This window comes from Epinephelus lanceolatus, chromosome 12, assembly GCF_041903045.1.
Source record: "Epinephelus lanceolatus isolate andai-2023 chromosome 12, ASM4190304v1, whole genome shotgun sequence".
Classification (NCBI taxonomy): domain Eukaryota; kingdom Metazoa; phylum Chordata; class Actinopteri; order Perciformes; family Serranidae; genus Epinephelus; species Epinephelus lanceolatus.
In genome coordinates, this window is record NC_135745.1 from 23,677,548 (window position 1) to 23,820,924 (window position 143,377).

At 42.0% G+C, this 143,377-nt stretch overlaps 5 protein-coding genes across 8 annotated transcripts in view; 3 read left to right on the forward strand and 2 right to left on the reverse strand.

The window, feature by feature from the left end:
* Nucleotides 1-22,444: 22,444 nt before the first annotated feature.
* erich2 (glutamate-rich 2) lies at nt 22,445-38,885 on the forward strand. Of its 2 annotated transcripts, none has more exons than XM_078172824.1 (15): nt 22,445-22,581; nt 31,923-31,965; nt 32,096-32,144; nt 33,528-33,564; nt 33,644-33,686; nt 33,833-33,881; nt 34,022-34,058; nt 34,149-34,188; nt 34,292-34,340; nt 35,901-35,937; nt 36,023-36,111; nt 36,183-36,304; nt 36,468-36,525; nt 36,620-36,691; nt 38,534-38,885. In XM_078172824.1, the coding sequence occupies exons 1-15, from the start codon at nt 22,574-22,576 to the stop codon at nt 38,731-38,733; spliced, it is 933 nt and encodes a 310-aa protein (XP_078028950.1). In that variant the 5' UTR covers nt 22,445-22,573; the 3' UTR covers nt 38,734-38,885. The 2 variants fall into 2 exon arrangements, with proteins under 2 accessions (XP_078028950.1, XP_078028951.1); XM_078172825.1 differs by having other exon boundaries at nt 34,152-34,188.
* Nucleotides 38,886-44,323: 5,438 nt separating this feature from the next.
* Nucleotides 44,324-74,470, forward strand: LOC117271886 (glutamate decarboxylase 1-like). 2 transcript variants are annotated; one of them, XM_033650410.2, is made up of 17 exons: nt 44,324-44,479; nt 45,359-45,475; nt 47,373-47,429; nt 48,820-48,957; nt 51,360-51,602; nt 54,882-54,972; nt 64,863-64,975; nt 65,151-65,266; nt 65,611-65,690; nt 65,816-65,870; nt 67,403-67,519; nt 67,624-67,688; nt 67,789-67,867; nt 69,315-69,464; nt 69,593-69,700; nt 69,811-69,900; nt 71,224-74,470. In XM_033650410.2, exons 2-17 carry the CDS (start codon nt 45,400-45,402, stop codon nt 71,395-71,397), a joined length of 1,752 nt encoding a protein of 583 aa, XP_033506301.1. In that variant the 5' UTR covers nt 44,324-44,479; nt 45,359-45,399; the 3' UTR covers nt 71,398-74,470. The 2 variants fall into 2 exon arrangements, with proteins under 2 accessions (XP_033506301.1, XP_033506302.1); XM_033650411.2 differs by lacking the exon at nt 47,373-47,429 and having other exon boundaries at nt 44,340-44,479.
* Nucleotides 74,471-81,765: 7,295 nt separating this feature from the next.
* Nucleotides 81,766-90,995, forward strand: LOC117271371 (Golgi reassembly-stacking protein 2-like). Its single transcript, XM_033649491.2, has 10 exons — nt 81,766-81,946; nt 83,393-83,473; nt 83,578-83,781; nt 83,875-83,961; nt 84,078-84,208; nt 84,995-85,127; nt 85,520-85,643; nt 86,864-86,971; nt 87,607-87,723; nt 89,588-90,995. Exons 1-10 carry the CDS (start codon nt 81,884-81,886, stop codon nt 89,866-89,868), a joined length of 1,329 nt encoding a protein of 442 aa, XP_033505382.1. The 5' UTR covers nt 81,766-81,883; the 3' UTR covers nt 89,869-90,995.
* Nucleotides 90,996-94,956: 3,961 nt separating this feature from the next.
* Nucleotides 94,957-113,463, reverse strand: LOC117272030 (serine/threonine-protein kinase tousled-like 1-B). 2 transcript variants are annotated; one of them, XM_033650708.2, is made up of 22 exons: nt 113,047-113,463; nt 111,048-111,169; nt 109,936-110,004; nt 108,159-108,197; nt 107,951-108,026; nt 107,817-107,860; nt 107,631-107,723; nt 107,428-107,508; nt 107,238-107,330; nt 107,038-107,148; nt 104,773-104,909; nt 104,329-104,520; nt 103,981-104,047; nt 103,658-103,755; nt 103,334-103,415; nt 103,138-103,229; nt 100,526-100,615; nt 99,536-99,705; nt 99,267-99,402; nt 98,532-98,643; nt 97,518-97,625; nt 94,957-95,864 (listed from the first exon to the last, which is right to left on the reverse strand). In XM_033650708.2, exons 1-22 carry the CDS (start codon nt 113,171-113,173, stop codon nt 95,715-95,717), a joined length of 2,289 nt encoding a protein of 762 aa, XP_033506599.1. In that variant the 5' UTR covers nt 113,174-113,463; the 3' UTR covers nt 94,957-95,714. The 2 variants fall into 2 exon arrangements, with proteins under 2 accessions (XP_033506599.1, XP_033506601.1); XM_033650710.2 differs by lacking the exon at nt 108,159-108,197 and having other exon boundaries at nt 113,047-113,320.
* A 6,796-nt stretch (nt 113,464-120,259) lies between these two features.
* The window catches only part of LOC117272336 (unconventional myosin-VIIa-like), a 39,936-nt gene continuing 16,818 nt past the window's right edge, over nt 120,260-143,377 (reverse strand). Inside the window, exons 16-50 of the mRNA XM_033651204.2 lie at nt 142,951-143,117; nt 142,617-142,757; nt 140,637-140,795; nt 140,332-140,424; nt 139,992-140,086; nt 139,694-139,778; nt 139,462-139,563; nt 138,863-138,979; nt 138,535-138,762; nt 138,163-138,438; nt 137,916-138,071; nt 137,731-137,799; nt 137,511-137,635; nt 137,279-137,405; nt 136,578-136,697; nt 136,280-136,453; nt 135,207-135,434; nt 134,068-134,235; nt 133,810-133,927; nt 131,967-132,093; nt 131,684-131,850; nt 131,400-131,578; nt 131,054-131,163; nt 130,720-130,862; nt 129,550-129,703; nt 129,287-129,442; nt 128,235-128,340; nt 127,053-127,166; nt 126,049-126,136; nt 125,567-125,673; nt 125,281-125,466; nt 124,120-124,236; nt 123,945-124,028; nt 120,796-120,915; nt 120,260-120,511 (exon numbers count right to left, since the gene is read on the reverse strand). Coding sequence (XP_033507095.2) covers nt 120,419-120,511; nt 120,796-120,915; nt 123,945-124,028; nt 124,120-124,236; nt 125,281-125,466; nt 125,567-125,673; nt 126,049-126,136; nt 127,053-127,166; nt 128,235-128,340; nt 129,287-129,442; nt 129,550-129,703; nt 130,720-130,862; nt 131,054-131,163; nt 131,400-131,578; nt 131,684-131,850; nt 131,967-132,093; nt 133,810-133,927; nt 134,068-134,235; nt 135,207-135,434; nt 136,280-136,453; nt 136,578-136,697; nt 137,279-137,405; nt 137,511-137,635; nt 137,731-137,799; nt 137,916-138,071; nt 138,163-138,438; nt 138,535-138,762; nt 138,863-138,979; nt 139,462-139,563; nt 139,694-139,778; nt 139,992-140,086; nt 140,332-140,424; nt 140,637-140,795; nt 142,617-142,757; nt 142,951-143,117 — 4,799 coding nt within the window. The 3' untranslated portion in view covers nt 120,260-120,418. The remainder of the gene's footprint in view (nt 120,512-120,795; nt 120,916-123,944; nt 124,029-124,119; nt 124,237-125,280; nt 125,467-125,566; nt 125,674-126,048; nt 126,137-127,052; nt 127,167-128,234; nt 128,341-129,286; nt 129,443-129,549; nt 129,704-130,719; nt 130,863-131,053; nt 131,164-131,399; nt 131,579-131,683; nt 131,851-131,966; nt 132,094-133,809; nt 133,928-134,067; nt 134,236-135,206; nt 135,435-136,279; nt 136,454-136,577; nt 136,698-137,278; nt 137,406-137,510; nt 137,636-137,730; nt 137,800-137,915; nt 138,072-138,162; nt 138,439-138,534; nt 138,763-138,862; nt 138,980-139,461; nt 139,564-139,693; nt 139,779-139,991; nt 140,087-140,331; nt 140,425-140,636; nt 140,796-142,616; nt 142,758-142,950; nt 143,118-143,377) is intronic.

The window sequence follows — 143,377 nt, forward strand, 5'->3', positions numbered from 1 at the left end:
AAAGCGTGTTTCCCAAAAATTCCAAACTGTTCCTTTAAGCTCATGAGACGCAAATAGGCTACAATGACAGTGTGATGCTAATGGAAGTCAAGGGGGGTGTTCATGCACAATCTGCCTTTTCATGCTGAAGAGCTTAAACACCCACACATGTCCCAGATAGAGGAAACCTCCATCTTTCCTTTTGCTCCTTTTCCTCCAGGAAATACATACGCTTCACTCCATTTTAGGGAGAATGACTCAGAGATGGTTGGAAATCCTAATTGTACCCGGTAATTGTTGATATACTGTGAGAAGATTCTATGACTAAACCAGTGTGCTTTAATGGGCTTCCCACCAATCATTTTCATTTCCTATATTTTACAGTTTTTTGTGGATGCATTTTTAATTTGGTGTAGAAATGATAATGCCTTTTTTTAATGCAGCATTAAATTGGAACCATCAACATCATTGCAATTATGTTTCCTCAATTAAAATAATTATTTGCAGAGGATAATCAACGCAAGGTGAGAGTGCACTGATGAGCGCTGCCTCACACACACACACACACACACACACACACACACACACTGGTGTTGTTTTGGTCCCTCTCTTTGTGGTGAAGTATTTTTACCCCATCCTCAGGGCAGCACTGAACTTAATGGGAAGCGAAGGCTTGTCCACTATGGTTAGTGTGTGTGTGTGTTTGTGTGTGTCTTCATGTGTGTGTGTGTGTCTGTCCTACTTGTTTACCATGCCCCCCTCTCACTGTGCTCCTCACACCCTCCAGCTCTGAAAGCGTGGACTCATCACTACGACGATGAACGCGACACACTGCTCTCTGATTGGCTGAGCGTGAGCTGTGACCTGCCTGCTCATCCAATCTACATCCAGGCTGGATGTGAGGGGTGAGCGTCACTTAAAACAAACCCACACATCACAGTGACGCAGAAATAACGGTGTTTTTCCAGACCTATATTTTAACAGTCGCATCTATTGCCAAAAATCTTTGAATTTCTGCTCTGATACCATATAAGGAAATCTCTGAATACCTCATCACACATCCCCATGATTCAGTCATACTCCTGTTTATCCTCCTGCTGTGAGAGCCCTTGGATAGATTAATATGCAACCCTTATTCATATGCACCTGTGTCTTTATGGATGTGATTACCTTGGTTCAAGCCTCCTGGTTGTCCACTAAGCACCGGTCCTCCTCAGGGTTACTGCCCTGTCAGCAGGATTCTCTTATCAAGGCCTCCAATGGGCTGAAGGTTGCTCACTGATAGAAAATTCTCTTAAAGTGCTCAAATTGGAGAAACTGGTCAAAACAAAATGATGAAAACTTATTTTTGCCAAGGCCCTTGATGTTGACCTTAACCTTTAGATAATAACGGGTAAGAACAGCTGACTTACAGCACCTTGATCTGCTAGCAACGTGCCAAGACGAAAGAGGAGGAGGCTTCTGACAGTGAGGTCAGCAGTATGAGTCTGAAATGTGGAAAGAGACTAAAAGCTCTGTTGAGATGCACGTGAGCAAGGCACCTGGGAAGTTCGGAAATGTGACCAATAATATGCTGAGTTTATATTTTCTGGATTAGAAAAAAAAACATTACGAAAACATACAGACCAAGAGTTATTATTGCTAGTGTTTTCACTGGGAGCAGCATTAACTGTATAAAAAATATAGCCAGTGTAATGTCACCCATTGGTTTGTGGACTCCCATTTTGAAACCTCCAGTATAGCATTTTGGCTGTCACCATTTTGGACTTCTGGAGCCAGATGTGACCATATCTGGACAAGAGGCTGGAGCTGGGGAGGAGCGAGGGATTGATCTGACTGAGAAGCTGAGGACACTATGAGGACAGCTCAGCTTTCAATAATGCATAACTTAAAGCCTTAATTAAATGTAAACAGGTGAGTTGTATAAAATTCCACCCCCTGTACAGTTGTCACAAAGGGAGAAATTAGCGATAGAGACTAAAATTGGTTTTGTACCAGGTTGTAATCATGTTTATTTCTGCTGTAAAGTTGGGCATCTTATCTTATGGGGACTGAGTTGCTCTTGGAGCCAGCCTCAAGTGGCCATTAGAGGAACTGCAGTTTTGGCGCCTCAATTTTCTGCCCCAGAGGCTGCCACTTGGAAAACAATCACTATAAAGTTCATGCACACCAGAAAATCTTAACTCGGAAAAACTGACTCAAAGTACCAAAAACCTTTTTTAATACACCTTTTCCACCAAAATTAGCGCTTGTACGTAAGTTTTTTAAACACAGGTGAACCTGCTAAAAATAGACTATAGACTCCTTTCCCATTGTCAGTAGACCAGACAGTAGACAGTAACATGAAGGCCTGTGAAAACTTTATAGTGGTTATTTCTTTTTATATATTGCTTATATATTCAGTCTGTCTTTCAAACTTGACACAGACTAATTTGTATTGCTGTGCAAGCACTGCTTGAGCGGAGACGGATAGCACGTCGTGGTGGCTCGTCATTGCATCTTGCCGATCTAGGAGCTAAAATGAGCATGATGTGGGTGTTGTGTTTCAATCAATGCCGATCAGAGCCAGAGGCAATAAATACCTGTGACTACTGCAGAGTCATTTGACCCAGATGTGAATGACGATTAAAACCTTTCCCCTTGCATTTAAAAAGCCAGATGTTTCATGGGTGTTAGTGGATTTTTTGTGCAGTTGGAAAAGGTCTTTACTGATGGAGGTCTGAGGAATTAATTATTGTAAATAAAGCATGAATGACTAAAAGTGAAAACAAGCAGAACAAGGTCTAACATGAGGAGAAGGTTGATTTGTTAAATTCAAAGCTGGCCCCTCCCACTTACACTTCTCATACATACACAGCAAGCTACGATTGTCACATTTGTTGTAAATGAAAAGCCGATACTTGACAAAATAAATAAGCTAACCGCTGGCACCTATCTGTCCAACAGACAACAGGCCAACTCCTCGTCGATCTTCATCCCCATCCTCTCCTTAAGAGCTCACCAGCAAAAGTAAAAGTCCCCAGATTCACTCTTGCTTTGGACAAGCTTTGTCCGCTTATTTTTTTAGCTTCCTCATGGAATGGATTAGCATGCTGCTAATGGTCTAGCACCTGGTTGCTACCTTTTTGATAATATCCCTAGTTCTGCATGCAACGTTATTGGCCGGGGGCTACACACCAGTAACAAAAAGTTGCAGCTCAGACCACCCAACCGTGGTTAAGAAAAAAGAAGAAGAAATAAGGAAATGCAGGCAGAGGGCAGAGTGGTAATACAGTCTGGCATAATCAGACACAAATATTTATTTCAAGCACAGTCTGTCAGAAAACGCATCTGGAATAAGTAACTGTTTAGTGTTTTAAGATGCAGCCACACTAGTTACTGGCTCCAAAACCTACCTGACTGTGTATAAATGAACAATCAACAACTTCTACACACAGGTAGTTCATCTCCAAAATGTATTTCAACAGTCTCTGATTGTGTGATCCTCAGTTAGAAATACTTAATGTCTTACTTCACTAAGGCCTTTGTAACAAAAACACTGTCATACTGTTTTACATTTCTATAGATTACTTGGTGTCCTATCATCTCCCTATAAAAGGGCTGGATGACTTTGAAAGCAGCTAAAGATTATAATCGACCTGAAAGAAAACATTTCATTTTCCATGGACACAAAAGCCCGAGGCTCCAGAGACGTTTCTAAATAGTCTATGGATCAGCTCAGCTGTGCAATCAAATTACTCATAAGAAACTCTCAACAAACCTTGCAGGAGGAAGACAAGCTATAGCTAATAAAACATATTTTTATGTATTTATCTATACATTTAGTGTTTCTAATCAATACTTTCTGATGGACAGAGATTAAACTGTAGAGCTCTGTACATTGAAATGTGGACATTTCTGCTGAAGCAGTAAAATGCTATGACGAAGGAAAGAAAATACGTGGCTTTAACACAGAGACGCAGTCTGGCCTTTCTCAGTGTCATCTCATTGAAAATTCAAAGCCACTCATCTTGTGATATCTGCATTGAGCAAAAATAACAGGCTGTATTTTCCTGAATGGAGATGATTCTCCCACGACAGACTGCAAATGGCAAGCTGCTTGTGAAAATTATTATCAATCAATCAATCAATCAATCAGTGTGTTTTTGTTAATGAATGTGTTTGAGCATGTATTCAGCTCAGTCACCAGAAGAAAATGTTGGCATTGTACATTTCTGCAAACCACATAAACATTACATTTGTATGTTTTATATTTATCATATCAACATTTCTAAAGTGATGTAGTGCATGAGCTGACTTTGTCGTCAGGTGGTGGAGGGGATGGAGGATGGTGTGTCAAGCCAAGCTGCAGATCACTGTTTGAGACCAAGTCATTGTTGCATATCCAGTAGGGCTGCCCCCTAATAGTCGACCAAACATTAGTTGACCAGAAAGGTCAATGATCTGCAAAATTTCATTAGTTGCTTAGTTGCAGAAGAAAATGAAAAAAACAAAGGTGAAACTCTTTAAGGAGCTGCACCTTGTTAAAATAAATCCAAACCTATATGACTGGACCATGTGGAAATTTAATTTGAAAGGACAGACACAGGAAGAGGCCACGCTCAGCAGTCAGACAGGAGTCACGTTACAAACCAATCACAGCTGACAGATATCTTTCCCTTCTTGTGTAAATATTCAGTCTGATAAATACAGAAAAGTTGATCATGTTAGTGCAGGGCCACCCAGAGCTTTACATCTGTCCCACGGACGATAAGGCCTACACACTTATAAACTGCACCTGGAAGAAGATCAGCTCTGCACTCAGCATTTCAGGTAGGCTAAATAAGCTTTATGATGCTTCTTTGCTCTTTAAAACCGGCACAGAAAAGGCACAAGAGATGCAGCATGTGTACAGCCCCTAATTTCCAGGGCTGGTACCTGTGGTTATTCCACAGGCTAGTTAATAACATGTCGGGCAGGAAATCCAAAGTGTGGGATCATTTTGAGAAGGTGAAGGACGAACCCAAGGTGATATGTAAACTCATCTTCATTGGTCGACTACAAACATGACGTATCATCTGAAACACGGAAGTAGCTACATGCCCATTAGCCACTTAGCACAATCATTACTGCTTTGCCGACGGCGTCATTAACAGGCGGCTTGCTCAGTGTGTGACGTGCACTTGTAGATAAAATATAGGCCTATATTAATGAAGGTTCATTAGTACGGTTTTGTATTTCTCTGTAATGTAGCACAGTGTTAACAATGTTACTGATACTATTCTTTCTCACACCTTCAACTCAAACCATTTTGTTGCCCTGCCCAAAATATTTAATTTAATAATTAAATTAATATTATTTCAGTGTATTTGCTGCATAAGAACATGAAAGTGTAAAGTATGTGGTTTGCATTAATGTACAATGCCAACATTGCCTCTGGCAAATTGTCAGATGTAGAACTTTGCCATTTTTGGAGGACTATGATGGAGGGGAACACTGGGGGCAGTGCAGAGTTGAGGAGGAGTACAGAAGGCCCATAATTCCGGGTGACACCCCTGGGTACATTTATAATAATCTCTAATACTCCTCTGCTCCGTTTAGGTCTGTATTTAGTGCCATTAACCCAACGTATGTATCCTCTTCTCCCACACTCCTTCACTCTGCTTCCTAATAGCCTGGATGAGCCACCGCTTTAATAGACTCATCCATCTCCTCTGTTTATTCACTAGTTTCCCTTCTCACACGTCCTCCTTCTCCCTCCATCTCTTTCTCTGCTCATGGGCAATTACACAAACAAATGCAGTTTGTTTTCCTCTCAGTCCGACTGCAGAGCAAATGAACAGATTTAGCAGGCGATTACATTTTTGGTTTAAGGTCAGCTGTTGTATTATATTATCGCTGCTGAAAAAAGGTGAAGTCACAGTGTCACTCCTTCAATTTGCACAGTACATTAGCCATGTAGATTTATGTAAATTCCTGCCACAGAGTTTTGCTTCTGATTGGCTGGAGCTTTAAAACACCCCCGCAAAGCAGACTCAGAGCTTAAATCCAAAATTTGCATAGCTTGACAGGAAACGAAAATGGGAGGCAGAGAAGGACGGATCTTTGTCAGCTGATGCTGCCAGGCTGGTGATCGTCAGACATACGTAAGACACCCACGTATGATTCAGATGAAGACATGTGCGGGCAGCACGAGGTTGGAGTCCCTGCCACAGCCTCTGAAGGGCAAATCAAGGGCATCCCCAGGGCTGCCTGAAATTTTCTGAAATGTCAAATTCAGGATGTTAAGCAAGACTGTAACCATGGAGTCAACATTGGGAGGGGGGAACCAAATCTGCCAGGAGGCCCCCCCCCCCCCCCCCCCCCCCATCCTTTATATTACATTATTTACCACAAGCAAGTACAGCTGTACAGTATACAAAACAAATATGCAACAAATAAAAGCTGCTACTGTAGAAATGACACACACAGCGCAACATAAATGATTGACACTATACTCAGTTAAACTTCATGTGGCCTATCTGACAAACATAAAAGTCATATTAACATTATGTGAATGTTAGTTGAGTGTGTAAGTTGCCCTTTCTAAGTTGTTTTTTTTTTGCTATTTTGCCTTGTTTGCCTGTTTTGTTTCGTTGTTGATCGCTAAATATGATGATTTTTCAGACTGCAGCAGCGTCTAAGTTATGTTAAATTACTTTAGTTACGTTAGTTGCTGAACGGCAGCGAAGCAAGCAGCCACTGGCCGCCTGACTTCACAGCTGATCCTTGTAGGACTCCACTGGGACCAGACTGGAGAAGGTTTGATGCTATTTGATCTGATCAGTTTTCTCTGACAGAGATAAAAGTTTAGTTTGAATCACCAACTCTGTGAGAGGACACGAGTTTAAACCTCCAGACTATCATGTTGCAGATGAAGGAAAAATTCAGGCTTTAATGAAGTTATTTTTCCGCTTCTTAACAGTCAGAGCTGGTACAAATCCTAGTTGTCTCAGGTTAGTTATTTGTGGTGTCAAAGTTTTTGAGAGCATAAATAGAGATGTTGAGCTTTTGAAATGATGATCAGTAAGTGTGTGTTCGTAAATCACCCATTTAACTTGTCAAACAATGCCGGAGAAATGACAGATTGTAAGTGTGTAGAAATTATTTGCAGAATTAAATTTTTGTACAATCTGTCACCTTGATTCTAATTTCTGATACATGAATTAGCCTCACTGGGTTAGTTTAAATATTAAAAATATATAGAAAACATTATCACTATAAGTTGACTAAAATATCATGAATTTTCATCGACTAAAACTAGACTCAGGGTGCTTTCAGACATAGAGTTTGCTTCCTTTGGTCTGAATCAGGGACTTATTTTGTTACAAAGCTGTATAATTGTCTAGAGTTGGTTTGTGTTCTCACGGCAGCATTTACAAGCAGACCAGATAAAATGCCTTGTGCGAGAAAGCTGCTCTTGATTGGTCAGAATTTCCATGCAGGAAAAATCCAGGAAGTAAACAAAACATTGAAGAAGAGTACACTTGCAAGATAAATGTGACACTTTCTAATGTCACAATGGAGGGACAACTACGCAGGTTGATTTTAGCGCTGGTCATCGTGGACTATATTGCTGTCATTGTTCATTTTAGTCAAACCATACAGTTTGAAAATGAGGCGCGGCTCCAACTAGAAAACAATGTTTTGATGCACTGGATGTGCTGAATGTGCATATTAAGGCAGTACAGGAGGAGGTGCACATTAATAATCCTCCAGGACTGTAACATGCTCATGTTTAACCCAAACAATGTGTCATGTGACTGCAGTTGGTTCAGATCGAGGTCGGAACACGTTCTCACCACAAATGAACTGCACCAGAGTTCATTTGTAACCAGACCGAGACCATCTCTTCAAGAAGGTCTCGGTCCGAGGTGTTGCTTAGGTGTTATTATTGGTATCATTAGTGTGACAGTGTTTTTCTAAACTCAGGTCACTGTGGATAACCACAGCTCCTCAATAAGTTGTGCAGATGTAGGATGCAGCGATGTGTGCGTGTGTTTGTCTACATGCTGTTTATTGATTAGCTGCCATTTCACTAAACCAGCCTGTGAAGTATAGAAGCTCCCTGAAGCAGCTGGTATCACACACACACACACACACACACACACACACACTGATACACTCACAGGTTTTAAACTAAACAACATGTCTGATCTAGTCTCACTGTAAGTGATGACGAGGACGCCTCAACTTCCAGCCATCACCCACCCACCGGTCCCCTTCTCCCCCCCCTCCTCCCCTCCCCCTCCCCCCGTGTGCCGACCTCTCACTCCACATCTCCTACTGTCGTGTTCTCCTTTTGCTTGATTCCCTGAGAGGAGGAAAATTCCTCTTATCAGTCGCAACCAGATGCAGCACTGTGTGTGTGTGTGCGTGCGTGTGTGTGTGTGAGGATAATCCCCTGCTGTGCTTTCATTGGCTCAGCTCTCGCCCGTTTTTTGGAGTAGCTGATGACTTGGGGTTTATTTTAGAAAGAGCAGTATTTCATTTAGCATCTTAAAGGTTGTGTCTTTTAAACAGCACACGCAGTAATTACAACGCAAAACATCTGAGAGTGGCATTTCTGAAAATTCATTATAACCGTTAACTCTTTGTTAACCAGTATTTGCATCTGCTGCATCAGTGTGTGTGTGTGTGTGTGTGTGTGCGTGTTGTATTGGAATACAGTGACTCACTGAGCTTGTCTAAGAGTGTTAGTGTCAGTTCAGCTCATTCTGTTGTTACCTGCCTGCTCCTCCAGAGAATCTGCTGTCCTCATCCATATTTGTGATGCCCTCAGTGGCATGAGTGTGTATTTGTGTGTGTGTGTGTTTCCATTCAGCAAAAACCACAACAGTCCACCTGCCTCACTAAAATGAACACCCTTCACTTCATTATGGGTTGATTTCACATAACCGGTTGTCGTCAGCATCCACTGGCTGCAGACGCAGAGCTGTTTTCTGATTCATTCCTCCATTCAGCGTCTCAGCCATGATCACATGATGCCCGTGTATGTGTGTGTGTGTGTGTGTGTGCAGCCCTATTGCCAAAATTGAGAAAAACGAAAAACTCTCCTCGCTGTAGTTGCCATAGTAACCAGCGATTCGCCGCATCTGGCAAATTATAGGGTTGTATTGAAGGGCGAGAGGGTGTGTGTGTACGTGAGAGTGTAAAGTGTGTGTTGCTTTGAGTGTGTGTGTGAGATTGTAAGGGAGAGCGAACTTCTCCTGCATACAAAAGCTGATGTTCAGGTGAAAATGAAAAGCAGAAATGGATCTTCGATTACCATTTTTGCAGCCACTCAATGTCAGATACGACGGCACTCACACACTCACATATACACAAGGAGACAAAGACACAAACACACACACACACACACCGTGGATCATTAATGTCAGTTATTAGACTCTAAAACTCAGAGTGTGTTCAGATACCGTCCTCCCAGGGGACATCTCTCTGTGCTGATGTTTTATGACTTTGTTGAGGACGAATGGACAAAGACAGACCAGAGAGAGAGATTTTGTCTCCGGTGACCTTGCAATAACATCTCCATCGCTGATAAGGAGAGAAAGGGTATTGTGAAAAGAGCAGTTTGGTTCAGCTGATACGATCCCCGAGTGGAGGTGTTTGGGGGCACAGTGATTCTCCTCTTTGCTCTTATGAACCCTGGAGCAGGTCAAGAGAAAACGATTGTCTCCTGCCAGTCATTTATATCAGTGATTCTCAAAGTGAGGTCTGTGGCACGGGCGGGGATCCCTTTAAAAATTTCAGATTCATTAATTCACGTCAAGTCAATTAATTACATGATCTGTGATTAATTAATCTAAATTAATCACATACATCAATTTTTGTTGTGAAAGTATTTACGAAATTTTAGATCAAATGAATTTTGGCAGATGTGTCGCAGTAAAGCTGCTGGATTATGGACACAGCTGTCCCCCTGTCCTCTACCACCAAAACTGGTCCACAGTCCATTGCAGTCAGTTTTGTAAGGGAGTTAGTTAGTCGGTCGCAGGTAGACTTGCTCAGTTTGAACGCCTGGTCGAGTGTGGCTTGGCGAGGCTGGCTGCTAGCGCTAGCATCAGAGGCTGTGCTCGCTTGGACCTCCGGGTTTGCTGCTAAATGCTTTGTGTTGAGGTGCTATTTCAGGCTTTACATGCTCTAATGGTACGAGAATTCCTTACTGCAGGAACTGCAGAGACTTCGGGACTTGTCCCACTGCGTTTCCCCCTGACACTCACGGCTCAACTACAACGGCAACCGGCTGCGTATCATGCCGACATTAAAGGACACCATTTTTCGTTGGTTTCTGTTGCTGCAAATCACTGCCCAAGTGTTGGATTTCAATGACTTTGGAGTAAGACCGGGATCATGGAACAGGTGTGAAGGGAAGACTGGGAACAGGGAAGGACTAACCAGACAGGTGTGACAGAAAACAGGTGGGAAAATACACGAAGACAGGAAGTAAAACCAGACACGACACATGAGATTGAAATCTACAAAATAAAATAGGAAACAGATTTCCATTTCTGCCCATGAATCCCACACACTGGACCTCCAAAGTATCTTGAGGTGAAGTGTCCACTCTTTTGTTCGCTTGTGGTGTCTGTGCTGATTAAGCTTTATTTAAATATCAACCTAAGATCACAGTTTGGTGGATACATCATATCTGACTTCATACAATTGTCCTTAATCTGCAACATAATTGATGGTCGTGTTCAAGGTGTACCTGCAAACGTGAGACAGTACATGTGTGCATGATACGAGCATCACAACAAGCATTTTTACAGCGGATAAACAGGATCAGTCCTGCCCGGTGGCTGCAAGCACTGCTCTATAAATCACAAGGGTAAATGGTCTGTGTTTAAGGTTTAACCGCTCCCCATTAGAGAGTCATGTATGGCTGTCAGTGTGGTGTTTATTGGGAACATTACGCTATTTGTAAAAACACATCAGTGTTACAGTGTGAGTCTGTTTCCTCTTCACCTGACAGCATCTATAAACTCCTCTTCACCCTCAGGATGATGGTTGAACTGAGCCAGACTTTGATGTCTTTATTTTTACTGTATTTCAATTAACTGAGCGAAAAAGGAGAAATTAAGAGCTGTGTGGGGAGGAGCGGAGGAGGAGGAAGGAAAGGGAAAATGGAGGAGAGGAATGAGAAGTAAAGGGAGACGTTAGATGGACAGCGGATAGAGGAGAGGCGGAGGAAAAACAGAGGAAGGTGAATGATGGATGGATGTGTGTTTGTGTGTCCGTGTGTGAGGACACAGGTACACAGAGAGAGGGAGAGGTGTGTGAGGGCGCCATTAAAGCCTTGTACTATAAATCTCTGCCAGTGCGTGTGTGTGTGGAGATAACAGAGGGATGTCTCTCTCCATTCTGGCTCTGTCAGAATGATGTATGCATCCCTTTCTTCCTCGCTGTGAAATATTACAGGGGGGCCCTGTGTGTGTGATCTCAGCCAGCATGTGGCCACCGTGTTTGGTAATCCTTCACCTCTTATCAGCGCTCACATGAGGTATTGTGGGTGCCAGACGTGTGGCTGCCTGGGAAAAGAGACAAAATGACCCAGAAACACACTCACACACATCCAGGTGACCGGGAAACAAACAAAAATGAGAGAAAGTCGGGGACGAGGGACGAACTGGAGACAGCTGACAGTGACAGCTTTCTTGATCGAGCGTTACGAGCTTGACAGGTGTGATTGATCATGTAATGGCGAGCACATTTTGGTGCTCTGCTCTTCATTTAGCTGACAACATTTTCTTTATGGCACCTTGTGTTATGGTATCATAATCATGCCAGTGCCGCTGGAGCGCCCGTGGAATAAATCTTTATAATCTCCCCCCACCACATGACGCACTGAGAGGTGAGCTGTTGCCCAGGCCTCTCAGGCTGTTTCAAATGGCCTCCTCACTTGTCACTCAAATTACATCATCATTCAACTGTGTCACGGACACAGAGAGATGGCGTAAAAGACATGGAGGTGGAGGGGAAGAGAAAGGATGGAGAATGTGTTTCTCCTCAGGTAACATTTCGCCATCTCACGTGTTAGCTGCAGCGACTGATGAGTGATTGCTTGGAATGGTGTTTCTCTTTAAAGCTGCACTAATTAATGTTATGTAAACAATGGATGAAATAAAAATGTGTGATGCAAAAAGGGTGGATGTGAATGAAATACCACCTGAAGCTCTACAGAGCCTTTAAGTCTCTTTTGGCTCATTGTTTTGGTTTCCTGCTTCTCATCAGCCGTGTTTCCAGCAGCAGCAGGCTGCTTCTTTACAGTGATAAAGCTCTAACACACAGACTGTGCACTGTCCAGGACCAGATGGCCCAACAACAAAGTTGGCGACCAGCTGGTAAACAAAGTGGAGCATTTAGCAGCTAAAGAGTCCAAGTTTTTCCCCCAGGAGCTGTTGAAGGCCATAAAAGAGTGAATGTTCATCAAGTGGCCAGAACAACCTCAAAATGAATGTGAATGTTGCCCCATATCTGCTCAATATAATACGAGGCAACTGTTTGCTTATGAGGTGAAAATATGTGATTTTCTGCATGTTCTGCTGTCCCCAAGTGGCCCAAAAAAGCTAGGTTTAAAATAATATTTGTAACAAAATATGCATCAGAGTATGAGTTCCAAGCTTTTCGATATTTTTTTAAGCTGTCATGGGATAAAAATTATGCACATAAATCTTGCACACTGAGTCTGATGCATTTTATTGTTCTGTTCGTTGAAAGTAAAAAAAAAGGGGGATTTTGAGTCCATCCAATTCTAAAAAAAAGGGGAGCAGCAGGACTGTGCCACATCATCTCATTCACAATAATACCCGTATAATTTTTAATATCATGTGAAAATTTCATATCATGACACTTGCAATATTTCGACTTGTTGACATATTGAAGTCATACTGTAACCCACGGCAACAACAAACATGGCTGAAATTATTACAGACTCTGCGGTGGTTCCAAAAAGAGGAGCAGCTTCAGTAGTGTGGAATAAACTGTGGCGTCCTGAATGTTTTATGAACAGCCCCGGACTTCTCAGACTCTTTTAGCGACTTACCGCTCAGAGGGAACTCATTCAGCGGCTCCTCTGGCAGCAGCACAGCATCTCTCCCTCTCCTCTCTCGCCGTGCGCACAGGGGAGTCGGTGTCGTCAAGTGATTTTGTCATAAGCCTTTGCTAATATAAACCTACGTGACGCTCGCGGCTCAACAAAAAACTACATATATGTGAATGTGTGATAGTTGTGGTATCATAACAGCCTGTCACAGGATACAGCGTGATGATTAGAGGTGAAATGGCAGAGCATAAAGGTCCAGGTGGAAAAAAAACTCAATCATGTAGGATTTTACTGAAAGAAGGAAATCACCTGTTGATTTATTCAAATAAAACGCAAGAAGTTTGTGCTCTAAATCCCAGGGGACATTTCTTTGTATTTGGGAGCTGTTTAAATGTGTAATTTGTGGTAGATTTTATTTTGTTGACTTATTGATATTGTATATTAACCTGCATGTATTTGGACTGTGGGAGGAAGCCGGAGTACCCAAAGAAAACCCACACTGACGGGGAGAACATGCAAAGTCCACACAGAAGGGCTTCCCCACCCCGGGTTCGAACCAGGAACCCTCTTGCTGTGAGGCGACAATGCTAACCACTGCACCACCGTGCCACCATCATAATCAGGAAACGACCCTAAAAAATAGACATAGAGGTAGAGTGGAGAGCACAGTCTCACATTTTTGTCTCATGAATCTCCTTGAAGGTAAAAACCAGCCTTGTGGATCTCTGTTACATCTGGTTTATGAAGCATCCACCCTCCTGTACCATCTCTACTCTTTCACTTCTTTTTGCCACTTTCAAAGGGCTCTGCTGCACCCTCAGATGGTGTGAATATGTGTGTGTCTTTTAATGGTTAATAACTTTTTACTACGATTATTTTTAATGCTGCTTTACTGTTCAACTCCTCGGTGCAGAGCATCTTGGCCTGGACATCGGACTCCCTCTTGTTGCACAATCATCATTACAGATTAATTGGTCAGTTTCATCATCTGATCACAAGACGTAACCTTTTTTTGACATTTTGCAAAATTCACTCATCCAGTCGCGTGATAAAGTCAGCCCGTGTAGACTCTGTCATGGATGGATGGCCGGCAGAAACGACAGAGGCAGAAAATGAAGCGTGGAAAAGGGGGATACTGTGAAAAGTGGGAGGCAGATGGATGGTAGTGGAAGGAAGGGGTGGAACGCAAAACCCCCTGAAATGGGTGATGAGCGAGGGAGAGACAGAGACGGAGCGAGAAAAGAAAATGAAGAAATACAGAGCTGATGAGTGAGGAAATGATGAATGGGCTGAAAGGGAGACAGATGGGGCCGGCTCCATTGGAGAGCTGTGTGGCAGGGAAATGGAAACAGTAAGTGAAGCAGTGCTTACGAAGTCAAAGATGATGATGATGATGATGATTGTGATGATGACATACAGACACACATAATAAAGGGCCCAGAGGCTGGAGTCATCCTCTTAAATAGATTTCACATTAAAAGCAAACCATGGGTAATAATATAAATATTAGCAGTAAAAGCCCTCGGCTCATGTTACGAGGACACAAACTAGTGAGTGATTTAATAGAGCAAATATAATAAACTGATGTGTTGCTACTGTATGTGTGTGTGCGCCAATGCAATGAATGAAGGAAAGAGGTGAGGACTATTTCCTGGACCTGTAATGGAGTAAAACTGATAAATGTGAATCAGATGAGACGGTGTTACCTAAGAGAACAATTCAAGATTTGTCTTCCAGAACTGACGGCCCTTTATATGAGATTCTGCAACACGATCTCACTCCGACCTCGTCACATATTGATGTTTGGTCATGGACCTTCAGTGTCTAGATACGACATGAAAGGTACCCTGGGTGTGTTGGTTTTTGACGCTCTGGGACAGCATGTCAAGATACGCTTGTTACATGCATTGTCCTCTTGCAAAATACACTTCAGTTTTCACAGGAAATTTTACCATTTACATACAGCTTCTTTCAAAGTAAATGCCCCACGTCAGTACAACACCACAAACTGGCATTCTCCAACAACTAAAGCATGTGGCTGGGTTTAGGAAAAAAGAACAGGGTTTGGCTTTAGAATGTTATGGGAAGCAAACACCGCTTTCCCAGTTGAAAGTCCGCATTTGTTGGAACCATCCAACACCCCTACCACCCTACCAACTTGGGAACTTGCGTTCTTGCCCTACTGCATTCCCCCCTGATGCTGCAGAGTGCCTTTCAACTATAACAGCAACCAGCCGCGTATCATGCCACCGTTATAGGACAGCTTTTTCATCAGTGTCTGACGCCGCAAGTCACTGCCCAAGTGCTGGATTTCAACGATCTCAGAATGAGACGAGGTTGGATTCTGCAGTAGGGAAAAGTGGGGTGAATTGAGCCAGGTTTTTTTTTTGAGGCATCTTTAAAGTGGGGGTGCGACAGTAATGTCTACAACTGTGTACATATATTTCAGGAAGTGTTATATCCCTGGAAATAATCAATTTGGATCTAAAATAAACCATTTTCAAATTAAATGTCCCCCATGAGGGTTAAGATGAGCCAGTCCGTTCTTATTGCGAAAATGTCAAATACCACCACTTTGTCAGTGACTGTTGCCAAAACCCACCTGTCACAGCAGTATGATACACTGCTGAGCGGCGTCAGTTTGAAATGCAGTCAGTAACGAGATACTATAAGGAGCTGGAAAGTTCTTATAGGGTAGGTGGTTGGGGTGGATGGGTCCAACAAACATTAGACTTTCAGCAGGAGCCTACTGTTCACTTCCTGTATGAATGTAGACCCAAACCAAGCCTAATCACATGTTTTTGTTGACTAAACGTAACTATGTGTAACAAGTGTGGTTTGAACCCAATAGCAGCACCAAAAGCAGGCAAGACAGTTTGTAATGACTTCTTATATACTGTTTGGCAATCACAGATTGAGCAGGCAGGTAAACAACAATAAAAGTCAGTTTCTTGTTTCGCGGCCTACCGGGACACAGGTGAAGGCGAAGCAGGAGAATCAGAGACAGGCAAGGTCGGCAACAAGAAAGCAGTCTGGGAACACACACTGGAAGCTCTTGCACAGGAATAACAAAGAATAGTCTGACAACAAGAGTCTGTGAAGCGTATACTGGCAGGAGGTAATGATCTAGAGGTAAGCAGAGTTGCCTCGATGAGGTGGATGTGGTGGACTGACAGGAGCAGGAGATGTGTGGACAGGTGATAGGCTGGCAGGTAGGTGTTGTGAAGAAACATGGTGAATGGAAATTTACTAGGTCAACTAAGAGAATGGCACGTATGGCAGGTTGGGACTGCACACTGTGACACCATGTAAAATGTATGAAATAAACGTAGATAGGTGTTTCGCAGATGTTTATCTTGAAAACGACTGTATGCATCTGCCAAGCAGAAACTGTACATTTGGTGGGTTGCAGTCGCATTCACACTGGCACTACTTCGTCCGCTTTAAACGAACCTTGGTCCGCTTCCACGGATAGTTCAGTTCGTTTGGAGTGGTAGGTCTCGGTTCACTTGCAAGTGATCCCTGGTGCGGTTCGCTTACTGTGGGAAATGCAAGCGAACTATCCAGTGAACCAAAGAGAGGAAGTGATGTAGAGCGCATTGTATTTTGTTTGGTGTTTTTGTGGTGACCAAACCGGCTGAAGGGGATGGATTTCCATTTTTGGTCCTGAGCCGGGTTTTCTTCTTCCTCATGCTTTTTTTACTTTCAGGTCAGTGGTCGTTTCGGGCAATACCACCCCCAAACAAGCAGCTGTTGTAACTGCGTGACGTTGTCCAGGCGGTTTGGTCCACTTTAAAAAGTGCAGTGTGAAAGTGAACCAAACCAAATGAAGGTGGGAAATTTTTCAGCATTCCCCGCCCAATCGAACCGAGTCCCCCAGACTATTCTGGTGTGAATGCGCCCTTAAAGTGGGTCACTGGTCCATTCTGAATGGACCGCAAAAGACCCGCAAACATATCAAGTTTGTAAGCTGTAGAGTGAGTGACAACAGCAGACAGCTACTTGACAGAGACACAGCTCAATGACATGGCTAAATGCAAATTGACGCTGAATATATTTAAGTGTGTGGTTCTTAAACTAATGACTAAAGAGAAATCTGGACACTGTGGCTGGACCAGCTGGGAACCACTGGCTTAAAAATTAATTGACATGATGCCTTCACCTTTTTGCACCACACCCTCCCCCTCATAAATAACGAACAGTCCCTAAATCACTGACAGTTTGTCCAGTTCTTAATGAACCTGCTGAAGCGTGTCCCCAAACTGTTTTCATAAATGATTAATGGGTGATGGTATCGCCAAAGAAGAGCATGGCCCAACAGAGATTTGGTCGATAATGACTGATCGTCTGTCCAAACGTCATAAAACCTGTTAGTCATGTTTAATGTGGATGTTGGAAGCTATCAAAGGTCTGTCCTATATGTCGCATTTAACTTTTAAAGGTCTGTGATGGCTTGAACCCCAGAATCTGGTTTTGTACATTGTGAAATGGTGTCTGTTAATGTAATTTGTGTGTGTTTCTCTGTGTGTATGTGTGTGTGTGTGTGTGTGTATGCGCCCCAGGAGAAATACTAATACTAGCCTCTGTTTTGATGAAGCTAATGAGGATCCTAATAAATTAATGAAGGAATGTCACTGAAAGAGACAAATTACTGGAATTACTTACACAACATCCACACAGTTTCGTATTTCAAACACTGATTTCAAACTGTGGCGTACAGGAGCAGCTTGTAATCTAGACCTGCCTTTGTGTCGTTTGATTTGTGCCTAGCAGTTGCGTCACACACTTTAATTAGCCTCACTTGGCCCTCGCACTGGAAAAGTAGAGTTTTGGCAAACAAATAAATCAATACTTGTAACACCTCACTTGTCCTATTATGTCGTCTGTTTGTGACGTCAGTACCTGGCTACTCTCTCTCTCTGTTATACAAGACACACACACACACACACACACACACACAGCCATAATGGAGCAATTATCCTCTCCAGCTCCGATCTGCTCCTCTGATTGTAATTTGCATTTATTATTAGCCTTCAGCCTGCCAGAGGCTGTGAGGCGTGAGGATGGATCGTCATACACCACATCACACTGATAGACCTGCACAGATGCTTCATAAACACGTGTGCCCGAGGACACAGCAACATGAGCATCAATGTGCCACACACACACACACACACACACACACATAGATGAAGTCGTTACGACAGCATGATGTTGCTTCGTTTTGTTAATGCTGATCCCCGTTAACGATGGGAACAGTATGTTCAGTGGCGCTCCATCACAGAGATACATGCTCCACATTCTCCACATTGTGAAATGCTGTTTTGAGTCTTCCTGCTCTGCTCTCTCCTTTGCAGTCGAGACGGCCTCGGGGCTCATCATATGGAAATTTGTGAGAAGCAGAGTCTCTCAAGGCACATACAGTACATACAACCCGCCAGCACACTAATAGATGTGTGTGTGCTGGTGCTCTCACACACATGCACACAAAGGGAATGTGCCGAGGATCACTGGGGTGTGAAATGATTCTGTTATCATGTCGTCTGTGCAGAATATATTTTACCATCAACCGTCCATGGCAGGTGTGCCTGATGGGCTGCTAGTGTTGTGTGTATGTGAGTGTGTGTGTGTGTGTGTGTGTGCATTTTGTGGCTCTCTCCGTCTGTTTGTTGTTGGGGAGGAGGTGGTGGTAGTGGTGGTGGAGGGGGTCTCCATAAAAACAAGGTGACAGTGTCAGAGCAGCCTCTGCAGCTCATGTTCCACCTTGGTGTTTGACATTTGACATCAGGAGACTCATTTTCTGTAAAATCAGGTCTTACATGATCAGTTGGGTCTGGAAACATGTTTTAGATGAAGGCAAATGTCAATGTTGGGCTGGTTACTCAAAAAAATTTAATCCATTACTCATTACTGGTCACATATTTTAAAAAGTAATACCATTATTTTGCTTATTACTCCCTCCCTTTCTCCTCAAAATTCAGACTTCGCATGTGCCCCTCCGTATAAATGTCAGGATAATCTCTGTTAAGCACAGCTACGACTAGGTAACTTGCAAATTATTTTTTACCCGGTGGTCCTCGTGCCTCTGAAAGATCTGTCTGAAAGTTGTGGAGACAGGCAACATTTCATCCACCATATATCCAGCCAAAAGGTTCACAAGTTCTTTGTAGCCTGCTGTCCATAATTAAGGGCGCATTCACACCAGGATAGTCCGGGGGATTCAGTTCGATCGGGCAGGGAATGCCGAAAAATTTCCCACCTTCATTTGGTTCGGTTCACTTTCACACTGCACTTTTTAAAGTGGACCAAACCGCCTGGACAACGTCACGCAGTTACAACAGCTGCTCGTTTGGGGGCGGTATTGCCCGAAACGACCACTGACCAGGAAGAAAAAAAGCTTGAAGAAGAAGAAAAAAACAGCTCGATTGGCCAGGACCGAAAACGGAAATCCATTGTGGGTAGCCACAAGCAACTGCGATATATAGCCCTCTGACCATATATCAATAAGCACCTGCACCTCCTCACTACTCCATGTCTGCCCACGAGACATTTTCCAACTTTTTCTTTTTTTACCTCTGCTTCGCCCAGTTCTACACAAAATGCACAGTGCTCTACGTCATTTCCTCTCTTTGGTTCACTTCCTCTCTTTGGTTCACCAGGGTTCACTTGCAAGTGAACCAAGACCCCCAGTTTTCAAGCGGACCAGGGTTCGCTTGTTTGGTCTACACCAGAGTTCAAATGAGTGTTCACACCACTCCAAACAAACCAATCTATCCGTGGAAGCGGACCAGGGTTCGTTTAAAGTAGACCAAATAGCGCCAGTGTGAATGCGACCTTATATACAACCTTTGATATTTAGCCAGTTTTGGGCTGCAGCCATCCTCCATGGCCAAGGAGGGCTCAACCTCAATTGGGTGCATTCCCATAGGTTTCACATTGTGCTGTCGGTCGTAGTCAGGGAGGTTCGACAGAGCAGAAGTCACAGCATCATATTGCATTATATCATCAGGGTATAACCATAGACTGTACAACACATGGGCAGTGAAATCTAGTCTACAGTTGTCGAAAGGCTCGATAACTGCTGTGCTATCATTTCGACGCTCTGGGAATGAATAGCATTAATGTTGGTTGATTCAAGAAATGAAGGGAAATTAACTGATCAATGGCACACTTTTTTAAATAACGTACTTTTTAATCTTTGGGCTTGAGAGAAGGTATCAAGTATTTTCAAGTCAAAAGACTCATGACCAAGTGAAGTCATGAGTCATTGGTATTACAGTCCACAACAAGTTGCAAGTCAAGTGGTGTCTAAAGTCATCAGATTTGGCTCTAGTCTGATTTGAGTCCAACTCCTGTGACTTTAGTCTAGACTTCTGGTTCTTATGTTGTTTATTTATGTTGCTGGAATTGTAAATATTTGATCGAAGCCCACTGACACATTTTATCTTTTAAGTGTGAAACTCTATATATACTACTAGTAACTTTTCCCTCCATACTTAAATGAAGCTCTGGAAGAAGAACCCTCCACCTCTCCATTACTGCCTAATCTTCATGGATTCATCAGCCTCATTTGCCTTATAAGCCATTACCCTCAGTCATCAGCCACCACCAGGGCCTGGACTCCATGGGGGGGATTTATCTTGCTGCCCTTCAGATTTCCTTGAACACAAAAAAATCTTCCTCTGGTGTCCAAGTGCCAAAACCCTCTGTTAAATCTTAATCAGCTCAAATCATATGTTTATGTGTTCACCCATATTCTGTATCAAACTTGAACTTTACTTCATTCCTCTGTCTTTTCTGATTGAACTGCAATCGCTACACATTTCCTACCATTCAGCCATTCAGACACTGGAATCTCCAACAGAATCAGTAGAAATAAAGTTATCTGTATTTAAACAATGTCTGGCTGCACAGCATGAGGTGGCTCAGTACAGTTTACAAGGTTAAATTTGTCCATACCACAGTTTACGTGTTCATTCTCACCACATTTTGCAGGTGTTAAAGCCCAAACTGTGTGCTTATTTCTGCTTTCATGCATGAAAGGTGTCCTGTATATTTGTCTGGCCTCTTGGAATTGTGCACCTGCGATGCCGAAGGAAATTAATGGACGTTTATTCTGGCAGGAGAAAGAACCATAGAACAGATTTACATTAGCAACAGTTAATGAATGCAACATGTCCACAACAAATTAACAGACTTCAGGGGTCAGTAACCTCCAGGTAGGACTGTGTGCACTCTAACTCTTTCCTCCACATTATATTTGTGTTTGCATGTTAATTTCTACCATTTTTTGAAACCGTAATCTAAAAGTTTAATGATTAAATGACATTCTGTGAGATATCGACAGTAGTTGTGACTGATAGATGTGTTTTTGTCTGTTTCTTTGCTGGGTTTCTTTTGCTCATGCAGTGACAGGGCAAACTCTGCATAAGACTGATTGTCTCCTCTCCACTTTTTACACTCAAGAAAACACACACAGGAGCGTGCACACGTACACACTCACTTAAAGACACATGCACACGGTTCAGTGGCATGTCACTGTGCATGAGAGGGATCTCAAGGGAGTCCGAACAACTTCACTGCACTGCCTAATTGATGTGTGTGTGTTTGTGTGTGTGTGAGGAAGTAGGAGTTGCAAACTAACCTCAACTTTCTATAAACAGTGCTTCAAACTGTGAAAGAAAATGAACAGCCTGTCAGTCATGTGCTCATTTAGTCTCCGTGAGAAGCCTTCAGCCTGTCAGTCTGACAGTTTATATCTTCCTGAGATTACAAGACAACCGTGAAACAATGCAGCCAAGCACTGTGGAGACCTGAACCTATTAACCACACACACACACACAATACCTCCATCATCACATTCTCTCACACACACACAGATTCAAGACTGAGGGCAGCTCTTTCGATGTATGCGCAGCTAATGTAGCAGTTACAGCTACTTATTGGATGAAATATGGCCGACATGGAGGGTGGACGGAAACAGCTCGGCTATGTGTAAGAGAGGGGCCTATAACAGACGCCTTCGAGATCTTATATTTCTGAGCTTAACTCATAAAAACATGACTCTTTGTGCACTCAAATGCTTCTTTGGTGGGTTTTTTATGTCACAAATATCCCAAAGCACTCAAACAATTTTGTACCATACTGTTGCAAAGTGAAGGAGATACAAACTGGGGTAAATGTACATATATAGCCTACTCAGCATCAGAACACAGAAGAAAGCGAAATAGTCGCATTGTTGAGGCTGTTGAAATGTCACAAGTACTAAAGTATCTGTGTTTCAAATTAGTCTGTCTCTGGCCTGCATATTTCAACGGTAGCAACATATCCGGCAGCACCTGAAGGCAGCATCGACTCGGCGTAGCTCTGTTACTATGGTAACGACTGTTTGCATTCTGTTGCGTCTGTCCTCAGCTAACTTAGCTAGTTAGCCGGGTGAGCCATAAACAAGAAAACTTTATCCGACATTACAGGAAAATTTAAGAATTTCACCGCTTATTTCTTTGAGTTGAAGCCGCTTTATCTTCCTCAATGAGCAGGTGAGCAACTGGTGTCAGCTAATTACGGTATGTTACGTTAGCTACCTGCTAATGTTAGCTAGCTCTGAACTAGCTACCTTTGTTAATGAGCAGGATGGTTAATGACACAGTAATGTATTTCAGTACCGTCAATGTTGCCTGTCGCTGTCATAATAAATAAAATAACGGTAAATACAAATAAGTGGACCTGAACTTTTGATTAAAAAAATACCATTTTAGCCTTAAATTATGTTAAGAAATAATAATGATAATAACTTTATTGATATAGCACCTTTAAAAACAGAGTTTACAAAGTGCTTTGACAAATAAATTAGAAGCAGACAGGGGATATTCAGAAGGCAAAACAGAAAGCCACACTGTCCTACCAAACATAAGCGACACAAAACTAGGGTAGAGTTAATATAAAGTTAAAACAGACAGACACTGTACAGTAAAAAGTCCCTATATACCAGTGGTGGAATGTAACTAAGTACATTTAGTACCAGGGGCGTAAATGTAGACGATGTAGGCTGTATGGTTGCACTGGGGCCCATGGGGTGGGGGGTTGAGGTGCCCATAGAGAGCGATTTTACATAAACTATATAAACTATAAATAAACTATTTTTAAAATCTATATAATTAATAATTTCTTATTTTATTTGGTATTTTAGTCATATACAGATTTGCAGTGATGATTGGTAATATGCATGTTGATATTGTCCAACTTCAAGTCTGTATTTGATCATGTTAGGATACTATAAAATATACAGGCGCTGTTTGGACCAAAAATCTGGCACTAGGGCCAACATACTTTTTCTCTTTACTTTTAGTATGTACTGCACCTGCCCTTAAATGTACATACTGTTGCATGCAGTATGCACACAACGGGACATACTACTGTCTCATAACATTACACCCTGAGCTTTGACCCTCTCTTTTATATATACGTTACCTTGGAGATAAAACAGACGCCACTCACAAAATTCAGAAACAGAGATCAACCCGTTGAGCTCTGCTGTTGTTACTCTGCAATGTGTGTAGTGTTGGACTAAGAGTCTCATCCTACTCTCCAATGTGCTATGTGTGAGCTCAGTCCTGCGTGTTCTTTAATGAAGCAATAGGAGAAGATATTCGGTCTCAGTTAATGTAGTTTATTAAGCAGTAAAGGAATAAAATTACAGAGCTCTGGGTCTCAACTTCACGTCCCTGACGAACAACAAAGGTGTGTCAGTTCACGAAGTCTGACCTCCTGTCCTTTCCCTGACCCAGTATATTTGAGCGTAACAGAGTGTCATTGTGCATGCAAGGCGTTGTCCTCTTCTCATTGGCAGTTCCACTTCCTCCTTCACCACACCACGCCCCTGCCTCGTGTTAATCTGACTCCTTCCCGCTGGCGGTGGGGGCGTGGTTCCTGTTTTGAAAGACAAGAGAACAACACAACTCCCTACACATGCTGTACCTTACTATCTGTATATCACTTTCTATTCTTTTTACCATATATGAAACTAATTATCTAAGCATTGCGGTATGTGCTCCTCAGACTTCATGTCTCTTCCTCTCCTGTACTTCTCCACTTCTGCAAAGCAAACACATTCAGATCAGCTGAAATCATCTCAGTATTCTCACTGTTCACACATCTAAAACTTATATAGTGAAACACAACTTATAGTAAAACACATAAAATCATTCTATTCCCAACAGTCCCCCTTTTGGCCTCATAGGACTGAGGCCACTTTTTTTTCAGTCCCAATGTATCCAGGTCCCCCTTTTTAGGTCTTGTGATTACTGCACATTTTGTTTCTTTTGAAACAAAAAGTTATAACTCCCCCTTTTGGTCTCATACACATGAGACCACTCATACTTTGTCTTCTTCTGAATCTGAATCTGAATCTGAATCTGTCGGCGGTTCCCCCCAATAGGGTGGCCGTCTCCATCTGAGTCATCTGATACGGTGGGGGTTGTGGATGTTTTCTCTCCACTGCTGACACTATGATCCTTTCACAGAGAGACCTGATGCATGGGATGCATTCCCACCAGAGACAAAAATACCAATACCACTAGATTCTTCCACTTACCAAACCATTGTTTGAACACTCCGCCTATAGGGTTATCGATACCTGAATGCTCATGCATCTCTTCGGACAGTGTACGTAGCCCTTCCAGTGCTTTAGTGACTGACCCATCTGGAGCTGTGTTATTTGGGATGACAGTGCAGCAGAGACCCTGGAACATAGAGCAGACACCCCCTTTCTCCGCCAAAAGCATATCTAAGGCAATTCAGTTCTGGATTGTCATTAGGGAGGTGGCTGCCAACTGCTCCGAGAGTCCCCCAACTGCATCTCTGGTGCTGTTAGCCAATCTGAGAACATTGTAATGAACATAATTAATTCTGTCAACATTCTTGTTAGGGGTGATGGGAAACAGTGCAGCTAGTATGGGTATGTTTTCAAAACCCGCAGTTTATATTGATCTGGAACCCCACGAGGAACGCCTATGGCGTCTATATACTTGGTGGAGTCAGAGCCAATGTCAAACGTGTCTCTTTTCTTTCTGCTAGAACTGGCCTGGGAGTCCCTCAGCCCTAAGAGGACCAGAGGCACTGCCAGTAGGACCAGTGCGCACGTGCCGGTCCAGGTAGATGGCAGGGATAAATGGAGGGTTTTATCTCCACAGTTTATCACAGAACACAGGTCAAATTTAAATCCCATGGCTGTTCCCCTCGTATAGTTCAATGTGATGCCACCATACTTATCTATGCAGCTGTTGGAAGGTCTGCCTGTTCCCGCGCTTCTTTTGGTTCGGTTTCGTGGTTGCTCTGTGGCTTTGTCTCTGGGGGAAGACTCGAAACATAAAAAAAGGTAAAACAATAACATAGGTCAATACAAAGCCTCCCAGCCAACACCACTTATGGTGGCGTTGCTCTACTCCCAACAATCTCATCATTTCCTCTATAATGCATAAATGAATGTAAATGTAAAAAGTAAAGGTAAATATGGAGTGTAAATATAAAAATGTGGCAAGCAAACTTTCAGTATATCCTGGCCTGCTATATTCAATCGTACTCTGGGCAAAGTGTTGCTTCAGAGGAGCTTCTAACCTTCACATTGATCACAGGATATCTTTACCGCACTTATGCTGAACTAAGAGTAAATGTAGGTGTGAGTGAGTTGTTGTTTTTTTTTTTTATTGTCTCTTATGTCTTCCAGTGTTCGGGCAGGTGTCTCTGCCACTGCACACTGACTCCAGTGATACCATGTGTCACCTTTTCCCTAGAGCCAGTCCACCTATGCTCCGACCACTTTCTTTTAATCACCTTGAGCAGGACCCACTCTGATGTTGGGTGCCCCTTTCCTTCTGCTCCCTCCCGAGCTGCTGTCACCTGTTTGGAGAAAGCTGACACCAATGCTGTTAGTTGGTCATAATACGGTTTATATTTTAGAGGACTTTCTTCCTCTTCTGTAGTTTGAATCCCAGCTCCCGGTCCCGGGAACTGTTGCCCTGTTTTCAGCTCATATGGAGTAAAACCTGTCAGTGAGTTAACAGAGCTCCTGATGGATAATAGAGATAGGGGTAGTGCATCCACCCAAGTCATTTTAGTCTGGGCACAAATCTTGCCTATTTTTCCCTTAATAGACTGATTCATTTTTTCCACTCTGCCCTGTGACTGAGGATGATAGACTGTGCCAAATGTATGTTTTGGCCCCAATGCCTTCTCTACCTGCTGTAGGTCTTTGTTTTTAAAGTGAGTCCCGTTATCAGATCTGATTCGTTTGGGGAACCCGTGCCTGGGGATATATTGATTTATCAGAAATTTGATTACTGTCTTTGCATCCTCTGATTTGGCAGGTATGGCTTCTGGCCAACCAGTGTATGCATCCACTGCCACCAGAAGACACCTGTATCCTCCCACTCTCTCTAGCATGTCTGTATAGTCAATAATGACCTCTTGACCTTGGAGTTTAGGGAGGGGAAATCTCCCCCTGATGTGGTTTCACCGTGGGTCTAACATTGTATTCTGTACATATCTTACATTCTTGGACGTGATTCTCAATCATTGTTGGCAAAAACGGGTGCCACAAATGAGTGAGATATCGCGCCATTTGCGTTTTCCCACAGTGAGTCACACCATGAGCTTCTTGAAGGACTGATCTCCTCAGCCCTGGGGGCAGTGCAGGTCTCCCATCTGGAGACCCCCACATACCCTCTGTCTTTACTGCTCCTCTTTCTCTCCAGACTGTAAGCTCCTCTGGAGAGGCTTTCTGCTGTTCTGCTATTAACATATTTACATCACAGGGCGGCAGGAGGTCATGCACTGTTCTCTCTGTTTGTAGCATTACATACTGCTGACTGTATCCTGCCTTTCTTTTGGCTGCCACATCTGCTGCGTCATTCCCTCTGGAGACAACTGTCCCTGTTTTGTCATGACCCTTGCACTTAATCACTGCTACCTGTGCTGGCTTCATCAGAGCCTCCCGTAGTCTCCTCATGTCCTTCTCATGCTTAATGGGGGTCTTTGCTGCTGTTAAAAAGCCAGATCTGATCCACTGTGTCATTTCCACATGGATCGCTCCTACGACATAGGCAGAGTCTGTGTAGATGTTCACTCTTTTCCCTTCTGACCATTCTAATGCTGCAATCATTGCTTGGAGTTCAGCCAATTGAGATGATTCTTTTCATGTCACACTTTCTGTAATCACTTCCTCAAACCCTGTCTCTGTCTGTCTTACCACTGCATATGCTGCTTTGAGTCCCTCCGTTGGATGTCTAAAACAACATCCATCTGTGAATAATGTTTTTTACACATAGGGCCTAAGTCTTTGGCTTGATGTTTTGCATGTACTGCCAAGGATATGTGAGGGGAGGCTTCCTTCGCCGCCTCATACCACTGCAATTGCTCTGAGGTCAGTTCAACAGCTGCAGCCACTCCCTCATTTCCCACCAGTATGCAGGTGGATGTTATCTCCTACATTTTCCCTTCTATCTCATTATAAAATGCCTGTTGATACAACTCGTCGCCATTCCTGTCATAATAAAGAGTTACATGGAGGGGATCGGGAGGAGGCGTGTAGGGATTTAATGACTGAACCCAGGGACGCCAAGACTGATAGAGAGTGCTAATGCCAGGAGTCTCCATGGTTTCTGGCTCGAGAAGGCCCCAGTAGATATCAGCCCAATGTCCTTCAGCCGTGGGGGAGGTATCCGCTGATAACAACATTTGCGAGGAGGAATGCACAGTTGTTAACGAGCAGTTCACAGTGTAGCCATTTGGGAAGGTCACTATCAGCCCATCCGGGTGCAGAGTATGGAAGCTCCACACTTCAGCAGCACATCTCTCCCCAATAGATTCACAGGGCATGACAAAGAAGAAACATATCTGCGTGAAAATGTCTGTTCAGCCTGGAGTATGGTGGTAGTGAGTGGTTTGGTGAGCGGCAGATTTTGTGGTTGTCCCGAGAACCCAGTTAGTTCAACTGCTGAGGATGATATTTGGTGTTTAGACACAGGGAGATTCAAGGTGGCTCCACAAATAAAACACCCTCTACCGCCCTGACCCCCTCTTGGGCCGCCACGACCCCCACCCCTGCCTCTGAATCCTCCTGTACCTCCTCTCGAGCCACTCCAATGGGGAGGGCGAGGATCAACCCACTCTGGGGTCGGAAATAGATCTGGAGCGTGTATGGGGGAGGGCGGAGGCTGCTGAACCATCTGATTTGTTGATTTTTTCTCTGCTTTTTTGCATCGTTGGTTTTACGACATGTATCTTCCAATTGGAGTTTCAACAGCTGAACCCGTGCTGACTCTGTACTGTCCTTCTCTGCCTTTTTCTGATGGCATTGTATATGACTTTATTAATCCTGTAAGCTTCACTGCTCTCTCCTCGTATTCTTCCCCTGAGTCTGTGTCTGACCATATCTGATCTCCCTCGTCGTCTGCTTCCTCTTCTGCATCATACTGACCTGGTTCTTGCGTCTTATTCTCACTCTCCCTTCTGCTGCTATTCCTCCCTGAATCTTCTCTATTCCCCCTTATTTGGAACACTGTTTCTGCTAGTGCTCTTGACTCTTCCCCTCCAGCCTCCACTTTAGGTGTACTGGTGGAGAGAGGGCCCTGTTTTATGCTCCTGCCGCTGCCTCTGCTATCTATGCTGCACACCTCCTCTTCCTGTTCCTTGCCCCCATTGAAAGACCTCAGGGGGTCCTGATGCACACTCTGTGCATTAGACAAAACGTTTGCTACTTCCTGTGTCAGTCTCTCTACATGTGCTAACCCCTGTCTTATTTCCCTAGTTACTTCCTGTTTAGCTTTCTCATACTCCTCCTCATCCACCACATCTGCATTGATCACTCCCTCCTTAATCACCAGCAAAGGCATTTGCCTGTTGCTCCCCAAGTATGGTGGTGGAGATGGGGCTGGGGGTGTCTGAGGTAGCTTGGGATACAATCTATTATGGGTAGGCTCTGGTGGTGCCAGCGCAGGAACTGGCGCAGGAGTTGGCGGAGTTTGTTTGTCTCTGTTTTGTTTTTGTGTGAGTCTTATCAGTGTGTTTCCAATAAGCCATGGCAGTAACTGCCATCTGATGGAGCAAGGCGCGTTTACGTTCCTTCTCCTCCTTCTGGTTTTTTCCATTGTCTTTTTATGAGTTTTGGTTTATTCTCCTTTTTTGTATGTTCTACCAAATCATCTCTCGCCTTTACCTCTGCAGCCAGCAATTTCTTTGTAACATTTACTGCCTCCTCATCGCCAGGAAGCTCATTTTGGGCCTGTAATGCCTTCCATAAATCATCAAACTCCTTTCCTACAGCCTGTCTCTGCTTATCTATTACTCCTGACAATAACTGTTTCCTAATCTCCCCGCACTGTGTTTTTACTAGGATGGGAGGACACCCACCCTGCTTACGATAGTCCCTGTCAAATTCACCGTCCATGATGTCTCTCTGTCCCTCCTCTGTCCTTACTTATTTTACTCAGAGGGTACTACTCGTCACGATGTTACAAAGCTTCACACAATTAAAACAATACACACAATACTCAGCGCCACGTGACCGCTCTGCAGCGCAGTCCGCGCGGACTTATTTTCCCCTTTCTACCTTTGTGATTTTGCTGCTTAAGTTCCACCAAATGCAGGCCGACACACCCAAGCTTCTACACCGCTCTCCTAGGAGGGTGCGGGGTGCCTGTGGCTCGGCGGCAAATAGCTTCTATCTTAAGGCGAAATTACACAACTTCCTTTTTTTTTTCCCACAGAACGCGACCACCGCACAGGCATGAAAAGAGTTGGAATTCGAGTCACCTCTAATAGACTCTACACAACTCTTTCGCCCCGTAAAAATAGCTGGTTGTCGGTAAGCCACCCACAAAACAATAACCCCTTAAAAGACTTATTTATTTACACTCCCAATATCAGGGTGGTTCTGCGGACCACTGAATAGATGTCTCAACATGAGCGATAGTATTCAGTGTTAGGGATCACATGGAAAACGCTCCCCTGCCCGCAGAACTCTGTAACCTCTTTTTTGTGTTGTAACAATCTACACAAAGGTCTTTCAACCTCAGACAACCCGTGTCTTCAGACTATATTCTCAGCTGTCCAAGGAGCAACCTTATGGGTTCCCCCCCGAGCTTATCAACCTCAGGACACTCGTCTTTTTCTTTTTTAGAGACTAGATGGAAAACCTAGTCTCAGGGCTTTTCACCCAACTATGTTTCATATTTAGGAGTCAAATTTATGATTTGCTCCAGGGCCTTACACCCGACTATGTTTCATATTTAGGAGTCAAATTTATGATTTGCTCCAGGGCCTTTCACCCTGTCCTGTCGAGGTGTTGACTATGTTTCGTATTTAGGAGTCAAATTTATGATTTGCTCCAGAGCCTTTCACCCTGCCCTGGGGCATTTCACTTTTGTGTTTTGTTTTAATTTTATTCCTTTACTGCTTAATAAACTACATTAACTGAGACCGAATATCTTCTCCTATTGCTTCATTAAAGAACACGCAGGACTGAGCTCACACATAGCACATTGGAGAGTAGGATGAGACTCTTAGTCCAACAGTAGTTTAACTTTAAAGTTATAACTGCACAGATTGTAGATTCTGACATATTTGTAAAAGTGAAATTACTTCTGCAGTTATCTGTTGTTATTTTTATAGTTATGCCCTGTTGTTATTTGTAACATATGTGATTATTTTTACTTAATTAATATTCCTATTGTTACTGTGCTGTCAACCGTCATTGTGACTTTATGACAGCTGTCAACTGTCATCTGTTTGCAGCTCAGGCCATGTAACGTGTCATTCGCTGTGCAGAGGATTGTGGGTCAGAATAGCCAGAAAAGCATGCTGGCTTGCATACTGCCAAATACGACCAGATGGAGTAGAACATCCTGGTATTTTTGGCATACGGCATTTGACATATTATGTATTGGGACACACTAAATCTTTTTCTGGAATACTATATAGCGTGGTAGTATGGGAATTGGAACGCACAGAGTGTGTGCACAGGCCCATCCGAACTACCATACGCCACTGCTCAGAAGCTACTTGTACCAATTAATTTAAATATTTCCATTTTATGCTACTTTATATTTTTACTCCGCTGCATCACAGAGATAAATATTTTGCTTTTTACTGCACTACATTTGTCTGATGGCTTTAGTTGCTTTCCAGATGACAGTTTTTTTATCCCCTTCCTGTCCAGTGAAAACTATGAATCTCCAGTTGTGTTGATGTTGAAAGTTTGTGATGAACTGAAGGATGAAGTGTTCCTTCATGTATTAAAACAATTCTCATTCCTCTAAAGATAAATAAACTCTTTAAAACCCTCTTCGATCAGCAGGAAAATTAACACAAACACAAAATCGTCACAAAGCTGCAAACTGGGCTGTTTTTCTGACACTATGAAAAGTTGACTTTTAACCAACATATGAAGATCATATAGACCATGATGCATTGCTGTAGATTAAACTACCCAACAGTATATAAAGGAGTTAAAATGAGCTCCACCTTAAACATGAACAGCAGTAAAATACAACATATAGGCCTACACATTAATGCAGCAGTTATATGAATCCAAAAACATCAGATTGAATAGGAAAACAGAGTGTAAGTGCTTTCTGCTGAGATATACCTTTACTTCAGTAATGTTTTGAATGGAGGCCTATTACTTGTAGAGGAATGTTTTCATAGCGTGGTATAAGTGCCTTTACGTAAGTATCTGAATACTTCTTCCACCACTGCTAGCTAACACTGAAGTGCCACATATAAACTTTAACCCCGTATGGAAACATTAGGATTTTATGACCCCTGCAAATTAATTTACAAACAGACATTTACATTTTTTTCACTGCTGTGATTTGATGTCCAGGTTAGAGTGTTTGGGGACATCGTCCACCAGTTCACAGAAACAGGTAAACACTACAGAAAAGAGTCAACATGTCTGATCTATTACAACACTCTAATATACATTGTGGATATTCTGTGTTGTTAGACACAAATACACTTCACTGTATGATTATTAATATCGATCTCTGGACGTAGGTGGCAGCAGGAGTCACCTCTGCTCATGCTGAGACGCACAAACCCAAAGGTAAGACGTAATTCAGACTTCACGTCCGTCAACAAAACATCACATCCAGACTTATTTTCTTTTTTTTTAAGACTGACATGATGAGACACAAGAATGCATTTGAGTTCCACCTTTTTCATGATTGTATTTTATGTTTCAGACAAAGTGGAGAGAAAGGCAGTCTCTGATAAAACGCTAAAAGCAATCAGAACACATTTAAAAATAAAACAGGAAGTGGACACAAACAGCATAAACTTGACAGAATATCTCACAGTGGACTCACCTCATCAGTTCTATTTCACAGTTAAGCAGAGAGCAGACTGTGTCTGAACATGCAAGGATAACAATGTCTTAACCCAAATTAGTCTCAAAGGACAAAAATGCAATGCAACCCTCAGACATGTAGAGGAGTGCATGCTTTGCCTCATCATGAATGAGAAATATCACACACTTTTTTCGCAATTGCTACACCCATAAGCACATGGATAAATGGATAAATGCGTATGTGCATGCTTGTTGAATTAATCAGAATCATTCTGGGAAATGTAATGACTCACAAACAAAGTCAGGTTACACCAAAAGTAAACTTTACTATCTGTGTCATTTTTCCTCATCTTATCTCCAGAATAGGGGCCAATACCGATACTCATATATCAACTGTTTTTCCAATGTCTTTTTAAGTAATTATCAGGGTCTCTTCTGTAGTGGAATTAACATCATGTTATATATGCATACTCTTATCATGATGGCACACCAGCAGATGGAGACATGAAATACAGTGGTTTTCAATGTAGGTAATATTTATTAATTGTGCAAATTAAGAAAAGGCATGTTGGCCGATTGTAATAGTTCATTTTAAAGCTGATATTGGCCGATACTGATGATGTGTCGATACCATCGTGCATCCTTACTCCAGCCTGTTAGAGTGAGTTGAATATTTATACTTTATATTATATACTTGGATATCCGCTGAAATATTGGCCCTCAGCCCAAGTAGCTAATTATCATCAGACCAATAGCCGATGGGTTCCAAGTTTGCTTATCCATAGTCAATGTATTACCTACAGCAGAACACAGTCAGCATGCACACAGTTTGGAGAAGCAGACTGGAGTACTGACACGCTGTCTGCACCGAGGTAAAGTGGTGAAAATATTCAAAATATAGCGTACACTTAAACTGATATTGATTTTTTTTTAAGTGGCTAAAATACATTTTGCTGCTGCCCCCATCCATAGCGGTACATTTCTTAGCTTCTCTAAGCTAGTACCTCATACAACTGCACTTTAAAAAATCCAAACTATCCCTTTAAATACTACTATCTGTGGTGCCGAAAAACATTTAGAATCAATGCAAGGATTTCCTGTCTGAATGAAATGTCTTGTATGTTTGTGGTTCTCCTGCAGAGCGCTCACCAGAGGAACCCATCAATCTAGCATCGAGGTCTGTACTCTGAATTTTATGACCCCTAATTTACAAACAGACATTTACATTTTTTTCACTGCTGTGATTTGATGTCCAGGTTAGAGTGTTTGGGGACATCGTCCACCAGTTCACAGAAACAGGTAAACACTACAGAAAAGAGTCAACATGTCTGATCTATTACAACACTCTAATATTCTATGTATGAAATATACATTGTGGATATTCTGTGTTGTTAGACACAAATACACTTCACTGTATGATTATTAATATTGATCTCTGGACGTAGGTGGCAGCAGGAGTCACCTCTGCTCATGCTGAGACGCACAAACCCAAAGGTAAGACGTAATTCAGACTTCATGTCCGTCAACAAAACATCACATCCAGACTTACTTCCTTTTTTTTTAAGACTGACATAATGAGACACAAGAATGCATTTGAGTTCCACCTTTTTTCATGATTATATTTTATGTTTTAGACAAAGTGGAGAGAAAGGCAGTCTCTGATAAACCTCGGTGAGAAAAGTTCCATCTTTACAAATATACATTTCTGTCGTAACACACCATGTTCATCCAGTATCTTTATTTTTCCCATTTTGCATCCAGCAGGAGCCTTCCTGCCCGCGCAGTGCCTCGTTCTGTACAGGTGGGCATTCTGAGATAGACGGCACCAAGACTGGATTGACAGGAACATGATTTGCTTCACTGCTGTAATGAAATTCTTTTATTTCTTTAACGTTTCTTGCCAGGAGACTCAAAAGTCTGGGCTTCCAAGTGGGGAAGTGCTGGATTCAGATGGTATGTGACAGTGTGTAATGATCGAGTACAAAACTGGACTCAGTGGCAGAGGAAAACCCTCAACACCAAGAACAGTTTATCAAATCCAAATCTTTACTTAGGAGGTCAGGGGTCAAACACGTGAAGGCAGAAAAGGAAATCAAACAAAAAGCAAAGTCCATTAATCCAAGCAGAGTCAAAAACCAAGGAATCAAACACAAGGAAAAGGCTGGAGAGCATGGACACACTAGGGCAACAATGACAATCAGGCAACTGGATAGGGGAAACACTGGGCTTTAAATACACAACCATTGGGCACTAACTACACACAGGTGAGTGGAACAAGACACAGGTGAAACACATGAAGTAATTAACAAAGGCGGGAAAACTCGGGAAGTAAAAGGAACACTAAAAGCAATCAGAACACATTTAAAAATAAAACAGGAAGTGGACACAAACAGCATAAACTTGACAGAATATCTCACAGTGGAGCAGACTGTGTCTGAACATGCAAGGATAACAATGTCTTAACCCAAATTAGTCTCAAAGGACAAAAATGCAGTACAACCCTCAGACATGTAGAGGAGTGCATGCTTTGCCTCATCATGAATGAGAAATATCACACACTTTTTTTGCAATTGCTACACCCATAAGCACATGGATAAATGGATAAATGCGTATGTGCATGCTTGTTGAATTAATCAGAATCATTCTGGGAAATGTAATGACTCACAAACAAAGTCAGGTTACACCAAAAGTAAACTTTACTATCTGTGTCATTTTTCCTCATCTTATCTCCAGAATAGGGGCCAATACCGATACTCATATATCAACTGTTTTTCCAATGTCTTTTTAAGTAATTATCAGGGTCTCTTCTGTAGTGGAATTAACATCATGTTATATATGCATACTCTTATCATGATGGCACACCAGCAGATGGAGACATGAAATACAGTGGTTTTCAATGTAGGTAATATTTATTAATTGTGCAAATTAAGAAAAGGCATGTTGGCCGATTGTAATAGTTCATTTTAAAGCCGATATTGGCCGATACTGATGATGTGTCGATACCATCGTGCATCCTTACTCCAGCCTGTTAGAGTGAGTTGAATATTTATACTTTATATTATATACTTGGATATCCGCTGAAATATTGGCCCTCAGCCCAAGTAGCTAATTATCATCAGACCAATAGCCGATGGGTTCCAAGTTTGCTTATCCATAGTCAATGTATTACCTACAGCAGAACACAGTCAGCATGCACACAGTTTGGAGAAGCAGACTGGAGTACTGACACGCTGTCTGCACCGAAGTAAAGTGGTGAAAATATTCAAAATATAGCGTACACTTAAACTGATATTGATTTTTTTTTAAGTGGCTAAAATACATTTTGCTGCTGCCCCCATCCATAGCGGTACATTTCTTAGCTTCTCTAAGCTAGTGCCTCATACAACTGCACTTCAAAAAATCCAAACTTTCCCTTTAAATACTACTATCTGTGGTGCCGAAAAACATTTAGAATCAATGCAAGGATTTTGCTGTCTAAATGAAATGTCTTGTATGTTTGTGGTTCACCTGCAGAGCGCTCACCAGAGGAACTGATCAACATATCACAGAGGTCTGTACCCTGAATTCACACAGGAGGTGATCAGACAAATGAAATATCACCAACACTCAGTTTTAAGTCTTAAATGTGATTACAGGGTTGAAGAACACAGACAGTCGACTGCAGCACCCGATGACGAGCTGAAAATGAAAGACATGAGGAAGACTCCAGGCTCAGCACTAACAGGTATGTTGTTGTAAATGCAAAGTAAGAAATGAGGCAAGAAAGAAGCTGATGATGGTTTTAATGGTTGTCAGGCGGAGCGATGCATTCTCCTCCACCAGCTGAGCCTCCCTCCGCACCTGGAGAGGAAGAACAGACCGAGGAAGAGGACGCTGATGATGAAGACATTAAGGCACCAGTGGAGCTGATAATGGAGGTAAAGTTATTCCACACTCATGCTCTGCTGAGAGGGCGGGATAAACTGTCGTTTAGTTTTATTTTAAATGCCAAAAAATCATTTGAATCCTTGGTTTTAGTCATGTTACTCAACATTGGATATTCCTGGAAATTGAAACTCAGATGAAAATGTGTGGTTTCAGTTCCTCAGAGCTGTGATGGACAGAGACTTTCAGCTGGCCAGCAAGCTGTGTCAGATGAGTATGTATCCTGCAGCCATCACCCGTATGTCTGTCAATCAATAAACCAGCCACCGGTGAAGTCAGCCAACGTTGCCCTTCTCTCCTCATTCCAGTCCTCATCTATGAGCCAGACAATCCTGAGGCCTCTGAGTTTCTCCCACTGATCCACAAGAAGCTGTTGGAGGGTGAGAGGAGAGTCCATCCATACAGACACAAACGCTGCGTCTGAAATCACACACTGCACACTACATATCCAATATGTGCAACATGCTTTTGTGAGACTTAACAGTTGTATGTATCTGAGCTATAATTACAACGTCACTTCCTAAGAGCATCTGTGCCAGTTGAAGGCACGTAACCACGATAACCTGTGCCAAAGTAATCGCTACCGGCATCTTCAAGCACTTCTACTATGACGTTGCTGTGTTTCCAACAGTGATTCTGCCCCTATGTCAGGCAATTTAGGCTATGCCTTCTTTTCCTAACCATAACAAAGTGTTTTTGTGACTAAACATAACCACACGTTAACTGCAGTGTTGTTGAAACATAAACATTTCAACATATCCCCTACATACCTATCTGTGGGTTGCAGAAATGCACAATGCCAACATTTTTTTCTGGCGATTTGGTTGTGAATTTCTTGAGTTTTTGGTTTTTCTATACATCTGTAGGAGTTCTTGGGCTGACAGAAAGGGCAAACCACAGACGAACTTGTCATCTTGGTCACCAGATAATGCTTAAATTTGGCCTACTGGAAAAGCTGAGCAACTAGTCCAATAGTTGCATGATAAAATCACTGGTTTTTAATATGTAGCATCTAGATTATGTATAATTTAGTGGTTAGTTGAAAGCTGTCGTCAGTGCCTCGTTGCATTGTGGGTTTTTATTATTCTAGTATAGAGTCCAGTGTTATACTGTAATATTTCACTGGAAATGAAATGCAATTCACACACTATTGGTTTCAGACCAAAGATATGGACGCTAAAAAATCTCACATACTGTTTCAGTGTCACAGTCTCCTCTGCGTTAGTTAGGGTGCTTTCAGACCTAGAGTTATCTTGCTTTGGTCTGAATTAGGGACTCATTTTGTCACAAAGCTATATAATTGCCTAGAGTTGGTTTGTGTTCTCACAGCAGCATTTACAAGCAGACCAGATCAAATGCCTTGTGCGAGAAAGCTGCTCTTGATTGGTCAGAATTTCCATGTGTGAAAAATCCAGGAAGTAAACAAAACATTGAAGAAGAGTACACTTGCAAGATAAATGTGACACTTTCTAATGTCACAATGGAGGGACAACTACGCAGGTTGATTTTAGCGCTGGTCATCGTGGACTATATTGCTGTCATTGTTCATTTTAGTCAAACCATACAGTTTGATAACGAGGCGCGGCTCCAACTAGAAAACAATGTTTTGATGCATTGGATGTGCTGAATGTGCATATTAAGGCAGTACAGGAGGAGGTGCACATTAATAATCCTCCAGGACTGTAACATGCTCATGTTTAACCCAAACAATGTGTCATGTGACTGCAGTTGGTTCAGATCGAGGTCGGAACACGTTCTCACCACAAACGAACCGCACCAGAGTTCGTTTGTAACTGGACCGAGACCATCTCTTCAAGAAGGTCTCAGTCCGGTTGTTTTGGTGCGCACCTGAGTGTGATTGCTGTGTTCACACCTGCCCAAACAAACCGCACTTAGGGGGCAAACAAGCTCGAGTTTGATTGAACTGAACCAAACAGGGCAAGTGTGAAAGAGCTTACACCCATCTCTCCACCTGCACTTAATCCCCTCATCACATTAGTTTGTATGTAGTTCTGGTTTTCAGTTCAGTTATTATTGGATCCTTGATGTTGTTGTTTGTCTGCACAAACCTTGAATAAAAACCTACTTCTTCGAGTTCCTGTTGTCTGCAGCCTCCTGCGTTTGCGTCCAACGGCTCTACTCCTCATGACATTTAGTGTATTGAATAGTATGTTGGTATGAAATTTCATACACGAGTTTGTGTTGTGCCTTTTTTCCATTAGAGCAAGAGGCAGAGCAAAGCACTGAGGAAGATGAAGATGACGATGATGATAACAGCGACTCTGGGAGTAACGAGGAGTCATCTCAGAGTTCAAGCTGCTCCTCTTCATCTTGCTCCTCCTCCTCACCATCAGATGACGATGAAGAAGAAAAGCAAGTGAACAGACACAAGCCGTGTCCTCCTTCTCACATCGCCCCCTGAAAAGGAGACATTAGTTCTTGTCACCAGATATCTCTGCTAACAACATCTTATAACTATTGGAAAAATGTATTTATTTTAATCTACAAAACTTTTTTGCACAGTCTTTGTGCATTATGTAGATGTGTGTGAAAACCTGCTAATAAATATTTATTGTGGACAAAGCTGAGGCTCTTGGAAACTTTTGTACTTGGAAATACAAAAAAATTAAAGCTAAACATGATATTTTCTAACTGAGCCCCATCTTCTCCAAACAGCAAATACATATTTCTGTCATTGTCTGACTTCATCTGTGCTGTACCTGACATGAAAAGTCCAAAAGTCTGCTGTGAGAAAGGTCCAATGTAGCTGTTGGTCACCTTTCCCATTGTGCAACCCAGTCGTCACGATAAATGTTGGCATTGTACGTTAATGCAAACCACAGTTGTGCTACATTTTGTACATTATTACGTAAAACTTTATGTTTCTTTATTTCAACAACGCTGTGGTTAATGTGGTTAGATTTAGAGACAAAAACCACTTAGTTGTGGTTAGGACAGGTAGGCAACCAGTTTTTATTGAATAGCTGCTTATAGCAGGATTTTATTTTAATTTTTTATTTTTACAGTAGCTATAAAGCGCTTAAGATAAAAGCGTTAAGCAGTGTGCAGCTGCTCACTCACCCATTCTAAGACACACACTAATGCCATCAGTCTACTACACAGGGTGCATACAATAGCCTATTGGGAGTAATCTGGGGCAGAGTCCTGCATGGGTCCAGTTTTCAAGATCCGCCCCGCCCCGACCCGGCGATGTACAAACCCGCACCCGAACCGCAAACCCGCGCATCAGGCCTATTAGTACCGCAACCTGGTCCGACCCGTTGAAACACGACCCGCAGCCCGATCCGTAACCCGGATTTAAAGTAATCATTTTGGGTCATATTGGCTGAATATTGAACAGCATGTCGCCACAGTTAAGGTGCCAGTGAGTAAACAACGACCTGAATGAAGCAGCTCTCACAATAAAAACCTGACTTCAGCTCCATCATCAACCCTCTGTGTTCTTCTACCATACGAGTGTAAAAGCACTCGTTTGTTACGTTTAATGCTTTTAAACTTGTAATCTATGTAAAGGAACTTTACATGTGTAATAATAGACTTACTTTCAGTCCAGAGCAACGTTCAGCAGTTACGAGCTGTCACGTGTTTTTGGAATCCATCGTGGAGAGAAGTAATCCATCAGGGAAACACTTCAGAAACATTATAAAGTGATAGTTGTACGTTTTATCCACTTATTTCTCAAATACCTAAATAATTATTTACTGTTTTGGAAGCGGCGCTTGTTAGACGGTGGCAGCCATGTTGATTCTGTCGTCCAATCACAAATTTGTCACAAATGTTAAAATGCCAGAAAGGAAAGGGAATTTACCGGGATACATTAAACCACGAAGCCAGGGACCGGTATATGGAGAAAATGAATGCTATAAATGGTTTGGACCAGGGCAGGAATTTCAGAGGGCCATAAGGGCCATGGCCCTCATGCCCTCCTAATTTGGCCTTGTGCCCTTGAAAAAATATCTGCCCTAAGGCCACAGTGGCCTTGATGCCCCGCCCACACTGCTCCAGGTGATTTTGCGTTTTTCTCCTTTGCCTCTTTCCTGTCAACATGGCTTTGACACCCGTGTCTTTTGAGAAAAAAAATGCGTCTTTTGATGACATTCTGGATTCTTACTGGGCAACATCAAATGAGACGATGCGTACATCACCAGTGGTGGGTTTGTTCAAGCCTGGCATGAACCGCTTGGGCTATAACAACAGTTTGACACCAATCACTCATCGGCCAATCAGGAGACTTCTTCAAATGCAAGCCCCCACCCCCACCCCCACCCCCTTGTGTCCGTGTCCGCGAGGCTGTGACTTTGGGTTTGAGACTGAAGAGAGGGAAAAAGTTGCCGGAGCTCAGGTACGACTGTGATAAATTAGCAAACGAATAAGATAGGAATTTCAGTATATAGTTAACGTTAAATTTACGCAGTACGCATTGCTGTACAGTATATTGCTACAACGTTGACCCAGTGTTTAACGTGCCTACCGTAGCCTGTAAGGTTAACGTCAACAAACGTGTGCAAGCTTGCTGTCAAGTTTTTAAGCCAGGTAGGCTAACACCGGTGGCTAGCTTCAAACAATAACATTTACTTTTATTCATTTACCCCCAGTAATTATCATTCCAAGCAAGCAACGGAGGGAGAGGTGCCTTAACAAAAGCTTTGAAGATGCAGCTAAAAACTATGGATGTTTTTTTAGGAGGTGAATGGTAAATTATGTTTCAAGAGTTAACGATATACTGTAGTTTGTTTGTTTGTTGTCTAGCAACAAATCAAAAATAATTGTAAGCCAGTTTTGTTCAATGAATCAGTTTATCATGTACACTCAAAAAATATTTAGGCCTAATATTTAAGACTGTTTGCTTATAAATACATGAACCTGGTTGTTCTATATTTAAAACACACTGTACACTGCTGTAGCGCCACCATCAGGCCTATTGGCTTGTGTTTGCAGCTGAGACAATCTGGCGTAGGACTGGACCTTTGTGCAAATAATTAAATGCATAAATGAATTAAAAGTTAAAAATTTCTTGTTTGCTTGAGCTTGTTTTATTTATTAATTTCACAGTTAGTTATACATCCTTAGTCCTTAAATTATTCAATTCGTTATGGACGTGGACTTAAAATCATTGTTTTATGTTATGGTCTTGCTGCCCTGGCTTTTGGCCTATGTGCCCTCAAAAAATTGACAACATGAAAGGCCAAGTGACCTTGCCCCTAAAATGACGAAATTGCAGGCCTGGTTTGGACCCATACGAAATTCCAAATAAAGAGTGGAGCAAACAGTTAAAAGCATGCATGTGTACACGCTACAACCTATGCACTAACAGTTACTAAGCTAGCTCACGTACCTTTGACCGAATGACGGTGTTCACATTGTTTGCCGGCTTAAAAATCTGAAGCTCCTGCACCCATCCATTTGTGAACTGCACATGAGACTCCAATGATTTACAACTTCGGAACTGCTCCGAAGTGTAGGCACTCACACCACACACGAGGTAGGCGAAGATGTCTGTTGTACAGAACTGTGGCAGTAGTTCCTCATCACTGCTCCACTCTTTATTTGGAATTTTGTATGGGTCCAAACCATTTATAGCATTCATTTTCTCCATATACCGGTCCCTGGCTTCATGGTTTAATGTATCCCGGTAAATTCCCTTTCCTTTCTGGCATTTTAACATCTTTCTCCTCGCTTTCTGCACTCGATGTGACTCAACTACTGCGTTTGTTTACATTTGCGAAGCTGCCCATAGCCATCAACATGGCGGCGACGTCCATCGTGATGTCACTGCGCCCATTCCCTATTGTCTGCCACACATTTTCTCTCTGCTTAATAATTGCTGCTGTTTCCTTTTTTAGTTATTATGTGTTTAACCTCTTCATAAGTGTCCCTGATGACACGTTGCTCACTGGGTGAGAAGTAAGCCACACGTGTCCTCTCCATTGGTGCATCAGTGAAACTGTGATCGACCCATGTGGTCTATTTAAAAAAGCCGTGGACGCGCACTCACCTGAATAAGTTACACCTGGCTTGACATAGCCGCTCCTCCTCAGCCTAGCTTGCCGTTCGAACAACCAATTAAGCCAGGATGGACTTATGAGACTTTGTCCAGCCTCGCTTTTCCACATATCCTGGATTGGTTAATTCTACTTTCGAACAACAGGCCCCAGGACACAGTCATTAGGATGACAATAAGTCACAGCCCAGTCCACAGAGGGAAACGTTGGCAATATATGTTTCTGAGAACCACAAATATGTTACATTAACACGTTTCACATGTATCATGTCAGTGTTTGTAAAGTCACGTAGTACATGAGCTGACTTTGTCATCAAGAGGTGGAGGTAATGGTGGATGGTGTGACACCAAGGCAAGATGGCTGCCAAGCTGCAGACCACTGTTAGAGAACCAACAAAAAGTGGTTGTGATTTAGCAGGTCATTGCTGTGTGTTTAGCCCCCAAAATGAGGGTGTTTTTTGCGATCCATCACTGTGTTTCCTGCAGCTTTTTAGCCCCCTAACAGGGGTGTTTTTCAGGGACACTGCTGTGTTTCCTGTTTTTTTTTGGCCCTCAAATGTAGGTGTTTTTTTGGGACCTGTTGCTGTTTTTTCCTGCAGTTTAGCCCCCGATTGTGGGTGTATTTAGGGACCTGTGGCTGACTCTCCTATGGCTTTGTAGCCCCCAAACGTAGGTGTTTTTCAGGGACCCATCGCTGTTTTTCCTGCAGCTTATTATCCCACAAATATGGGTATTTTTAGGGATCTGTATCTGTGCATCCTGTGGCTTTTTATCCCGCAAATGTGGGCATTATTTAGGGACCCGTGGCTGTTTTTCCTGTGGATTTTTAGCTCCCAGACATGGGTCTTTTTTTTACTACCCCTGTCGGTTTTTCAGTGGCTTTTTAGCCCCTCAAGCATGAGTGCTTTTAAGGGATCAGTCACTGTTTTTCCCTCTAGTTTACCCCCTGAATGTGGGTGTATTTAGGGACCTGTAGCTGTTTTTTCAGCAGTTTTCTAGCCCCCAAACATTGGTGTTATTAGGGGCCTGTTGCTGTTTTTCCTGTGGGTTTTTAGTTCCTAAACATGTCTTTTTTCACTCCCCCTTGTGATTTTTCAACAGCTTTTTAGCCCCCAAGGCGGGTGTTTTTTAGCAACCTGTTGCTCCTTTTTAAGTGGCTTTTCAGCCCCCAAATGTGGGTGTTTTTTTAATTGACCAGTGTTTTTTTCCCAGCGGGGATAGTAGCAGGAAAAGCAGTTGTTTGTTTACAGCAGGGATTGTGCTTCTAAATCTGGCTATTTAAAAGTCAAAACATGATATTTTCCTAACCAAAATTGAGGGGTTTTGTGTGTCAACCTAACCGCACATTAACCACAGCATTGTTGAAACATAAAGTTTTAATGTATCTGCTCAATAATTACATGCAAATGTAACATAGCCGTGGTTTGCAGAAAAGTACAATGGCAACATTTTTTCTGAGGATTGGGTTGCAAGTCAATGCCCTCCAGGCTGGATTCCCTCTGATGTCTCAGTGTTATTGTCCATGTCAAGGTTATTAAAAGGGCACAAAAATTATGATGCATGCAGTGTTGTCATCTCACTTGATGCTTTCATACGAAGCCCCCACAGCTCCACTGAAACTGGGATGTATAAATTCTGAATGTATATCTGTTGTTGCTAAAACCCACAAACCTACTGTGTTTGCCGTCTCAAGGTCAATTGCTGTGTAACCTGCTCTAAACACATTTCACATCTCCATCCTCCATCCTGTGACACCCACCCACACCTGGAGACACACATTCACACACAGAGAGGGGTGGGTATACGTCACTGGTGCTTTTCCTTTTGCTTTTTTGCTTCTTTTGCTTCTTAAAGTGGATTGTGGCTGTCACTAGCACTCAGGGAAGCTTCATTAGTCGTCAGAGGGAGGCAAGGCTGTGACTCATGCTTGCGTGAAGAGACCAATGGGCAGCCGGAGCCTGAGATATAAATAACGAATAAAAAAATATTCTTGAGGGAGAAAGGGTCACTTGCGCACCGCTGGATGGGATTTTATTAGTGCGCTCTGTTGGTATTCCGCCATCACTGGACTGTTCCTTGTCGCGCCTTTGGGTGGCAATTGTACCATCTAGTTATAGTTTCTCTGGACTCGACAACCTGTGAGCCGGTAAGATGCCTTCTCCTTTCATTTCACCAGCGCCCTTCATACATGTATAGGCTTCATATTCCTTTACAGACGCACAGGTGATTGTAACGTCGGAGTTATTCTGGAGAAAATTAACCAAATAATCTGATATAATTCGCTGTGCCGTTTGAAAGAGAGATGAGTGACAGAAGGAATTCATTAAGTGACCAGTCTGTCTCTCACACCACGGTGACAATGAGTGATGATATTATGGGATGTGCTTGTTCAAAGCGCAACTTAATTGAAATGTCGATTGCAGAGTCAATAGGTAAATGATGTATGTTATTTATGGTTGCATCTTATTGATGTTTACTTAATAATTCAGCTTTGATGTGATCAATCTGTCCTGTCATCTACTCATTTAAATTTGAAGCATATTTTTTTAATCTTTTTGTCTTTATTTTTTAGAAATTTCAGGGACAGAGACATTTGATATCTATGGAAAAATATAATTTTGTTCCAGTATAACGAGAACAAGATATATATTTATTATATCTGTACCTCTCTGATAATTTAAATTTTTATCTTTTACATTGCCCATTAATGTCAGATACAGCAGCCCTGTGAGGCTTTAATGGCCAGTTGAATGCAAGAAATATTGGAGGCTATCTCCAAAATGAATGTGCCCACATAGGCGCTATGTTATCACCAAGGCTATTCATCCTGATGTGCGTACTGCTGGTGCGTCGTGCGCAATCCTCTCCAAACCGAGCGGCTCAGCTCAACCACCTCTCCATCGGGAATAAATGGTTCCTGCATGCAGTGGATCATTTTGCTGATCAAATCCCTGATCTAAATTGACAAATCTATATTTCAGGTGTGTATTCTTTAAGCTCCTAACCCTGGACCATTTGTTTGCAGTTGAATAATTCCCCAGCTGGAGATCAGATAACAGAAGACTGATGGCAACGTCTGAACCGAGAGCCACCGGCGGGGAACAGGACCCCAACTCCGCCAATTTAAGACCTCCGTCCTCAAGTACGTCCTCACACACTCCTTCCTCTGTTAATACCACCGTGATCCCGTATCGATCCCCGAGGGTAAATTCTCGTTAAGGCTGTCCCTCTCCGGAGCGCTCAGGCTGTGCTTACAGAAACAGCCCGCTGGAGCTGACAGGGGCTCGGTGCCTTGCTCAAAGACACTTAACGCAAGGTTTCAAGCCATGCAGCTCCCCCCTACACACACACATCTCTGTCTGCCTCTCCCCTCCTTCCCTGTCTGATAAAGGCGAGTCTCGCCCGGGCCATTTGCTGCGTGTGCTCCGTCGTTAATCATTCCGGTTAAAAACAGAGCCATCACAGCTGCCTGTCGCTGTCTGGCGGATCAGTGGTGCGCACCGAGCGGCGAACCTGGCGCTGATGTAATACGCCATCAAGGCTTTGGTATATATAATGATCCAAGAGCATTTTTTTTAAAAATAAAAATGTATTTTTCGATCGAATATAACCCTGATTTGAATTTCCCTCCTGTTTTCCCGCAGTGACGCCTCAGTGTCCGGGTTGAAATCTTCCTTTTGTTTTTTGTTTCCCACAATTTCACAAAAAAATGCCAATTTTTATCGATGTCATAATTCATCTTATCTCACTCCCCAGGATGTTTGGGGCCCTCGAGGCTGCATAGATTAGCTGCTCTTGGAGAAATATTCCGCTGCTTTTTTTAATGTGGCAGAACCTATTTAAACATTAACCTGTGGGGTTAATTCATCATTTTAGGGCCGTTGTCGCGTGCACAAAATCGACCCCATAATGGTGCACTTGAGCAGCCATCTGCAGTGCAACGCAGGGGAAATCATTACAGGTTTTTTCTCTTCGGTCAAATGTAAAAGGAAATAAGCTCCCGAGCTCCCAATGCACGATTCAGTTTCATATTTTCTCTCCTTATCGAATAAAGTTGGATTTTTATTTGTGGCCCCTGGGTGTCGATAAATATGTCTACAAAAAAAATGTTAGACTTATTTCAAAAGTGGAATTTGTCCCGAGAAAAAGCCCATTACAAAGAAGATGTTTGTTTTGTTTGACTTGCTCGTATACTGCTGCTGGATGTTGCCATTATCTCTCCTCCACGCTCCATCTCACGCCTGGCGGCTTCTAGTGTCTGTGTCTGCGTGTGCGCGCCTCTGTGTGCGTGTGTGTGTGTGCGCGCGCGCGTGTGTGTGCCTTGGCCTCAGCACACCCCGAGCTGTTCTCTCAGAGTGGAATTGCTTCAGTAAATTTAAATACTTGTTTTTGTTTTGAAAGTTTTCCATCAGGTGTATAGTCATCGCCGCCGCCGCCGCTGCGCGCCCTGCATTTTATTCCCTCTGGCTTCTGCTCCATCTCTGCTCACGCATGTCCATGCTCGGGTGTGTGTGTGAGTGTGTGTGGGTGGGAGTGTGTATGCATGAGACGCACTAGCCTATAAGTTTCTGCATCACGCCGGCTACAGCCCAGACTCTCCGGCCACGGACATTACCAGCTCGCTCCAGTCACATACTGTGTTTCACTCAATTAATTCCTGCCCTCCTCCGTGAGCTCATTTCACGGGTGTTAATTCCAGTCCGCCCCTTGGCTGGGTGTGTGAGCCGGCGTGGGCCGATTGAACTTAAATCGGAAATGTTATAAGACGCATCCCCTTATGATCAGTGGGTGCTGAGGTAAATAAAAATGTGGATAAATTAGCAGCCAAGCATGACCCACTCAGAGACAAAAAAAAATCCTCGTATAAAAATATTATAAACCACCCTGCAGTGTTCAGACTCACACACCCGACCAAGAGCCGTGCGCATCACGCCTCCACTGTGCTCACTGTGCTCCACCAGCTTTCTATCCATCATCCGATCATCCACGTTGTCTCCGCGGCCTGCACACCAGAAATTCAAACGTTCATTCTGTTTTAGCTTACGAATATGCGTGGATGCACGGATGCACACGGAAACTGGGGATGAAGATTTGTGGTAAGTTATTTTTGTGGGCGCACAAAACGCTCCACATTTACGCATCTTATATTTTCAGCCACAGTTTTGACACAAATGCAATTTTGGATGACCAGAATCTTCTGGATATGATTATCTCCCACTGGGAATTTGATATGCATTCTGCCTATTTTCCTTTAAATGTTTCTTCATAGGGTAGCTCTTATTATTTCTATTTATTTTTAATAAATAACCCCGGATTGAGGCCTGAAATAGACCATGATAAAGGCTGTTATTAGAGTAGGGCTCTCCACTATTGTCACAGCGTGTTTCCATCTTCTAAAGGTCAGTGGACATTAGCCTGTAGGTCTGATGATGATCACCCTCCCGACCGCCCCCTGCACCCCCCACGTCTTTTTCCATCTCACCACCGAGAGAAAAATCCTCGAGACAGGCCTGGAAATATATGTTATAACGCCCTTCAGAATAATCTGTAAATAAAGGAGAAGTTTTATTCCTCATTCAGATATTTCTTTGCAGCAAAGAGTGCACGGTGTGACGCTGCAGCAGAAAGGAATGTGACAAAAATAAAATGTATGGATCTGTGTATTTCCTGCAGCCATAGCAAAGGGAAATAAATGCCAAAGAGGATATTACTGGCCTGTTTGTTATGGCAGAAATCAATTAAGACCCAAGGATCGAATAAGTTTGCCATTTCTGAGAGTGAGAGAATGACCATTATATTTTGATTGGTCTAAATGACATTTTAATGAACCGGAATGGAATTGAATGGGAATATTTCTTTATGGAGGCTTCGGTAGCTCGATGGTCTCAAATATTGATTTTGAATACGTCATTTAGGATTTAATGAGCGAGGTATTGTGGAGTTTCCATTGCAGAAATTGTGAGAGGGAATATTTCATACACACACACACACACAAATCATGCTGCAGATACAGAGGGCCTGTGTGACATCTGATGAGTGATGGAGTTTATAGGCCCTGCAGGAGGCAGTCTGCATCCTTCATTAACCCCTATTTATTGGCTGTGTGGGTCATCATCACCCTGAGCCGATCAGGACTCACTGGGGTGCGGTTGTGACGCCACAGGGTGGGGCGGGCACCCACGGTGGTCCCTCTTCTAGCTGTGTGTATATAGGTTTGGCCTCCACCAGAAAAACATTTCTCATGAAAGAATTCAGGGCGTCAGGAGCTGATTTTGCACAACATAGATATTTTGCAAAAGCTGCCTCATATTTATAGAATTTTATAGAACATTTGGACATTTATTATTATTATTATTATTATTATTATTATTATTATTATTATTATTATTTGTGTTTTTAATTATATTTTGGTCTCATAATTCCGTCTTGTGTGCGGGATGGATGTGTTTGGTGATAACTGCTGCCCTCCGCCGTGTAACACCTTAGGGTTCCTGCAGAAGAACAACAGCCTGGATGATAAGGGCAGGCTCGCGGGCCAGAAGAACCTGCTCTCGTGCGACAACAGCGACCGGGACGCGCGCTTCCGCCTCACCGAGACCGACTTCTCCAACCTGTTCGCCAGAGGTGAGAGATACGTCACAGCCAATATTAAAAAATAAGCTAATGTGTGCTTTATCAGAGCTTTATGGTCTCATTAGTCACCGGCTCATTACTTGACATTACAGTGGCTGAGATAAAGCTGTTAAAGGTGTGAGGTATAGGGTTTATTAGCTGTTGGCTTTATTATCTTTTATTTCTTTACAATACTGTTTTTACACCTAATAAAAGTCAACTTTCCCACAGGGGTGTAGCTCCAAATTCAGGGCCCTATGCATAAGGAGTCTCTGTGGGGCCCCTGCCCCTCCACTCTTGAGCCATGTCTCTCTCACACACATTTTTATTTTTATTTTTACACGTCAGTTTGTTTTATTTCCCTGTCCTGTCTGTCTTTATTTTAATTTTAGAGCCCCAGTTTCTCTTTCTTAGTGAAAGACATGAACGTTGGTGCTCCATCAGATAAGCAGTCAGGAGTGGACTAAACCATTTTGCACCTTTGGGAAATGAACGGGGCCTCGGGGAGCTCCACTATTTTTTTTATACAAAGTTCAGTCTCTCAATTGATTCAGTTCAATTCAGTTTTATTTAAAAAGTCCAATATCACAAATCACAATTTGCCTCAGATAGCTTCACAGCATACAACAACTCCACCAAAAAAAAACCCTTTAACCTCAACCTTTTTGTGTCAAGGACCCCTTAAATTGATACAGATTATGTCACAGACCCCAATTTTAATAAGATTTTGCTGCAGGGACTTACATCTGAAAAGATTTTGGATGTTAGATTTGATTCAGACCAGAATTTTATTTTTTGTCATCTACAGTTGAGGAGATAACCGTGGAGGAAGTAAAACCTATGATGTGAATAGTATGTCTTATTAATTTAGATGCAGCAATTGTAAAATTCTGGGCCAGTACTGATGCAGATTGTTTTTTGTTTGTTAGTTTTGTTTTGTTATTCCCCCATTTTCACCAGGAAAACAAATAAATCTTCATTATTATAAAATTAATGACACTACCTTTGAATGAACACAAATTCAATACTGCAAAATGTAAGAAACAACCTTTAATATAACCTTCTTTTTTTTTTTACATGAAAATCTTTTTTAAAAAATAACTGCCTCAAAAGGCTTTTGTTTACTGTATATTATAATTCCCTCTCTAATATCTATTTTATTTTGCTGTGAACAACAACACATTTCTCTTTTCAAACAAATGTATTTATTCAAATTTGTCACCAAATCTACATTTTACAGGATTATACTGAATGCATCATGAGTAAATTACAATTTATCTTCACCCAATGGTCATTTTTACTGAATAGAGCTTGAACGCATCATAATGTAACTCAATGCAGCCTCCATGAGCTGTTAGCTCCAGTTCTGGCTGGTTAGAGCCAACTTAACTCGCTCTCCTCCTGCTGAATTCAAGGCACATTTGTTGTTCACAGTGTAGCATATCAGAGAAACAATAGGGTGCGTCCTCTGACATGTTGTTTACTGCATCCTTGTGTCCAGAAGGTCCCCAAAACCTTTTCTATTGTCCCCTGGATGTTTTTGTCTTGAGCTTTGCTTTGTAGCCTGCACAAAAGTGAAGTGACACCACAGAAAAACATCAGCCATCTGTAAATGTAATTTTATTTTATGACCGGCTAATGGCAGTCAACGAAGAGAATATCAGCCATATCGATGTGTGCATCCCTACTTATGACTCTTACTCACATTGGGGTCACTTCTATAGTGAATTAAATGTTGACAATAACCTAGGCTATTCCCCATTTTTCTGGGGACCCCCTGGAAATCCCTCAAGGACCCCTCAGAGGTCCCCGGACCTCTGGTTGAGAACCACTACTTTAGAGGAGGACACAATTAGAGGCATAATAATGATTAAAACAACATAGAAAAATCAGAGACTGGGAGTTGACTTACTGAAATTCAAACAGTAACATACACCTTCTTTTTTTCAAAAAAATTATTCTACATTTCTTTTTGTAAGGTGACAAGTATTAGGCTCACCTGTTGGTGCATTTCTTAGTTTAAAGCTCACTAGCCAAAATGTATGACCAAAGATGATATGCAGTAGTGACTAATGACATCAGCCAAAGCTACAGTAGGCTCTACTGTTAGATTATATCATCAAAATTATGTTATTCAAGTTCAATTTCAAATCCAGTGCCTATATTGCACATATGCAGGATATTAAACTTAGTTGTCAGTGCATGTCGACCAGGATCATTACACACAGCCAGGTGACCAGCAAAAACTGGTTAGGAATACAAAACCAAATTTGGGCTTAAAAGAATGACTAAGTGTCCTCTAATTACAGCACTCAATTAAATGGTGGTGATTAACTCGCTCTTGGCTCGACAAAGCGGGACCTAACTCCATCATTCAGGCTAAATGACCCTCTGTCTCCCTCCTCACCTCTCAGACCTGCTGCCAGCCAAGAATGGAGAGGAGCCCACCATCCAGTTTCTGCTGGAGATCGTCGACATCCTCACCAACTACGTCAAGAAGACTTTTGACCGCTCCACCAAGGTGCTGGACTTCCACCACCCCCACCAGCTCCTGGAGGGCATGGAGGGCTTCAACCTGGAGCTGTCCGACCAGCCCGAGTCCCTGGAGCAGATCCTGGTGGACTGCAGGGACACGCTCAAATATGGCGTCAGGACAGGTAGGCCAGGAGACAGGGACACCTTCAAGGCTGAGCTGAGCCATAAATGTGCTGGTTTGAATAATTCATATGATGGTGTGTGTTATTTTGAATATCAAAAGGAGACAGGGAGGTGTTGGAATACAAAATAATAACCTTTTACTCTCTCAGTTCAAGATAGGATATTTTCATATGTTCATATACAAAGCTCAATATCATATCCGAGCTTGACAGTTATAGTTATTAGGCTACATGATTGGGGGGGTGTCAAACAATTTTTTTAAGCACTGGGGAGGGGCTTATATTTTTTTATTTTTGGCGTAGGGGAGGTTCATACAAATTTAAAAGGGTTGTATTTTGTATTTATTCTGCTGCTGATTTTTAAGAAAACAGGCATTTTTTTTATTTTTTTAGAAATTGAATTTTTGATTTTTTAAATTTTTTTTCTTATTTTAGATTTTTCAAATTTAATTTATGTTACAGTTTTTGATTTTATTTAAAAAAATATTTTTTAAATATTTGATTTTTTTGGGAGGGCTATTTGCATTTAATTGATAAGACAGTTATAGCATCAAGGAAGGAGAGAGCAGGGGAATGACATGCAGCAAAGGACTGAGGGTTGGAATCAAACCCACGGCCACTGCGGCAAGGCTACATGGGGATGGATTTTTAAATTTCCGATGGTCCTTGGACACATCATGTGCAAGGAACACTTCTGTCAGAAAAAAATAAATGAATAAAAAATTGAGCTTAAAATAGAGATATTTCATCAAAATCTCAGTCTCATTTAAAATTTGACCAAAAATAAATTGCTTGCACGAACTAACCAGCATGCATGACAAGAATGAAAAACTGAGTCTCTTCTTGAAGTCCAGGATTTTAACTTTTACGTTTCAAACATCAAAAGATGGAAAAAATCTTATACCGTAAAACTTATATTATTTGCTGAAATCAGTGAAACCAACGGGCCTATATTTGGGACAGGCCTTTAATTCCTTTCACACAACACTGCTGATCAGCAAAGATGGGAAATCAAACTGTTTATTTAAGCCAGTATGAATATTACTTGTTTAGAAATTAGCCTTCAGATAATTCTGAATCAATTATTTGATCTGGCTCTGACAGACAGCACATCAGAGAGAGGATTACGGCACCCAGCATACCGACACAACACCACTTTATCCTTTTAAAACAACACTCACAACTTGGATAAATTTTTATGAAAAACCATTTTAATTTTGTTGATCTGAGGACCCTTATATGGGCTAAAGGAATATAAATGACTTACAGGGTAATTGAGGAATGGACGCATAATTAGAGGGAGCCAACCACCCGGTTTTATACATTGAAGAACTTCTTTAAAAAAAATCTCGGCAACCAGACCAGGCCTCTAATTGAGACAGGCCTTTCTTTTTCAACAGTAAAAGGGACTAACTAATTACTGGTGGAGGGAGGGTCATGCATTTTCTGCCGGTCATTTGGGGAGGCTCAAGGAATATTTGCATCTTTGGGAAGGATCAGAAACAAAAGGGTCACACCCTAGCCACCTCCCTTATCTGATAAATAAAGAACAGTCCCTGACACCTCTGATGGTAGTTTCCCCAAAATGGTGATACATAAATTCTAAAAAAAACCATACCTTCAGGTTTATCAATACTGACAATTTTACTATGCAGAGACAACGTCAGCACACACACCATTAGAGAAGAAGCTGTTTACCAGATAGTGTACAACCTATTATTTATTGTCCCCCTGGTAATTCAGTTGACACCTCCCCACCCACCCTGGACTTAGCCTATTAAAGCAAGTGTTGCCTGAGGGGATCCTAACATGGACTGTTTCAAGCTGTTAAAACCGACAGCGCTCAAACTGTCCCTTGGGTTTTATATATCACGTAGGGTCTGCTGTGTCTACAACTCAACACCACTTTTCATCCACAGACACGGTGAGGGGGTTTTTGTGGAGTTCTGCTGGAGGAGCTGTCCGCGGTGCTGAAACACAAAGCGGCTCATTCTTTGCAGCGCTGTGATTAAAATTAGATTTATTTTCTATATATGAACTGAGATGTAATGTTGCACAGATATTTATACTGCGAGCCGTACAGCACCACCTCCACAAGGTGCTTATATCCATGAGTGCACTCAGGCTCCGGGCCTATTGACGATGACTGTGTATGCAGGCACCTCAGAGTCTAACTGGCTGTCATATAACCTTGTTACCAGTGTAATTATGTACACTGAGCAGTGCTTTGTCAGATCCCTGAGGTTTCATGGCTGACCAGGGGAATACAAAATCAAACGAGGAGCTGTTTCTTTATGTTTTTTATTTTTTCACAGTCAGATGTAGGGGAGACCGGGGCTGGTTGGCACACGTTTCCCTCTCTGCTGTATTTCTCAGGCATAATGTATGTTAGAGTATTCCAAGCAGCAGCCGTGTCAACATCAGCCTGTTACATGCATTGTCTTCCTTCAAAATAGGTAAAGGTAAAGGTAAAGTTCCACTGATTGTCACACACCTGAGTGTGTGAAATTTGTTCTCCGCATTTGACCCATCCCCTGAGGGAGCGGTGAGCAGCAGCGGTGCCGTGCTTGGGAATCATGTGGTGATCTAACCCCCCAATTCCAACCCCTGATGCTGAGTGCCAAGCAGGGAGGCAATGGGTCCCATTTTTATAGTCTTTGGTATGACCCGGCCGGGGATCGAACCCACGACCTCCCAGTCTCAGGGCGGACACTCTACCACAAGGCCACTGAGCTGGTAAAATACACTTCAGTCTTCACACGAAATGTAAAGTTTACATACAGTATCTTTCAAAATAAACGCACTATGTCGGTACAACACTGCAAATTGAGGTTTTTTTCCCCCTCAACAACAAACGCATGCGGTTGGGTTTAGGAGGGGAAAAAAACAGATTTTGGCTCCATAAGCTTACGGGACACAAACACCACTCTCCCGGGTGAAAGTCGTGATTGTTAACTGAAACTGAAATGACACTCACCAAAAAAATGAGTGAATTTCAGATGTTTTAACATAGTAGATGAGTTCAGGTGAAGAAAGCAAAATTTTATGTGTTACATTTTTGTTTCTGTGACCTGAGAAAAGCTGTGTGCCAACCAGCCCCGGTCTCCCCTAGGCAGTCAGCTTTAGCTTGCAGGACATTGTAGTCGTATTTATTCAGGCAGATATATTAGTGGCTCTCTTTGTGACTGTTTTCTCTTTATGTAAGGCATGATTCCCTCAGTGCAGCCCTGTTAATAAGAAAGCCGTTAAGATAGTTTGTGTTTATTTTTCTCTGTTCAGGTCACCCTCGATTCTTCAACCAGCTGTCCTCTGGTCTGGACATCATTGGTCTGGCTGGAGAGTGGCTCACCTCCACTGCCAACACCAACATGTAAGTCTTGTACCTATTTTGATGATTTTGGAATGACACTGGGTTATTGTAGAACATTTGCAGTTATCTCCATGGCTGGTTTATGAGACAGTGGGCACAGATATGCAAAAGGCTCCACCGCCTCTCCTTCAAAGGAGGATACACAGACTTTATAGGTGTATAGCTTTTTCTTTTTTGTTGTTGTTTCGCATCTATCTGCAGTCATTATGCATCTTTTTGTGGTTTTGCGTCTCTTTTTCTTGGGGTGATTTTGTATGTGGTCATTTTGTGTCACCTTTTGGCCTTTTTTATGTCTCTTTGTAGTCATTTTGTGTCTCTTTGCAGCTCCTTTGCATCTTTCTGCGGTCATATTGAGTCCCCTGGTCGATGGGGGTTAATTGAGTGAGATTTTGCAGGTGAGGTCAGAGGTGCCTCTGACACTTTGCGCTCAATAGGCCTGTTCAGCAATCTATCAATGTTTGCTCCCCAGAGTAAAAACATGAAAATACCAGAGGACTTTTATTTTGACCACATTAAAGATAGAATGACGCCAGAATTAATGCTGAAAAGGCACAAATTGGCACATTAAAAAAAATTTAAAATATAAAAACACCAAAATAGAGAATACTAAGCCAGGCGTTTCCCATCATGCCTTGGGTCTTGCTGTCGGTGGAGAGCAACTGCAGCACCTGGCTCTAAAAACTGCGGCCGCCTCTCTCACAAGATTATTGCTGTCCGCTTTTGTATGATGTCAGAGCATGTCGAAATGTCGGACACAAAACTAACTGCCATGCACTGTGCAGCAGTCGCCAGTGATCGAATCTGCGCAGGCCTCATCTTAAACGAGCTTTTGACTCAACAATGTTCAGGTATTGAAATATGAATGAAACACATTACACACTTGTGACTATTAAAAATAAACCCATTGTCCCCATATGAGGACATATGTCACTGTTCTTCAATAGCTTGGAGAAATCAAAAATGCATAGCAAACAAAAAGCTCTGGTCTCAGGAGGATAAAGAAGACAAACTGTTCTCATACGAACTGCAGTGATGTGAGCAGAAATCAGAATGAGAGACAAACCGCAGCACGGCATCTTACATTGTCAAGGAAGATGAATTTGCATGTATATATAAAATATTACCATAATCAAGTGCGGATAAAAGCGTCACTTGAACCAGTTTTTTGCTTCCACTAAAAGAGAAACAGCATTTGTTTCTATAACGGAACCCAAACTTCACCCTGAGCTGTTTTGTAAGACATTTGATACGATGCCCCAGAGGGACAAAAAAACAACTTGTTTAATCACCTTATTATTTAAAGTCACAATCTGATAAACACCATCAGCTGTCCTTTTTGACCTTCAACACGACACCGTTATTATCTACACAAGGGAAACACCTCTTCATGTCACGACAGGACAACTTCCAGTTTGTAGGCCACTGGAAACAGCCCCCAGTGGTTACACTCATATAAAGTCATGGTGGGGGTGCTTGTTTTGTTCCCCTCAGCTCGCTCCACAATTAGTCACAAGCATGTGTCCCAACAGCCTCTGAGGGCAGTTATATAAAGTGTTTGGTTTGTCCTGTTGAGACGGTGTATTGATGGACGGCAGGCTGTACTGTATATCGGATGCAGCCCAGCCTCAGGGGTGGTTAGATTGCATATTGATCTCAGGTCACAGTTACATGGTGGCCCAGTCTGATAGAGGGCATGAATGAACCACATCCACATCACACACTCTCAACACACACACACACACACTCACACACACACATAGTACATGCTGTGAATAAGCCATAACTCTGTTTTATGATCACTGGAATTAAATGAAGAACATCACACTAATATTATAGTACAATATCAGAGTATTGAATACAGATGCATGCACACACACACATTGACAAGCATTTCTGTGCAGAGCCTAATGTTTACAGCTCTGTCAGTTCACTCTCAGCGAAGGGACAAATAAATCGTTTTAACTTGATTCCCTCATTTGAGTAGATATAAACTCAAAACAGCTCTTAATACAGGGTTGCTGCAGATCCTTAAAAAGTCTTAAAATGCATTTAATTCATTAACCTAAAAAATAAGGCCTTAATTGGTATAAAATGTCTTAAATTAGTCTTTAAAAAGTCTTAAAATGCTCAGACAAGGGAAGGAGAATTTTATGAATCCATGTTTCACTGAATTGTAAAAGCTCAAAAATAATTGGTAACATCTATTCTGTAAAAGTAATTTAACAAATGTCTCTTGTATAAACGTCATGCAGATCAGAATAGTGGAACCACCAACACTTATATTTTGTTTCCAGCTGAGATGATTAAAGGATCCACTGTCTGCTAGTTAGCCATCACTGTAGCCAGGATGATACGAGGAAGTGCAAATGCAGCAAAAATTGGCTGTTAAACCAGATCTGGCAGCATGGCTGAAACCGATACAAAGCAATGCATACGAAGCTCTGTGTATTTCAAAGTTTTTCAAACTTGGCATGATGGGAATAAAGGTAGTGAAATCCCAGATGCAAAGTTAGAAACACAATGATGTCATGTTTTGTTAGAAAAATCCTCTGGGCAAAATCGTCCGAGCCAAAGTAACTGATATCAAACGCAGTGCAGCAGGCAGGTTTAAGTTTTAACAAAAAGCTAGCTTTAATAAAGCTGATAAAAAAAACATCCAGAACAGGCAGGTAACTGAAAGTCCAAATGAAAGAAGAACGAAAACTAAAATGCAAACCCACTGGGATAATACGATGAACTCGATGATAAATCCAAATCTAACACAAGACACTAGGAAGGAAACAGAGCAGGGAATGACACCAACAACACAGGGATGAGCACAGGAATAAACGCAGATAATCTGACAAGGAACAAAGAGAAACATACAGGTATATATACACAGAGAGCTAATCATAAGAATGAGACACAGCTGGAGTAGGAGGACACGGGCAAAAGGAGGGAAATGGGGTAACAACAAGGGTGTGGAGGGGAACACTAGGGTGGAGCAAACAAGACTGATACAGAACAGGTGTGAAAGGGAGGTTTCTGGGAACAGGGAAGGACTAAAGAGACTGGTGTGACATAAAAAACAACTTAAATATAACTTACCTTAACATGTAGAAACCCTGCTTTGATCTCCTCTCTAAACTTAATTTGTTCTCTAAAATATTAACAATAGGCCTTTTTTGCCACACATTTCTATTTTTCTGTATCTTCATCATCATTTGTAAAATTACGTTTTTATTGATGCATGACTCATTCATCATCACTAATTCACTTTAATAAAGATATCTGCATGCGTCCTATTCTTGCAATCACCATCAAAACGTGACAGCGCAATATCATTTACTTATCCCATTCGGTCTGCATTCAATCACCAGTAATGGTTTCTCTTTTTTTACAGTCAGCATACATGTCAAAATGGAAATGAGGAAGCTTAGTGCTAAACTTCATATTTACCAAAACATGCACACTGCTCAAAAGTAAGAAATGACTGCCTTATGCACTGTGGACACCTACAAAATGTTTTAGATGCTTATTGACAGCCACATTGACAGTATGAGGACTGACTCCAAGGAAACTGCACTCTTACGTAAGGCTGCAACTGACATTGTTTCTTTATCATTTAATCTGCCAATTATTTTCTTAATCAATTGTTTAGTTATTCAGTATAAATGTGGAAAAAAAAATAATATTGAGAACACATCACACTTTCCCAAAAGCCTAAAATCACACCAAGAAAAAACTGTCTAAACTGCACTCAGCTTGTGGTGCTCAAAGTACCAAAAAATACATTTGAAGAACTCAGCAGTAATGTCTCTTTCCAGAAATCATGACCTGGTTACTCAAGATAATCCACAGACCTTGTTGTGAGCAGTTTCATGGTGAAATTTTTTTTTCACCCCACTTGCCAGACAACAATTGGCATTGCATGTTATTGAAACCATGTTACATGACAATTTAAGCGAGTCATTACTGTTTCTCCAGCAGCATTTTAGACACCAAACATGAGTGTTTTGTAGCGACTGTTTTTCCAGCAGCTTTTTTAGGAATGAAAACCAGTTGTTTTTCACTAAAACATTTCTGCTTTTCTTGTCAGTACTCTGCCCCCCAAACAAGGTATTTTAAGTCAAAACATGATCTTTTCCGAAACAGAACCGAGTGGCTTTTGTGCCTGAACCTAACCACACATTAACCACAGCATTTTTGAAATGCAAAGTGTCAACATATCCGCTATGTAATATTGTACAAATATAACATATCCGTTGTTGACAGAAATGTACAACGCCGACTACACCCGCCAGTAATATCACCACACAGAAGGAAACGTGCATCTACTCATGAAGGAGAGGCTCGTGTTCGTGACAGCGAGTGAAACATGAATGGCGTCCTTCTCGGCTGAGCTGTAACATTAGCTAGCTCAGTGGTGCTAGGTGTGCTAGCTGTAGATGCACACTTCCTTCTGGGCTGTGGTACAGTTGGCAGGTGTAGATTTTTTGTAATCTTTTTTGGCATATACTATTACATAGGTGAACAGTATGGCCGCTGATTTGTTTAAAAAGGCATTTTTTAAAGATTTCGTATCAGCTTATATTGCATCTTATGCTGTCACCAGTATGTGCCTCTTGTCCATGAGTAGATGCACGCTTCCTTCCACACAGTGATTCGGTTGGCAGGAAAGAGACATTGATGTTAAGTTTTTCAGATGTGCTTTGTATTTTTGGCGCTTTGAGCACCACAAGCTGAGTGCCATCTCGTTCCATTATATTGGAGAGAAGACAGACATCTCTATGGCTGATATCTCCAACACTCTGCAAGGAAAAACATGCATTTTTGATTCTGGGGTGAACTTACTTTTAAATATCTAAGCACAACAAATCCACAGGAGTTTTTCTAGGTGACATTGATCTAGAGACAGAGTTTCGTGGTACAAACTGATGTATAACTGCAGAGACAGCACGACCCGCACAGTGAAAAAAGACCATATGCGATAAGTCGTGGGTAGAGGACAATATACTCCACTCATATACACAAATTGAGCATTCTGTATCCTCTCATTATCGCGGCCTCTATCTTCTCTCCCAGACTGGCTGCTAAATAAAAGATCAATGTGAGGATAATAAGCCAAACGCTGGAGCAAAATTGAGACACTTAATTCATCCCATTTCTCAAAACATTAGCTGAGGAAACTACCCTCTCTCAGGAAAAACTTTCCCATCTCATCTCCTGGTTGGAAGAATGCCCCAAGAGACAGGGCCATTGAATTCACACGCTGGCGCACACTTTCATAATGACACACACGCGCACACACACACACACCAGCTCTGGCTGTCCCAGATACAGCAGCTACGGTTTCCAGTCCATTGACTGCAGGCTCATTGTGAGCTGGTCTTAGCAGATAGGCCAGCTGGGCCCCACACTGACACACAATGTCCTCCGGCTGCACAGAAAACCCTGTCACACTGTGGAAACTGGCTGCTGCGGCTCCCTGCAGAGTGCTCATTCTGGCTCTATTGTCCCCGTGGATACAGACTGACTCCTTTGAGGGGCTGAGAGGAGAGTGTGGCTGGGGGGTCAGAGGGTTAGTCACACACAGACACACACATTCAGAAACTGACTCGCGCACATTGAGTGCCCTTGATGACGATAATAAGGGCATTTAGGGGCCGTCCCTGGAGACGGGCAGGTGACTGAGGGGTAATTTTCACCCTGAAAAGACCAATGATTGGCTCTGATTGTGATAATGATCACCATTATTGTCATTACACGGTGAAATGACTCACACGGAAAAGAGGAATTTTAAAAAGGTGCACTAGTTTGTCCCTTTTATCTGGTGTGATTAGGATGCATTTACAAGAAGAAATGAAAGTGATACATCCAAGATATTAGGTATTTTTCTGTCCCTTATATGATATAATTTTAACATAATCAAAGAACATCGTATTTTTGAAATTATGAGGCTGAAATTTGACTCATTTTGTCTTCTTTGTGATTCTATCTTTCATCGTCGCTGCTCATACACTCACAATCTGATCTGGTGCATTAACCAGAAGCTAATTTCCCAATCATCCCGTGGGTGAGCCCTCACCAGGAATAATTACACAATTCTTTTCTCTATTTCCTGTGTTTTTAATTCCATCCATCATCAACCGTGGCTTTCACTCTCTTCTATTTTCTCTCCTGTTCTCTGCCGCTTCTTTTTGCCTCGTTGTCCTGTTTCGTTTCTGTACGCATCCCTCGCTCTGCTTCCATATGATCCCCTCCTCTTCCTTTGTTGTCCTCTGTCACAGTTTCCTTCAGTGCATTGTTTCCCTACAGCTCCCTCCGCTCACAGCCTTTATCTCTGCTCCTCTCTAACCAAGCTACCAAATCCCTTCAGTCCTTGTTTAGATACTGACTTGTAAAGAAAAAAAAAAGGAGTGGAAGAAAAGAGGAGATGGTTGTCGTAGATGGTAATGGTGGTGGTGGTGGTGGTGGCTGATGGGGGTGGACGAGTGTTGTGTAACTGGCCTCATTTTAAAGCAGGGTAAACAGGGATCAGTCCTAAGGGCGTGTGTGGGAGGCAGTGAGATGGCCTGTCAGTTAGCGAAGAGCTAAAGCTCAGGCCTCAGTGTGAGAGCTGGTTTTCTGTGACACATTTAAAGTGATAGTTTGGATATTTGAGGTGAGGTTGTATAAGGTACTTATCCATAATCAGTGTATTACATACAGTAGATGTCAGTCGGCATGTCACCAGTTTGGAGAAGCAGACAGGAGTACCGACACAGAAGCTAAGCAATGTACTGCTGTGGAGGGGGTCAGCGGAAAAATGTATTTTCATTATCTGAAAAAGTCAATATCATTTTAAAAGGACGTTATATTAAAAATATTTTCACTGCTTTACCTACGGGGTACTGAAACTGTTATCTATGCTCTCTTCAAAGTCAGACTCAGAATCAGTGATTTAACATCGCTGAACACAGGAGCTGCTGGTCTACCACTGCCTCGATCAGATAGTTTGTGTTATTGTGTGACCTTGGTGTTGTAAAGAGTTAGTACAGATTCACCAAAGTCACACAAAAACACAAACAAACTAACTGAGCGAGGCAGCGGTAGACCAGCAGCTCCTGTGTTCAGCAAGGTAAAATTAAAGGAGTCTATTGGCTTTGACGAAAGCATAGATGAAGAACTGAAGCCATCGACGGCTTCTCCATCCGAGCAGGCTGTCTGACGAAAAGGTAAAGCATTGAAAACATTCTAAATATAGCTTACACTTACAATGGTTTTTATTTTTATTTTTTTAGATGGCTAAAATACATTTTGTTGCTGCCCCCGTCCACAGCAGCAGGGGAGAGTTGCCTTAAATGTTACACGTTACAGCTGTAAGTTGCTACGTAAATGTCATCATGGCTTCAAACCAGTTTTACACAAATTAAAATCCAGGTGAATTTTTCAAATCTAAAATTTGGGTTTGTATATTGTGGAGCTAAAATCCACACAGCTGTCTGCCTGTATCTGGTCTTCATCAGTTGGCATAGTTTCCACACGTCATGTATGCCAGTTCTGGTCTGTAAAGAATGACAAAGCACAGGTGCGTCCAGTGGCTCATTTGTAACATGTTACATTTTTACCTGCCTGGACTTGCGAGCACAGCTTTATTACAAAACTTGCTAAACTTATAACTTGTATGCCTGCTTTTCGTCAATTAAACTTGTAGATATAAATGGACTGTGTCGGTATAGACTCTGAAGCTCAGTGACTTGTTTTGGACCCTCCAGGGGTCAGTGCACAGATACACACAGAATGTCCCGGAACTGGATGCACTCTGTGTTCAGTCAGATGTCATTCAATTATATTCTAAATCAGATGAGGGTTGTATAATACTTTTATAACTTCCATCGATCAAATTTGCTAACTATGTTGTTGTAATCAATACTTGTCAACAAGGTTGAATAAGGTTGAATATCATTAATTTCTTTACAATATCTGATCACATCCTTTGCTATACAACGTTGTTTTTTAACTGTGTTACAACCGTAACTCACACTGTTACAATTAAGACGTACATTTGCTTCATTTTTAATTCCTCACAACTTGTTTTCTCCATCAAAAAACTTAAAGTGGTGTTTGATAGCAGACCAACACATTGTCACTCCAACCTCGTCACATATCAGTATTTTTGTCATGGACTTTCCACGTCCACATACGACATGCAAGGTACCCTGGGTGCATTGGTTGTTGACGTTCTGGGACACCGTGTCAACTTCAGCCTGTTACATGCATTGTCTTCTTTCAAAACACACTTCTGTTTTCACAGGAAATTTTATGTTTACATACAGTCTCTTTCAACATAAAAGCACTACATCGGTGCAACACTGTTTCTTCCTTTAATAATAAACGCACATGGTTATGTTTTGCCAACACATGCAGTGGTTGGGTTTAGGAAAAAAGAACAGGTTTTAGCTTTACATTCATACAGGAAGTGAACACCAGCCTCCTGGGTGAAAGTCAGTGATTGTTGGACCCATCCACCACCGTTCCAACCTGCCCTACTCAGACCTTTGCCACCTTAACTTTCATTGTTATCTTGCCGTGGTTCCCCTTGACACCACTGGGCACCGTTTAACAATAACAATGACCAGCCGCATATCATGCCGATGTCAAAGGATGGCTTTGTTTGTCCATGTCTGACGGCAGAGGTCACTGACCAAGTGCTGGTTTTGAAGGACTTTGGAGTGAATCCAGTGCGCCATTTGCCTGAAAATATCACACATGTAGGTCAAAGAATCTAAAACATATTACAGTTTTGTGCAGTGCTCCTGCCTGCTTCTCCAAACTGGGTAATACATTGACAATGTATAAGTAGCTCATACAACACCATTTCAGAAAAAACAAACTATCCCTTTAAGCTTCTTTAGCTTCTCCAGGATGTTGCTTGTTGTTGTCCGAGGAGCTACAAAACATTTTATTTTTTGTTAGCTGACATCCAACATTTCTTTAAAAAAATTGTCATCTGTCTCTCACCTCTCCAACAATTCTTCTTGTGAATATTATTTTTGGTCTTTTTCTTTCTTATAATGAAAGAATGAAATGAACAATTATAGGGTCTTCCTCAATTTCTGAATATTGGGGTCAGAAGAGGCTGTTATCTCTTTTAAACACTCCCCCTGTCGGTCTCTCTCTCTCTCTCTCTCTCTCTCTCTCTCTCTCTCTCTCACACACACACACACATACACACACACACACCTCCTCTCAGCCATCAAATCAGCCCCATTCAGACTCTCTGCTGAGATTGGCAGGATTGACAGATAGCCATCAGAGCTTTGTGGGCTTTAATTAAACCACTGAGTGATTTTGGAAAGCCTTTGAATATGAATGTTTGCTGCCCGGCTCCTATCAGACACTTTTTAATTAGCCCAGTCAGCACAAGCTCCAGTTTGTGCTCTGTGGATGGAATTATAGTAAGGCTAATGAAAAACCAGTGTGTGTGTGTGTGTGTGTGTGTGTGTGTGTGCATTAAAGCTTTCTTATCTGCAAGTGTGTGTGCATAAGAATCTTCTTTTATTCTTCTTGCTCACAAAGCTGTTGTTAAAGGGACAGTTCACCTCACAATCAAAAACACATAGTTTTCCTCTCACCTGTAGTGCTGTTTATCAGTCGAAACTGTTTTGGATTTGGATACATCTGAAAAACTTGACATCGATGTCTGTTGAGTTTTTCAGATGTGCTTTTTTTTGGCGGCTTGAGCACCACAAGCTGAGTGCCATCTAGTTCCATTATACTGAAGAGAAGGCAGACATCTCTATGGCCGATGTCTCCAACACAGAGGAAAAATATTTGACTTTGGGGTGAACTGTCCCTTTAATCTCTCGACCCTTACAGTGATGTTGAATGACGTGCTATATTCATATTTTCTGTGATGTGACCGACAGGTTCACCTATGAGATCGCTCCGGTGTTTGTGTTGATGGAGCAGCTGACTCTGAAGAAAATGAGAGAGATGATTGGTTGGCCCAACGGAGAGGGAGATGGACTCTTTTCACCAGGTCAGTCCATAAATAATATTCATATACATATTCAGTGTGTGTTATTTTGTATTGGAAGGGGGAAAAATTCATTTTCTTATCAACAAAAAGTCTAATTTCCAGTATGCACTACAGCGTATGTGTGTGTGAATGCTGCTGTCCAAGGTGCTGATGTGTGTGTGTCTCTTCTCAACAGGGGGCGCCATCTCCAACATGTACAGTGTGATGATCGCACGTTACAAGTATTTCCCCGAGGTCAAGACCAAGGGCATGTCTGCTGCTCCTCGCCTTGTCCTCTTCACATCTGAACACGTACGTGACCGTGAACACACACACTCACACACACACACACACACACACACACACACACACACACCATTTTAGGTGTTGTAATAAAGCAGGCGCTACGCTTCATTGGCTCTAGATTGAGGCCATTGAGGAAGTCCGGTGATAATCAGTAGGTCTATTTGAATCAAGGCGACGGCCAGTTTTATGGATTCTTTTTGCTTTTATCAGATCTGCTTTTGTCTATAAAGAACTGAACGGCCGACAACATGACAGAAAACAAGCCAAAGCTCTGGTAGCAATTACCTCACAAAATCTCCACTTCGTTTCAATGAAAGATGAATTATTAAAGCTAATGTGTGTCCCTACAGAGCCACTACTCCATAAAGAAGGCTGGAGCTGCCCTGGGCTTTGGTACTGAGAATGTGATCCTGCTGAGCACAGATGAGAGGTGGGGAGCTCATTTTGGACATTTAATGCCTCAGTTAACACAGTAAATATGTGCAATAGTGTACGTGAGCACTGTCACAAAAATATTCTACTTGTGTGACATGTATGTGATGATAATGTTTTCAGGGGGAGAGTCATTCCTGCAGATCTGGAGGCCAAGATCATCGATGCTAAACAGAAGGTCAGTGTCATTGTTCTGTTGTCTTTCTTTCAGTTTGTTTGTTTGTTCTGCCTTTGTGCCGGCTACAGCTGTAGTCGGAGGCATTATGTTTTTAGGTCTGGGGTTTCCTTACGTCCGTACGTCCAGACCAGGGTTATTATAGTTCACAAAAACTAAACGAAAAACTAAAACTGGGTGTGAAAAACAGTTTAGTTAACTGAATTAGAAATAAAAACTCTAGCTTAGAAAAAAACTAACTGAAAACTACACTAAGATAAAAATATACAGTAAATGTTTTTAGGTTTCTTCTTAACAAACATGACAGGGTGTCTACGGGTCCTTTAAGTCGTGAAATATCTCAAATTTTTAACATATTAGGTCTTAAAAGTCATTAAAAAGTCTTAAATTTGAATTTGCGAGGTCTAAATCTCGAGGTCTAAAGTTTGTGATGCTACAAAACTTCAAACCTACCACTGAACTAATAATGTCTTTTACCGTATGCTGTCATTAACTTGTTGGCAAAATGTGGATTAACTCGCCCTAATAATAATATTGCCACAAAAAACTACATGTATACTACTTACCTATATACTTAGCTGCAGTGTTTAAATGAGATAAAAAGATGTTTTGTCAAAAAATCTGTCTTAAATTGGCTGATACATATTTTGAAAATGTGTTAAAAAGCATTACATTTAAGTGTCTGACACCTCTAGACTGCCTGCATTAGGAGGCAATGATGCATTATTGAGACTGTACATAACTATGAGTCAAGAGTTGTGTTTGTATTGTAATACCAATCTAAATTTAAAATCTTGCCACTGATGACTAAAAACTAGCTAATTGAAAACTAAACTGAATTGAAAACAAAAATTAAAAATGAAATAAAACATAAAAAATAATGAAAAATACAAAATTTTAACAATCCTGGTCAGGAAGTACGTCCATCTCATTCCTGTGAATGCAATATCGCAAGAACACCTTAAAGGAATTCCTTCAAATTTGGTACGAACGTCCACTTGGACTCTTTTTGGTTGTCAAAGGTCACTGTGACCTCACAAAACACATTTTTGGTCATAACTCAAGAATTTATATGAAATCATGACAAAATTTCACACAGATGTCTAATAGGATAAAATAATGAAGTGATGATATTTCACATCCAAAAGGTCAAAGGTCAGCTTCACTGTGACATCATAATGTTTTGCATAAAACACTTTTCTGGCCATTACTCAACATCATATCTCAGGAACAGAAGGGAAGTCATTTGGTCAGATACTGAATTGGTGACGCTAATCTTGAAACTGTGCTGATTGTACAGATCTTCTGTGCTGTCGGGTTGAAGATGTGTACGAAGCATCTGTGTTTTCGAATTTGTAGCTTCTTTGTAGCGACATCCATTTTTGAAGTGTTGTCTACTGTAATGGCTATGTACAAGTCTGGACAGACATGGATGTAAACTGTAACTTTTGACTGGCTGGTGGAGGCATGGTAATTCTAGTTTGTTTCTTCATCAGTCTAACCAACACTTTTATCTCTGTTTGTTTATTCTGCAGGGTTACGTGCCGCTGTTTGTGAACGCCACAGCTGGTTCGACAGTGTACGGTGCATTTGACCCCATCAATGAGATCGCCGACATCTGTGAGAAGTACAACCTGTGGCTCCATGTTGATGTGAGTACTCGACACTGGAGCAGCTGCTGCAGTGTTTTGGTAGTGATAGTAGTGATACTGTGTCTTTGCCTGCGTACCCTTGTGTAAAAGTGCTGTCTCCTCAGGGAGCGTGGGGTGGTGGACTGCTGATGTCCAGGAAGCACCGTCATAAGCTCAATGGAGTCGAGAGGTGAGTACATGGGAACTGGTGGGTTGCTCTGTGGTGTCATTTAAAGACAATGTTCAGGGAAACTACCTCAGTACATTAAGATGCATATTAAACTTTGCAGGGCCAACTCTGTCACATGGAACCCTCACAAGATGATGGGCGTGCCTCTGCAGTGCTCTGCAATCCTGGTCAGAGAGAAGGTACAGGAAACTCCAACACTCTTTGTATTTTGAAGGTTTTATTTGTGCATTGTACCTAATCGTTAAGAATTGTTTTAGGAAATGAAGTAACACAACAGACCCTTTCACAGCCACATCATTTATAACATGCAAAAAAAAAAAAAAAACCAAAAAAAAACAAAAAACGGTAAATTAATGAGGTGTGGAGCAGGTGGACCCAAATGCAGGGGGCAACAGGAACTCAAATAGATCATGCTTTATCTAAGGTTGAAGCAGGGAAAAGCAAACTGAAGATCACATAACAAAACCAACAAGCCTGAACTGAAAATCAAGACTTAAATACAAACTGGTCTGATGAGGGGATGAAGTGCAGGTGGATAAAAAAGGACGGAGAAGCTCAGGTGAGGGGAATAAAGGTGATTAGACAGAAGGACAGGCAGGAGGCTGATAGCCTGGGAAAAACTCTGGAGCAGTGAAGGACTAACGAGGCTGATGTAGGACAGGTGTGTAGACGGGCAAAGGAGGGAAAGGCAGCACAGGAACAGAAACCCCAAAACCCAGAAAACACAATCTTCTGTATAACCAACTTAGAGGCCGTTTATACGTACACGGTGATTTTGATAAACGGAGACATCTTCCTTCATTTGTGCCCTTCGTTTACACGCAAACGGAGATTTCTCCTCTGAAAACGAGTCTTTCTAAAAACTCCGGCCAGAGTGGAGATTTTGGAAAACTCCGGTTGCGCATTTGCATGTAAACTGAGATAAACGGAGATAAACGGAGTTATAGGCAGCCCACGTCACAGTATGCGCCGGAACTTGCACCTGTGTCAAAAGTGCGACCTATGTTGCTATGGTGACAATGGATACATGGAAGGCTTGAGCTTCTCGTTACACTGCCACCTACAGGTTTGGCATGCTCTTGTATGTATATACACGGGTAAGTGTAAACGAAGATCTTTTTGAAAACGGAGACGGTGAAATGTCCGTTTATGAAAATAGCCGGCAACGTGTAAACGGCCTCTTAGTGAAAACAAAGACAGACTAACTGATACAGGCAACCCTCACATATGTCATCAAACTGTTAAAGGATCTACACATACCATACACCAGTGGTTCCCAACTGGTCCAGCCAAGGGGTCCAGATTCCTCCTTAGTCATTAGTTCAAGGTCCACACAGTTTAATACATTCTGCGTCATACTTACATTTGGTCATGTTGTCGAGCTGGTTTGCTGTCTCTGTTAAGCAGCTGTGTGTTAGTCACTCACTCTACAGCAGGGAATGGTACTTCAAAATGTAAGCAGTACAACTAGTAACAACCAGAACTAGATAGGGCCATTTGCGTTTTTGCGTAAAGCAGTTCACCCACACACTTGACACACGTGAGTTTCAGCTCTCCTCACTGCTAGATGCCACTAAATCCTACACACTTGACCTTTAACGGTGTGTATTTTATGTGTGTCTGTAGGGGATCCTGGCAGGCTGTAACTCCATGTGTGCAGGCTACCTGTTCCAACCAGACAAACAATACGACGTCACCTACGACACAGGCGACAAAGCGATCCAGTGTGGCCGACACGTCGACATCTTTAAGTTCTGGCTCATGTGGAAGGCCAAGGTGAAATGGACAGAGTCACACACACACATCAAAACATATTGCTCTTTAAACAATTCATATAAATGCCGTCATAGAAACAGTCATGCTGTGGCTTCATACTGTTTTCTGTTAATGTTTGTTCCCTTCAGGGCACCATTGGGTTTGAGCAGCACATTGACAAGTGTCTGGAGCTGTCTCAGTATTTGTACAACAAGATCAAGAACAGGGAGGGGTATCAGATGGTGTTTGATGGAGAGGTGAGCTGGTACAATTTTCTTTCTCTTTTTTTCAGCGAGCTTAGTCCGCTTGGCGTTTAGCCTCGCTGTATTTGTGTGTGTATATGACCTGTGTTTAATTCTGTCCGCAGCCCCAGCACACCAATGTTTGCTTCTGGTACATCCCGCCCAGCCTGAGAGGCATGCCTGACGGTGAGGAGCGGCGAGAAAAACTGCACAGGGTAAGACTCCTGTCAGTGACTGTTATCTTTTACTTTATCAGCCGTTGCATCGCTGGCGGAAATGAGCTTTTAGCTGTATCTTTAAAGATAGAGGAGTTCATCCTTTATGTGATGCTCCCTGTTGTAAGTGCTTTTTAGGTCAGTGTGCTATGAGTGACGGTGTATGCTGAGTGACAACTGTTGCCAGTGTGAAGGTCGAATGAGCTCATATTGAGACATGTATGAAGTGTCTTGGTGGTTTGAGTGAGTTTTGGATGTCAGATTAACTGTTTGGTCACGATGCATGTTGGTAATGCAGACCGTATGAAAAGCAACGCAATCGCCAGAGGAAATTGTTGGCATAAAACGTTTCTGCAAACCATGGATATGTTACATTCGTAGCGCAGTGATTCTCAAATGGTGTGCCGCAGCACAATGGTGTGCTGTGATGCCAATCCAGGTGTGCCTTGGGATTTTGTGATAACTACACACTTTTATGGCAATATTCAACTGGGTCTATACAAAAAGTTCTTAGGCTTTCCATGTAGGCGCATGGAAGGGCAGGGAGGTGTGCACTTGCCACCTACACCAGGCTTTTCACGTAGGCCCGTGGAAGAGGCTTTCTGCATAGGCCTAGGAAAGGCAGAGAGGTTTGCTCTGTCTGCCACAGGATTTCCTTGTTTGCACGTGGAAGGGCAGGGAAGTGTGCACTCACCACCTACACCCGGCTTTTCACGTATGCGTGTGGAAGAGGCTTTCTGCATAGGCAGAGAGGCCCCAGAACAGAGCCATACCGCCAATGATAATACTGCAAATGGAGATAAAGTTTTCTTTGACTAAAGTGTTGCTGACTGACCTGCAGTTTCATGGCTAAAGGTTTGTTTTTTTTGACCAGTCCTCCACCCCTCCTGCCCACCCTATGTGAACTTTCTCACTCTTTGTACTACATCAGCTGCTCTCAGCGTCAACTAGTTAGTTGACCCACGGCCTGGTGTGGCTCATGAAGACACTGAAGGTTGCCTTCGGCTTTGATATCACGCTCATGACAAAGGTGCAGTATTTGACGCCCAGGGAATGAAAACAGGCTAAGGTTTCACACCATCCACTATCCCCTCCACCTCCAGATGACAAAGTCAGCTCATATACCACATCACTTTAGACATTTAGTTATGTATGACACGTGCAAATGTAGCATGTTTGTGGTTTGAAGAACAATGCCAACATTTCCCTCTCTCAACTGAGCTGATGTAGTTTAAAAAAAAAGTGGCGTCAGTATTAACTGATGCTTTTTAGCCACTAAAAACACTGTGATCTCTAATTTGTCTTTTTTTTTAACTCCACCAGGTGGCACCAAAGATCAAAGCCATGATGATGGAGTCCGGGACCACCATGGTGGGTTACCAGCCTCAGGGCAAACATGTCAACTTCTTCCGCATGGTTGTCTCCAACCTGGCAGCCACCCAGTCAGACATTGACTTCCTCATCGATGAGATCGAGAGGCTCGGTCAAGACCTGTAGACCTCTCAGCCGTCGCCGCTCTGGGGGCCAGAGGGCGAAGCTGCAGTCTTCTATCTGATGTATTTCTGAGGCAAATGAGGTGAAACATTCATGGTGCTGCAGACAGAATAATGACAGGACGTGTTTTAAGTTCCAGTCTGTCTCCGTCTGAAGCACTCTGACTGTTTCTCCGACGGAAGAGAAGCTAACAATGACAGAGACTCTGAGTGTCCCACATAGTTCCTCCTCTAGAGAAAATATAGACGTACCTGAAGCCTCCAGGTACAACACGCTCTAATGTGTGTGTGTGTGATGTGGAATCTTGTAACGTCTGTGTGTGTAATCTCGTCCAATGTAATTTGTCTTTTAATGTCTGTGTGCCTGAGTGTGTGTGTGTGTGTGTGTGTGTTTGTGTGTGCGTGGTCAAACACTGAAAGGGAGAAAAGCACAGATGGGAATATAACAAACTATCATTAAATTATTCTGCTGTATCATACATTTGCTACACATGATTGAATCATTGGTGCTTCAGCTGTGTACATATATTTAATCTCAGTGCACCGACCTATTTGTCCTAAACCAGTGCCCCTGAAGCAGTGTGTGTGTGAGTGTGTGTGCAAGCGTGCGTGCGTGCGTGCAGGTGTGTATCCTGTCATGTATTTTAAGCTGTGTTAAAAATAAGCTTATTATGACCTAACGTGCACACCATAGGTACCAGGCTGAGAGTTTTTAGACACACTCCAGCACCTGATCTACAGTCTGCAATATTTTCCCTCGTAGAACTTTAAGATTTAATATGTCTGCAGCTGTCTCAAGTCTGTGACGACTTTTAACTCGTAAAACGCTGGCTCGTTGTCTGTTTTCATGCAATCACGTGATATGTGTTTTTAAAAATATTTGATTATATATATAAGAAGTAATATTTATTGCATTTCCACTGTTGCCAGATTCAGGTATTTTATTGTAAATGTATCTTTATGTGTATTACATGGTAATACATTTGTAAATGAAATCACAGGAACTTGGGTAAAGTTTATTTGTAGTTATTTCAGCCTGTTCTCACTCCCAACTTGCCAAATACCGCCACTTTTTCAGTGATTTTGGCGTCAGAAACCATCACACACTGGCACCTTTGGCGGCAGATAGATAGATACAGAGATGGACGTACTCTGCATTCATTTTGTCCATATTTGTGCATGTTTTCTGAAAGCTCACAGAAACAGATGAAACAGAGCAGTACCACCACAGTTAAGGTGATCGAAGGAGACTACGAAGGAAATTCAAATAATGGAGGAACGGAGCGAATCAGTAATATATATTAACATCAGAAAATATTGAAAGGAACTCTCCGTCCACATGTCAGGATGTATATAATGGCCACACAGACCACCGCCATCTACAACGCTGCCTCCGTTTAAAGGTACAATATTCTGACCTCCTCCACTGACGCCATGTTTGTTGTTGTGTGAACAACTGTTTTTTGACTCCGCCCTCTAGTGCCACCTATTGGCTGTATCAATGCCATCATAAAGGACGCATGAAGGTATGACGGCAGTGACGTTTACAACATTTGAAACAGATGTATGTAGACTCATGCTTAATGGTAGTATAAATGAGCATTTTGAGGCAGCAGGCAACAACCCAGTCTTCAAATACCACCCCTTTGTCAGTGATTTCAACGTCAGTGACCGATACACACTCCTTCCACATGTTGGGATGTATATAATGGCTGCACAGACCAGAGCTGCCTCCATTTAAAGGCACAATATTCTGACCTCCTCCCCATTGTTGCGTCAACAACTGCTATTTATGACTCTGCCCTCTAGTGCCACCTATTGGCTGTATCTATGCCATCATACGTGACAACATTTAAAATGGATGTATCTATTTTCATATGTAAAGGGGGTATAAATGAGCCTTTAGAGGCAGCAGGCAACAACCCAATTCGTCAAATATTGGCGCTTTATCAGCAGACACAGAGAGGCACCCTCTGGGTGGTATGATAGACAGAAGTCAGCAGTGGTTTGTAATGCCAACAAACTTTGGACTTTCACCCAGGAGCCTGCTGTATGGTTCCCGTTTGAATTTTGACATGCTCGTCTTGCCTAAATGTCAGGAAAATTAACCTTAAAACAAAGTATTTTACCAACGTCGCATTCTATCTTCTCAAAATACACTTTCATTTTCACGGGAAATGTACAGTTTCTGTTTGTCTTTTTCAGAATAAACTTACATGTAACAAACGTAAACTGACACACTATCCCAGAACATCCAAAACAGACGCAGGAAGACACCTAGCGCATCATATTTTAACATGTGTGTCCACTGTTAAAGAGGCAGTATTTCACGAGTTGGCAGTGGGAACGTGTTGGTGATTCCTGTCAGCCAAAGAAAGTGAATCGGGAACAGAGCAATCCATCGTCCTTCATATAGAACTTCTTATAGATTATAGGTGTTTGTAAAATGTTACCTATTGACCCTTGACTGCGATGCAATTTCTATGGTGTGTTCCTTTCTGTGATTGTGAGTCTTTTTGACCGAATGTTTTGAGATGACTGGCTGGCCTTCTGATGAGATTAAGAATGAAGTCTATATAATCCTCTGGCCGTTGCGCCGGTCTTTTATTTTAGAGAATAGCACAAGGATGTGAGAATGTACTGTCCTCTAGAGACTGGGAAGAAAGTATTGTAGTATCTGTCTGAATCCTAATGCATTTACTGTAATATATTATATATTAATTGTAATACATATTCTCAATGTAATGGGAACTCAGTGGAATATCTTGTATAAAGAGTTCCTGTTTGTGTCTTTGCACAATGTTCACCTTTCTTTCTTCCATTGTAAATGGATGTGTACTATGGCAGTAAAATATATATATAAGACTTATGTAAACAAAGTATTTATGGTATCTAGGGACCATATGTGAATGGCACAATTGCATAAATCATATTTAAGGTAATCTATGTGCTGTATGACTCCTGTATGACTCCTGTTTTTTTGACTAAGCCAGCTGTGAGGGAACGTTTCCCAGGAGGCACTTTAACAGAATCACAACATCTCTATAAAGATCTTTAATAAAGTCTATTAAAGGGAACAGCGAGTCTCAATTATTCACACACGCGCACACACACACACACACACATTTTTCTCGGCAGCTCCACAAACTTCTCTCATTTTTTTTTTGTCCGTACATTAAGGTTTCACACTTTGCCTTTGAAGTGTCTGTATCAGTAGCTACACACACACACACACACACACACACACACACACACACACACACACATACACATTATTGCCTTTCTGTCTAATCATCCTGAGGAGATTTTATTCAGCCCCCAGCTGAGTGTTGGATTGGCTCTTCTGAAACCCTCCTCTTCTCCTTTACTCTTTTCTTTCCTTGTATTTGCTCCACTCTTGCTTTTTTCTTTTTCTTCAAGGAGCAGTGTGTAAGATTTAGGGGGATTTAGTGGCACCTAGTGGTGAGGATCGCAGATTACAACCAGCTGAAACATCACCCACTTCAAATTCCTTCAGTGTTCATTGTTCAAGGGGTTCAGAGCCAGGTGATTAAAACCAGTAAAAACACTGAATATAGCTATTTAATTTTACAGCGTTTCTCCTACCCTGTTTGGGACGTGGACTTAAGAGACAGACATTTAAATTATCTGCTGAGGTCTCTTCCTCTCCAAACCAACAAATTCAGTGATGTAACCCAGTAAAAATTCATGTTTTTCCACCACTGTTTGTCAAGGAGGGGCTGCTAACTACAGCAGCCAGTGCAAAAACATGAAAACGTGTTTCGCAAAAGCACAAATTACCCTATCTGGAGCCAGTGTTTGGTTTGTCTACTCTGGGCTACTGTAGAAACATGGTGGTGCAACATGATCTCTGTAAATGAGGACCTGCTCCCTACACTCTAAAAAAATGATTCATGGATTCAGTTGATAACACTTTAAATAATTTTTCAGAAAAAAATTGAGTTTGTTTCATTAACACATTTTATTCAGTTGACAGCTTATTTTAAGAAGTTTGTCAAAATCAAGCACATTTTTGACTGTTAGAATATCTTAAATGAAATAATTTGACCACTAAATATCAACACAACTTTTGTATAAATATTAAGTTGATTCAACTCAATTAGGTTTTTCAAGGTCAAAGCAAATCACATTGGTTGCACTAAACTAATTGAGTTTGTCAGATTATAAAGAAGAAGAAGAAGAAGAAGAAGAAGATGCATGCATATTGTTATATTATTTTTTAGAGCGAGGTAACGAAAACACAACAATTCTTATTTTCAGGCTATACACTAAAGAAAACATACTTACCATATTCAATTTCTGCCAGTATATTCCCTTAAATCCTACACACTGGACCTTTAAATTCCCTACATCTCTCTTCTCCCCTTTCCTTGTTTCACTTATGAGTCTATGACATGATTCAGCCTCACTAAGCCAGAATTACATACACAAACAGGCGCACTGGTTTCGTAACCCTCACATTGAGGGCACACAAATATCAGATAAAGGACTGGCTGTGGAGCTCGGCTCAAGATCTATAGTGAGAGCAGCAGTGAGGATGTGATGTACTGACACCGCCCTCTGGTGGCGACTCCCTGTCTGTACTCAAAAGGCCTTTCTCTCAGCAAACATTTTGATATGTAATAGTAGCAAGAACACAGGTGTTACTAATAACACTAACGATGGCTCTGTTCTATTCGAGTACTCCAGTGTGAGTGACACTGACACTGGAGCCTATCCCAGCTGCCACTGGGTGAGAGGCAGGGTACACCCTGGACAGGTCACCAGACTATCACAGGGCTGACACATAGAGACAGACAACCATTTTGGACTGTGGGAGGAAGCTGGAGAAAACCCACACTGACACTGGGAGAACATGCAAACTCCACACGGAAGGGCTCCCCAATCCCCAAGTTTCGAACTCCCCACCCTGGGTTCAAACCTGGAATCCTCTTGCTGTGAGGTGACAATGCTAACTACTGCTCACTGTGTGGCCCTGAGTGCTGCAGCCCAGCATAAAAGAACGATATGGAAAAACTGATCCAAAAAAAGTATTTCTGAGTTTGGTTGATGTTTTTCATTGGTTCTTTGGTGAAGACAGAAGGCAGTGCAAAAGCTGTACCATGATGAATGTCTGAATTTATCTAGTCTAGGTGTTCACTGTAGGTCTTACATGTCAGTTACACTTAATATACACAGAAATACCTGCACATAAGAATGAAATTAAGAAAGAAAATTTTGTCAGAAAATGTTTTTCTTTCTTTAAAGTATCAACAAATGGCTCACCATATAGCACAGATAGAGGTTAAACTGGTTCATATTGATTTTGCATTCTGTTATAATACCTTGACCACGAGTTGATTTGCTCTTGTCGCATGCCATTGTGTCTACCTTAAGTTTAGACCTGTGTGTAAACTGTTTTGAAAATGTAATTCAGAGTGGACAGATGTGTTCAAGCAAATGAGGATAAACTGTAACAGGAGATGGAGGACAAAACATTCTGGTAGAAATAGCGGCAAAGTTTTAAAGGTTTCTCTAAAAGTGATCTAAAAGGCCTAAAAGCTACTGTATGTGTTACATCTAAGAAAAACTCGATGATATCAGTGTCACATTACAGAAACAAGCAATGTCAAAATTATAAATCCAACAAGGATATTTTGGTGCTCATCCAAGAGCTGCTGGTGTAAAAGGAGAGAGCATCATTACAGCTCTCGTAAATCAACTGCAGGGCTGTGAGCTGTAAGAACTGGTTCTGGGCACAATACTGCAGTAAGGCAACGGTGTATAATAACTGTATATTGAAACTGTGACACACAAGCTTTCGTCGTGGGAAAGATCAGCTGGGATTTTCATAAGCGTGACCTCGTGCCCCACATGGGCCAAGGTAATGAAAAGCCTGTATTATACAATTCAACACAACAACAAAAAAAGTAGCTGCAGGGTAAAGGATGACCTCGCTGTTCAGAGGAGCTGCAAACAACTGAATAGTCTAGATAAATAAACTAACCAGATGTTACATCAACAAACACTGTTAAATCTCCAGGAGCCCACATTTAGTGTAAGATTATTATGTTTATAAGTCAGCTTTAGTTTTGCAATGAATGCACATAACTATTGTTTTGTTCATCTATTTTGTATAGAGGTACGTATGCACTGTATATGTAGGGCATGTGGGTTTTAATGAAATGCATGCTTATATTTTAGCCCCTATATTTTAACTTTATGTCACTACTTTATGTCCATCAATCCATTTTCAACCGCTTATCTGTAGCCAGGTTGAGGAGGCAGCAGGCCGAGCAAAGTATTCCAGACGTCCCTCTCCCCAGCAACGCTTTCCAGTTCCTCCTGGGGGACCCCAAGGTGTTCCCAGGCCAGATGAGATATGTAATCCCTCCAGCGTGTTCTGGGTCTACCCTGGGGTCTCCTACCAGTTGGACGTGCCTGAAAGACCTCTAACGGGAGGCGCCTAGGAGGCATCCTGATCAGATGCCTGAACCACCTCAACTGACCCCTTTCGAAACAAAGAAGCAGCGTCTCTACTCCGAGCTCCCTCTGGATGTCCGGGCTCCTTACCCTATCTCTAAGCCTGAGCCCAGGCACCCCACGGAGGAAACTCATTTCAGCCTCTTGTATCCCCGATCTCATTCTTTCAGCCATTACTCAGAGCTCATGACCATAGGTGAGGGTTGGGACATAGATCGACCAGTAAATCAAAAGCTTTGCCTTCTGGCTCAGCTTCCTCTTCACCACAACAGTCCAGCTCAGCGCCCGCATCACTACAGACACCGCACTAACCTGCCGATCCATCTCACGCTCCATTTAATCCTCACTTGTGAACAAGACCCCAAGCTACTCCTCCACTTGGAGCAGTAACTCTTTCCCAGTCCACCATTGGCAAGGGCAATCCACCGATTTCCGGCAGAGAACCATGGCCTCAGATTTGGAAATGCTGACTCTCATCCTGAACGCTTCACACTCGGCTACAAACTGCCCCAGTGAATGCTGGAGGTCACGGTGTGATGAAGCCAACAGAACCACATCATCTGCAAAAAGTAGAGATGCAATTCTGAGGTCCCCAAACTGGACCCCTTCCTCTCCCTGGCTGCACCTTGACATCCTTGAGATTTTATGTCTTAGATTCTTATTTTACTTTTGCCAGCGACTGCTTCTGTAATTGTTTTGCACTTGACTATCAAGAACTTTAAACTTGAAATTTGGGTGCGTGTGTGTGCAAACAAATGGTGACAAGGGATTAGATTTACTTCAGTAATGCTACACCTTATACGTGATACAGATGGATATGGCCTGAGAGATAGTTACACTATCCAAACAGATTAGTTGGTTTATGTGTGTACTGTAAAATGTGATGCATGTGAGCACACACTGTAAATAGAATCCTTGTCCTCCTTTTGTTGTAACTGCAGCGGTTTTAAGGTGAAAGAAAAAGGGCACAGGTTTTGTAGTTTTCATTAAAGCCACTTTGTTTAACACCTAAAATGTTAGTGGTGATTTTTACAGTTTTAATTAGCAGGTTTTTATAAGAGACAGTAGTGCTGCCGAACCAACAGAGCATGAAAGCTGGTACAGTGCACTTAATAAAAGCGTTGGTAGGGGAGCTAAATTAAAGGCAGCCAGTGTTAAATGAAGGCAGATAACTTCAAAGAACATACAAAGCTAATTTCAACAACTTCAGCTCTGGCACACAAAGTACAGACCGAAACTGTGTTACTAGATAAAGTGAATATAAGCGATAGCCAGCAGGTTTGTCTGTTCTCAACTGTGACATTAATGTTTAAATTATAGTGGTTTAATTTGGGTGAACAGTGATAGGCAAACTGGAGTGTGTTCACAATAATTCTGTCAAGATGACTACATGATTCAAACAAAATATTCAGAAACTGTCGTAAATAAAGAGGGAATATAACCCCTGTGTTTGATAGATGTTGGTTTCTGCGCTCTGTGTTAACTTTGATATTAATGCACTTTTCTATTAATGACTTCCAGTGGTGAAAGTACTCAGATTACTTTTTTACGCACCGGTAAGTAAAAGCAGCAATACCACAGTGTAAAAATAATCTGTAACAAGTAACAGTTTGTTTTCAGGTTCATACTTCTGTTCAGTTTTTCTACTGGAATCTGTTAACCCTTTGAAATCTGAGCAAATTGGCCTGCTTTCTTTTAAAGATAGGAAGAAGGCGATGAGCAACGAAAGAAGAAATGACCCAAAAAAATTAGTAATTAGTAAAAACAAAAACAGAATTAATTAAGGAAATGAGTAAATAATAATAATAATAATAATAAACAAGTTAATTAATTAATTATAATTCTGTAACATAATTTTAAAATGTAATAATAATTCTAAATATCTAAATATATTTTTTCTCTGGCTTTTCCCCCCTTTTTCCCTATGTTTTGTTTTTAATAATTTTCTAAATCAATTAAGTTTTTTTTTTTTTGCAATTTGTGGGACATTTCATATCAAGTTGCTCATTGCCCTTTTTACCAAATTTTTGAAAGAAATCATACCAGTTGGGGCGTCCGTGGCTTAGTGGTAGAGCAGGCGCCCCATGTACAAGGCTGTTGCCGCAGCGGCCCGGGTTCGAATCCAGCCTGTGGCCCTTTGCTGCCTCTCCCCCTTTCAAACTTAACTTTCCTGTCCATTAAAGGCAAAATAACAAAATATCTTTGAAAAAAAAAAAAGAAATCATACCAGTTTGCTCAGGGTTCAAAGGTTTAAATAATTGCAAAAGGTGTCTGAAAGCAGAATAAGAAAAGTGATGTCACTCCAGGTTTCAAAGGGTTAATGTTCAAAAAACATTATTTCTCATACTGTCTACCTAATCATACTTTATTCACTCTTTGTCTGAAACACTCTGATTCAGTGCCTGTATAGTAGGTATAATTATCAAATGTAATTGAAGTGCCAAAAGTAAAAGTAGGCTATCAATATGCAGAATGGCCCATTTCAGAGTCATATAGCCTATATTCATATTTTCATATTCATATTTTATATTCTGTGTTGTGACAGGTTACAGATCACTAGTTAAAAATGTAATAAGTACTGTAACACTTTAAATTACCTCATCAAAGTAATGTAGCAACATTACATTTGATTACTTTTTGTTTACTTTTCTAAAAAATATTTTAATTTTGGCAATAAACCTGAAAATTGTCTGGAAACAGGGTATGCCAAAAGGAGTCACTCCTGCGCGGTGATAAGATGCAAAGCAACAGGCTGAATGTTATAATCTACTTCTAATCTTTTTACAGAAAATAATGTATTTGGATGTAACCCTTTGTAATCACCAACATTTTGATTAGTACCTGTAATCCAATTACATATATACACAATACACAATACACAGTACAATTATTCAACTGTGCAGTGTTCTTCAGTATACAACTTTATTCTTACCAACACCTCTTGAATGTATATATTTATTCAACATACAATGCATATTTCTTATGTTCATTCTTTTCTTGTTTTTATTCCACTGATATATATTATAGCATAATACTTGTGTTATATTTCTAAGTGTAATACAGTGTAATGTAGCATAGTGCAAATATATGTATGTTTTTACACACTTACAGTCTCATCACAGTGATGATATGTATTTTTATTTCTAATATCTCAAGTACCAGTATTAAACATTGTAGCATTATGCACATTTTTTGTTCTATCTTATTGTACTGCTTTATATTTATATACTTCTATATCATAGTCTTATTCTTACTTCTCATAATTCTCTATTCTTTACATCAGAGCAACTGTAACTAATCACAATATCCCCTCAGGGATCAATAAAGTATTTCTGATTCTGATATTTAGAATAATAGTTATTGATTACAATGACATTTATTTTATAATTTAATTACATGTGACTAGTTACATGTAATATATAGTCTATAAGCGTCGCCAATGTTGTAGTCTGTAAAGGTGGAGCAAATTTTAACTAACGTAGCATACTGCCAGGTTGCTTAATCTATTAAAATCATATCATATTTTATTAGTTTGTTCGTTACAATAATCTGAGTCTACAAAGTAACACAAGTTATAAAATAAATATAGAGGGATTAAAAAGTACAATATTTGCCACCTAAATGTAATGGAGTACAAGTAGCTATAAAGTGGCTTAAAATGAAAATACTCAAGTAGAAGTACCTCAACATCGTACTTAAGGACAGTACGTCTTTAAATGTAGGGCTATTTAGTAACATTCCTTTACCGATTAGCTCTTTAGAAAAATGAAGAAAAACTAATATAATGAAGGAATGAAATTGTTTGTACATGACAATTTGTTAAATTTAAAAAAAATTTAACTGAAAATTTTGAAATGGCGTTATTTCCTGCCACGTAACGGCGCATGCGCATTACGCCGCTAACCATTTGGCGACGTGTACCCGGTGAGTGGAAGTGTTCAGGTATCTCACCTCTGCCGGGCGAAACGCTGCCATTGAAACCTTAAAAGCCTTAACGGAGCGAAACCATGGGAGGTGCGCAGAGTGTGGAGATACCGGGAGGAGGCTCCGAGGGCTACCACGTCCTCCGGGTGAGTTTTTAGCCTCTACAGCCTGCTGTTAGCCGTTAGCTGTTAGCTTAGCATCGGGTCAGAGGCAGAGGACTCCCGGCTCTCTGTGTTGACGAGAGGCCGGGGATGACTGCTGGGGCCTCCGTCTGGGAAACACCAACACAGTGTCAGGGAAACGTCGTGTTTGTTTGAGTCGTGTCAGAGTCACATATCGTTTGTCGTTGTATTTGCAGTTAATTTCTGTCTGTTCGCTTGTTAAAATGCTAACCAGAAGCTAACTGCCCTGAATGACAGCTGCCAAGCTGGTTTTGTTAGTGCATCCGTTTTCGGACATGTCTCTGTGCTCAGTGCTTTTTCTTCTTTGTCATTCAAATTTTGGACTAAGACGGCTCTCGTAGCAAGATAACCCTGGACAGTTAATGGCAGCCATCCTATTTCAAGCATCCGCACTTGAAATGTGAGAAACTTTAGGCTGTAGTAGCAAGATACCCAAGTAGGGGTGGGTCCAAGTATTTGGATAGAGTCACAAATGTTAATAGCTGTGTACAGAAATTAGTGACTCATCAGATTTTGTGACAGCAAAGCATCAACTATATGAAAAAGATGTTGATCTAACGTTAATAGTGTCAGATGAAGTTATTGTGCTCTATATGCAGAGCCATACACTTAAAGTTGTCCTATGGCAGCTTTCAAATGTGTTGTATCAAATATCTGAGTATATCAGGAAATAGTCAAAATGTCTGACCCTGCTGCCTAAATACTATGGGGGCACCATGCTTACTAATGTGCCTCCCTGTCCAAACTAATTTTGTGATGAAGTATGATGAATAGAGCTGTGTATTGGCAATAATCAGATGTAACAGGGGCTATGACTCTATGTTGAGACATATTGTGATACAGTAAAGATGTTGATGTTGATTTTTTTTTTCTTGTAACTTCCAACATTATAGCACCACTTTCTGTGCAATCTGAGCAAAGGAATCATCTACATCAGTAGAATAAATCAAGTGTCTCAATATTTTCTCACACTCCAAATGATGAAAACATTTATATGATTTACATCATTTACATGACCCAAACCAAATCACAGTCTAACATGTTTTTCTTTAAATGATGCTTATTTGGGCACCATTGAAGGCCCAGATCTCTTGTATGTTTGTTAGCTCAGGTCCAGCCGTTTATGTTTTAGACAAGTACCGCTCAAGTAGGCTTGGGTGGCATCAAAGTATTATGGTACACTAGAGTATTTAGAAATCCTGAAGGTAGGAATTTCAACACTGTTGAAAATACAGACGCTCTTCTCGCTGATAAACTGATACAGAGGTGCTGTATTGAAGTGATGTGTTGTAGTGCATGGTACGCACCACCAGAGGTCACTCTCTACCGATGGAACAGGCAGCTGAGCTCAGAAAGATGATGACTGTGCCGTCCAGCAGCAGCTCATGTTTTTCTGTTATTTTTGCGCAGGTTCAGGAGAACTCGCCTGGACACCGAGCGGGACTGGAGCCTTTCTTTGACTTTATCGTCTCCATCAACAACACCAGACTGGTAAGGAAAGCCAGCAGGTGTCTCTAATAGGAGGAAATACAAGTCATAAAGGACTGCATGTTTCATGGTTGCCCCTCCGTTCTCCTTCCTCCTCTTTTCTACAGAACAAGGACAATGACACCTTGAAAGACTTGCTGAAAGCCAGTGTGGAAAAACCAGTTAAGATGCTGGTTTATTCCTCAAAGACCCTGGAGCTGAGGGAGTCTACTGTCACCCCGAGCAACCTGTGGGGGGGGCAGGGCTTGCTCGGCGTCTCCATTCGTTTCTGCAGCTTTGAAGGAGCCAATGAGAATGTTTGGCATGTGCTGGTATGTTGCCTTGAAGTTTAGTCTCTGTTTGTTTATTTATTTGTCTGTGCAACAATGTTTGCTAACTTAATGTTTCCTTTCTCTCTTTAACAGGAAGTGGAGCCTAATTCCCCAGCAGCCCTTGCTGGCTTGCGGCCGCACACAGACTACATCATTGGAGCCGACACTGTTATGAACGAGGTAGTTTATCAGCACTTAAGGTCCTTACAGCTGTCAGTCCTGCACATTCTCCACCTGATAATGATAGTGATTGTGTGTTGCCTAATTTTGTTCACCTTCCCCGACTTTATCTGCAGTCAGAGGACCTCTTCTCTCTGATAGAGAGCCACGAGGGGAAAGGCCTGAAGCTCTACGTGTACAACACAGACACAGATAACTGCAGAGAAGTGATCATCACGCCCAACAGTGCCTGGGGAGGAGAGGGCAGGTAAGACGGACTTTAACACAGATACACACTTGTTACTCTTCCTTGTTAGACGTATGGGTTTAAAACTAAGTTTGTAGATTTTTTGAGAGTTGGGTTCACTTTAAAAGAAATATACATCTCACCTGACCAGTCATCGTAGTTCCCTGTGAGTTTCACCAATCATAGCAGCCCCCTACAAAATGCCACCAAACTCACTTCCTTGTTTCTGGTTGTGAAGATGCAGACGTGTGTGACACAAACGTCTCACATTTACCAAGAAATATTACTAATGAAGGACTGTGCAAGGCAATTCTGATGTTCTGCACGAAAGCAGAGGTTAAATGTTTTGCAATACGTGCAAAGTTGTGAAGGAACACAAGCAGCCTCAATTGACAAACACTTTTCTACCACAAAACACAACCAGAAAATGGCTGAAATGCGTTGACAACTGACAAGACAAACAATCATATAAATGTGTTTGCAATTTTCACTTGCTCCCACAACTTCATTGCAAAAACATGTCTTAAATCATGCATTGCGATTTTTCAGGAAAGCTGCTGTGAAATCAGACATTTCAGGCTGCAACAATCCCAAATAAAGAGACTGGCTAGTGCAAAAAGTTGACAACCCTAACCCAGTCATGGAAGGGCATGCTCTGATGGTTAAGAGACATGAGGATGGTCAAAAAAAGTTCATGAGGGATGTGAGGGCTGACCCTGACAGGTTATTCAGCAGACTGGAACCAGGTTTTTCTCAAGTGTTTTTTTTTTTTTGTTTGATTTTGAACTTTTGTTTTCCCCTTTTCAGCCTTGGATGTGGGATTGGCTATGGATACCTCCACAGGATCCCCACCAGGCCTTTCGAGGAGGGGAAGAAGATCAGCTTCCCTGGAAACTCTCCCAGTGAGCCCGTCAGTCCGCTGAAGGATGGATTCACTGAGGTCAGGACACACACACACACACACACACACACACACACACACACACTATAGCTCAACATGCTAAAAACAAAGGGCTTAAATATTAATGTATTAACTAGGACTTCACCATTTGCTTGTGCTTTATCACATCAGCCTGAACTTGACTGATCAGTATTCAGTGTGTGTTTGTGACATTGAAAAGATCGTGAAGTTGTGTGTTTTGTATCCTCAGATTTAGTTCACACTCGATAAATGCACTTTGCCTCGTTACGCATGCAGCAGAGCAGGCGGAGGGACAGAGAGCAATGTTGCTCATTACAGTTGATTGCACGTTTGGATGAACGTGACCTTATCTGTTTGATGGCAGCATCCTTTTCTCTACCACCTCCTTGTTTTCTCTTTAACCCCTTCAGGTTCAGCTGTCAGCAGTGACCCCTCCTCCTACCGCACCTGCAGTCCCTACTGGCCTTGAAGATTCACTGTCAGGCCTGTCGATCAGCACAGCACCGCTCACCGTGCCCAGTGAGCTGCAGACAGGTATTTCTCTTCTTCTCTTTCTTTCACACACATCCAATTATTCCAACACATTAAAGGGATAATTCACCACTTTTTATGTGCATGTCCAGTCAGTGTTGATGGTAAATATAGTGAACCCACAACGACACAGAAACGGCTAGACTCTGTCTCTTTACCCGTTAATATCCGACGGGTAACATTAGCCATGTGGTGCTAACAGTTAGCTCTGTCACTGTGTGTGTGTGTGTGTGAAGCCCATTCTCCTGCAGTAGTTGTCTCATGATAAACACAGAGAGAGAGCAGGGCAAGGAAGGGCTGAGCACATTAATACACTGGACGGAACTAAACAGTGAGATGCAGTTTTCCTGTTTTTAATAGTTAAATTTGTGGTGAAGTTGTGGTGACTGGACACAATTGTAAGGTTGTGCAGAATTCAGGAGGATTGGCTGAATTTGCGAATCATAGCGGGGCCGTTTAACGGTCCTCTGTCCTGTTGGCCCTGCTGTTCTTATTTGTATTTTCCAGTTTATCTTTGAGATCCTGAAGAAGGTCTCCAGCAAACCTCTGTCCAAGTGAGGAGGACAACTTTCATGCATAGTCACGCATACACAGGCTCTCTGGGTTGTCATCAGCGACAGCATCCAACAAAAACTGCCCACGCTGAAATTCATTGCAGCAGAATGATTTAGCTTCTGTTCTGTGTTTGCTCTCTGTAGCTCAGGTTCTGGAGGGTCCCCACAGGCCGAATCCTCTCACACAGCAGCTGTAGCCTTGGTCTCTCTCTGCTGCATTTGTTCAGCTGTATACTCTGGCTCTGAAAAATTCGGCTGAATATCCGAGTCGGACGAAACACTGAAAAATGTATCCGCATCCATAAGATCTTCTGCACTCGTATTTTGGGGTGCCATTTTCATCGTTTGAGATGTAGCTAATTTGCAATACAAGCAAAGAGAGCAAAGCAGTTCTGTGGAGGTGAAATCCAGCCGGTACTTCTTCCTGCCTCAAACTACTCACTGTCACGTCAAGTTGGATGCAGGAAGAACAACTGATTTTGCAACTGAAACCAGGCTTTCCCTGTTAATATAGCACACAATAAGAAATCGACCATGTTTATCATCAACACTGATTTGATATCCACATAAAAGGTGGTGGATTTTCCCTTTAAGCTCGTTATATGACAGGGATATTTGTGATTTGGAACAGCTGTGTCATGCTCTCATAATCATTGTGCATTATTCCAGGTTTGCCCACAGTCCCTCTGCTCCCCTCCTCCACCAATCCCGCCCTCAGCCCTCTCACTCCACTGAATCCTGCCACCACTGGCTTCAACCCCGCCACCACGCTACCAGGTGGGTGATTTCTCAAACATACACATGCAAAACACACGTGATCATCAGTCTGCTGAGTCAGTGAGCTGTTAACACCAAACAGTTGGAAAAGCCTGTGGGTGGCAGAGACACCACAGCTCCTTCTCTACAGATTGCTATAGTGTCTTCCAGAGAAAAAGAGGAAGGTTTTCCTTGACTGCATCAGCAAATATCAAGTCTTAGTTTGTGTACACAGCACATGCACTTTGTTTTCTTAGGGGACAAGCTGCGACTGTCAGTAAACAATGGTTATGTTAAATTTAAGCAGCTTCAACTCCTCAAATGTTGCAAGTGTGTGAGTTCCCATCAAACTATTATCGGCCTGCAATAAACTGTCAGCTGTCTGAATTCCCACATCTTCCTCACTGTATCCTCTTGGCTCACTTACGAGTGCATTCAAGTCATGTGTGTCGCTCCTTTAAAAAAAACATTCACTCTGCTCAAATGTAAAAAGTTCCTTTCTGCTTGTTTTCTTCAGAATTACTTTTCCAAAGCAGCTCCACTGCCATAAAGGAGCATGAGTGCATTTAAAAAAAATCATTAAAAAGATTAATGAATAATGATGGCACACCCTCATATGGCTTTGTGTGTATGTGCGTGTTTGTGTGTTTTTGCAGGTCTGATGCCCCTCCCAGGTGGCTTACCTCCGCTCCCTAACTTGCCCAACCTCAACCTGCCACTCCCAGATCTCAGCGCAGTGTCACGACCAGGCACCTTACCAATAGGAGCTGGAGGTGAATGACACATAGCAAGAGAATGAAATTTGAATATGTTGTCCTGCACCTGAATATGTCTGTCTCTAGAGTAGCTTCATCAGTCACTGCTACTCAGACTGGGTAATATGGTACATCATCATTATCAATATAAAGTTTATATAAACAAATGTGCAGAATCCCAGAGCATATAATTATACATTTAAGTATGAATATATGGTCTTACACTAGGCATGACTTGATAATGAGCTTAGCTGGCACATTCATGCTGCAGGTGTCTGTGCGACAATCTATCAGCGCCTCCATTTCCTTCAGGGACTGAGTTTTTGGTGTCTGCAGGAATATGATGCTACTTTGTTCTAGCTCTATGAGTCCATTTTACGTTATGGTATTACCAGCTGGTTTGGAAACCAAACTGTAAATAAGTGTGTTCTTATTTAATGTGTTTTAGTTTTATGATTGGTTTTGATGTAGCACTTCCCTTAATCAAAAACTTTTTTCAATGGGACACAATAAAAGTAACCGTAATGAGAAAGTAAATAGGTGTATATCGTAAAATGTTCAACTATTGCTTTAAATGGTAAGTTTGTTTTTTGTTGTTTGTTTCGACCTGAACCCTATTTTCCCATGCTTTTGTGTCTAAGTGAATAATGGTATCAACAGTTTTTGAAGTTGTTTGGAGTGAGACTGCTTCAGCCAGCAGCAGCGAAGAAGGCTGTGATGTAAGGGGCGGCAGTAGCTCAGGCCATAGGGACTTGGGTTGGGAATCGGAGGGTCGCCTGTTCGAGTCCCCGTCCGGACCAAATATGGAGCGTGGACTGGTGGCTGGAGAGGTGCCAGTTCACCTCCTGGGCACTGCCGAGGTGCCCTTGAGCAAGGCACTGAGCCCCCCACCGAACCCCCCAACCGCTCGGGGTGCCTCACCAAGGGCTGCCCCCTCACTCTGACATCTCTCCACTTTGTGCATGTATTGGTCCTGTTTGTGCATGTGTGTTGTCTTTCAGACCTGTGTGTAATTTACAAGCAAGAGTTAAAACATTGAATGTCCCCTCAGGGGAACTTAACTTAAACTTAAGCACTCGGCATGTTCACACCGTCACATCACGTCCACTAAAAGTGTTTGTTTTGCCACTGACAGGCTCAGATTGTTATTATGTGTCTGATAACATTATGGAAAGGATCCCTACAGAGATAGACCTTTTTTATTTCTTGAACCAGAAACAGCCCCAAAATCGCCATCGCCAACCCCACCAGACTCCATTTAAATAAACAGTAATTTTAGTGTGTAAAGAGCCAGCATGTTTTCACATCTTACTGGGTGAATTGAAGGTTCATTTCAACCAAACCAGAGTTGGTGATTGTTGGAACAGTGGAACGACAGACCAAGGTGGTTTTAGTTGGTTTTATTTTGTTTTTGTCAACTTTGAATGAAGTGTGTTTTATGATGATAAAATTACTGTTTATTTAAATGAAGTCTGGTGGGTATGGCGATGGCGATTTCAGGACTGTTTCTGGTTAAACAAAAAGGATCTTACTCTTTAACAAAAAGATCTATCTCTGTAGGGATCCTTTCCATAATGTTGTCAGACACTTAAAATAATAATCTGAGCCTGTCAGTGGCAAAAATAAGCCCTTAAAGTTGACGTACATTGACGAATATGCCATGAGTGGTTGCACTGTAACCTGTTGCACGGCTGCTGGCTGCAGAGCTCTCAGTTCATACTGAACCAGTTTGAAAATATGTTGTTCCCATTATTTACTTGGACACAAAAAAGGTAAGGGTTCAGGCTGAAAAATTCTGAACTAACCCTTTAAGTATGAGTGTATAACATATAACACAAAAATGGCATTAACACATCTCTCTTTTTCCTTCTGCCTCCAACAGTCCCATCTCTGGCCGCTCTCCCACCCCTCAACATCCCAGGTCTAGCCCCCTTACCCCCACTCCCCACCATGCTGCCCTCCCAGCTGCCACCACTCCTCCCTCAGGGAGTGGTCCCCATCCTGCCCACCTCCGCTGCTGCTCCTCCAGCCTCGGTCACAGTCACAGCAGCGCCTGTGATCGAGCCCGCCGCCCCTTCCCCCGAGCCCACAGTCCCCACAGAAGCGGCCTCCACGAACGCCACGGAATCACCGGCCCCCACGGAAACAACACTAACGTCGTAACCTGGGAGAAAAATGTCCCGCTTGCCATCAAACCAAAACACACACCCAGTTTCTCTCTTTACTCCCAGTCTGTCTTTCTCTGTGTTTTTCTATTTATTTGGCCAAGAGGGACAGGCAGACACCAGTTCAGACACAGAGGTTGGCCGTGCTCCAGGTGTAGGTGGGGAAGCTCGTGTGGAGCGATGAAGGATGAAAGGATATGAAGAATGGGAGGACTTACCAACGTTACCAGATTGTCAGGGAGCCTGTCCAAGCCACTGTATGAGGAGGACGAGGGCTACTCTTCGGTTTGTAGTTCGCTTCGCACTTCTGCTGTTACAACAGAGCAATGAGAACTTTCTTAGGACTTTCCTCTTTCTGATCTGGCAATCCTCTGTTTCACAGTTATTTTTTATATAAACAGCGTATATAAATGGGGCTGGACGATAAATCGAATTTACTGAACTACATCATGAATCCTTTATAAACTGGAAGTCCCACCATTAAACAGCTCTGAGTCCAGTGGTCACTGAACTGGTCATACTGTAATACATCATAACGATATCAGAAGCGGACCGACAGAGGAAACATCATGCACTGCTGTATTAAAACACACGTCAATGATAATAAAGGTAAATATGAACTATCATCCAGCCCTAACATGTAACCATTTATTATTAGTTTAATAGACCCAGTGACCAATAGATTAATTTGATTGACATGTATTAATTTTTGTTGAAATTACTGTATGAGTGTCTCCACCCCAATGAATGAATCTGCATTATTTTGCACCACCTTTGTGTTTTGAAATTATTAGTCTGTCCCTTTTGTATGTCTCCACGTATATCCACAACTCGACAGTATCCGTCTCTACCACACAGGGATGGTGACAGCCTGAAGGCCGCGCCAGGGGACGCAGGTTTACGGTTACTACTGAGTAGAGTGTCTGCTGTCGGGTGATCAGTAGGTAGGGTGAAACATTGGTGCAGGGGTATTAGTTACACCGTACGTCTCCTTCTGGCGGGCCAAAGCAAATGGGTAGGCAGCGTTGCAGTGATGCAGTAGAACCACAGGGTGTCACTGTAACACAGCCTTCTGAAAACATCTACACTGTGCACAGTGTGAGCAATAAAGCCAAATTAATTTTACATGATGCTTGTGTGTGTCTTTATAGTGTTTGTAACTGCTCTGTCTTAGTCTCTCCTGACACACATAAACAAAGACGTAATGGGAGTGACAGCGCACAGGAGAGCAACTCAAATAACCACTGGTTACAACCAAGGTCTGCAGAAGACCATCTCTGAACCAACAACACATCCAACCTTGAAGCAGATGGGCTACAGCAGCAGAAGACCACACCAGGTGCCACTCCTGTCAGCTAACAACAGGAAACTGAGGCTACAGTTCACACAGGCTCACCAAAACTGGACAATAGAAGATTGGAAAAACGTTGCCTGGTCTGATGAGTCTGGATTTCTGCTGCCACATTCACATGGTAGGGTCAGGATTTGGTGTAAACAACATGAAAGCATGGATCCATCCTGCCTTGTATCAACGGTTCAGGCTGGTCGTGGTGTAATGGTGTGCACCATGTCACAAAGCTCAAATCATCTCAAACTGGTTTCTTGAACATGACAATGAGTTCACTGTACTCCAATGGCCTCCACAGTCACCAGTTCTCAATCCAATAGAGCACCTTTGGGATGTGGTGGAACGGGAGATTCACATCATGGATGTGCAGCCGACAAATCAGCAGCAACTGTGTGATGCTATCATGTCGATATGGACCAAAATCTCTGAGGAATGTTTCCAGCACCTTGTTGAATCTATGACACCAAAAATTAAAAAGGGGGTCCAACCTGGTACTAGCAAGGTGTACCTAATAAAGTGGCTGGTGAGTGTATTCTAAATATAGCGTACACAAACTGATACTGATTTTTTTTTAGGCGGCTTAAGTACATTTTGCGGCTGCCTCCATCCACAGCAGTACATTGCTTAGTCTCCATGGTGGTACTCCAGCCTGCTTCCCCAAACTGGGGGCGTACTGTCCGCCATCTACTGTAGGTAACACACTGACTATGTATAAGCACCTCATACAACCCCACTTCCAAAAATCCAAACTATCCCTTTAATATGGAAATTCATGTACTGAACCAGGATGTTAGATAATATTCAAGACTGAGTCATATAAATTCGTACTTGCCTCAGAGACCTTTTCCACGGCAGACGTTTTTACGTGTCACAGTAGGAAAAGCACAGGTGTGTTGAATAACACTAAGGATAGCTGCTTCCCTTGTTGTTATCGGTTTCACCTGTGCCTTTCCAACAATGACAAGTCAAACTGTCTGCTGTGAACAAGGTCCAATGTGACAGTGATGTGAAGCGGCGTATGAAAAAGTGTATGGTTCATTAACACATACATATAATTTTCCTGTGCTCCATCTTGACGTTGCCTAATCCTCCACATTGAATACAGGTCACACTGCAGGTATTAAGACTTACAAGGCCATCTTTATTGCATATGAATGACACGGCCTAGCGCTGCACCCCTGCTGCTAATGTGATCCAACATTTAACTTACTAAGGTGTGTGCTTAAATAGTGCAGCTCTTTTGAAGTGAGGTTGTATGGGGTACTTATCCATAGTAAGTGTGTTGCATACAGTAGATGTCAGTCGGCATGCCCTCAGTTTGGAGAGGCAGGCTGGAGTCTGACACAGAAGCTAAGCAATGTGCTGCTGTAGAGGGGTCAGAATCAAAACGTATTTTAGCCACCTAAAAAAATCAGGATCAATTTAAGTGTAGGCTATATTGAAGGTATTTTCACTGCTCTCCCTTAATGTCAGACAGTAACTTTCAACTGGAAAATGAAGCTATTGTATCGCTCTCTTCAAAGACTCCATTGAGAAAAACAGTGATTTAACATTGGTGAACACAGGAGCTGCTGGTCTACTGCTGCCTTGATCAGTTACTTTGTGTTATTGTGTGACTTTGGGTGAGTTCGGATTCACCAAAGTCACACAATGACACAAACTAAGTGACTGAAGCAGTGGTACAACAGCAGCTCCTGTGTTCAGCAAGTGAAAATGACTGTTTTTGTCAATGGAGTCTGGTGGCTTTGAGGAGAGCATAGATGAGAGAGACTGGAGCCAGTAACCTTGACCTTTGAAACCTGAGAAAATTTCTTTAAAAAAAAACTAAACAAGAAAAACATGGGAATAAGGCAATGAATGAAAGAAATGACCCAAAAAATTAGCAAGAAATTAATAAAATGACATAATTAAAACAAGAAAATTGGTAAAAAAAATAAAATAATAAAATCTGTTGGAGGCAGCGGTAGACCAGCAGCTCCTGTGTTTAGCGAGCTACAATTACTGTGTGTTTGCTCAAGGTTCAAAGATTTGAAGACTTGCAAAAGGCGTCTGTAGCAGCACAAGACAAGTGATGTGGCTCCAGGTTTCAAAAGGTTAAAGGCTTCCCCGTCAGAACGAGCCTACTGACGAAAAGGTAAAGCAGTGAAAACATTCTCAATATGGCCTACACTTAAACTGATACAGATTTTTTAGGTGGCTAAATTACATTTTGCTGTTGTCCCTGCCCACAGCAGTACATTGCTTAGCTTCTGTGTCAGACTCCTGTCTGCTTCTCCAAACTGGGGTCATGCCAACTGACATCTACTGTGGGTAATACACTGACTATGTGTAAGTACCAGATACAACTTCACTTCAAAAAAACTGAACCATCCCTTTAACATCTGGCTACACACGGCTGTCATTAATCGTGTGGTTTGTGCACTTGACTCTAGCAGCTCCCATTCTGTCAGGTAGAAGAGATAAAGTGAGAAAACATTTAGACAGCAGGGTTAAAGAAGTTTGTTTTATGCCTTGCTGCACCCAAGTGGATAAAATTACAATTTATCACACTGGACACAGACTTTACCTGTTTCACTGCACTTCATCGCCTGCTTTCATTTGGGAGCAGCAAGCCATGAGCAGGTACTTCCTGCGGTTTAATCTGCCTGTCATGTTACTGAAACTACTCTCTGTTCAGGTGTTTCGTTCATCTGAAGGCTCGTATGCAAAAAAATCAATTAAGACTTTTAAAGCACGCGAGAGTGCAGAGAGAAGATGAGACACCCAGTACTTCCTGTTCACGGCTCCCACTTGTCTTTTATCTGAGTTCTTGCCACAGGCGCTCTTTAGGCAGAGTCCAGGTTGTTTGTATCTGAGAGGGTTTAAAATGTCACGACAACGTACAGGTTAAGTGTTTTATTTACAGGACGACAACATTTGGATATATCCACTTGATTTCTAGCTGCAGTAAGTCATGCTGCAACACAGCCGGCCTGGAGCGTGCCCACTTCTACTGGCATGAACAGGTGTGACCGCTCCTCACTACACAGCATACTGGGACTTTGCTCCATATAACGTCTGTTGGACTTGTACATGAAAGTAAACAAAAACCCATGTGGACATTGATGTTGGTGGCAAAAGAACGTGTTGCAACACCCCCCCCCCCCCCGAATAGCACAGCGGGTGTCCGTTTCAGAAAAGGATCTCTGGAGAGTGTTCCTCTTAACACAGTTCAAGTATGCACATATGCAAGGTGCAAACCATTCACACACGTTACAAACTAAAAGCAACATTTATAGCAGCAAACTGAGAACAGCTTTCAGGAAATAAACGGAGCAAAGTGAGACAACTGGGAAGCAAGGATAAGCCTCATTATTATGTATTTGCTAGTGAGTAATGTCTCCTGCACATGAAATGTACACTAAATTCTGTGTCCCGAGTCTTTTGCAGTACAGTAACAGCTGATCCAGTCCCTCAGCTCAGTCCGACTCTCTTCAGGCAGGTTGACGAGGACATCGGCGACGACACGGGTGCTGTAATACTCAGCTGTTTGAAACATTTCGACTCTTATGTCAACGACAAAAATGGATTAAGACAGATTCACAGATCCGCTTCCTGCAAACCCGGCAGTGGACCTGAATTGCTTTGCAACAAAGGAAAAATGTGAACCAAGGCTGCTCGTAAGTTCAGAACGAGCCCACGCTGTAGTACTTCATGCCAAATGTGTTGAGACCAGATCGCCATGATCTGGACTGGAAGTGCAAATCAATGCCAGAAATTTAATCTGGAACTTTTTCTTTCTTTCTTTTTTTTTTTTTTTTTAGGTTACATCACTTTTAAAGTGAAGCCCCATGTGCACCAGAGAGGGTAAATTTAATGAGATGTAACCATTTTGTGCCCCGTAAAAATGGATTGCAGAGTTGAATCGGGCCTATATTTGACGTACGGACACACACACCTCCTCTGCACCCCCCCACCCCCCCCCCCCTTTTTTTTCTGATCCCCGCTGGTCAATGCCACCCTCAAATCAGTAACATGAACATCAATAACAGTGGCTTCATGTTGAAGAAATTCAAGCCATCTTGTGAGGTGTATAATGGTGTCAAGCTAAGAGAGGTGGGCTTGGACAGGGCATCTAGGAGCTCCTACAGCTGTTGAAATGTCTCCTACGGGGTTATTTTACAAAGTCCATAAAGAATCCACTGGCTTCATCGTTTCCTTTTCTTGCTCCAAACAATGCTGAGCCTCTCTTTCCACTTCCCTTCCAGTTATGTTCTTTCCCCTGTCTCACACAGCTGAGTTCAAGGGCACAACTCTGTACAACGTATGCAAACGAGGTATCCCTCTTCTCTCTTTTTCCATCTCATGGTTTCCATTTAATTCCGCTCTGTTGCTTCTTCCATTTGGGAACAGCTCAAGTAAAACAATAAAACAAGATCCATATCATTATCCTCCAATTCCAACAATCCTGTCTTGTGATTGGCCGCAGCGTCCCATCAGTCACGTGAGAGAGCCAGTCAGTAGGTAGGAAGAGATGAGGCGGAGGGCTGCAGGGAGCCAGAGGAGTTTGAGCGTCTCATGTGAGGGAGGAGGTAGGAGTCCGAGCACAGTTGGTGAACGTCGAACCGGTCCTCCTTGCGGTAGGCGAGACAGCGCCGGATAAATGCCTGCAGGGCAGAACACATTATAAAGCGAGCTGCAGGCTGTGTGACTCTTCATATTTACTCAGAGATACAATACAGATAGATATGCAGTTCTGCTCCTTTGTCTACTTCGTGGAAAAGGCTGCACTTTAAACAGCTCTTTTTTTAGCGACACATGAGATGATTCAGATGATCCAGCATGTGGTGACTTGTCACTGCACTAGGGCCTGACCGATTTATCGGCCGGGTGATTTAATCGGCCGATTATAACCATTAGAGAATAATCGGCAATTGGCCAAAAGTTGGCTGATTGACGCTGATGTTAACACTTATATTATCATCACTAATAAAATGCAGGGAATATGGTGTTTTACTTAGAAATTATTTCCTTGTGTTACTTTTTGCACTATAACCTACCTCTGTTAAATTGGCAATAATAAGAAGAACTCTGTTATTGTGAACATACATGTGAATGTCTTAATTCATATAGACTTTGCATGATTATTTTATTTCCTATTTTATTTGCTGCCTTTTTGCACATCATATTTTTGATTTATTTTGTGTTCACACTGTTCATATGCTGCTTGTTCCACACAGTTTCTAATAATAAAAGTATTTGAAAATAGTAAAATGTTCTTCCTTCAATTTATATCTTTGTAACGAGTGTTTGAACTATATTTAAGCCATGAAAAGCAGGTATTTCGGGGGGGTTTAAATTGAAAAATGTAAAAACTTAATTGGCTGATATATATCGGTTATGGGATTTTTTTATTCCATAATATCGGAATCGGCATCGGCTCCCAAAAATCCATATCGGTCGGGCCCTATGCTGCACAGCCAAATTGTTTGAAAGCTCTGGTGGACATCGTTACTTAAAGGGACAGGTTTTGAAGCGGGGTTATATGATGCACTTATCCATAGCCATGTGTATTACATACAGGAGGTGGCGGTCAGCACGACCTTGCCCTCAGACAGCCCTTTGAAACAGGGAACTCAACTAAAAGTAAAACAGATCTATGCTCTCTTCAAAACCAGACTCCATTGAGAGAAAAACAGTCATTTTATCTCTCTGAACACAGGAGCTGCTCGTCTACTGCTGCCTCCATCAGTTAGATTGTTTGTGATATTGTGTGACTTTGGGTTAGTTCTGATCCTCCAAAGTCACACAATAACACAAACTAACTAAACCATCAAGGCAGCAGTAAGCTATTTATTATTACAATTCTTCGGACTGTCCAATGATTGTAAACAGACATTGTGTCTGTCAGGCTAGAGACATTTTCATAGTAATGTGACCGAAAATATTTAAGACCCATCATTTGAGACAATTTCAGACTTTTTATGGGCTTATATTAAGAAAACTTAATTTAAGACATTTTAAGACTTTAACAAGGACCTGTAGACACCCTGTTAACATTTGCCAAATGTCGGACATTTTGAATTGCTTTTAATATTGAGGTTAGCAGCCCTTTAATATCCCTGCTTGTATTTATATACACATGGCATTTTGGGTTTACAGGCTTCTTGGATCAATGTGATGAAGTACTTTTGAAGTATTTTACCAGTATTTAATCAACTGCATTAACTGGACCCAAAACAGACATTATATGTGATTATTTAATCTATAAATCTGTGTGTGTGTGTGTGTGTGTGTGTGTGTGTGTGTGTGTGTGTTACCTTGGCCTCTGTGCTGGCCTGTGGTTTAGCAGGGAACTGGACCTCTGTAGCTTTGAGGATGGTGTTTTCCTGGAGAATATCCTGCTGCGACTGGTTGTGACCAAACGGCTGGAAAACACAAAATACACTGAATCACCACCACTCCAACATCTTCTTCACTGATTCAACTGTTAATTATAATTAATTCACTAAAGCCTGGTACACTGTGCGATTTTAGGCTGTCCGAAAGATGACTGATGTGAAAGAAACGTGATAATATCTTTGGTCATGGCTCTTAAACGGTGGTCCTTCATCACCAATGAGAGAGGTTCAAGGACGGCCGTTGTCACAGTCTTGCGATCAAAGACAGCGTCAGAAATTTGGGATGATCCTCTCACTGTGTGACTGCTATTATATATAATAGAAATGCAGCATGAAATGACGCACTGGTGCTAAACCCAAACAAACAGATGGATAGCAGCTCGCCATGGAGGCAAAACACTAAAAGAAATGTGTGAGATTCCAGCAAAGAGGAAAATTTTGTGGAGTTGTGGCAGCAGAAGCCTTGTCTATATGATGTGTCCTCCAGCTCTGACCATGATCGCGTAAAGAGCAACGAAGCATGGAAGGACGAAGCGGCAGAGTTGCAGCTGCCAGATGAGCAACCTATCAGTATATAGTACAGTGTGCCCACAGAACTTCAGGGTTATTTAATAATGTGACCCTCTATGTTGTGCTTCACAGTTGGAGAAGTAATAACCCCTGCAGCATCACTCAGTATGGGAAGCTGTTGCATTGTACGCTGTCGCCTGTGATTCAGTAGGTGCTGTCACCCTACAGTCTGCATACATCAAACCTGATGTCGTACCCACGTTTATTAGATCCATGCTGCCCAGTGTTGCTGCACTAAACTTATAAGGTTGCTAAAATTGCACAGTCTGTCAGAGGGTTAAGAAAGAATCCTTTGAATGTTGAACAATCTACTTATACGGTTTTCGCTAGACTGTAGCCAGTCGTTGGAGGTTGGTGTTGTACCTTGCGTCCGTAGAGGCACTGGAAGAAGATGACTCCCACAGACCAGACGTCCACCTTGTTGGAGATTTTAGGTGGCTCCTTCCCGACCACAAAACACTCTGGAGGAAGGTACCTGAAACACACATACAGAATGTAATCAGTGCCATACAATGTAGTGACCCTTTTAGACTGACCATAAAGAGGACTTTAACACGTTAATGTGTCCAGGGTTCATACACATTTTAACCTATTCATTTTAAAAACGTTTTCATAACTTTTCCAAATTTTTTACCTCATTTCCAAGTCTTTATCTAAGTGGTACAAAATAGGTCGGCAGATCATTGGATGCAGCTTTGTATTGGTTGAGCGTCGGGTAAAGCTGTCTTGCAGCTATACTGACTGTGACCATGGGAACCCTGTGTGTGTGTGTGTGTGTGTATGTGTGTGTGTCTTGGTGCGCATGTGTCTGAAGCCCTTTGTAAACAGAGATTCACCGTACTGCCATAAAGAGGATTGATGACTACACCGGCTTTGTTATTTTGCACTAAACCAAACAACAGTTACATAATGCTGCCCTGGTGTTATGGAAGGAAGGGGCGTAACGTGTAAAAAAACAGGGTCTGCGTTTAGTGTCGTTTTACACAGACATTGATTTGTGGCTCTTACCAACAGAGGAACAACAATGCCCCCCTCGACTTGGTGTGCATATGTTTTATACAGACATTCCCGCCTTTGTAAAAGGGGCTTGTGTCTTACCAGTAGGTGCCTGCTCCCTGTGATGTGAGGTCCATCCCGTCCACGCCATAGTTATCATCATCCATAATCTTAGACAGGCCGAAGTCTGTGATTTTGATTTCTCCACACGCAGTACCGTCCACCAACAGGATGTTACCTGCGCACCACACAACACAGTGAGACTCAGTAACACCAACAGCACGTCATTGTAAACAAAGCATCAGATTCCTGTAATCTGCATTTAATTCCACATATGATTCACCCAAAAGTGTTTTGAGCCTGTGACCCACCAGGTTTGAGGTCGTAGTGGATGATGGGGGGTTTGATTTCGTTGAGGTAGCGCAGGGCGCTGACAATCTGCATGACAATGGAGCGTGCCTCCTTCTCTGACATCAGCTTGTTTTGCTTCAGGTAGAAGTCCAGGTCGTTGCCTTCGCAGAACTCCAGAACTGTACAGAACCTGAGAAAGGAGAGGACGCAGACACACACAGTTAAATACAGCAGAGAAAAATCAGATTTAACAACTGCACGTGAACAAAACTGAGTTCAACTGTACTCTAGAATTTAACAATACTGTTGTTTATTTATCGATCCTGAAGTAGAAAGATCAAATGCTCATCTAGTTTCTTTGAAGAGAAAAGACTGAAGGCTAAGGAGGAGGAATTTAACATCTCCCTCCTCCGCATGCAGGTCAGGGGTCAGAGTCAGGACTCTCTGCTTCTAAATGAGCCTGACTTAAGTTTCCAGTCATGAAAGTGAGCCCAAGGGAAGCTCTGCTAACATGGTACAATATGAGCTGGGGTTACACTCGACCTTTGGACTCCACACAGAGATGGTTTCGTCTGTTTATCTGGACAAACATACAGAATTGTTACAACTGCCTCCAGTTTCTTTTAACCGTCTTCTGGGTATGGGTGACTAAAGTTCACATGCTTGGTCTGCAATTAAACCTTCAAAAATATCTTCCATTGTCTGGGCATGCCGACGCTGAATCATGCATTTTTCTGTGAATTGCTTTTACTATTTACTCTTTCCCAATCTGATAACACCCATCTGATGTTTGCTCTTAGGTGTAACGCTGACTGACGTAGAGCATTGAGGCTGAATACAAACATGCATTAGAGTATTTCCTGGGCAGGGCTTTAAAAGGTTTGGATCTCACTAACATGCATCATGTTGTTTTAAAGCCACGGTTAAACATGTGAGTGCCGGGTGATAAACAACCCTAGGATATGTCAACCCAGCAGGGCTGCAGCTGGCAGAGGTCAGAGGTGACTCACGTGTCAGTATCCAGGGAGAAGTAGTCATACAGTTTGACTATTCTGGGATGGTCCAGCTGCTTGTGTATCCGGTATTCCCTGCATGCATGCCTGAAAGGAAATAAATGTCAATGTAGTGTGCGTGCTGCTGGAGAAACATTTTGTCTTTGTGTACCTTAAGCTGGGGGAGGCAGTTTTTTGGAAAGTGGCAAACATGTTGACCTGATAAAGATCCAAGCAGGACCGAAACATCTTGATTAAACTTTCATGGCATGACGAAAGTGTGCAGGCGTTTCTTTTTCCTTCATGTAAGCTGTTTTTGGATAGCCCTGCACCTACATAATAATGTGCGTATAATTACTCTCCTTTATCTAGTTTCCTGGAAAAGGCAAATTAAAAAAAAGGCCAGAATGTGAAAACACACCCTCCTCCTTCTCTCCCAAATCCCCATGCCACCAGACGAGCACAGGCAAATTCACGTGATTCATACAGTAACCTTTGCGACTACTAGTCATTCATTCCAAGCATCACGATCGTGACTATAGCAGCAATTTTGAGTACTGCCCTCCTGTTTTCTTTGCAAAACCTATCAAGCCTTTTGAGATGACAAACTCTGACTTGAGGCTCCAGCTAACTTTAGCTACACGCAACCTTTTTTTTTATCTAAAGACGACATCGAAAAACTTGTTCATGTTTTTTTCTCAAGCAGATGTGACTACTGTAATGCCGTGTTCTCAGGCCTCTCAAAGAAATCTTTCAACAAACTTCAGATTAGGGGTGTGCCATATCATCTCATTCACAATAATACCGGTATAACTTTTAATATGATACCCCTTATACTGGCAACAACAAGAATGGCTCAAAGTGAAATTATTACCGACTCCGCGGTGGTTCCAAAAAGAGGAGCAGCTTCAGTAGTGTGGAATGAACTGTGGCGTCCTGAATGTTTTATGAACAGCTCCGGACTTCTCAGACTCTTTTAGTGACTTACAGATCAGAGGGAACTCATTCAGCGGCTCCTCTGGCAGCAGCACAGTGTCTCTCCCCGTGCGCACATGGGAGTTGATGTCGTCAAGTGATTTTGTCATAAACCTTTGGTAATGTAAACCTATGTTTACCTGTAGCAGCACGTCTACTCCCAAGACGAAACATTAAGAACACATTACTCTGGTTTAAAGGCTTTTCATTGGTGTCTTTTAGATCTTCGAATTCATTTTACAATTTTGCTTTTAGTTTTTAAATCTCTGCATTGCCTGGCTCCTGACTATTTATATGATATGTTGGTCAGATACATTCCCACAGATCCTTAAGATCCTCCACCTCTGTTCTACTAAATGTCCCCCAGAGTGCAACTAAAACGTACTGTGATGCTGCATTCTCCATCTTCGGCCCTCGCCTCTAGAACAGCCTTCCAGAGGAGGTCAGACTCTCTGATTCAGCAGACAGCTTCAAACGAAATCTTAAAACCTGTCTTTTTATACTTGTATTTATGTAGCTTTTATTTAATTAACTGGGATCAAACCTAATTCCTATTTTTTAAGAGTGTGTGGTTGTATATTTGTATCTCTATCTTATCCTGTCTTTTATCTGTATTTTCTCATTTTCTTATGCGAGTACTTTGAGTTGCACTTGCTGTTTGAACTTTGCTATACAAATAAAGTTATTATTATTACATGAACATGAACTTGAATTGGCTGCAGCCGTGAGCCTTTGTCTCTGGTAAGGCTCAACTATTAGCAACATTTACTCCCCATCTCTGAAACACTTCGCTGATAAAGACACATTTTATTGTGTCTATTGTCAGACTTTCTTTGAAGCCCCTTTACCACTGGGCAACAAAAACCCCAATAACACCCACTAACAACTGGCTTTTGTCTTTAAAGGGAAAGATTACAATCTGCATTCACCTCCAGGACTAACGACTGCAGTAGTCATGAGTCACGATTTATCAGCTCCAGCTTTGATAGGCTCTGATTGGCAGTGATGGAAATAAATTTCGCCTGTCTCCGAGCAAGCAGTGCTGTGACATTATTCCAATTTGGTCTGCACCGAGTTTAAACGAGAGGTTAAATAGATAACAGATACAAAGAAGAAGTACGTTCATCACACAGGATACGAAAAACTATACAATTGTCTTGTCTACTAGCAATGGGAAAGGAGTCTACCGCCAAGTTTTAGCGAGTTTTTTCATGTTTTTAAAACCGGAATATACACACTAATTTTGGTGGTGAAAGGGTTTCAGTGTCTCGTTTAGACTCTCTTTTTAACACGCCCGTCTCTAGGTTGCTTTGCAGTGTAGGCAGTTGTTGCCAACGCTGGAATAGCAACTTTCTCAGCAGGATTCTCCTCCATTGAATCTCTGACCATCTGAAGGGGTGTGCATGTGCATCTGCATTTGTAGAGCAGCCAATAGGAACGCCCTCATTCTGAATTGACCTGTGACTGGCCAAGGTCTCGTCGTCACAGGCTAGCTTTTCAGATTTAGAGCCAAGAAGAGGTGCGGAAGTCTCTCTCAAACCACTTGAGTTACAAAATGCTGAAAGGTTAGTATGGAATTTTTGCCCAATGACATTTTAAGAAAACTGCTTACCCCAGCTTTTAGTTTTGTGTGCGTGTGTGTGTATGAGACCTACTTGTGGTAGTTCTCCTTTTTCTCCTCTCTCCAGTTCTTGTTGAGCTGGTGGATTTTAACAGCTGCGTAGCGCTGCTCAAACAGGTCAAAAGCCTGTGTGTGACAAGAAAACACACACATTTGTCTCCAAACATGCTCTGCAGATAAAGGGGGATAGGAAAGAAAAAGAAAAAGTAGTCCAACCAAACAGACATTACCTTATAGACTTCACTGAAGCCGCCCCTGCCCAGCAAGTGCAGCAGCAGGTACCTCTCATTCAGCGTAGGGTGGTCTTTAAACCTGTGTGAGGAGGCACATTTGTTTTATCCTTGTCACCTTAAAACGCTTAGCAAAGATGATTTTTATTTCACTTCCATATTTACATTCCTTTACTTAAATGTCTCCACCTGATCAAGTAAACTAAACGTCTTGATAATGTAAGAAATCACAATTTAATTACATTCATTAAGTGAGTTTTTAGTCCCAGTCTTAACCATGACGTTACTTGGCATGTTATGGTGCTGTATGCAGAACAGACTTACGCTGAGCTGTCCTCGTTGTTTATCCTCTTCAGCTCTCTAATGTGAAGGTTTCGCACCCGCTCCAACCGCTCCAGCTCAGCCTGGATCTCAGCTTCCTCCTACATAAATACACCGCATAAGATTGTTCTGCTGGTTCAAGTTCATGCGCTAAAAACTAAAATATACAGTCAAACAGTTCAAGACTCCATCGGCCTTATAAAACTGAATGCATAACCATCTATTACATTTTCAGTGTTTTAATGTTCATGTTGACCATTTCATGAGATAAAATGTCTTCTGGTCACAATGTGTTGTGATCGATTGGATTTTTTTCTGATACTGACCTTCTTCAGATGTCCAAGGCGAAGCTTGAAGATCTCTTCCTGCTCGTGGTACTCAGCGAGGGTCAGTCTGACAAAATATGGACAAGTCAAAATCTCCAGGCAGAAAAAAACCCCCCTCAGAAAACAGTTTATTTGGAACATATGTTTCAGACTACAGCAAACATGATAATTCAACAACATCCAACAACATCTGAACAGAAATGTAGCGATAGTGGATGTGGATGTAGCCTGAAAGAGGATGATGTACTATGATGTACAGCTACTAAGACTTCTACAGTCAAAACAATATAAAAGGGACGATCATCCGTCCAGCATCCTTCAGTGCTGCATTGATTTTGGTGTACTCACAGCTGGGGCAAGGAGGGCTTGAGGAAGGGGTCCGAGTCGTTGCCATTGACCACCTTAGTTTTGCGCTGCTTGGGTTCAGAGGTGGAGGCCACCGACAGGGAGGGAGACGCAGGGTTCGGAGGCTTCCTCTTTGCCAGCAGCTTCCTCTGTCGCTCAATGTCCTCCCTCTGCTGGTTGATGCCCTCCTGTTGCCTGCAAAGAGAGGAGGACACAGCGGTGTAGGGGAATCAGTCATATGGGAAAGGCATTAGCAGACAACAAACAGCCTTTCATATGTTTTGCTCCTGGCTGTGAAGTGAAGCATGCAAAGAAAATCCACTTAAGAGCCACTCTATTTCTGACCCTTCAACACTGTTTAGAATGCAACGCTCGATGCAAAAATCTAAAAGAAATATGGGGACATTCATTCAGATGAAAACGATGCATGCGTTTGCCGTCTCTCACTTGATCAGGTTCTGGAATGCGTATCCGTCCGTCCACTGCTCCGTGTAGGACGCTCCGTGCCTGACAGTGGTGAAGTGACCGAGACGGAGACGGTCCTGCATGCTCTTCTCACGACACGACTGCTTCTCCTGGGTGCTCTGTTCACAAAAACAGGCAGACAGATATTAGAAATAATAAGCAGTGTTGCTGAAGGCATCTCATAAGGAACAGACGAAAGAGAAGAGACACACAAAATGTGACAAACTCTCACCTGTAACCTCTCTCCACCCAGACTAAACGTGTGGTAGGTACATATATCTTTGAAGTTGACTATATTGTGACAAGGTTGCTTGTACCCTAAATCCTATAACCACTGTGCAACACCAGCCCAAGATGGTGGAGACCTTAGGAAAACAGGTGGCTGGTAAAGAGATTTTAAGATCTACCAACTCACAGACAGAATTTTCCTCTCAGGAGTCGAGGACCAAAGCAGAGCTATAACACCAGAGAATATTGACTTATTATCGGATGAAGTGTTGCTCTATTTCTGTTGCATGAGCAAGTTGGCACTTCTTTGCAAGCAATATGTTTTTAATCTTCTATCTGTAGCTGACACATTAGGTGTAAGAACATTGTAAGATGATATACACTGCGTCCGAAACCGCGTATGACGCACTGCATACCCATAGGGATGTCACGAAAAGCAACACTACAGGTATCAGGGATCCAGTTTCTGCCAACTAGTGTCCTAGTCTGCCATCAAACGTCAAAGGAAGAAGAGGAAAGCCCACCAGCACGGACGATCAAACACAAACAACACGTGGAGGATAGCCACAAGTGCAGCCGCATTGACCGTTCCCCCTTGACACATCAAAAAGAAAAGCGTTTTTTCCTGTGGCCAGCATATTTTTTAATTCTTCACAATGGCAGCGGCATATATTTACTTTGTGCTATAAATACAAGCAGCACGGGGCGTCGGTGGCTTAGTGGTAGAGCAGGCGCCCCCATGTACAAGGCTGTTGCCGCAGTGGCCCGGGTTCGACTCCAGCCTGTGGCCCTTTGCTGCATGTCACTCCCTCTCTCTCTCTCCCCCTTTCACACTTGTCTGTCCTGTCCATTAAAGGCTAAAAATGCCCCAAAAAGTATCTAAAACAAAATAAATAAATAAATAAATAAATAAATAAAAAAAATACCAGCAGCACGACAACCCGCTGAGCGTCCATTCTACGGCGAGTGTTTTTTGTTTTTTTTCTGGTCGCTGAGAGCTGAAAAATGTCTAACTTTGGGTAATATGATGTGCTCGCCACTTGCTTGTTTTATCCAGCCGTTCAACAGAAATGAAAGAGGGGTTAGGCCAAAAAGCCTTCCACAAAGACCAACCTTGACATCTTAAATGTACAAGTGCTAAGCAACAACAATGGAGGAGAAATATATTAATATATTGCAAATTATATATTAGAATCATGAACCCTGATAGGAAAGTATCTTTGCGTTTGAGGCGGATCATCAGTGATTAATAATAAAATTAAATGTAAATGTTTTTAATAGAGGATTTTCTGTTTGAGTACGTGGGATTGATTATTTTGTGTTTGTTTGTGATTCCCACCCCTTGGTATGTATCTTTGCGGACACACTGAGCTGTAATTACCACATCACTTCTTGAGAGCTTCCTTGCTGGTTAGAGCCATGTAACCATGGTAAAGCGTGCCAACCTCAGCTCTAACGGCATCTGCAATACCTTACAGCAAGCATAACGAACATCTTAAGTTTTTAGTTTTTCTTCACGTCCGTAGGAGTAACGTTACTTCCGCTGTTAGAAAATGTGAGCAGCAGGCGAACTTGTGCATTCCGCTAACACTTCAATTGAACCGTTATTGACATTACAGAGCTGTCTTGGTTACTGTCTGCCATTTTCTGTTATGAATACTGTCGTCTACAGCATTGCATCATGGGATATTTATGCCAACATAATGCTCAGTGTTTGTATAGTGTAATATTTCCTTGGCAACAGAATGCAATTCTCATACTATTGGTTTCATACCAAAGTTTCAGACATACTAAAAAAAAACTCATATACTCTTTTAGTGTATTGAATATAATGTTATTAAGGAACTTCAGACGCAGCCAGTGTCTCTGTTAGGCTGATATACAGTGGGCTGTGTCCCTGTCAGTTTGTTTTCCTTTCTGCCCACAAGAACTCAAACACAGTGACGTCTTAATGCAGCTATTCTTTCATTAGACGTCCAGTGAATAGACAAAAGGCTGCATATATGCAAAGACAGATACCTTCTCTATAAGCAGTTTCTTGCTCATGGTGATGCACTTATTGAGCCTTTCTTTGTATTTTTCCAGGAGTTTCTGCTGTTCGTCTATCTGTCGCCGCAGGTCACAGTTAGCCTGTAAAGGACAGTCATAATCATAACACAAACCTGACATGATAACTTGTTGTTGATAACTAAAATGTAGATTATGTGCGATGAACTCACCCTGAGCAGGTCATCTATTCGCCCCTCTTTTTTTTCCAGGTCCAGACTCTTGTTGCTCTCCAGAGCAGCGAGTTTCAAGCCTGTCAGCTCCGTCTAAAACATTCACACACAGAGACACCAGTCAGAGCTGTATTAATAAATGTACAATGAAGTGTTGCTGTGTGAGTGTTTCCTGTGTGCGTCATATTACCTGGACATACTTGCTGGAGGAAGCTTTAGGATTGTGTTCCCCAAAAGACAGACTCGTAGGAGAGGAGCTGTTCTGCCGGATCTACGGACAAACAGGTATTTTTAAACCTTGTAATAACACACGGAGACTCACATCCACCTCGTGTGCAAATAACTCATAAATAATCCTTGTGCAATGCACTCTATTGTTTGTGTAATACTCACGATAGAGCCCGGGGCAGAGTGTGAGTTCTGTGGAGAGCGGCGAGCCGACGGGAGTCCTCTGACTGGACTGGAACCATTTCCACCCTGCTGGAACTTTGCAGAGGAAACAGGCAAAGTTGAAAATGTGGATTAAAAATAAAAAGGATGGAGCCATTTTGGGATGACGGGAGTTGTTGTAATACTCACATCAAAGTAGTCGCTGATCTTGGGCCCACGTGTGGAAGTCTTCCCTGCATTGAAAATTGAACAGATTTAATGCAGGCCATCAGTAATGCATCGATGCCTACATTATACTGATTTCTTGCCGGTGTCAGTCATACCTTGACTACTCTCTGAATAGGTGTCAGCTTTCCTTTTCCTCCCTCTGGACGTCTCAGAGTGCTTCTTCTCGGGGGTCTGTGAATCGATGGGAAATAAGAGAGGAGAATTAAAAAAAAAAAGGCATGAGTCCCTTGTGTTTTACCTAACAAAGCTGGTGCGAGTGGTGGTGTTGAGCAGGAAAGAGCAGCAGGAACAAAGAGTACATACTGAGTAGGCAGGGGAGCTCCCTCTTTTCAAATCAGAGTTCTAGGAAGAGAAGAGAAGGAGAGGTGGAGGTAGTGGGAGAGACAGAAAGACGAGTGGGCAGAGCAAGGACGCACCGACAACATGCAACTGTGTCAAAACCAGGTTTCATTGTTGGTGTATTTGTAACAAAGCAAATAATATTTAATTTCAGCTTTTGTTCCGTCTTCTCAAAATGAATAAACAGCCTCGGCGTTCAGGCACACATGTGGAGGTGCAAAGAGCGGCGTTCATAAACAACAACTGTCATTTGAAGCAGCGTTTATAAACACCAGCTGCCAATATAAAAAACTATATTAAAGGGGACTTATTATGCTCTCCTGTATTTTGTTTCTTATATATACTGGTACAATGACGGATGTTCAAATTAAACGTGGCTAAAGTTTTAAATATTGAGGTAAATGTTTGTAAAACTTCAGGCTTCTTACCATTCTGTATTTCCTACTCTGGCTACAGTATGACGTCATAGTGTGCCGGTTTTCTTTTTATCATCATCTGCGGTACGCTACTGCAAGTGTTTACATCACGTAGCCTACACTGCTACATGTAGCTACATGCTAACACTGGGGAAACATGTAAACATGGTTGCAAGATGTTGACAATTTCTCCCTGATTTCAGATCATATTCCTGCTGGAACATGTCCGGTTGTGTTAAGAAGCATTAGTTGGTGATTTTGCAGCCTAGGCTTTTTCAGGAGGTGGGCTTAAAGAGACAGGCGTTAAACGGAGTGCCTCAGACAGGGGTTTGTGTGTTTGTTTGTGTAAAAAGAGCGATTTGGATGAATTTTAAGCAGATTATTTCCTGTGAATAATAAGGGACAAGTTTTCCTGACATTTTAGGAACTCGTTAAATGATTTTCTGTCGTGTTTTCCTTTAAGCAATCACACATATCCTCTCCCTGACGCTTGGCTGTTGTTCTGTAAGCTCTTTGCTTGTTTTAACTGCGTATTTAAATAACAAGTCCATTTAGTGTTTTCCCCAGAAACTGAAGAAATTCTGAGATATAGGCATACTGCCTATATTTAAAGAAAAAAAAAATCTTACATCTCTTTAAAGCAAGAAGGCCTGCGCCGCCCGTAAAGCTTAGATGACCCATACTGGAGGTCGGGACTCCCGAGTGGGGAACTAGTAACCTATAAGACATGCTGCCAAGACAACGTAAATATTAACTTATATTACGCAGATCCTTCCAGCGTGCGGCCCTGCCTCTTTAGATTTAATAAGACATCTATGACAGTAATGGTCTTCCTCTTAGCACGCTCGATGTCGGTGACGGCATCATGGGTTCTGTTTTCCTGGGAGACCTTCAACACACTGCACATCTCCTCATAGATCAGACGGGAGGAACACTATACTCCACCTTAGGGAGCTTCACGATGGATAGCAAGCTAGGTAATTCCCTGGATGTTTTCACGGAGGACTTGGGACGTCTCCCTTACCGAGTCCTATTCCTCCTTTGCCTCTGCCACTAATCTCCTCTGATTATTCACTATGTTCAGGAAACCGCTCCTTCATTTAGGCCATCTTAACTTACATAATTTGATGGGCTTGAAATGTAAAGCGGTGTTTGTGTTTTATTGCTGTTTAAATGTAGGCTATTATATGACTATTTAAACCATACGTACTGTAGTTGTTCTGTATGGCTGGATTTCTGGAATGTTGGCCTTCAAGGAGAAAGAAATCTAGTGTAAACTCTGATCCATGCCCAAACTGACTGTGTCTGTGTCTGTTGTGTTTTACCTCTGACTCCTTGTCGCTAGATGAGCCCAGACTGCCATAGCTGTGGTTAGATGACTCGTTGGCCAGACCCTGCACACAGTGAGGATTCAAACACATAAGTGAACACATACAATATGAAAATACTCTCCACAGGTGTGCGGTTCTATCCGAGTTCAGAAAACCTCATGAAATGTAAGCAACAGTGAAACAAAGCCTGGGGGCTGGCCTCCAGTCTGACACGTCTGATAGGAATCCAGATCTTCAGTTGTTAGGTGTGTCTCTTGGCTCTTTTCCACCACATGCAAGGAAATCTTCATCCTTTTTAGGAAAACAGGAACTTTTACCTGCTTTCCCACCATGAGAACCTGGGTGTGGTTTTGAATCTCCTGCTCCCACTTTTTAAAGGCATAGGAGCTAACATGGTGGCATTAACACAAGCCTCAAGACTGCTACAGCTTGTGCGCAGCATTCTTTCTGCTGCAAGCAACCACTAGTTGTCGCCAGTACTGATATCGGAGCTTGAGATTGGACATTTCTGTTTATTAACATCACAAGAAAGCAGCTAATTTCTAAATTAGTCTCCAGAAAGTGTTGTCTTGTGAGCAAAGATTGTGAATAAAACAAAGCTGGTTAATGCTGTTTAATCCTTCCTTAGTCAGGAATAAGGAGCGCGCAAATTAAAGCTATATTATGCAGGATTTTCCTAAAAAAACAATGTCTAGACTCATACAGAAGTAATCCCTCTAAATCATCATTGATGACCCACTAGAAGAGTGTGGCGGTGTCTTTATCTGCAGAGACTCCGCTTGTGTTTTCTTATTTTCTGTGATCAGGATGTTTATTGGCGTGTACCCCTACAGGGCTCAGGTGAGGTCAGGGCTTTATACAAAGGTAGCTAACAGGTGCCAGACCATAGACAGCAGACACAAAGAAGAAAAAAATACAAATATAGCAAGGCAAAACGCAGACGAGAGTCAATCTGGGGTTGGGTTTCACTTTGAATTTTGTTGGTGAGCGTGTTTACATACTGTAACCAATAATCCAGCATAGTATACTTTTACTTCTAGCTCATGAGGCTCTTGTCTGAAGTGTGTGTTGCGTCTCAAAAATAAGGCTTTCTGTGCTGCGGTTACCTTAGCACCTCCGCTGGTGCTCCCAGTGCTGCCTACTGTGTTGCCACTGACAGCCCCTGTGAACCTGGCCTCCAGCAGCTCCTGTCTCCTGGGGTCCAGGCTGTGCAGCTCCTCCATTGGGCCTGACACAAGGGGATCAACAGAGTAAGGTTAGACGCTTGCATTGCCATCACTACAAACAAACAATGGTGACAAGCGCAAGGAACGAGAGCAACTGAGCTCTGAACATTATTCTTCGAGGACATTACTGGAAAGGAATAAAAACGGGCACTAAGAGAAGGAGCAGAGGACAGTATCTGGGGGCGGATTAGAGAAAATTAGAGTGAATAGAGGATAAAAATAGAAAAATGGATTTGATTCAACTGGGCAGTGGAGGTAGCTCTTTAAAAAAGATGCACTTTCATGCTACGATGGAAGATACTGCAGATGAGTGACACTGCATTTCTAACTTAAGCAGGAAGGTCATTCCACCACTGGGTAGTCAGGAGGGAGAAGAGTCGAGGCCGGGCGGAGTGAGTCTCCCAGTTTGTCAGCACAAAAATCTTCAACTGGCCCCTCTATTATCTCATAAGTTAGCCTGTCACAATGGCCTCATTGCACTGTGCTAAACTAGTCTGTGATATTTAGGGATCCCAATAGCTCAGAAGCCTTGCACATGGAGCATGATGTCAGCTGGGATAAAGACACTGGAAGTTTTATACCAAAGTCATTCCTTTCCACAAGCTAACAGGCAATAATACAGTTTAGGGCCTTTTAGTGGTGGCTAATTCAAATGCTACACGTGTGCATCCACGTTTCAAACACTGTTGTTTAACAGGCCAGACAGCCTTTTGCCCAGTTTTACATTTCCTCACCATACAGACAGATTTGAAGATGCTGGAGTGGTAAATCTGACCCACACATAAAATTATTTTCACACAAGCAGCAGACTATATGCTGCCTGCCTGGGCCTTGTTCTATGACAACCAGTCTCCAGAGAGAGAGAGAGAAACACACACACACACACACACACACACACACAGGTTCTCTGCTCCCTGCTGACTGCTGCTGCAAGTGTTTGTTTCCTTATTGGACATTTCCTGGCTGTCATCTTTACATAGCTTGTGGCACAGGGGTAAGCCCTAAAAGGCATAATGGACATTATGAAACTCCTGAGCAGCCAGTGAAACAGAGAGCGCAGACAGAGGCCTGCGACAGAGGTTACCTGAGGACAGGGGGGGGAGAGTCATTTAGATTAATTAATCTATACAGCCAGAGCTTCATACTGCACCATTGTTTGGTATCTTAGCACATTAGTATTAAGGTTGAAAATTAATTATCATAACCACAACCCCTGTACAGTGATCACAACACAGGCTGTCAATCGTACCGACTTATTCACATCATCGCTGTGTAGATATTTTTTAACATATCATGTCGTGTAGCTAACTCACTCAGCTGGAGGATTATAACCACTTGCTCCCACTTGTGATCATTCTTTTGTCACATCACATCCAGCAGCTCAGCAATGTCGGAGTAAACAAGAGTCCCAGCATGTCGACAACAATGTGAAAAACAGATGCATCCAAACTGGGCACACATGTAACACCCAGGGCCTGTTGGTAAGTTTACCATGCACTGTAATGCATTAATGGATGCATGCATAGCTACGTTATTTCATACCCAGCTAGATGCTGTTGAGGGGGCGAATGTTACTAACTGCCACAAAAACACTGTTATCACATCAACAGCGACGAGAAGCAAGAAATCATGTAAACTGACAAACAAAACAAGCTAGCGCTTCCTTTGTGCAAACATGATAGCTTGCTGCTACTTAGACTGGCCATCAACTGAACTGACAGCTGACGTTTGGCTTCCAATTCACGGCATCAGTGAACTTGACATCCATTTTTACTTCACCAAACGTTAGCTCGACACGGCCAAAATAATCCACTTCTCCCGCAAAGGACACACTTTAAGGAGAACAAGAGTCAGTCGTGCACTTGGCGAGCTAATATACCTTCCTTGCTCTTTGCGGTCGCCGTTATATGTTGTTGAGAAATCGTTGGGGACGAGGAGAGCTGCGACCAAGATGGCGTCGCCTCCAAACTTCCACCACCACTTCCACTGTTACTTTGGACACTCATGAAGCCACTTTACCGCCGAGAGGAGCCAGCGTACACACTGCCGTTCGCGGAAATCCCAAACTTGCGTCCATCTTCTGACACCTGCTGTAACCAAACAGGCCCGTAAACGTGAGTCCGAGCGTTTTTGTGTCGCTAGACGTCTCGCATTTTGTGACCCGTGAGGGTCCTGCGGAGGAGCAGCTTCTTCTTCAGAGACTCGCTGAAACGGATCCAATGTAACCTTTGCATGATGACCGCACCGCGCGCCTGTCAGCATCCAGTTCACGAGCGGAGCTTTGATTCTAGTAGGCGAGGCTATCGCGAGGCTGGCGCGCACCTAGCAGCGCGATGGGGGATGGCATGACACCGAAACAGACACTGATCTGGGATCATTTTACCCTCCTCCAAACTCGCCATAGGTTCACTGGGAGGCACATTTCAGCGTCGACCTGAGAGCAGCCTCTTGTTTGGGTGAAAACAACAAACACCCCGAAAAAATGGCCGAAAGTTCTTGTCTGCTCGAGGAGAGAAAGAAAACAGGAACACACACACATGCGCGCGCACACACACTATATATGAATATGTATATGTACTATGTATATTCAAAAGCCAAAATGTTTTTTTTTTATTTTGACGACTTTAGGGACTGTTCGTTATTTATTAGGGGGTGGTGCAAAAAGGAGGAGGCTTGTCAAATAATTTTTTAAGCACTAAGGAGATACTTGTGTTTTTGTTTTGGCTTTACAGAGGGGTGTACACATTTAAATGGCCACAGTTTGTATTTATCTTCCCCCAGCTTTTTAAAGAAATCATGAAGGCCTGTTGTCATGAAAATAATCACGCCATTTTTTTATAGCCAGAAACTGTAAGAACAGAAATTATCATTGGATTTTCACATTTCCGACAGTCCCTGGATACATCATGTGCAATGAATGCTTTAGTCAGGAACAAACATAACCAAATCGTAGCTTAAAATAGTAATATTTTTATATCTTCCATGTCCTTTATTTTGTATCATTGTAATCCTCAACTCAATAAATATAATCTAAAAAAAAGAAAGAAAGAGTATCCAGTACAGATAATGTACTTTTTACAAAGTACAAGTATCAACCGCATAAAATGTATCAATAGTTCTGTCAGTAATTTTCCAATAAATATAGCACCTAAACAATTTAAGGCTTAAAATAACTACTTCTGGTTCACTTTCACCCATTTCCGGTTTAAGCCACACCCACTTCTGGTTCAAACCCCGCCCATTCTGAGTACGTTTACAGATCATTTAGTTGGTTGAACAGATGCAGATAGTGGTGTACTCGCTCATCTCCAATCAAAATACCTTTATTCTTCTTGTCATTTAAAATTTGATAGTATGCACAACAAGAGTGAAAAACTGACGCTCTTTGTCGTTTAATTTTCAAACATTAAAGGGTAAGTTTTAGAAATTGAATAACTAGCCTAATTCACGGTAGATGAAGGGTCATGCATTTTCCGCCTGTCACTCAGGAAGGCTCAAGGAAAAATATCTGTAGCTTCAGAGAGGGTAAAAAAAAAAAAAAAGTCACACCCCAGCTACCCTCGTCCTCTGACAAGTAGAGAACCGTCCCTTAAGTCTGCCAGTTTTGACACAAAAGCCTGGAAATGAATACCAGATATAGTTTGTTAATTAATTAGTAATTATTTTGCCCCCTTTTTGTCCTACATTTAATTTTATTTTAATTTAATTATTTAATTTAATTCAATTTGTTCTATTCTATTCTATTCTATTCTACTCTTATTTTATTTTATTTTATTTTATGTTGTCTGTATATTGGACTCTGGTCCTGGCTTACTTTGATTTTATGGTGTCTTGTAAATCCATGCTGGCTGGGCATAACTGCGCAACTGACACAATAATAACTGACACAATAATAAAAAAAAAAATAGTCATTTATTCATATCTATCTATCTATCTATCTATATATATATATATATATATATATATGTCTATACATTGATCTATATATATATATATATGTATACATGCACACAGTGTATGCTGTGTGAATGAGTGAGTAGATGTGTATGGGCAGGGGCAGGGCTGTTTTTCAGTCTTGAAATACAAGTTGCAGGGAGGGGGAGGGGGGTGCAGGTGGGAGGATAGTGATGTGGTCTGGGCTATAAGGTCTTTTGTTCCAAATTTGGTGCAGTGCATCAAAATGCCTTTGCCTCTTGTAGGGCAGCATACACACACACACACACACACACACACACACACACACACACACACATGCAGACACACTCACACTCCAACTCTTCAACATTCAACTGTTTGGCCTACATTCTATTCTTACATTGCTTTCTAATTCATGTTGAATGTCATACGTTTCCTTTCCATGGAAATACATTTACTGTAGCACAGACTGTGAGATGAGAGTCAGCACACGTGTGCCTCTCCTGATACAGTGAAGAAAATGTTTCACCTAATATTTGGCAAGCTGAACTCTGAGGTAATTTCCCCGGTCCGGATGAAGTGTTTAAAATGACAGTAAGCACACCGTGAAAACATCTCGCGTCTGTCAATCCCCTGCTCCACTTGCAGTCAGATTGCATCAGGAAATAGACTGAGGCACAAACGATAATACTGCACCTCATATGCACCTGCCTGTGGTAACCTGATTTTTTTGGTCACATGGTTTCCATGGTAACAGAGCAATAGTCTTGACAGGCAATGAGGAGGGTTGTATAAGCAGTCTACTAACTACATTACTCTACTACGCTCTACACACAAACACACACGGTAACACACACACACACACACACACACAGAGTTTGTGATGTCATTTCAGGTATGAAATTGGAGCTGTGTTATGAGGAAAAGGGTGACGGGTGGCTGATATTCAAGCAGCCATCGGGACATTCCAGGAGCGTCAAATGTCTGATGGAAAACTGGGAGTGTTGGCTGACATTTTGAAAAGCGTCTCCAGCTCGTGTGTAAGACACACAACTGTGGCCTACAACAATAACAGCACTTCAAGTGATAATGAAGGTTTGAAACTACCAAACAAAGTAAAGCGGAAAAGAAGTTGTTGTACATATACACAAGGTGTAATAATTTGTAAATGTCTAAGCACAGCTTTTTGAAATAATAATCATTAAATCAGAATTCAGCTTAAAACATTTCAACTCTAGCTTCAGAAATTAAATACAGAAATAAAAACTGAGAGCCCTAGCATTCTCTTAATTTTCTGTGAAGAGAATAAATTAGAGACGTCAACTCCAGATCAAACCTGCTCCTACCCAAGTGTGCTCAATGCTGACTCTCATTTGATTATTGGTAACTTATTAACATAGGTAACACCCTCTAAACACTATATAAGGGCAGGTGTGGTGCCGTGTGCAGAGACTCTGACACATGCCCAAGCATTGGAGAGATGCCACCAAACAAAGGCTGTAAAAAGAAGAACTTAAGCAGTGATGAAATCAGTGTACTGTTAAATAAACTGAAACAAAGTAAATGTGATTTTCCAGTGTCTGTACTGGTGTCAGGAAAACCAAAAACCAGCAGCAGTGGTGGAGGAAGTATTCAGATCCTTTACTGAAGTAAAAGTACCAGTACCACACTGTGGAAATACTCTGTTAGGAGTAAAAGTCCTGCATGGAAATGTTGCTGAAGTGAAAGTATTTAAGTACAATCAGGAAAATGAAAAAACTGAAATCAACTTAATAAATCCAAATAATTAAAAGAAGTCCTCAAATTTGAAAAGCTGGAACCATGATTTTTTTTTCTCCATAAAAATGGCTTAAAAGATTTCAAAATAGTTGGCCAGTTAATTTTTTGAAATTTACTGACTAATTGTTTTAGCTGCACTTGTATATTTTCATATTTTTGTTGTTCAAAAATCTTAATTTGTAAAGTAGCTTGTTTCTAAATAGTTCATATAATAGTTGTTATCATAATAACTATTATAACAATATATCTGCAGTGAAGTGTAGAAGAAGGAAGTGGCATGAGATTAAAATACTCAAGTACAGTAAAAGTACCTCAGATCTGTACTTAAGTGCAGTACTTGAGAGTAAATGTACTTAGTTACATTCCAGCACTGCTCACACGGTAACTGAATTTACAGTAATTGGGATCAATGGACCAACTGTAGCATTTCTCTAACCCACAGATTTAATAATCCAATAATTATAATTACTCCAAAATATAATAATCTAAATTTGATTATATGATATCCATGTGGTGTTTTTTTTTTTTTTTTTTTACATCCCTCAAATTTAAAACTGTGGTGACAGCCTTGAGTCACCCCCGGCAACTTCTTTGAGTGTACCAACAAAAGCCGAAAATGGCATGCACCAAAAAATATTCGACAGTTTCTACGATCAGGCTTCCACCTCACCATCTACGTCGCCGACTTCCTGTCTCCAAAATGTTCGTGAGCATGGGTCAAAGTTCTTCCCCATCAAGTCTGCTTTTGCGTGGGACGTGGCGTATGGCTCTTTCAGGCCTCGTTTTGTGCATACGTAGTGTTTATAAATGAGACCCCAGGATTTAAATAGACATGCAGGCATGGTGTTTAAAATAAAGGCCTCAGTGTCATGTTCATTTAAACACAGAATATCAAGGTAGCATGATAAAGAATGAAGATATGAATTGTTTTCCAACCTCAGCTAATACAGCTCATACGGAATCAATTGATTCTTTTTATTACTGCCACCATTTTACGATGTCCTCTTCAAAAGGGCAAAAGGGCCCTTGAAGATTACTGTAACAGGGTCATTACACACAACAAAATTCCATGACTTTTCCAAAATGCTCAATGATTTTTTACTAATTCCATGACTTCCCCAGGTTTTCCATGACTGTGGGAACCCTGAAACATGGTAGATTCTGAGACGAGACCTTTAAAAAGTGGTCTACAACATTATCAGGACAAACAACTAAACATGACTTTTGTTGCTATAAATACTCACAGACTGATATGTAACTGTTTATTAGTACTATTTATTCCTTCTCCACAGCAAACAGCCTTAACAGCAAGCAAAGCACAGCTGCAGCTAATCACATTAATTACATCCCCATTCCATTTAGCTGTCCCAGTCAGCCTTGCAAGCATGCCCAGAACCTGTAAGTGGCACAGCTGAATGGAATGCAGCCATAATTAATGCTATCAATTACACCTGGGTGTATTTCCTGCTGCTGTATAAGAGGCCGTTTACACGTACACAGTGATTTTGATAAACGGAGACATCTTCCTTCGTTTGTGCCCTTTGTTTACACGCAAACGGAGATTTCTCCTCTGAAAACGAGTCTTTCTAAAAACTCCGGCCAGAGTGGAGATTTTGGAAAACTCTGGTTGCGCGTTTGGATGTAAACGGAGGAAAAAGGGAGATAAACAGAGTTATAGGCAGCCGACGTCACAGTATGCGCCGGAACTTGCGCCTGTGTCAAAAGTGCGACCTATGTTGCTATGGTGACAATGGATACATGGAAGGCTTGAGCTTCTCGTTACACTGCCACCTACAGGTTTGGCATGCTCTTGTGTATATATACACGGGTAAGTGTAAACGAAGATCTTTTTGAAAACGGAGACGGTGAAATGTCCGTTTATGAAAATAGCCGGCGACGTGTAAACGGCCTCTTACATGTCTGCTGTGAAACTGACTGATGCTCCACCTGACTCGTTTCTTTGTTTGCCGTTGGCTGCTTCGTTTACCTGAACATAATATCTGAAGAGAACAGACGTTAACACACATTCATTCATTTTCCATAACCGCTTATCCTGTTGGAGGTCATGGAGGGGCTGGAGCCTATCCCAGCTGACATAGGGCAAGAGGCGGGGCACACCCTGGACAGGTCACCAGACTATCACAGGGCTGACACATAGAGACAGACAACCATTCACACTCACATTCACACCCACGGACAATTTAGAGTCACCAATTAACCTGCATGTCTTTGGACTGTGGGAGGAAGCCGGAGTACCCAGAGAAAACCCACACTGACACAGGGAGAACATGCAAACCACTGCACCACCGTGCCACCAGATACAGACACATGTACAGATAATGGTGTACTCGCTCATACCTAGTTATGACGATGTATAATGGCCAGAGAAGTGTTTTTGCAGAACATGATGATGTCACAGTGAAGATGATCTCTGATCTTTTGGATATAAAATGTCATCACTTTAACGTTAACACTTTAACATTCATGAGAACAGGACAGACAGATGTACGTACGGAAGGACAGACAACCATCCATTCCATTTTCATCCGCTTATCCAGGGCCGGGTTGCGGGGGCAGCAGGCTAAGCAAAGCACCCCAGACCTCCCTCTCCTCACTGACGCTTTCCAGCTCCTCCTGGTGGGACCCTAAGGCGTTCCCAAGCCAGATGAGATATGTAATCCCTCCAGTGTGTTCTGGGTCTACCTCGGGGCCTCCTACCAGTGGGACGTGCCCAAAACACCTCCGGAGGGAGGCACCCAGGAGGCATCCTGATCAGATGCCTGAACCACCTCAACTGACCCCTTTCGATGCGAAGGAGCACTGTCTCTACTCCGAGCTCCCTCTGGATGTCCAAGCTCTTCAGTATCCGCGATCCCATTCTTTCGGTCACTACCCAGAGCTCATGACCATAGGTGGGGGTCGGAACATAGATGGACCAGTAAATTGAAAGCTCCCTCTTCACCAGGACAGACAACCCAAAAACATAATTCCTCCAGCCCCGGCTATCACCAGTGCAGAGCCATAAAGACACTACTAATAATAAAATTTCAAATAAGCATTTTGTTGTAGGGTTGTAGTTTTGGAACTGGATGGAAATTTTCTGACAAATGATGACTGGATTTGACATTTAGGTAAAAGTCTGTAAAAGCCCTTTTAACACAAATTTGTTTTTAGGCTGCACAGTGCACAGAAAACTGTAAGTCCATGAAAGAGCAAAGGTTGTAAAGTATAATGGTCTGTTAACATGCATTTTATGTTTCTTTATGAAATATGAAATCGAGGCCTCCTTGTGCTGCCAGAAGAAAAAAAATTCTAATATTCTAAATTCAATTCATGTTCCAGACACTCTATAGTTTTCAAAATGGCACGTAATGGACAAGACAGAAAAAAAGACAATATGGCACTCAAATTTTAATATCACAAGCTGGTTTAGTCGAGGCATTCTGTATCAGGGACAATTTAGTCATTTAAAGTACACAAATACATTAATGCAAAAATATTAATCAAGAGTGTGCATCAATCACAGCAGCTCAGTCTGTTCTTTTGCCTTTGAAGCCTCAGGAAAAGATGGATTTCCTCGGCCTAAAGGCGTCCCTCTGCCTCTCGTACATGGTGACGTATGATCTAAGAAGGTCCTCCATTGTGTCACCCTGAAAAAGGAGAAAAAGGGAATCTTTGTCAGAAAATGATTCATTTCAAAATCACCTCTCTGACTGGTTTATTGAATAAGGTCTACTGGCTTATCCTGCAAAAAATATTTACTGCCTGAATTATTCTTCTCCTGCCCAGTAACTGGAGATGAAAATGATCTTTTAGCTGTATCTGTGTACAGTGCATCAGTTTTCAAGTATAGACTTTATATACATGGTCCCTGTCAAATAAACTTGTAAATACATTAAATGAATGATACTGAATTTAGAAGACAGTCACTCACCTGTGAGGTTTCACAGACAAAGCTGTAGCCCCTCACCAAAGTGCTGATGGTCATCTCGAAGTAGCCGCCTTCGCTGTGGTAGTCTGTGATGCGGCTGAAGGGGTGCATGACCAGCCGCTCCTGAAAGGTTTACAGCATGATTAAAACACATTAAAGGGACAGATCACCCAAAAATAAACATATACATATTTACCTGTAGTGCTGTTTATCAGTCTAGATTGTTTTGGTGTGAGTTGCCAAGTGTTGGAGATACTGAGAGTAGAGATCATTGAATCACCGTGATGTCACACTAATAACAATCACTTCCATGTAGACAACTGGCAATTGATTACTTGTTGATTTATGTTGTCATTTCCAGCCATAATTGTATCATTTAAACATATGTAGTTAAACACTGTGGTCCGACCCATCTGATGTTTCTGCTGTGCTTATTTTATGTACTGTGTTGCTTTGCTATCATCTTTGATAAACCAAATCTACCAGCACAGAGGCTCAGCAATGCACTGCTGTGGATGGGGCCACAGCAAAAGGTACATTAGCCACCTACAAACATCTATATCACTATAACTGTATGCTATATTTGAATATTTTCAACGCTTTACCTTACACACAAGCCATACGACACCGGGGTAGACCAGCAACTTGGTGTTCTGCTAAGTTAAATCACTATTTTTGCCAACGTGTTCTTGTGTCTTTGATATAACGACTTTAATTCCCCGTCAAAAAAAAGTCTGTCTGACGGCAGGGTAAAGGGATGAAAATAAATCTAACTAGAAAAGCACTCAGAGAGTGCAGACCTCCGCCAAGTAGGTGATATTCCCTCCCCCTCTGCATCAGATTTTGCAGCCTGCATCGCAATTAGGTTATTTGCATCACTATCATTATTAGGTTATATGCCTTCACCATGGAGACACTGTGGTGTATTTATTTCATTTTTATTTTGTGCCAACACAGAATATAATGTTTTTTTGTATTATTCACTTTCTTTTTTTCCCAACACAGAACATTAATTTCAACTTTAGAATTACAACAATATTTAGCAAGTAGAACGAGACGTGCTTTCCGGCCACCAGATGGTGCTATTTTCACCGTCTTTAGAAAATGGAATTGCTGCTGAGGCTGTCAGACCATAGACTTTATTTATTATTTTATCCACTTTGCTTCAACCGATGACCACCAAAATTTTATCACCTGTTCCTTGTCCCATTATCCACCTTTCCTGAAAATTTCATCAAAATCCATTCATAACTTTTTGAGTTATTTTGCAGACAAACAAACAGACCAACGCCGGCGAAAACATAACCTCCTTGGTGGAGGTAAAAATAAATAAATATAGCATACACTTAAACTGACATTGATTTTTTGGGTGGGCCTTTTTAGGTGGCTAAAAACTAACTATTTAAGGCAGTGTCTGCTCAGCGCTGTTTGATTTTTTGTACATGATGTGAGGATTTTCTACCTGGATGTTATTGTAAACATAGTGATTCAGTCTATATCATGGAAATAGATGGCATTCGGCTAGTGGTGCTCAAAGCACCAAAAAAAAATAAAGAAATGAATTTGAAAAACTCAACAGCAATGTCTCTTTCCAGAAATCATAACCTGGTTACTCAAGATAATCCACAGACCTTGTTGTGAGCAGTTTCATGTAGGAACTATTTTCTTTCTACTGAACTACACCCACCAGAGGGAAGCATGTATCTCCTGCTCACCTGGCATCACTGAGCTAGCTAATGTTACAGCTCAGCTGAGGAGGACGCCATTTATTTTAACATCTCACTGTCACAAGCACAAGCCTCTCATCCATGAGTAGATGCACGCTTCCTTCTGCACAGTGATACAGTTGGTGGGTGTAGTTTAGTAGGAAGAAAATAGTTCCTACATGAAACTGTTTTCAACAAGGTCTGTGGACAGTGTTGGGCAGTAACGTGTTTCAGTAATAATATTACTTTTCTAGTAACGAGTAGTGTAACTAATTACTAATGAAATTTCAGTGATAACATTATGGTTACTCCTAAACCACTCAACTCGTTACAACTAACTTTTGTTATCACTACTGACTTGAAGTACAACAATCACATCAGTGGAATGATTTTAATAATCGTCAAGCTGTGCAGGCACATCACAAAGCAGCGCGCTAGTTGGAAACGATTAAATTGGGGCTGGAAATATATTCCCATTACTTTTGTCAGAAGGTAAGATGACAAGAACACTGTTGCTGCAGGTATTCAGACTAAAACTCTGAGATTCACTGTGAAAAACACATCCTCAAACCTGCGGTCTAAAACACCTCGGCTACCAAGACCGACAACACAACAATGTGAAGCTCCAGGAAATACACCCCACCAAAGGTGAGCCATCCTCAGTCGCAGTGGACAGCTGTAGCACTACAATGGCTAAACAACCAAAATTTGTGTCTGGATATGTGGTGGACGAAATGTTGCTCCATGAGTGTCTCTCCGTCTTTCGGGCAGAGCCTTGGGAAAATACCGGTCACAGGAAACAGAAATCACTCAGGTAAAAAGAAGCTATCTAGCCTTAGCTACATTTAACGGTGATTACCCTGAAATTCACTCAGAAGCATACATCTCAATTTTGCGGAGATATGCAATTACCAATTTTATGGGGTATAACAGAAAAGTAAAATAGTGAGAAGTGTAATGAATCACTGTTGGCAGGGAGTAATAAGAAAAGAGTAACAAGCCCAATATTGTCTGTGGATTATCTTGCGTTACCCAGTAATGATTTCTGGAAAGACATTGCTGTTGAGTTTTTCAAATGGATTTTTTTGGCTCTTTGAGCACCACAAGCTGAGTGACATCTAGTTCCATTATATTGGAAAGAAGGCAGACATCTGTACAGCTGATATCTCCAACACTCTGCAACTCACACCAAAACAATCTGGATTGACTAATAGCACCACAAGTAAGAGGAAAATTTGTATTTTTGGATTTTTGGGGTTGCCTATCCCCAAAAAATACACAAAATATTAAGATGTATTGGTTTGTTAGCATGAAAACATCCCAAACTGAGATGTTTTGTGACTAGATTTAAGTAACAGTGAAATAAAATACGACTACAAGGTGAAAACATAAATTGAAATACATAACAAAGAAGATATATGTTAATAGACATAATTTATTACTTACCTTTGTTGTAGGGTCTATGAAGGAGACACCTTGCTTGCTGATGGCGATCAAAAGCATATTTGGGTAGCTGGATTCACACGTTTGCTGCAAAGTCAAATGAAATCATAATGTGACAAAACAGCTTCCTCATACCGCTGCCTGCCAACACCACCATCACTTCATTCCGATGACTCACTTTAACTTCAAAGAAGGCACAGCCGAAGGTTGGCCAACTCGAAATGGCTTTCAGGAAGGCGATTTTGGCCTCGTGCACCGTTATGCCACTCTGCTTGTTGTACGCGGCGATGATGTGCTGCGAGTAGAACAAAAAGCAGAGAGAGAGCTGCTCAGTGGACGCCCCTCTTTACAGCAGACACAGTCATGTAAAAGCAAGTTCTCTCCTGGTACCTCTCCCAAAGATCATTTTTAAAACATCCTCCACTTCACCCTCCCTACCATAGATCCATTTTTGTCTTACATAGGGGGGGCAGGAGATCTTCAGGGTGAGATAGCAAGTCAACAGCATAAGCCCCACAGAAGTAGTATATATCATCTGAAAGCTGGGAGCCTGAAGATTAATTTGAGATGCAGCTCAGCTCTGTGTGTTTTTCTAGTCATAAATCTGTAATAAACATTATGTTGTGGTTAGGCACCCATTCAAACAAGTGTAAATGAGCATGTGACGGCCATTTACATGCTCCATTATGTCACCTAAGTTGTTGCAGCTAAGTTTAAGTATTTTTGACCACTTGAGAATTGATAAAATGGTCAAAAGTCCCTATGGACTGAGCTACTGCCGCCAAAATCCATGCTGTGATTTGGTATCAAAAACGTTTGACATTTGGAGATTTCTGTAAGAACTGGATTTTTCAGCAATTGGATGGCGAGCACATTCGTTCTGGAAACTGCTTAGAAATCCCCTTACTGTCAATATACCTGTAAAAGCTATCCATCGTCTGAATGCTCAAGTTTTGTTGTTTGTGGCTGTCAAGTTTCATGAGGCTGTGATTATCCCTGAGGTCACCAAAGTCATTTTATACAGTCATGTAAAGTTTCCCAAAATGGTCTACTGTGGGGACTAACATCATCACGTATGAATAAAACTGAGCTCATTGAATCCACAGGAGTCTCAGCTTTCCACTCAGACACAGTTTATGCCATCCCAGTATGCAGAAATATTCAAATACAATCCTTAGGTCTTCTAGTTCCATATGATACCATTATCTTCACTCTAGCTTTAGCCCATTACAGTCTCTGAGAGATGTTGGCCGAGGACGCCAGCACCCTCATGGAGCCTATGAGGTTTTAAATGAGGAATTAACATGTACATTTGTGCTCTGTACATTTCTTCCTTTACCTTCTTCCATTCTTCAGGGGACATGATTTTTATCTGGTCAGCAGGAACCAGCTTGCTCAGCATTCTGGGGATCATGACAAACTGCAACCTGTCTGAATCTACTTCGGCTCTGAAGAGTAGCCCGCCCAGGTTGGTCATGTCCTCTTTGGTGCAGCTGTGGTATCCACGCAGGTACCTGGGCAGCTCCTATATGGAGGCAAAAAGACAGATTGTGTGTCATGACAACCTTGTGTGTTGAAAAAAGTAAACAAGCCAGCAGAATGAGGAGTGTGTCTTGGTTTCATACCTGTGGGAAATGGAAGTTGAGGTCTGCAATCAGGTCTTTCCCTGGGGTCACATTGAACCAGAGTTTCCTCTTAAATATCACCAGGTAGGGCGCATTGGCTTGGTTACCTGGCAGACAAAACACAGTAGTGGAAAACTGCACTTGTATAGCACCTCTCTAGTCTTCCAAGCACTCAAAGCGCTTTTTACATTACAAGTCACATTCACACCCATTCACACACTGGTGGCCAAGGCTACCGTACAAGGTGCCACCTGCTACACGGGTTTAACACACTCACACACTGATGAAACAATCATCAGGAGCAATTTGGGGTTCAGTATCTTGCTCAAGGATACTTCAACATGCGGACTGGAGGAGCCAGGGATTGAACCCCTGATCTTCTGATTAGTGGATGACCCGCTCTACCTCCCGAGCCACAGCCGCCAACATCAGTTATATAAAAGGGGAATATAAAACCTGAAGGCATCAGTGTGAAGCTTTACCTTCTTTCACTTTCTTTCCTTTCTTAGGAGTCTCTGAAGTTTGCCTTAAACTGTCAAAGAAGTATTTGTGCTCCGACAAGCTTATGACCTGGGAATAAAAAAACAGAATAACATCAGTAAGTTAAAGGAACAATTCACTCCCCAAATGAACATTGGTATATCGATTGTTCACACCTTGTTATGTTGAATTTGGGAAGAAAACTATGCTTTTCTTGCCTACCTCCGTGGTGAACTGAGAATCTAAAAAGTCATATGGGACCACGTTAACAACAGCAAAACTATATCAAGACATCTACTGACATGCAACTTGTGCAGTATATTCCAAGTCGTATATATCCAGCCATACGAACTCTGGTGCGGTTTGTGGTGAGAACGTGTTCCGACCTCGATCTGAACCAACTGCAGTCACATGACACATTGTTTGGGTTAAACATGAGCATGTTACAGTCCAGGAGGATTATTAATGTGCACCTCCTCCTGTACTGCCTTAATATGCACATTCAGCACATCCAATGCATCAAAACATTGTTTTCTAGTTGGAGTCGCGCCTCGTTTTCAAACTGTACGGTTTGACTAAAATGAACAATGACAGCAATATAATCCACGATGACCAGCGCTAATTTTTGGATTCTTCGTTCACCAGAGGCATGCGAGAAAAACAAAGTATTCTTCATGACTTCAGCATGTCACAGGGTGAGTAAATGATATAGAAATGGTCATTTGGGGGGTGAATTGCTCCTTTAAACAGGGTAGAAGCACAGCCTTGGTTATTCCAGTCATTAATAATGAAGATTTTAAATTCACCAATGTAGAAGAGATTCAAATTTATGACCTCATTGTCACAAGGTTTTTTTTACATCAATGCAAAACACACCACAAAATGTCCTCCTTAATCTATATAGAATATATTTAACTACATCTTCATCTTTTCTGTCGCATTACAGTGTAATGAATGAAAAAAATATCAATCAACAAACTTCTGCAGGAATGTTACCCAACCCCACCTTGTTGGATGTTTTCAGGTACAGGCCATATCCGTCAGCTGAGCTCAGTTTGAGCTGAAAGGCGATACTGCAGCACAGGTCTTTGATTGTGGTCGTCGATGTCACCTCAAATATCTGCAGCGAGAACAGTAAGTACAGAAACTTTAGCTGATATATCCAAATGGACTGTGTAATGATATTTAAAGTAATCTAGAAGTCATTTTAGAAACTTGTGTTTAAAGAATACATGCAGGGGAAAAGTTCTTTGCTACTGTGTTTCCTTAAAGATAAAGGATGGATGACATTAACAGCAGAATGAACAGCTTTACAGTCTTGTTATGGTGGTGACGTTAGGTCATGTTATTGTAGCGTAGTTCCTTTATCGCCTAACGTTAGCTTTTTACTTCTGGCGATTGCAATGCTGCTTCAGTAATCATGAAAGTGGTGTTCATCTGTGAAGATTATCTTGCTGAACATAATGTCTAAGTATCATAAACCTTTGTTTGACACAGCTTTTTTTTTTTTTGAAAATAATCCAAAACCCAATGGAAAAATCACATAAGCGTTTTGACAATGGTGCCAGGGCAAAGCTAACTTCCATGTCAACCTACAGAAAAACATCAGCCCTGGAGCACCCTATAGATGTTTATCCCCATTAGGGCCACCCCCAGACTTTTGGAGGCATTAATTGAAATGATGTGAGAAAAATATTTTGTCCTCTCAGTTTTGACAATATTCTGATATCTGCGCAAGCTTTCTCTTAAAATATCAAAAGACACCTGTAACCTGTCTTTTTTCCACCTTCGTTCAGCTTTGTCTGACAGCACGAGTGGACAGGACACTGTTCAGCCATGGTTCAGACTTTGATTTGGAGCACATGATCTTAAAAGGAGCGTCAGTGTCCAGGATGTTTTGGCACGTGGAGTAAAATTTTGATGTTAATTGCTCAGTATCAAAACAAAGGGGGGAATCTAAGTTACAGCACAGCATTGGACAGGTTAAACCTGCGACAGCGACGAGGTACCGTACATGGTTTAACAACCATGGGGAGTGCTGGCTGTGGTCCAAACTTTCTTCCATTAGTAAATAGGAGGAAGTAATGAGAGTTGATATCAATGCTATTATCAAAGTGTTAAAACACTGCTGAGAGTCTGCACTCTAGTGGACACCTCATTTAAGTGTGTTAAGAAAGGAGTGTCTTACATCATGTGTGTCATTTGGGAAGTGGACTTTATGGAAGATCTGGGTGCTGTTCTGTTGGATGGCGTCCACTTCTGCTGGATGGGGAGGAAGATTCCTGGGATCCTTACTGAGGGTACAAAGCACTCAGATCAATTTATTGCACACACACACGTTCATCAATGAACAACACTCCACACCTGAGTCCTGTTGTAAGAGCGTTTTTTTGTTTAAACTGTATAAAACTGTGATTTACTGATATGTGTGATTTCTACTGTGATTAATACAGTAACGAACTGATGTGAATAAATAAATGAGAGATCACAGACATTTCCATCTGCACACTGCCTTTACCCCTAAACATCCACTTTCTCCTTTTATTTCTATGGAAGAAAACTATTGCCACAGTGATTTGCATCTTGGCAGTGACTGAAGACCAAATTTCAAATGTAGGTATTCAGCTGCCAGTGTGGTGCAGTGGTTAGCATTGTCCCCTCAGAGCAAGAGGGTTCCTGGTTTGAACCCTTCTGGGGGAGCCCTTCTGTGTAGAGTCTGCATGTTCTCCCCGTGTCAGCGGGGTGCTCCGGCTTCCTCCCACAGTCCAAAGACATGCAGGTTAACTGGTGACTCTAAATTGTCCGTAGGTGTGAATGTGAGTGTGAATGGTTGTCTGTCTCTATGTGTCAGCCCTGTGATAGTCTGGTGATCTGTCCAGGGTGTACCCTGCCTCTCGCCCAGTGTAAGCTGGGATAGGCTCCAGCACCCCCACTATCCCAAACAGGATAAGCGGTTACGGAAAATGACTGAATGAGTTGCCAGTATCTGTAAATAGTGAACTACATGTGATTAAACTAGTACTGTAAAACTCAAATTAAACGTCTCTTTTACTAGCCCACTGTGGCTACACATTTTGACAAATAAATGCTTATCTCAATTAGACGCCTGGTCTGGTTGCGTAGCTGTTCATTTTTATAAAAGTTTTTTGGACTGTGAACTTGAGCTAACATTGGTCAGCTGTTTAGATCGCATATACAAATGTAAATGTTGTCAATATCTCTTTCTAATTCCAGTCTGACCTGTGCATCCCGTGCAGCCTCTGCAGGCAGCCAGCAGCCAGCTGGTCTCTGGGCCGCGACTCCAGGAAGCGCTGAGTGTGTCTCATCAAATCCTTACTGGGGGGAAACAAGCCTGTACACAGCCACATGAGCTGCCACCCACGCTCCACACTCAACCTAAAGTGAGGAAGAACAATAAATTCACAGAGGATTGTTGGAGGATGTGTTGGCTCTTGATTATGTGTGAATGCTTTAACATACAGATGAACACAGTGAGGGAGCACCTGTTGTTGTTACTGGTCATCTGTCTCATAATCTGGCAGTAGATCTCATCCTGCAGAGCTTGATGCTGGGTGGCTGGACCAAAGATTTGGTCTGTCAGCTCTATAGGGCTGCGAGCGTTTTTGATGGGGTAGTCGCCCATGTACTTCAGGATAGGTAGAAGCCAGAGTTAAGGATTCGCACAGACAGTAATGACACTAAAACAAGGTCTGTATCACATGCAGTTCCTTTATGTGTTCCAGACAGATGAGCTCTTTCCTCTAAAAAAGTTTGGTGTATGGAATCAACAATAACATTTTTATCTTAAGCCATTTTCTCCCGCCATTATACAGGCAGGATCCTGTCCATTACTTTGAAAGTTTAGGAAGCTTAAAAAGGTCCAGGTGTAAAATTACCTTCCGCTCTGCCTCCGACTTTTGCCGGCCAAGCAGCTAACTTTCGCTGGAACCATCATACCCATTCAAGTCCACAAACTTGAATGGGGATAAAGTTATTTGTGTGGATCTACTAGACTTCTTGTTGTTTCGCAGGGTTTGTGATGTTAAAAAAAAAAAGATTCACTGAGTTCCCAGTCTTGGAACCCATCGGCTATCTGCTATCGACAACAACAAGCCTCTGGGTGAGGGCTAATATTTCAGGCTGATTGGGTGTAGCCAGCAGATATCTTGGCCAAGACTTCCTCTGTCATGCGCCAGTCATTTTAGCTGAAAATGTCTGAATGGTCAATACTGCTCAGGCTACAAACGATTTACAAATAGAAACCAGAATGCTTCTGCCTCTAAAATCTTGTCACGCCGTGAACAGATGTCAGATGTCTGCATTCATATGTTGATATCTGCTTAAAGAGATTTACAGACATCTCTTTCTTGTAAGTCTACAGGAAAAAGTTTTTTTCGGCCTCATGGCATTATGTGATAAACCCCGAAGTTGTAATTCCACGGTTTGGTCACTGTGTCAAAGTGGCTTCGAAGCCGAGCAATCCTTCTAGGTGAAAGTATGTAGTGCGCTTGCTCTGTGGGCGAGATGATGCGGAAGATTCAGGTAATTTTATACCTATTGGGAGTGGAACCTTTTTGGCTTCTTTGGAGCAACTTTCATAGGAATGAACAGGGCCCTGTATCCTGTTCTCTTTATACATCCAAGCAACAGGGAGGCATTAGTTTGAAGGATATCAGTGAAGGCGTTGCAGGCCAGGTTGCTGAGTTCAGAGTTGCGGGCCAGGCTCCTCATCAGCGGCTGTTTGAGAGGTTCTCTGGAAATGGCCCACAGCTTCTCTCTGCTGACCCCTTTTCGAGCGACATCTTTACCTGCAGGCCTGCGACGGGGGGGGGGGGGGAGATAGACAGCGTGAACACATCTGTCCTGCTTTCTTCTGTTGTGTTCTCTACTCAAACTCAGCATCACTACTGGCTGAAACACACCACTGAGCAAATCTAGAATCACACTTATTGTTAGATAAATATTGAAAAAAGCCATATTATAAAGTGATTTATATGACATAAATACCTGAAGTTCTCAAGAGCAAACTCTTTTAAAGAGATGGGAGCCACTGCCTTATCCATTTGTGTGACGTTTTGTGTTAGGGAGGGTTTCCTCTGGCCCGGATTTAGCAGTTCCTGATGGGTCAGAAGCAGTTCATTAGTTACACCACAAGAGGGGCTCATGTGACCCATCATACCTGTAGATCCACTGCTGCAACCACAGACCTGAAAAATCACTGTGCAATACGTTCATGTCTGTACATGTGCAGCCCTATGTAAACCTGAATAAAGTCAATTACTGTGACGTCTGCTGCTGTAAATTTGTATGTATAGTTTGGAATAAAAGCTATGACATGTGAGGGTAACTCTACCAGCATCTCGTCAGAAGGCTTCTCCAGAGTCGGCAGAAACTGCACTATATCCTTATAGACCACACCGCTGGCGCTGGTCCGCTGGTTGGTTGCACTGATCCAGTTCTTATCAGAGCTTTCCTCATCTTTCTCTGCCAGCAGCAGGTCCCCTCGTTTACAAACCAGGAACATGGGGTCCTCTGCAGAAGGAGCGAGAGGGACAGAGAGGCGTGTGAGTTTTTTGTGCATGTATGGGATAAGATAGACTTAATATGTGCAATCGATTTTCAGTCACCTATAAATACCTGGTTTATTGAGGTCCTGCTGAGCCAGTGCATACCGTGAGCGCTCTCTCAGCCCGTCCAGGTTTTTTTCTATAAGCACTGCCATTTCTGAAGCTTCATCAGACCTCAGGACAAACTCTCCTCTGACTGTGACCAAACTCACTGACTGAACACTGAAATGGCTGTCACTAGACGGGTTATAAACATCAGAGTTTAATGTGTTTGACGCTTTTTCAAAAATCAAAATGTTTAGCAAAACAAAAGTGATTATATTAGCAGGAAAAATTGTTTACGTTATCCCTACCTGTTCAAGCGTACTTCCTTTACCTCTAAGTAAGGAAGCTCAAGGAGTATCTTGTCTCTTCCTTCCATGAAGAAGATGCCACTCCAGTTCACAGCCACGACAAACCTGCTTTTGGGTAAAGGAGGTCCTGTGGGCGGATATGGGAACACAAATGTCTCAGAAGGCAGGGTTTTAAGTGATCTCTCATTTCTGTAATGGCAACTGGTAATCAAAGTTCAGGGAGGATGCTCAGCAATATGGTGGCAGCGGTGAAAACAAGTATACAGATCCCTCACTTGAGTAAAAGTCTTAATTTGACACTGCAAAAATGAGGTGTGGGACAGAGTATCGAAAAGGGAATATATCATATTACTTCCTCCTGTGATAACTTATCAACACACTGGTACCAAGGATTCCCCTGTGAATTACCAGAGTCACTACTTCTTCGTGGTAAAGCTTATCAAATAAATGAGGTCAAGTGAACAGAGGTCAACTAACTACGATGAAGAAGAAACTCACAGGAGGAAAATGGTGGACAGTTTGGACAGCGGGGAAACAAATCAGAAAGGCAGGGAGTCGAAAGTCTGAGCGCGCTTCGGCTTTTATGACACAGATGGGACAAACAAAATTGAAATAGAAAAAGTGTCTTGTGAATGTAAAGAGCATGAGCAACACAACTAGCGTGCACCATCCTGATCTCTCCGAGTAGCACCTGGCTAACGCTACCACAGCTGAAGGTCAGCCTACAGTAAATGCAGTGTGCAGTGTTCACTGTGTCAACTCAAATTCTGTTAAACTGACACTGCAATGTAGTAAATAAATAAATAATTCCAGATTTTTGCCTTTCAAAGGGTATGTTTCTCTTCTTTACTTGCGCAGACATCCTAACTATCGTTGATGATTGTCTTGCAAAGCATCAAGTATCGCAGAATTGCTGTATTGTGATACCATCATTATCGTAGGCAACATATCGTGATCGTACGATAACTCCAACCCCTAAGTAAAACTACTTAATGCAGAAAAATTAAAATCAGTTTAATCGGTCAAAATAGTTAACATAATTAAAAGCAGCGGATGCTCATATTTGACTAGCCGAAACCTTGAAATGTTTTTGTATGCAAAATATCTTTCATGACTTTCCCATGACGTCATATTTGTCTTTGGATTCCCCGTGTTCTGCTTTTCTTTTGTTCCTACACTTAATGAATGTAAAAATATTCATAAATAAAAGGTATAAAAAAAAATAGATGCTAATAAATTTAAATAAAGTTATTTTAAAAGTTGTTGTTTTCATGTCTTGTCTGTTTTAATTATTGACATGCAAAACACTTTGTAATTCTACCCTTTATAAGTGTAGTGGAGCAGAAGTAGAGAGTGGCATGACATTAAAATACTCACATAAAGTACAAGTACCTCGAATTTGTGCTTAAGTACAGTCCTTGCGTAATTGTACTTAGTTACATTCCACCACTTTATGGAGGAATATTATCAATTCAGAATTTACAGGAATACAGCATACATATTTCACACACTAATTACATTAAATACTGACATTCATCTGAGGAAAGCCCAGCTGCAGCGGGAATATGTTTTTTTGTATCCTTAGGCAAGATACTGAACCCTCGGCCACCAGTGTATGACTGTGACATGCAGTGTAAAAAGAAAAGCGCTCTGAGAGTCTAGAAAAGTGCTATAGAAGTGCAGTCCCTTTACCATTTACATTCAGACACAATAAATCCAAAGCATTTCAGGTTACACAGGCACAAAGACACACAGCATTAAATCAAGACCTTCCCTGAGTGTTGTGTAAAACTTACATTGCATTTTAACTGCTGCATGTAAAACAGGCGGTGTGTTGACTGACCTGACATCATTGTAACTTCATAAAACTTGGAGAAGTGCAGGGGCCATTCGTGTTGGGCGTTTTTGACCAGTTCTCCTTTAACGCTGTCTGTTTTCTGCTTCCCGTTGGCATAAGGACCCTGTGGGATCAGGATGTAAAAGTATTGTATGTATTGTGCTTGTGTGATAAAGAACTAAAACTAATAAAAGGTTTCAGGCTCAAGTCACGTTCATAAGACACTCACAGTAGCTTCTTTTGTCATTTTGTCTGACATTTTACCTGTAAATGTCCTGCGCTGATGAGTTGGATCCACCTGGTCATAGATTTGTTCTCGATCAGCGGGGTGGCGATGCACTCCTCGACCACCTTCTGCACGTTGTCTTTGTTGTACTCAGAGCCAAACTGGATGTAATAGTGCTTTGCAGCCATCTGGACGTATCCATCCTCCTGAGGGATGCAATATATCTTTATTAGATACAGTTCACACAAATCGGTTTATTGGTTTTTTTGTTGCTTGTTTTGGACTGGATTTTAAAATCATTTAATGCGCTGCAAAAGAAAAGCTGTTGAATAAAGCATCGGCTATAAGGAAGTAATAGTGGACTGCAATTTTCCCTGAAATCACGTGGTGTTTGATCGGAAAGATAAGTTCCTTCCTGACTGGGAAAATTATATAAACTAGGGATAGACCGATATGGATTTTTTAGGGCCGATGCCGATACTGATTTTTTTCCATCACCCTTAGCCGATGACCGATTATGGACTGCCGATTTTCTTGAGCCGATATTTGGGGCCGATACTGCTTTTGCTCCCTCAATTTACATCAAAAAATGACACAATGTTAACAAATATTACAGGTCTCAAGTTTAAAATAAGAAACATTTATTGAAAAGTAAAAAATACTAAAAAAAGATGGAAAGTTGAGGTAGAACAGGTAGAATATTATTATTATTATTATTATTATACATTCAAATAAAAAAAAGAGTTCAGTGCTCTTAAATCTTCCAGTAATGTCTTTATAAAATAAACAAATATTTAAGCTGAAGCATAAATAAAACAACAACTACTGTACACAGTAGGATTCAACAGCTTTGTTCAACTTAACCACATACTTTCAAATGAAAAAAGTGCCAGGGAAAAATAAATCTGCAAACCCACGCACGTATCGGCCGATGCCAATACAAGTAAAAAACTCAAATATCGGCCCGATATATCGGCCGGCCGATGTATCGGTCTATCCTTAATATAAACACTCATACAACACGTGAACCATTATTTGTTCATGGTGTGATATCACAACAAGGGGCAGTTCTATGACTTAAAAAAAATATACCATGTGACGTCACATTTGTCTTTTAGCTTCCCATCAGTAAAAAAAGTTATAACAGAGGATGTGGTTTCTCATTCCCGAGCCTGACCTTGTCACTGGTGTACTCTCCCGACTTGATCCCCTTGATGACCTGTCTGTAGATTAGATCCGTGCTGATGGCGTCGACTGAGCAGTCGTGCCATGGTGTGAACACTTCCTTGCGGATGGAGAGCTTCCAGGGGGTGTCCTTCTCCACCATGCCCTGCCTCCTCATCTCCTGCTCGCACTGTGACACTGCGTCGAACACGTGCTTCCCACAGCTGCCCAGAGACCATATCTGGAGACGAAAGACCAACAAGGTTTGAGTGACTGTGGTTCCTGTACAATCTCTTTTACATATTAAATCACACAAGTATCAATATATAAATAAATACACGGATAAATAAATATGGAAACAAGTAAATAAAAGACTACATAAATGCTGAATACAGAAAAAAAGAAATGCTGACATAAATAAATGTATAAATGTATAAATAAATAAATACACCAATACAGAAATATGATAAATTAGATAAATTATACAAAAATAAATAAATAAAACAAATAAATACAGAAAAAAAATCTAAAAAAATAAAAAGAATAAATAAATAAATGCATAAATACATTTTAAAAATAAATAAATAAGAAAATCAATACATAAATGTTAAAATAAATACAGGAATAAATAAATGTGATTTTTTTTAAAAGGACTAGATAAATAATACAAAAATTAAAAAAAAAATTAAATAAATAAATGCTTAAATGAATACAGAAATAAATAAATGTATAAATGTACAAATTAATAAACCAAGAAATGAATAAATAAATGTTAAAATAAATAAATGCATCAGTAACTAAATAAAAGAATAAATATATAAATAAATATATAGATAAATAGGAATCGATAATTAAACAGGACTTAAATATCTTACGTTTATATCTAACTTTTGTACAACTACATTTATTAGTTATTATTATTATGTATTTTTTTCATATTTATTTTGACATTCATTCATTTTTTTAATTTATCTATTTTATTTTATTACTGTATTTATTTACACATATATTTCTCTTAGACTTGTGTCATTTTTTTTATCCTGTGTGGATGATGGATATGATGAGACAAGTCAAAGTAAAGCTCACCTTGTCAAAGAGACTGATGTACAGGGAGAATCCGTACGTGTCTCGAAGATCAATCTTGTCAGCCACAGCTTGACAGACCTCAGCAGAGGTGGAGGCCGAGTCCAGCTGCAGACTGAGGGTGCGGCCGTCCAGTAGAGTCACAGACACATCTATGGGCTCCTTGGACTTGGCAGCCTGTCAGTGGGGAGAAGAAAGATGAGATTGAAATGATGTTTGATTGATGTGATGTGTCCTTTGTTTCCAACAATAAAGCAAGCCAAGAAAATACTGTCAAGAGACAACAAAAAAGGGTTTCTACCTGTTGCTCCATCGAACAGGGCAACTCTTTTCTTTCTCCGTTGGCTACTATACGACGCAGGCGCTCAGCACAGTAATCTCCATAACCATTGGGCCCTCTGCAGACAAAACTCTCCAAATACTGTGGAACAGAGAAGAACAGGGTCAATAAAATGTTCTGCTAAATGAAGAATGATACTAATGATAACAAAAAGAATAAAATAGGTGTGGACTGCATTTTGGGTTTCTCGGAATCAACACTTTTTTTTTGGAACATGTATCTCAGTATCACGAGAACTGATGTGATTAATTGAAAATGCTGACAAGCTGTAAAAGAGTAAAAATGGACTATATATTCCTGATAGTGATGAATTAATCTCGAATTAATTAATTGCAGGTTTCAGAAGACGATGAGGATACACAGCGAGTAAAGGTGTCCACTACTGCCATATTTAACTTCAGCTTTTATCAATTTTTATTCCATAAATGACTCTTTATCTGCATTTTGCAATGTTTGTCCAGCATTTTTGATCTCATTTCACTTTGATCCTATCAACACAGCAGGTGGGTGTGAGCTGTGTTTACCATCCTTTTAGAATTATCTGTGATAAAAGCCGAATAAATCCTTGGAAGGTAAAATTAAAAAAGTTAAAAGATGGAAGATGACAACACACAGTAAAACGGGACACTGCCGTATCACTGAATGACCTGCTGCAGACTGACCTTCATGAAGAAGTCTGTGGGGGGGAAGATGCCAAGACAGATGGACATGAGGGTCCAGCCTAACATACGGCTCCTCTTCCTCTTGTTGTTCACCAGCTGCTTACAGATCTGGCAGTAAATCTCATCCCTGCACAGACACATGAAAGACAGATACAGAAAAAAGAGCAAAACAATGAATGCAACAAGATTCAAATCTGTGTATCTGTTTGTTTTTCATGTGAACAGTTTTGACCTTATGTCTCGTCTCGATAGAGCGTATCCGATGATAATGTGAAGCTTTTCCACCGATGCGAGTGGCCGATCCAGGGTGGGACCCTCTCCGATCAAAATGTCCTCATCCTCCGTAAGGTTCTCAGACTGGTAAAGATGACATAAAAAATAATTTAGCATACAATGCACACAATTAATCAGCAGAGAAATAACGACTGAGTGATAACTATCATGGTGCTGACCTCCTCAGGAATGACGGATGCTTTTCTGGTTCCACCTCCAAGCTTTTTCTTGTTCCTCCTGAGTATTTTCTGTTCAGAAAAAAGACATAATCATTATAGGTAAGATAAATCACTTATGTTTGACATTAACGCTGATCATCTGTTATTATGCAGCAGCAGAAAAGAAGCTGCTTGTCATATGTTACCTGGTCCAGCCCCACCAGGTGGCTCAGCCTCCTGCCCTGCCGATGAGGCAGATGACGTGAAATGGTGCTGGATGCTTGAGACAAGGCGTCCACAGATTTTGGTTCTGGCATGTCCTCCATGTAACGCAGTATAATCCACCATACAGTTCGACATGCCTGGAGGAGAAATGAGAGTTGAAACTGGAAGTGAGCTTTGGCCAAATATAAAAATTTTTGCAGGTGACGGTAAGAACACTGCCTCTGTTACCTCTCTGTCACCCTCGTCGTCGTGGGGCAGAAGAGACTGCTTGATTCTCTGGTTGTAGTGCGTATGGCCAAAGTTGCTCTGGAAGTGGAGGATGCTGAACCTGAAGAATGAAAACTCATTGCTACTGTCATCAAAGTCGTCGTCCATCTCCTCCTCCTCCTCCTCCAGCGATGGGGTGGGGGTTGTTGAGATTGAGGCTGGAGTGACGACTTCCAGCTCTGAGGTCTCATCAGAGGTTTCCTTTACCGGCTCTGGTGTGCTTCTCTTCTCAACACTCTAAACAGAGTTAAAGGTTCAGTCAGTAAATTCATTATATGTGATGAAGGGCAAAACATTAATAAAGTCACAAGCACAACCGAAATATCAGCTAACCTCAAGTTTATCTGATTGTGGTGCTTTCTCTCTAACCACTTCCACAGGAGGCGTGAGATCACACGAGCGGTCGTCTGAATCCGGTTCAGACATTGACTCCGGCTCCAGCTCCGGCTCCGGCTCCGGCTCCTCATCATCTGGCTGTGTTGAGGCGATAACTTTCAGTCGCTCCTGAAGCTCGGAAGCAATCTGCTCCCGTTTCTCTTTCTCCAGGCGTAAAAGGAGGGCCTGTGAGGAGGTTAGGTGAAGAGAGGATAGAGAACGAGTGGGTGAAAAGGTTCTTGACATTTATTATGTTATTTCTAGTTTCACGACTCGCAGCTCTTACATCATCCTTCATCTTTTGAGCTATTCTTCTGGCCAGGACTCCTCTTCTGTAGGCCTGCAGCAGGATGACTGTGTCTCTCTTCTGCTTCCACGCCTTCCTCTCCCTGTAGCCTCGAACCTACGATTGATCAGAGATAATATATTATATTACTAAATAATATCATTAAACTTAAATAATACTCGTAAGTTCATGTTTTTCAGTTGCAAAGAGACCTAACAAGTTCTAGTTTTTGCTTCTCTGGCATGGACGTAAGATCTCTGGGGTGCTGGACTTTTGTGGCCGGGTCGATGCCTTGAGCTCTTTGTCACATTCCTCAGGCCATTCCTGAGCAGTTTTTGCGATACGGTGCTGTGTATTGTCCTGCTGACAGGCAGTGCCGCTGCCATGAAGGGGTGTATTTAGTGTGCAAAGGTGTTTGGATGTGTCAAGTGGCATCCACATGAATACCAGGACCCAAGGTTTCCCAGCAGGACATGGCATTATAACAACATGATCAGTGTTATTCACTTTATCTGTGTAAACATACTCTTTCAGTTTCAATCTGAGACACTAAAAATTAAATACAATGTTCGCTAATTTACAGAGTCTACAGTACATGCCTGGCTTTGTATGGCGACTGCTGCTGCTCGCTGTCTCTGGAATTGTAACTGCATCTTCCGACCACGGATCTTTGATGCCAGCCGTGCATACCCCTGCTGGAGCTGGTTGGAGCAAGAGTGGAAACAAAGGACAAGGTCACTGGACTTGAGATAAGTTACAGCAAACATCAAGGAGAGAGTATGATGTCAGCCGCAAGCTCTGAACTCTATAAAAGGTTATGAGGCAGCAGACCTTTCTTCGCATTTCCCTCTGCCTGTAAGCTCTCCAATTTTTCTGCAGCACCACAGCTGCCCTTCGCTTCTTCAGGAAAGACTTTCTGTAAAAAGAGAAAAAGTAAATCACAAAAAAAGAAACTCCTCAATCAACTTTTCTCTTTGTCTTTATCTATGACACACTGTGATCTGGCAGCACATGTATCAATAAAATAACACTATAATAATACCTGTTGAAATAAACAAAGACGATGCATTGTATTCATGACTTCAAACAATCTCACAATCTCTGTGAGTTCCCCTTTTAGAAACTCTACCTGTCTTTGTGTCCCAGCATGACCCTCTGGATCACCACAGCTACCCTGCTGAGTTCTTCTTCTCTCAGTCGCTCCAGGATGGCGTCATGGGCATCCTGAAATAAAGTGAACAAACTTCTACTTTCTGATTTGTCCAGAAGATCCTTGTAATATGATGCCATGTTCTCAGATTAGGCCACCCAGCTGCAGCATACAGTAATAACTGAGCAGTGCACAAATCACCTGAGAGAGAACATCATGTCAACAGTAGATGCCGCTTCATAATACTGACAGTACTTCACCAGTGCCAGTACCAATACTGCTGTGGTACAACATGGTTTGAATTAAAAGTTTTCTTCACCCTCAGGAAGATCTTGGTCCTGCCGACTTTCCACTCGTCTGCTCTTTTAATCACTGTCTTGCAGATGGCTTCACAACAGGCAGCAGCAGTCTCCTGCAGAGACAATAAAAATGCTGAAGAGGCGCTAATGATGTCCCAAAGTCCTCCCGAGGAAAGACAGAAAAGAAGTAAACCATCTTTGTGGCCAACATAATGATTACAGAGTTATCTTGAGTGTCATTTCGCAGTAAGATTTAGAATTTGACAATAATGACACTGATTTAATAAAATTGTATCATCATCAACAGGACTTCATATCGACCAACCGTTTTGGGGTCACAGACGGTTGTCTTCAGGAGCACCCTGTAACGCTTCAGGAATTCCTCAAAGGTGTGGCGAATTGGGTATCCCAGCTTCCTGATGCGGATGGTGTCCATCATGCCGGAGTATCTCAGCTGACGCATGCACAGCTCTCTGTCAAATCTCTAGAGGACAGGACATTAAAATGGTTGTGAGTATTCTGCAAACATAGGCCTGAGCAGCACTAGTGTCTTCTTCCTTCACAGCAGAAGCAAAATTAATTCAAATCCACTGTTTTGTTGGCATCATTATTATTATTGTTATATTATTTTCAAGCAAAAGAAAATTGCACCACCTGATGGCAGACATCAATACTGCATGAGGCTCCATATCCAGGGGTGTGGACACTGGATGACAGCCGACAGCAGGCACTTACCCATGGGCACAGACTTTACAGACCTCCTGCTTTCCCCCCTCGTTGTCAAACATGCTCTGCAGGCCTTAGCCTTTCTCTGCTCCTCCTCCAGAGAACCAGAGGGAGAGCCAGAGGGGCAGCAGGGCTCATACCCACAGCCCAGGGCTCTCTATCTGCTTTCTTCCAGTGTCCAAATACCCCTGGATGTGGAACTATGGACTTTTTTTCTGGGAATCTGTAGGGCGGCATTGGCAAGACAATCAGCGGAATCCATAAAAATGTGTAAATTTATCAAACTCAGTGCCCCATATTGCTATTTACCAAAGTCATTTTTCACGGATTCGGCCCACACTAAATGGTACCTCTGCCTCACACCCGCCTGTGAGACTACTTAGCTGGGAAAAGACCAGACAGCAGCTCGGTAGACAGACCTTCAGTTAGTGGCTATAACAATTTAAATTCAGCCAACACAAACCCAACTTACTGCTGGATCAGCAAACTTTCTGTTGCTGCTGATACAAACGTGAGACGCAGCAGTGCCGCTGGCCACAAGCCTGCTGTCAGTCATAGCGCTGGGTTAGCGGATTAGCACTGGCTGAATTCATGTTGCTACAGCAGGTTCATCTCTGGAGGTGCCGACCGCTCTCCTCAAAGTGTGCTAGTTAGAAGCTAACACAGCCGAACCTACAAATGCAGGGCAGCACTCAACATATATTTGACTCCACCCACATTGAGTACCGCCCCAAATTTTACACTGCAGTAAGGGGTTTTTCTGTGCCATTACAATTCATCCTGAGGGGAACATCAATGGGGATATCAAATTTCATGGACACCTGTCCAAACAGTTGTGAAATTCACTCAAAATGTCAACAGAGGAAGAGTCTTGGGATCACCAAAGTCATTAGGATTTATAGTCTATCGTCGGTATAAAGTTTTGTGCCAATCCACTACATAGATGTTAAGATATTCCACTGAGTACATGAAAACTTTGACCTGTTTGTGGCACAGTAACAAAACTCAGAGGACTGCCAAAGTAGTAGAAGGAGGACTCATCCTCTGGGGACCATGAATGTCTGTAGGTTTCAGGGCAATCCATCCAAGAGTTGTTGAGATATTCAAGTCTGGACCAAAGTAGTGGTCAGACTGACCCACATTGCCATCAATAGAGTCATGCCGCTAAAAACTGTGTGTTAACAGCAGGTTATATTGTCCAGGAAATTAATTCTTTTGTTTTATGGCACAAAACAAGAAGCGGTCATTGTTTATCTGGTGCAAAGGCAGATGGTAGTGGGGCTGAAAGGCAGATGGGAAAATTCATTTCATCCTTTTCAGTTAAGCCAAAGGGGGGAAAAATGAATGCAGACGGGGGAGGTAGACTCACAGCAACAACTTCATTATTTCAGGAAACAACAGGATTTAGAGGAAATGTCTTAAGGCTGGTAAAAACTTGCACAAACCCTCCTGCCACTTTTCCCAACCCTCATCTCATTTGTTTATCAAACACAATCGCTCAATGTTATGTTTAAAAATGCCACACACGGCAGCCATTGTTTGTTGTCTGTACTGCAGTAGTTGCTCTTGTGTCATTCACCTCAGACTGTTTTTCATTGTTGGGTTTGAAGCAGCGGATGAAGAAGGGCTGGCAGGCGGACAGAGCCTTCATGAGGGAGTCCAGAGACTGACGGAATTGCCCGCTCAGCGTCGCCACGTGTTTACGGTTGTCAGTCTGGGCCTGCATGGATGATAGAGAGGAGACGAAAATCCTGATGCAGAGTCAGCGATACACAATCACATACCACACCCATGTCACTATCAGTGCATGTCCACCATAAGGCAATAAACATCACACATAAATGTCCATCGAAACAAGAGAATTCTATATGAAGCAGTATGAAAGTAAATGACATGAGGTTAGACTTTCATACCCGTAGAGAGCTCTTAGGTGTCATGATGACCTTGGTGTTGTTACTGATCTTCACACCGTTGGTTGAAAGCTCATTCTCAAATATCTGATGAAGCAGCTTATTAGTGGTTGTTTCAACCATCTTGATTATGTCAGGGCTGACGGCATCTCTGTTCTTTTCCAGGAACCCTTAGCAGGAAAGACAGAACAATTCTGAGCACCTCACATCTGGCAGTGAAGGGTAAGTTCTGAATTATTCAACCTGGACTGTTTTCTCATGTTTTTGTGTCTAAGTGACGAATGGAAACAACTATTTTTGAAATTGGTCGAGTATTGAGAGAGAGCGCTACAGCTGGTGAGTCCGGTTGCAATGTAATGAGTCTGGGCATGTTCGCACCATTGATATACGTCCACTGAAAGTGTTTGTTTTTGCCACCGACAGGTTCAGA

What these genes read in the sequence shown, in the direction of transcription:
- erich2 (XM_078172824.1), top strand. An exon ending in CTGATCAACATATCACAGAG is followed by an intron (nt 35,938 to 36,022) that starts GTCTGTACCCTG and finishes ATGTGATTACAG; the next exon opens with GGTTGAAGAACACAGACAGT. An exon ending in CAGCAAGCTGTGTCAGATGA is followed by an intron (nt 36,526 to 36,619) that starts GTATGTATCCTG and finishes TCCTCATTCCAG; the next exon opens with TCCTCATCTATGAGCCAGAC.
- LOC117271886 (XM_033650410.2), top strand. Translation starts at nt 45,400, where the DNA reads ATGGCAACGTCTGAACCGAGAGCCACCGGCGGGGAACAGGACCCCAAC. An exon ending in CAATCCTGGTCAGAGAGAAG is followed by an intron (nt 67,868 to 69,314) that starts GTACAGGAAACT and finishes GTGTGTCTGTAG; the next exon opens with GGGATCCTGGCAGGCTGTAA. An exon ending in GGCTCATGTGGAAGGCCAAG is followed by an intron (nt 69,465 to 69,592) that starts GTGAAATGGACA and finishes TGTTCCCTTCAG; the next exon opens with GGCACCATTGGGTTTGAGCA.
- LOC117271371 (XM_033649491.2), top strand. Translation starts at nt 81,884, where the DNA reads ATGGGAGGTGCGCAGAGTGTGGAGATACCGGGAGGAGGCTCCGAGGGC. An exon ending in GCCTGGGGAGGAGAGGGCAG is followed by an intron (nt 84,209 to 84,994) that starts GTAAGACGGACT and finishes TCCCCTTTTCAG; the next exon opens with CCTTGGATGTGGGATTGGCT. An exon ending in GCCCAGTGAGCTGCAGACAG is followed by an intron (nt 85,644 to 86,863) that starts GTATTTCTCTTC and finishes GCATTATTCCAG; the next exon opens with GTTTGCCCACAGTCCCTCTG.
- LOC117272030 (XM_033650708.2), bottom strand. Translation starts at nt 113,173, where the DNA reads ATGAGTGTCCAAAGTAACAGTGGAAGTGGTGGTGGAAGTTTGGAGGCG. An exon ending in CCTCCAGCAAGTATGTCCAG is followed by an intron (nt 107,331 to 107,427) that starts GTAATATGACGC and finishes TGAATGTTTTAG; the next exon opens with ACGGAGCTGACAGGCTTGAA. An exon ending in AAGCCCTCCTTGCCCCAGCT is followed by an intron (nt 104,048 to 104,328) that starts GTGAGTACACCA and finishes ATATTTTGTCAG; the next exon opens with ACTGACCCTCGCTGAGTACC.